The sequence below is a fragment of the Gorilla gorilla genome, chromosome 2 (assembly GCF_029281585.2).
Source record: "Gorilla gorilla gorilla isolate KB3781 chromosome 2, NHGRI_mGorGor1-v2.1_pri, whole genome shotgun sequence".
In the NCBI taxonomy this organism is placed as follows: domain Eukaryota; kingdom Metazoa; phylum Chordata; class Mammalia; order Primates; family Hominidae; genus Gorilla; species Gorilla gorilla.
This window is the reverse complement of record NC_086017.1, coordinates 109,323,134-109,467,312: the sequence shown is the minus strand read 5'-3', so window position 1 is coordinate 109,467,312 and position 144,179 is coordinate 109,323,134. Positions and strand designations below refer to the sequence as shown.

The 144,179-nt window shown below is 38.1% G+C and overlaps 5 protein-coding genes across 12 annotated transcripts; 3 read left to right on the top strand and 2 right to left on the bottom strand.

Moving 5' to 3' along the window:
• The first annotated feature begins 45,420 nt into the window (after positions 1 to 45,420).
• On the top strand, positions 45,421 to 59,843 carry CPOX (coproporphyrinogen oxidase). Its single transcript, XM_004035961.5, has 7 exons — positions 45,421 to 46,300; positions 48,087 to 48,230; positions 48,500 to 48,610; positions 50,431 to 50,572; positions 53,611 to 53,829; positions 57,767 to 57,871; positions 58,510 to 59,843. Exons 1-7 carry the CDS (start codon positions 45,745 to 45,747, stop codon positions 58,595 to 58,597), a joined length of 1,365 nt encoding a protein of 454 aa, XP_004036009.4. The 5' UTR covers positions 45,421 to 45,744; the 3' UTR covers positions 58,598 to 59,843.
• A 23,057-nt stretch (positions 59,844 to 82,900) lies between these two features.
• On the top strand, positions 82,901 to 132,399 carry CLDND1 (claudin domain containing 1). 8 transcript variants are annotated; one of them, XM_063703949.1, is made up of 6 exons: positions 115,995 to 116,149; positions 117,294 to 117,344; positions 117,555 to 117,864; positions 119,999 to 120,109; positions 121,800 to 121,937; positions 122,110 to 123,507. In XM_063703949.1, the coding sequence occupies exons 3-6, from the start codon at positions 117,573 to 117,575 to the stop codon at positions 122,328 to 122,330; spliced, it is 762 nt and encodes a 253-aa protein (XP_063560019.1). In that variant the 5' UTR covers positions 115,995 to 116,149; positions 117,294 to 117,344; positions 117,555 to 117,572; the 3' UTR covers positions 122,331 to 123,507. The 8 variants fall into 8 exon arrangements, with proteins under 8 accessions (XP_063560023.1, XP_055237719.1, XP_063560021.1 ...); XM_019023819.3 differs by having other exon boundaries at positions 115,996 to 116,149; positions 117,301 to 117,344; XM_063703950.1 differs by lacking the exon at positions 122,110 to 123,507 and adding an exon at positions 132,270 to 132,399 and having other exon boundaries at positions 116,019 to 116,149.
• On the bottom strand, positions 103,701 to 106,988 carry GPR15 (G protein-coupled receptor 15). Its single transcript, XM_004035960.5, has one exon. The coding sequence runs from the start codon at positions 106,986 to 106,988 to the stop codon at positions 105,906 to 105,908; it is 1,083 nt and encodes a 360-aa protein (XP_004036008.1). The 3' UTR covers positions 103,701 to 105,905.
• On the top strand, positions 107,024 to 115,906 carry LOC129532405 (large ribosomal subunit protein eL38-like). The gene has a single exon (XM_063703954.1). The coding sequence runs from the start codon at positions 113,723 to 113,725 to the stop codon at positions 113,909 to 113,911; it is 189 nt and encodes a 62-aa protein (XP_063560024.1). The 5' UTR covers positions 107,024 to 113,722; the 3' UTR covers positions 113,912 to 115,906.
• A 7,981-nt stretch (positions 132,400 to 140,380) lies between the features above and the next one.
• OR5K2 (olfactory receptor family 5 subfamily K member 2) lies at positions 140,381 to 141,365 on the bottom strand. The gene is given in 2 exon segments (XM_019023818.3): positions 140,381 to 141,172; positions 141,174 to 141,365. Coding segments are annotated over 2 exon segments (954 nt in total). The 5' UTR covers positions 141,336 to 141,365.
• Between the last annotated feature and the right edge of the window lie 2,814 nt (positions 141,366 to 144,179).

The window sequence follows — 144,179 nt, the reverse complement described above, 5'->3', positions numbered from 1 at the left end:
GAAGATAACATCGAAAAAAACCCTTCTAGACATTAGCTTAGGGAAAGAGTTCATGACCAGGAACCCAAAAGCAAATGTAACAAAAACAAGGATAAATAGATGTGGCCTATTAATAATTAAGCTAAATTACAGAAAAGATAAAGATAAATAGACAGGACCTATTAATAATTAAACTAAAAACTTCTTCACCAAAAAAAGAAATAATCAGTACAGTAAACAGACAACCAACAGAGTTGGAGAAAATACTTGCAAACTATGCATCTGACAAAGGACTAATATCCAGAATCTACAAGGAACTCAAAGAAATTAGCAAGAAAAAAACAATACCATTAAAAAGTGGGCAAAGGACACAAATCGACAGTTCTCAAAAGAAGATATACAAATGGCCAACAAATATATGAAAAAATGCTCAACATCACTAATTATCGGGGAAATGCAAATCAAAACTACAATACAATGTCACCTTACTCCTGCAGAATGACCATAGTTTAAAAATAAAAAAAAAAAAATAGTTGTTATTGTGGATGTGGTAAAAAAAAAAGAACGTTTTTACACTACTGGTTTTAATGTAAACTAGTACAACTACTTTGAAAAACAATATGGAAATGTCTTAAAGAACTGAAAGTAGAACTACCATTTGATCTAGCAATCCCACTACTGAGTATCTACCCGGAGGAAAAGTGTGTGTGTGTGTGTGTGTGTGTGTGTGTGTGTGTGTATGTGTGTGTGTGTTTATGTATGTGTGTGTGTGTATGTATATGTGTGTGTATATACACATATATATATAAAATAAAATACGACTCAGCCATTCTCAGCAACTTGGTTGGAGTTGGAGACCATTAATTTAAGTGAAGTAACTCAGGAATGAAAAATCAAACACTGTATGTTCTCACTTATAAGCAGGAGATAAGCTGTGAAGATGCAAAGGCATAAGAATGACATAATGGACTTTGGGGATTCAGGGGGAAGGGTGGGAGTGGGGTGAGGGATAAAAGACTACACATTGGGTGCAGCGTACACTGCTTGGGTAATGAGTACACCAAAATCTCAGAAATTATCACTAAAGAACTTATTCATGCAACGAACTACCATCTGTTCTTCCCAAACTATTGAAATAATAATAATAATAACCCTATAAATTATGCTAGGTTACCTTTTCTTGAGTCAATTTGACAACTTGTATATTGTTTATTATTATTATGTTATTTTATTCAAGTTTTAATATTTTAATGGCATAATTATTTATAATTTCATCTTAACATTGAAAAACTCTGCTATATTCATAATGTTTCTTTTTTCTTCTGGGATTACAGGCACCCACCACCACACCTGGCTAATTTTTTGTATTTTTAGCAGAGACAGGGTTTCACCATTTTGGCCATGCTGGTCTCGAACCCCTGACCTCGTAATCCACCCGCCTCGGCCTCACAAAGTGGTGGGATTATAGGTGTGAGCCACTGCACCCAGCCCATGTTGTTCAGTTTCTATCCATTTGTACAGTTTCCAAAGTTCCACTTGTTATTGATTTCTAGTTTATCTCCACTGTGGTCTGAGAAGATGCTTATTACGATTTCATTTTATTGATATGATATATAACAAATTTTTAAAAATTTGTTGAGACTTGTTTTTATAGATGTAACTTATGTCCTGTCCTAATGTTGCATGGGCTGATGAGAAGAATGTGTATTCTGCAGCTGTTGGATAAAACGTTGTGTAGATGCTTGTTAGTTCCGTTTGGTCTAAGTGCAGTTTAAAACTAATGTTCCTTTGTTGCTTTTCTGTCTAGACGATCTGTCTAAGGCTGAGAGTAGGGCGTGAAATTTCCCAACTAGTATTGTATTGGAATCTATCTCTCCCTTGCAATCTAACTTTCTATTTATATCTGGGTGCTCCAGTGTTGGGTGCATACATATTTAGAATTGTTATATCCTCTTGCTGAATTGATACCTTTATCATTATATAATGACCTTCTTTGTATCTTTTTGCTGTTTTTGACTTAAAGTGTGCTGTATTTAATATAAGTATGGCTACTCCTGCTTGCTTTTGGTTTCCGCTTGTAGGGAATGTCTTTTTCCATCTCTTTATTTTCTATCTATCTGTGTCTTTACAGGTGAAGTGAATTTCTTGTAGGCAGCGTATAGTTGGGTAGTTGAAAAAAATAATTCACTCAGCCAGTCTATATCTTTTAAGTGGAACATTTAATTTATTTGCATTTAAGATTATTGATATGTGAGGACTTATTCCTGTCACTTTGCTAATTGTTTACTGGTTTTGTATATCAGTTGTTCCTTTCTTTCTCTTATTGACTATCCTTGCAGTTTGATGATTTTCTGAAGTGGTAACATTTGAGTCCTTTCCCTCATTTGTGTGTTTGCTCTATCAGTGAGTTTCTTATAGGGTGGTATAATAGTGATGAATTCTGTTTTTGCCTCCTGAGAAAGATTTCTCCTTCATTTATGAAGAATACCTTTGCTGGATACAGTGTTTTTGGCTATTTCTTTCAATACTTTGAATATATAACCCAACTTTCTCCTGGCCTTTAAGGTTTCTGCTGAGAGAGGAGTCCAGCTGAAATTTGTCTCCTTGTTCTGGCTTTCAGGCAGTAATTTTATTAGAAAAGGCTTAGGAGGTGGATTCTGGGATTAGTAGGTGACTGATGGAAGAAAAGGCAAGGTGTAGAAAGTTCTAAGGCATGCAAAGTTATCTCCTCATGCTACCTCATGGAGTGCATGTGCAAATTCAGGTGTAGTTAGTATGAAACACATAGTGGATTGCTTCTTGGCCTTTTGGCTAAGATCAAGTGAAACACACAGTGGAAATTCAGGAGGTGAGGTCAGCAAGCTCATTCTGTGCAAACTCCAGTTGACCATATTGGTTCCAACCAATTTCAGCAAGTTTTTGAAATCTCACAAGTGGACAGAGTTTCAGTGTTTCAGCAAGTTATTTCTTATCTGCCCTCCTGCAAACTCAAGTATTTGTTAGTTGTTTCTTACTCTTTGAGGTACAGCTTCAGTTTCAACTATTCAGCAAGTTGTTTTATATCTGCTATCCCATAAGCCCAAGAATTTAATCATTAAAAAAAAAAACTGTTGGAACACTTTCAAGTTCTGACCAGTTTATGCAACTTAATCATGTCAAGATATAGAACATTACCATCACCCCAGAGAGGTCACTCATACCCCTTCTTAGCCAATCCTTGCCTCCCCAAGATAGCCATTGTTCTGACATTTTCCTTTACAGAAGTATTTTATATGTTCTAGAATTTCATGTAAATGGAACTCTAAAGTATGTACTTGTTAGTATAAAATTCTTTCTTTCAGCATGTTTTTTATATTCTTCCATGTTGTATCTGTAGTTGACTCCTGTTTATTACTGAGTAGTATCCTATTGATATGGTTTGGCTATGTGCCCACCCAAATCTCAGCTTGAATTGTAGCACCCATGGTCCCTACGTGTCATGGGAGGGACCTGGTGAGAGGTAATTGAATCATGGGGGGGCGGGTTTTTCTTGTACTTTTCTTGTGATAGTCAATCAGTTTCATGAGATTTGATGGTTTTATAACCTAACACATGCTCTCTTGACTACCACCATGTAAGACATGCCTTTGTTCCTCCTTTGCCTTCCACCACGATTGTGAGGCTTCTCTAGCCGTGTGGAAATGTGAGTCCTTTAAACCTCTTTTTCTCTATAAATTACCCACTCTTTATTTTTTACTTTATTTATTTTTTTTTTTTTTTTGAGACAGAGTCTTGCTCTGTCACTCAGGCTGGAATGCAGTGGCATGATCTCGGCTCACTACAACCTCCATCTCCTGGGTTCAAGCGATTCTTGTGCCTTAGCCTCCCAAGTAGTTGGGATTACAAGTGCCCACTACCACACCTGGCTAATTTTTGAATTTTTCGTAGAGATGAGGTTTCACCATGTTGACCAGGCTGGTCTCAAACTCTTGGCCTCAGGTGATCTGGCCACCTCAGCCTCCAAAAATGCTGGGATTACAGGCATGAGCCACTATGCCCATCCCTTTGGGTATTTTTTCATAGCTCTATGAATATGGACTAATACACTTATTATACAAATATACTACAATTTGTTTATCCATTCTCCTATTGATAGGCTATTTCAATTTTTTAGTTATTATAAAGCTACTGAACACTCTATACAAATCATTTTGTGAACACATACTTCCATTTTTCTTGTATGATATATAGGAGAGGGCTCCTGGTTCATGAAGTATTAATAGGTATATGCTTAGTTTTACAAGAAAGTGTCATAACTTTTTCCAAAGTGGTTATATAATTTTACATTCTCACCAACAATGTGTGAAAGCTTCAGGTGCTTTACCAAGTTGCCAACATATGGTGTTGGCAGTCATTTTAAATGTAGTCATTCTGATGAATATGTAGAGGTATCTCATTGTGGTTTGGGTTTGCATTTTCCCATAACTAATGATGTTAAGTTTTCTGTGTGTCTCCACGTTTTTCCCCATGATTGAGGTTTATTAATTCTTTAGCATTAATTTGTCTAGGCCCTCAAAATTCTGTTGGGATTATGACCAAAATTGCTTTAGTTCTATTGATTTTGGACATATCATCTTCATAATACTTAATCTGTCTTTGTTCTATTATATAAAGCTTTCATCTCCTCTAGGAAACGTTTTACTTATATAGGTTCCCAACTGGACTTGTTAGGCTTATTCATATATATTCTTATTTGTGGATATTATATGATTTTTTAAAAACTGTTTTCTCCTTTTATTGTTGTTACATATGGAAGGTTTGTTTGTAGCTGTTTATCCTATATCCAGCAACTTTATTAAACTTTCCTGTAGGTTGTAATAGTTTCTCAGTTCTAGTTATGTTAAATAAATCAGTCTTTTTGCAAACAAATATATCTATAATGCAAATTTTGTATTGCATTATCTAGAATAGTGATTCTCAAGAGTAGTTCCCAAAAGTGGATTTTACCTTTCAAGAGACATTTGGCAACATCTGGAGACTTTTTTTGGTTGTCACACTGGGGGGAGGAACTATCTGGTAGGTAACGGCCAGGGATACTAGTAAACATCTTACAATACACCGGACATCCCCCCATAACAAAGAGTCATCTGGCTCAAATTGTCAGTAGTGTTGAGGTTGAGAAACTCTGCTTGAGAACTTCCAGAAAACATTCAATAGTATTAGAATAAAGCAATGTTGTTTTACTCCTGATTTTAATGTGAATGTCTAATATTCATTAATAAGTATAAAATTAGATATAAATTAGTGTGGTCATAAGTATACAAGTGAGACATTTATTCACGAGTACTTTGTAAACTAGTAATTATTCAATGGTGACAGAAGCTCACCATGGCACTAATTCTCAGGAAAGTTGCAGAAAGGTGTGAAGAGGGAGGTGAAAATGTTAATTACATGGCTGATTTTCACCTGGAGACATGCCTTTGCTACTAGAATTACTCAGGCATAAGAATTATACAAGATTGGTTAATATCAGCCAGGCTACTTTGGGCCTGCAGGTAGAGGAAACCCATGATATTGATAGTGAATGTCTTCTGTAGGTTGCAAGCTTCTATAAGCTTTCTTCATTGTTGTATATCTAAATAGTCCTATTCTTCCCTTACTTGTTATGATTCACCCAACTTACCAGCATGTAAAGATGTTTTCCATTTGCTTTCTGCTGCTAGTATTAAGAAAGCTCCTATTAATTTGTCAGTTTTACATTCTTTGTAAGTAATATCTTTTATGGAGAGCTTTCTCGTTGTTGATGCTCTAAAATTATACTACAGTGAGTTTAATATTTTGTCAGTTTCTCTTTCTTGCTGAAGCTTCAATTAGATGTTTTTGTTAGAACTCCATTTTATAACATTTTAAATACCATTTTTAAATTCTTTTGGCTGACAATTTCTGAGATTACTTCTAGGTCACTTGTTTGTTTAGCTGCGTTTATTTGAATATTCAGTCCATTTGTTAACTTGATTTTTTCCAAGATATCTAATAGGTCCATTCTTAGAACCACTTGTTTCTATTTCAAACAAGATACTCCTTTCTGTCTAAAGATATTCAATCTTTTAAGATTCTGCCTCTGTAATCCCAGCACTTTGGATGGCCAAGAGGGTAGATCACCTGAGGTCAGGATTTCGAGACCAGACTGGCTAACATGGTGAAACCCTGTCTCTATTAAAAATACAAAATTAGCTGGGTGTGGTGGTACACATCTCTAATCCCAGCTACTCGGGAGGCTGAGGCAGGAGAATCACTTGAACCTGGGAGGCAGAGGTTGCAGTGAGCCGGGATCGCGCCATTGTACTCCAGCGTGGGTGACAGAGTGAGACTTTGTCTCCCCCCAAAAAAGATTCTGCCTCAATTCTAGTGATGTGTTTTCTTATTGGAAATGCTTCTGTTATGTATCGGCTTTCCTCAAGTTTAAGTAGAAGCACTATTTATTACTAACGGAATACAAAATTTGAGCATGTGCTGTTCTAGACACTTCATATTCATTAATGTACTTATCCTTTTGTTAACTTTATAAAGTACTATTAACCCCATGTGATGGTTAATACTGAGTGCCAACTTGATTGGACTGAAAGACACAAAGTATTGATCCTGGGTGTGTCTGTGAGGGTGCTGCCAAAGGAAGTTAACATTTGAGTCAGTGGGCTGGGAAAGACAGACCTACCCTTAATCTGGGTGGGCACAATGTAATGAGCTGCCAGCTCAGCTAGAATATAAGCAGGCAGAAAAATGTGAAAAGAGAGACTGGCCTAGCCTCCCAGCCTACATCTTTCTCCCATGCTGGATGTTTCCTGCCCCCAAACATCAGACTCCAAGTTCTTCAGTTTTGGAATTCGTACAAAGAGCAAGAAGAGCTCCTCAGCCTGCAGACGGCCTATCGTGGGACCTTGTGATTATATGGGTTAATACTTAATAAACTCCCCTTTATACACATATCTATTCCATTCGTTCTGTCCCTTTAGAGAACCCTGACTAATACAGATTTCGGTACCGAGACTGGGATAGTTCTAGAGGAACAGAATATTAAGGATGAAGTTCTTTCATTGGCTTTGGGTTTCTAGAGTTGGCTTATTAGACCCCAGAATGCTAAGGACTCTACTTCTAATAGTATGGAGAACACTGATAGTCCTTGGCATGAACTGTTTAGAGAGTTATACAAAATAAATGCATTTAACACTCCTGATTCGTTGCTCATGAGAGGCAAGGAGTTCAGTGACTCTATACATAATACTTTTGACTATATGTGGAGAACCAAGGAACATAATGAAGCTGGTTGGTTCCTCCTAAGTTCAGTGGACAAAGTGATTAAAGACAATGAACTCAGGCATTCTATATCCCGGCTTCAGAAGCAGATACTGAGCCTCAAATCTGCTAAGATTGCCTGAGTGAGAGTCTTATCTCCTGTAGAGAAAGAGTTGAAATTCTGGACAGACAGACACAAGCTCTTATCATGTGAGTGGCTGACCTGCAATGAAAGGTACATGCACAGCCTCACCAGGTGTCTACTCTTAAAGTGAGGGTATTTATTGGAAAAGAATGGGACCCTGCAGTATGGAATGGGGATGTGTGGGAGGACCCTGATGAAGCTGGGGATACTGAACTTGTAAGCTCTAATGAAACTTTTTTGCCAGAAGGAACAGCTTCCCCATTCCCAGTAGTGGCAACATCGCCTCCCCCACCCATGCTGCCATCAGCCTTTCCACTTTTGTCTGAGGAAATAAACCCTGTGCTGCCTGAGGCAACAGTGGCGGCCTCCCCTGAGGCAGTTGCCAGGCAAGACAATGTTGATTCTCCTCAGGAGCCACCCCCAACACCCCTGTTTGCTTCTAGACCTATAACTAAAGTCCTGGCCGCCCCTAGAGGTGAAGTTGAGAGTGTGACCCATGAGGAGGTATGCTACACTCAAAAGAACTGCTTGAATTTTCCAATTTATATAAACAAATCTGGAGAACAGGCATGGGAATGGATATTTAGGGTATAGGATAATGCTGGAAGGAACACAGAGTTGGATCAGGCTAAATTTATTAATTTGGGCCCACTAAGCAGGGACTCTGCACTTAATGTTGCAGCTCAGGGAGTTAAAAGAGGTTCTAAAGGCTTACTTGCTTTGTTAGCTGAAGTATGGATTAAAAGATGGCCCACTGTGAGTAAGCTGGAAGTGCCTGATCCCCCTTGGGTTAATGTAGAGGAAGGGATGGAAAGGCTTAGGGAGATTAGGATGGTGGAGTGGATTAGTCGCTTTAGACCTACTCATCGCTGCTGGGAGGGTCCAGAAGATACACCCTTGACCAATGCCTTGCAAAATAGGCTTGTGAGAGCAGCACCTGCGTCTTTGAAGATCCCTGTAATTGCTCTTTTCTTTATGTCAGATCTAACAGTGGGAACCACAGTCCCTCAACTACAAAATTTAAATACAGTGAGAATAATCGGATCCCAAGGTGGCAGGGGGCAGGTGGCAGCACTAAACTGTCAAAAGCAAGGTAGATGTAGCTACTGTAATGCACAGCAGAGGCAAAGCGGCAATCAGAATAGTCTGATTGTACAGAACTCAGGCATTGGCTAATTAATCACGGTGTTCCTAGAAGTGAAATTGATAGGAAGCTTACTTCATTCCTACTTCATTTATGCAAGCAAAAACCTTCTAGGTTGAATGGACAAAAGACTAATTTGAATTATGGAAACAGAATCACAACCCCTCAATCAATTTCCAGACTTGAGCCAGTTTATGGACCTGGAACCCCTTAAATGAAGGGGAGGCCGGGTGCCCTTGAGGAAGGACCCCACTATATTACCGACAATTTATGGAGTGAATCTTTCTCCCTTCCCTCCCAAGGAGACTTACAGCCTTTTCCCAGAGTAACTGTGCATTGGGAAAAGGGAAACGATCAGACATTTTGGAGACTACTGGACACTGGCTCTGAGCTGACATTGATTCCAGGGTACCCAAAACGTCACTGTGGTCTGCCAGTAAAAGTCAGGTAATTAACGGAGTTTTAGCTCAGGTCCAACTTACAGTGGGTCCACTGGGTCCCCAGACTCATCCTGTGGTCATTTCCCCAGTGCCAGAATGCATAATTGGCATAGACATACTTAGCAGCTGGCAGAACTCCCACATTGGCTCCTTGAATGGTAGGATGAGAGCTATTGTGGTGGGAAAGGCCAAATGGAAGCCATTAGAACTCCTTCTACCTAGAAAAATAGTAAATCAAAAATAATATCGCATCCCTGGAGGGACTGCGGAGATTAGTGCCACCATCAAGGACTTGAAAGACGCAAGGTGGTGATTCCCATCACATCTCCATTCAACTCTCCCATTTGGCCTGTGCAGAAGACAGATGGATCTTGGCAAATGACAGTGGATTCTTGTAAGCTTAACCATATGGTGACTCCAATTGTAGGTGCTATACCAGATGTCAACTCCAATTTCTTCAATTTTGGAACTCAGACTGGCTCTCCTTGCTCCTCAGCCTGCAGACAGCCTATTGTGGGACCTTGTGATTGTGTGGGTTAATACTTGATAAACTCCCCTTTATATATACCTATTCCATTAGTTCTGTCCTCTAGAGAACACTGACTAATACACCCCACTTTACAGATGACCAAACTGAGGCAATGAAGAGGTATAAACTCAAGGCCAAGGAGTTAGTAAGTTTTGGAGCCAGCGCACAATCCTATAGAGCCCCTATTTCTTCATAGAGGGTACTAGTCACATGAGGCCCTGAGAAGCCTGACTCAAGCTTGCATGCTCATTCTTTGCTCCTGAAAGTAATTACCCTAGTAGCTGCTAATTGGCTTACAGTGGAATGGATAGGGGCATCCACACACTTGGCTGCAATGCATTAATTGCCTCTGTGTACCCTCCTGTTGCCTACACCTACCTTGGCTATGAAATGGCACTGCACCATCCTTCACGTGAAAATCACCCTTTCTAGACCAAGAATTGTTTTCAATCTTAGCTCTGCGTTTAATATGAAGGAACCCCTATTATATTGTATACTTAAAGTACATATACAAATAAGAGGAGAACATTGAGACTTAAGGTTTCACCACTTAATTTCTAGTATATCCACTTGTACTGCTTGCATTTACTAAATCCTGACTCTGGGTGCTAAGGTAAGATGGGGGCATGGTAGAGGGAAGATTTTTTTTTTTTAGCCTAACACACCCACTGTCTCAGGAAGCTTTTCATACCAATTCCACATTGCTAATGGAGCACTGGAAGCATTAGTTCTACCAATATTTTTACACGTAGTTATAATGCAAAGCAGATTTATTTGCATGCATAGCAAAGAGGATTAGGAAACTAGATAAAAAGGAAAGCAGTCTTCAGGCAAGTGGAACTGATCAAGACTCTTAAGTAGCTGACTCTGAGATCACTATAATGGCAAGACTTGCTGTGCTGCTGCCTTCAGAAGTTAGGTCTCTTCAACTGATGTCTCAGCAGACTCAGCAGACTTTTCAGACAGGCCTTTCTGCTTGAGGGACTCTTCTAATAGCTTCTGATGGTATTCCAGAAAAGCTATGCTTGCTGTCTGTTTATCTATGAACTCCTTTACGAAGTCTATGAGCTATAGAAATAAAACAGGGAAGCACCCACATTGAGGACCATGTCTGCAACAAGAATCTACCTATATTGTAGCCCAGGGACCAGCAGTCCTGGGAGCACGTCAGAAACTCAAAATCTCAGGCTCCACTCCAGATTTACTAAACCAGCCTCTGAATTTTAAGAAAGACTAGGTGATTCATATGCATATTGAAGATCCAGCAGCACTGATCTAAGATATTCAAGACCTTTAGGTGAATACAAGCACCTACTTTCAATGGGTATGAGTATTAGGTTGTCTTATCAAAAGTACAGGTTACTTTAACAGGCTACTACTGCAATGGTTTTCAATCCTGATTATTTGAATCACATAGAGATTTTGAGTAGCTGCCCAGACCTCATTCCTAAAGATTAAAATTTAAGTGATCTGGCATAAGGTTCGAGCATTTGTACCATTTCAGAGCTCCTCACTGAGTCTAACATGTGTCTAGAGTTGAGAACTATTGTAACTAGGCCCATTTTCTTCACTTTGACTTCCTGAGAAGCTAGGAAGTTAGAAAGAAGTTATCACTTTGAGGTAGAGTACTTACCAATAACCAGGAAGACCTCAGAGAAGTCTGTATTGTAATAGGTCACCATTAACATCTACTTTTGCAGTAACAGTCTAGAACAGTGGTTCTCAAACTGTGGCCATCAGCCAGCAGTATCACCACCTAGATTTGTTAGAAATACATTCTTGAGACCTATACAAAACCAACCCAATAAACAACTTTTGGGAGTGAGCCCTAGAAGTGTGTTTTAGTAAGCACTCCAAGTGATTCTTGTGCTCGGTAAAGCTTAAGCATTTCTGGTTTAGGATATTTACAAGCCAACAGCAACAGAACCATTGTTTTATTTAATTTTACAGAGTGCATTACTCCTAGGAAGATGTTTTCACCATTCACTAAGTTTCACTTTTCTTCACCAGGACAGCTATCTCCCCACTCCCGAACTACTCCTAGAAATAAGTTCCCAGACTTCCTTCCAGGGAAAAAAACACATGTTGGGTGATCTATTGCCTTGGTTCCCTTTCCCAGAAGCAAATCATAATCCAGAAGTGAAAGATGACACTATTTGTCAGAACCAGCTAACTACTTACACCAGTTTCATCATCCTTAGTAGCTGTGATTTTCAGGTCTTGTAGGACATTGGTTAATGTGTTCTCCAACTGCACAGCAAACTTCAGGGCTTGTAAGCCATTTCCCCAGTTATCTATGTTGGGCCTCTGTTGAAGAGGAACAGGAGAGTCGCTTTTTAACTTCAGGCACAGTTTTGTTGCATTCTCCTTCCTGCATAGGACCATGACTAGGTTTGCATAGTGTAATGGTCTCCAAACTTTGAGGTGCAATGGAATCAGATGAGAATCTTAAATGTTAATACTTGGCTCTCAATCGTAGACACTGTGACTTAATTGGTATGGGATGCAACATGGGCATCATGAGTTTTAAAAGATTCCCAGGTGATTTTAATGTGCTACAGAGCAAGGGTACTACTAGCACAGGTACACATACAAGTATTCCATTAGCTTTGGAATTCTATGATGGTGGTCCATCTCTCATTAGCACACATTTACTTCTTTTTATAAAGCAGGAGTTAAAAAACAACCAAAACAACCACCTTAGGAAAATTAGGGATGTTCCTGGATGTAATAGTCCCAACTAAGGCTCAGGTTGTTTCTTTGGAGTGTGTGCCCAAACAAACAAAGTTTGTTTTACTACTTTAAAGAGACAGCCATATTAAATACCTGAACATGTACCTGAATTAGATCAACAATCTGAAATAGGACGCCAACACCTCTGAGAAGAAGGCATTAGAGTAGCGCTTCTCAAACTACACATACCATTAGGATCATCTGGAGAGCTTGTTAAGATGTAGCTCTTTGGGCCTGCGTCTGGGGTGAGAGCCACAAATTTGCATTTCTAGTGAGTCCCCAGGTGATGCTGACAACCCAGCGACCAAACTTTGTGACGCTCATTAAGACAAGCCAAACAGGCATTTAGTGGCTAAAATTTACCCCAAATGATGTTGACATATACTTGCTTTCAGAGTCAGTTAGTTGCTAAGAAGCCCATGTAGGAACATGAGTAACCTAAAATGTTACATAGCAACTAATCAGTTTAATTCTCTAGACCTGGCAAAGGCCCCACAGAAGTCAAAACAAAGTTTGACATTCACCTTAATAACCGGAAGGCAGATAATACCCTCACGTTTTCTTAGATATCTTAGGAACTGCTTTGCATGCTCCCTTTTCAGCTCAGCCTGCTCCGAGAAGAACTTGGCAAAAGGAGGCATTCTCATATCTTCACTGTAATAACAGGCCTGGTCAAATGTAAGAAAAGGGGGAGGCTGAGGATGAGGTAAAATAGTTTTAAGACCTGAATTGCATACAAACTCACTTTGTTGTCTCAGCGGTTATCCAGGAAGAGGCCTTCTTTGGTCAGTCTTGGATCCTGTTTGTTCTTTGTCTTCCAGAAGGCTCTGGCTGTCCCCCAGAACCTAGTCTACCTCAAAGATCAGCCATCCAGATCCTAATATGCTGATGCCTAATGTCTTGCTCTTATGGCTTCTTCAAGGGTCATAGTTTTGAACTTAGATGCTAGCACTTATATCCTTTAATTGTGTAGATATGACACAAATCTAGCATAAATTTACATTTTAAAAATCTATTTCATCAATCCTAACACATCTATGTTAATTTTGAAATAGCATATAGGTATAAAATTGTTTATTCAGTCTGTCACCAGTGTTTGATGCCCATGTAGTTTTGGCAACACACTGGAAAGAACTGTAACTTTCCCTATCAAAGCCCGTAGCTTTTAATATAGGGCCACAGAGCAGCAATATCCCAACCACTGAGTTGCTGTTTCATCTGGTATCCAACTACCAATATGGCCATAAGAACTATTATTAAGAAGATAGAAGATATATTATCACCCAGAGCAGAGCTGAAACCTCCCTCTCAGTTGCTCAAGAACCCATACTAACCATGGATAAGTAAGCATCACTGATATGCAGCTCATAAGATGCTACTCGGTTAATAGCAACTCCACATTCTTCAGAGAAGGGACCGTGGATTTCATATTCCATCTCAGCTTTAGGGAAATCCAGCCATAAAAAGTACCACCCACTAAGGTAAGGGACTTCTTAAATACTAATAGGAATATAGCCGGCCTACTTCTTATAAGCTGAAATTCCATTCAGCTGAGATTAACAGCTACTAATCTACCAACGAGGACATTGTTTCTAGATGAAAGAACCAATCGAACCAGAGAAAACAGTGAAGAAAAAGGGGGTTAGTGCTCTTACTATCCCAGTCAGTGTTCAGTGTTTTCTTTCTTCTTCTCTCTGATTGTGGTTCTCTCTGATATATTTCCTAAGTAGTGAGGCATTAACAGAAAGGATGCATTACCTTTAATTTTTTTTTCTTTCTTCAAAAACTATTATGACACCACATGCTGAATCCCATGGCGAATCTAAGAAGACTGGCTAAAATGCATTTTGTCTATGAGGTACCATTACACCTCCCTCCTTTCTCCATAAGACCTCAATACACATAACTGATCTTAAGGTGGGATATGACGGGAGTTCTGAGATGTCAACACCATTATTAGCTGAGGGGAAGAGGGCAGGTTTTATTAATAAATTGGCATTTTAAATTGGCCCTGGAAAGTAAACAAGAACGTAGAGAAATGGAAATGGAAGATGGGCATTCCACCTGGAAAACAAGCCTACATAGGCTGTAAATATGAGAGGGGTTAGTGGTTTCTCCAAACTACAGAAGACCGTTTCAGCTGGGAACATTTTGGCCCCCTCCTTTTACTATATCCCAAAGGTCCCCACCTGCCCCAACATACACCTTAATTTGCATCCTTTGAGGGCAAAGACTGTTTCACTTGTTTTGGTATATGTACAACCCATAATGGAGTATTTTGTAAATAATACATGCTGAAACAATGTTGATTAAATAAAAATATATTTCATGTGTAAGTAAAGAGCAAGATTTCTCATACATCTGGTGGATTCCTAGTTTGAGCCTAAGCTGAGTCTGCTTGAACCTCATTAGAAGTGACAGGTCACCAAAGTCTATCTCTTGAGGCAGTGAAGAGTGAGGCAGCCTCCTGAGAACTTTGTTTCCTGACTGCTCTTGTCCCCAATTGAATTTAATGCCTTAGTCCCAAGAAGAGAGAGGTGCTTTGAGTCAGTGCTTCTCAAAGAGTAACTTGCATATGAATCACCTGGGGCTGTTGTTAAAATGCAGATTCTGATTGTGGAGGCCTGAGATTCTGCATTTTTAACAATGCTGCCGAATGCTATTGGTCCATGGACTACACGTTGAGTAGTAAGGGTTTAAGTACATTCCTAAAAAGTTGTTTCAGTAAAAATTCCATAAGACAGAAATGGCACTACCAGTGGACCCTGTAATAGGAGAGGAAAAGAAAACAGTCTATGCTTCTTCTCCACAGACCCCTGTACTGCCTTGGCATGTGAGAGCTCACAGGACCTTCATGGCAGCATCTCTGGGGAGGCAGCAGCTCCAGGGCACTCTGCAGTATCCCGCCTATGAGGTTACAGCAGGTGAAGAGGAAATAAAGTGGTAACTCATTAGATAATTAATTGTTTTTTTTTCATAGTATATGTAAAACATTACCTGAACTTCCTCCAAAATTTGGGGAAATTTTAAGGAGATTAGGATCCTATGTGAGCAGATGAACAAGTGTCAATGAAATCTGAATTATTACTGTTACTATTAAATCTACAAGATACTAAATCTGAAAGATACAGATTTTACTTACTGGGAGATGTTATGAGAGTTTGGATATTTCTGGGTGATCTATTGTATTCTTCCATGTAGACATTCCAGGATTCTATCATGCCACCTGGGCCAAACACAGTGCTGGATACATATGAATAAACTATCCCTGTTGGATATGGTTTGGATATTTGTTCCCTCCAAATCTCATATTGAAATGTGATCTCCAGTATTGGAGGTGGGGCCTACTGAGAGCTGTCTGGGTCATGGGGGTGGATCCCTCATGAATGGCTTGGTGCCCTCCCCATGGTAATGACTCCATGGGAGATCTGATTGTTAAAAAGGCTCTGGGACCTCTCTGTCCTCTCAATCTTGCTCCCCCTCTTGCCATGTGACATGCTGGCTCCCCTTGCCTTCCACGATGAGTAAAAGCTTCCTGAGACCCTCATGATGCTTCTTGTACAGCCTGCAGAACTATCAGCCAAATAAACCTCTTTTCTTTATAAATTACACAGCCACAGGTATTCCTATATGGCAGCACGAAGGAACAAACACACTGTTCTTGTGGTTAGACATTATTAAGAAATATTGCTATCTAAACACTTAAAACCAACCTTAGCAATTTGTAGAGGAAAAGAATGGGGCCGGGTGCGGTGGCTCATGCCTGTAATCCCTGCACTTTGGTAGGCCAAGGCGGGTGGATCATCTGAGGTCAGGAGTTTGAGACCAACCTGGCCAACATGATGAAACCCCATCTCTACTAAAAATACAAAAATTAGCCGGGCGTGATGGTGGGCACCTGTAATCCCAGCTACTCAGGAGGCCTGAGGCAGGAAAATCACTTGAACCCGGGCGGTGGAGGTTGCAGTGAGCTGAGATTGAGCTGCTGCACTCCAGCCTGGGCAACAAGAGCAAAACTCTGCTTCAAAAAAAAAAAAGAATGGAAAAAACCACATCATCAACATCAGTAACAGTGTGCTATTATGGTATATTTACAGGTGACTTTTTTCCTTTTCTCTTTTCCATATTTTTCAAACTTTTATAATCATATATATATATTATTCATTTTGAAAAAGGAACCTAACAAATGCCTTTTCTAGAGAATTAGCACCATGCCTTTCCTTAATAGAAGTGCCACATAGGCCAGGTGAGGCAGCTTGCGCCTGTATTCCGAGCAGTTTGGGAAGCCCAAATGGGCAGATCACTTGAGGCCAGGAGTTCCAGACCAGACTGGCCAACATAGTAAAACCCCAACTCTACTAAAAATACAAAAAATTGGCCGGGCCTGGTGGGGTGCACCTGTAGTCCCAGCTACTTGGGAGGCTGAGGCAGGAGAAGTACTTGAGCCTGGGAGGTGGAAGTTGCAGTGAGCCGAGATGGTGCCACTATACTCTGGCCTGGGTGACAACAGCGATACTCCGTCTCAAAAAAAAAAAAAAAAAAAAAAGAATATCAGAAAATATAAACTTTCATGTGTGTTCAGGTAATATATATGTATTTTTAAAGCTAAGGCCAACAAAAAGAGTTTTGAAGAGAGAAGTATATGGTAGGTCTAGAAGAGGGAAAATTTTTGACCAAGAAGAACAAGGTAGGGAGGGAGACAGACACTAATAGGACAAAAAGTGCAACATTTACCAAGAAGGGAGAGATAGCAGAGCAACTAGAGTTGTATAACAGAGAGAATCATATGTAAAAAAAGCTCCCTTAGATATTAACAGAGAAACATAAATACAGTAGAAGAGAAGTCCAGGTAGGGTAGTACCAAAACCAAACCAAAGTGTCTAGATGATTTACATCAGGATACATGTCCAGGTCTAAGTGAGCTTTATTCTTTGGTTGAAATAATGACTTCCAGAAGTGACTTGGGAAGCGCTATTGGTAATGTTTAAAGAATACTGGAGGGAAATGCCAAAATATAACTAAAGACTTTTATGATATCTTCATGGCAAGATGCAGACATTTGCACTGGATGATAACATAGGCCAACTGGCATCTGAAAATCAAAGAAGGCTATTTATTGGATTGGGAATAATTTAGCAAAAGTTTTGGTGATATGATATAAGGCATTGCATCAGTCATGTCCTTTTTTCTAAGCGAAAAATTTAGCTGCATTGAGTTTTAACATCTAATTAGATGTAAAAATTTCACAAATCTGAAAGGACTAATTAGCATGCTGAGTGACAGAAACAAGGTCAACAGAACTTGACAGGTTAAACCAAATAGGCTAAAGTTAATATCATTAAACATAAGTAAAAATAAACATAAAATCCTATATTTCAGCCAGGTGAGGTGGCTCACACCTGTAATCCCAGCACTGTAGGAGGCCAAGGTGGGCAGATCACAAGGTTAGGAGATTGAGACTATCCTGGCTAACGCGGCGAAACCCTGTCTCTACTAAAAATACTATATATATATATATATATTAGCCGGGCGTGGTGGCGGGCGCCTGTAGTCACAGCTACTTGGTAGGCTGAGGCAAGGAGAATGGCGTGAACCCAGGAGGTGGAGCTTGCAGTGAGCCGAGATTGCACCACTGCACTCCAGCCTGAGTGACAGAGCAAGACTCTGTCCCCCCCCCCAAAAAAAAAAACCTATATTTCAGATTGGTAAATCAATATCTTATCAATAGAAAGAGGATATCTTATTAAACAGTAGTTCATGTGAAAAAGACCTAGATTTTTACTTGGTTGACTGGTCAATATGACCAGAGAGTTGACAGGAAAGCAAATGCAATTCATTTTTTTCCTTCTCAGGTAGATAGAATTGTTTTATTGAATGATTGATTTATATAATTGATGAAGCCACTATGTACAGACAAGAGAGGGGATTATTTATTTATTATTTATTTTTTGATTTAGCCTTGATGATCTCCTCCTTCTTGGTCTGAAGATGCTCCTCATGGTACTTACTTGCTCCTTTGAACTTAGACCTGTGAGCCTCAGCCTAGTCAGCCAGAAGCCCTTGTAGGCCTTCAACATGTAGGCATGTTCCATGAGAATCCACTTGTTTTTGAACACATTTCCTTTCGTGTTTAAGTATGAGCTATGAAACACGTGGGGTTAAACTAGATCCACAGCATTTTCTGAGCAGCAGGTGCAGAAATCTCATCCTTCACATTCAAGTTAACTTCTTAGGCAGTCAAGCGTTGACAGTCCCCTTTTGCTTACCTTCACTTATATGGCTGCCCTTTCAGGGGACCAAGGTATTTTTCTGGCTTCAATCCTAGAATGAACAGTCACAGGCTTGCTGGTGTTCAGGCCATCTTTTGTCAGCTTCTGGCATCAATCCTAGAATGAACAGTCACAGGCTTGCTGGTGTTCAGGCCATCTTTTGTCAGCTTCTGGATCTGCTGATGGGCATTGGTTTTGGTGATTACATTGGTCTTGCCCAGGTCTAACCAGTCCTCCTTTTAGCAGCAGAGGACTCTGGAGGTGAGCCTCTTCTGAAGCTTCAGGGCTGTTGTTCATTTTTCAAGAAGCAGTTTAGTGACCAGATTCTAAGAGATGCTCATCCTGTTGTAACCATGCAGTTACTCACATTCTAAGGGTCCAGCCATCTAACACACACTTATACCTAGGGCCTCTCAGAAGTAGGTGACCAGTGCTACATGGTAATAGGAGATAAATAAGGACTTGAGGAGGTTTTGCCTACTATTTTGTCATATTTGTATTTTATTTCAGGTGTCACATTTTTGTTATGTTTATATTTTAATTTTGGCACTATATTTTTGAGACATTGACAACTGTAGGATAACTGGGTGAAGGAGAGGTTTATTTATTTCAATGCTTGTGTTATAGAGTTGTAAGATTTAGAAATGCTTAAGTGTTGAAAAATTGATGCATAAAATCATTTTCAACAACCTTGCTAGGCAGCTGCTATTACTCCTTTTGTGACGGTGAAAAACAAAATCTAAGAGAGGTCAAGTTACTCACCTACAGTTGCACAGCTAGTTAGTGGCAGAGTCAATATTTGAACTCATCCAGCTTTGACTCTAAAAATCCAGGTTCTTTCTAATATATCATTCATCTCATTGTATTCAAATAAATGCTTTCTTTTTCTGATTTGTTAATGTTAAAATATGAAAAGAACTATTAGGATACAAAAATTTAAAATGCATTTAGTGATACTTATGAACTCATCTATATTAAAAAATGAAAATATAGTAAACAAAATATTCAATTTGATAAATAGTAAATACTCCTATGTACAATATTGAAATTTATTTCTTAGTCCTCTAAATATGCCTGTGTTTCTTCTAAATTATTCTCTACAGCCTGGAACTTTATTATATATAGTCCAAATAAAAGCATGTGAAATTAGAGCTTTCAAAATGAATATAGTTTTGTGACTGAATGAAAGATTACTGTATATAAGCTTAACGCATTCTAAGAAAACTATACATAATTCACTTTCAATAGGCTCAGTGAAATAGCAATAAACAAGCATGTTAATTTCATATGATGATGGATATATATACACATAAGTATATTTCATAGAAAATAAAATGAACAGGAAATTGAAAATCGTTAGTATTTTAGACTGTGTGGTTTCTCTGGAGACATAATCACAGATACCAAAAACTTGTATCTAAAGTCACCGTAATAGCCACTTCAATTGACAAATGTTGGTTTGTGATCCATTTAAATGCACATTTTAATGAAAAATTATGAATAATAATTTGAATATTTCCCTCATCCATCAAAATACAACATGGCCATCTCCCTAGAGAAGGGAAATTGTGATATCTCAAAAGAGGCTTGTCTGTATTCTATAAACTTATACTGGTAATCATCTCTTAAAATAGGAGTACACTATTACATGAACTTTTCTACGTCTGTTTCAAACACCTCCCCACTGCCACCACCACCACCGTCAACAAGACACTTCTACAATGATCGATAGTTTGGACACTCATTTCTTGGCCAGCATCCTTGAACTCCTGGAGTTCCTGGACTGCTGAGGAAGAAATGCTCAATATTCAGCGTGAAAACCCTGGCTGTCTGCATCTTAGAGGAATATGTATTTGGTTTAGATTTCAGCTTAATACGACCCAGGGGCTGGAAACAGGACTGCTGAACTAACAGCCAACACCAACATGTCCTTCACCTGGAAAAGGGTCATGAGGGTATTAGGTTAAGGTGCTGGGAGAAGAGTGATGAAGGTGGGTTTCTGTAATCTGCGAAGTTCATTGGCAAGGGCTAAAATGCTGGCTGGAAGCAATAGGAATATGATCTTAAATAAACCTGGTGGGGAAGAGAAGTATTTTAAAACATTCTTCAGGTCTTTGATTTCTCTCACCCTCCTTTCCTCTAAGAAATCTAGATTAATGGATGAAATTTTGTGATTATTTTTTATTTTCCTATACTTGTATTATCTTCATTCTTATAGCTTGGATCTGAATAGGAGATTTTAAATGAATGAGTGATATTGTGAGCTATGTAATGCCATGGTTAAGAATGCAGGCTTTACCAGAGACAGTCTGGGTTTGAATCCTTTCTTTGTATTCTATTCAAGGCAATTTTCTGGGCACTAGGAATGCAGCAGCAAATGAAATAGACAAAAATCCCTGCTTTCATAAACCATGCTTACCAGCTTTAGGACACTAACTAGTCTGTAACTCAGCTTCCTCTGCAGTAGGAATTGTAAGTGTCCCCACTTCTTTGGCCTGATTGAAGTGTTAAGAGAATCAATGCACAAAATAATGCTTAGAACTAAGCTTTGCACATAGAAAGCATTTAGTAAATGTTAACTGTTACATGTAAGACCAGATTTTTCCCCTTTGTTTTCTGTTAATTTGAATTGTGAAGTATAAGCATACCAGAATCTCTGGAAGCTCCTGCACACAGCCCTTTTCTCAGCCCCTGCTTTCAGTGAATCCCAAACTTAGACACAGTCCTTCATTGATGATATTTGCTCCATATGCCTTCTCTCACTCTGTGGCTTTCATTTCACTTTTTAATAGAATCTTTTAATAAAAAGATGTTCTTAATTTTAATCTAGGTCATTTTCTCAATCTTAAGGGGTTTTTTTGTTTTTTTTTTGTTTTTTGTTTTTGTTTTTTGTATTCTGGCTATGAAATTCTTCACTACCCCAATATCATGAAGACATCCTTCTATATCTTCTAAACCTTTATTTTTCACTCTCACATTGAGAGTTACAGTCCATCTGGAACTGATTTTTGTGTGTGGTGAGATAGAGAAATGTTTCCTATTTTTTACATAGGAATGTATAATTGACTGTGCTAGGCAGAATGATGGCCCCACAAAAATGTCCATGTCCTGATCACTGGAGACTGTGAATATGTTACCTTTCATGGCAAAGAAGACTTGGCAGATGTGATCTCGAGATAAGGAGATTATCTTAGATCATGTCAGTGGACCCAATCTAATTAAACGGGTCCTTAAAATGCAAGAACAATTTCACGCTGTAGTAAGAGGGGACTGTGACTAGGGAATGACAGAGAGATATAACATTGCTCACTGTGAAGATGGAGAAAGGGGTCATGATCCGGTGTGGCACATGGTGGGAACGTGAGTGGTCTTTAGAAGTTGGAAATAGCAAGGAAATAATTCACTTCTAAAACCTCCAGAAAACAGCAGAGCTCTACGAACACTTTGATATTAGCCCTGTGAGACCTGTGCTTAAAATAGTAAACTGATACTGTTTTAAACCATTAAGTTCGTGGTTATTTGTTACAACAGCTATAGAAAATTAACACATTGGCCTGGCATTATTTATTAAAGAAACCATCTTTACCCATTGTTCTTGCAGTTACTTTTGTCACAATTGCATAGTCTGTTTCTGCATTTTTTAGTCTGTTTCAACAGTCTGACTGTGTTTTTGTGCCAGTACTACACTCTTAATTTCTGTAGCTTTACAATAGGACTTGGTACTCAGTAGAGCAAATTCTCCTCTGGTGTTCTTCTTAACAGTGACTTGACTATACTTGCCTCGATATAAATGATATCATCAGCTTGTCTATTTCTTAATAACAACAAAAATAACTTATTGGGATTTTGGCTAGGATTATATTGGCTCCATGGGTCAGTTCCAGAAGTTGACATTTTTATAATATTGATTTAAAAATCTATGTCTTATATTCTCTAATTTACTTGATTGTCCTTAATTTTTCATAATAATGCTTATAGTTTTTTATGTAGAGGCCTTGTACATACATTTTGTGTTATATATCTCTAAGTGTTTAACATTATTTGATTATGTTGTAAATGGCATATTTTCTTTTTTTCTTTTTTGGCTAGTGTATAGAATTGATTTTTGTATATTGATTTCACATCTAGTTTCTTTGCTAATACACTTACAAATTCTAAAACTACCCATAATTCTTTTGGAATGTTTACACATACAACCATATGACTTTAAATAATGATTTTTTAAAAAACTAATAAAGATACCTTCTTATTACTGTATTTTTATGTCTCAAGGTATTAGGATTACTGTTGGTAATGTGGGACTAGTCATAGTTTTTTAAAAATATAGAGTCCATCAATAAACAAAAGTTATTGCCATGCTTTAAGTCAATACACATGAAACTTGTGCTATTTCAGTTGTAGCATTGTTTCCATTATAAATATGTCTGAAATTTGTTAATTAGTAGGTTGGCAATTCAAAATTAATTTTCATCAATTCAGAAAAGGATAAGGCTAAATTTATCTTTCTTCTCACAGTTAAAAGGCAGACAGTTAAATAGCATTAGAAAGGTTAAGAGGAGGCTGGGTACAGTGGCTCACATCTGTAATCCCGCACTTTGGGAGGCCAAGGTGGGCGGATCACTTGAGTTCAGGAGTTCAAGACCAGCCTTGCCAACATGGCGAAACCCTGTCTCTAATAAAAATACAAAAGTTAGCCAGGGCTGATGGCACATGCCTGTAATCCCAGCTGCTCAGGAGGCTGAGGCAGAATTACTTGAACCCGAGAGGTGGAGGTTGCTGTGAGCCAAGATTGCACCATTGCACTCCAGCCTGGGCAACAGTGCAAGACTCCATCTCAAAAAAAAAAAAAAAGGTTAGGAGGTATATTCACCAACTTCTTGTAGCGTATCTCAGCTAAAACCCTTATTACTTCATTTAATTAACCTTTTAACCAGCCTCCCTTTTTCTAAGCCTTTAGTGTGTTTCTTCATAATGTTAGAAAAGTATTATTTTCCTTTTTAAAAAGACTTTATTTTTTACAGAAGTGTTTAGGTCCACAGAAATACTGAGCAGAAAGTACAGTTCCCCCATTGTCCCTCTTCTACCTGCTCCACAAACAGCCAGGAAGAGTCCATGTTGCAGTTGAAATGTGAAGACCACCTGCTGACAGAATTCCCTTTTGTTTGGGGGAAGTCAGTTGTTTTTTCTATTAAGGCCTTCCACTAATTGTACGAACCCAACCCACATTATGGAAGACAATCTGCTTTATTCAAAATCCACCAATTTAAATGTTGATCTCATTCACAAACATCCTTTTGGAAATATCCAGAATAACATTTGACCAACTATCCAGACACTGTGGCCTAGAAGGGTTGATACAGAAAATTAACCATCACAAGCTCACTCCTTGTCACCTTGGCACTCATACCCATCTCCTAAACCATATTTAAATCTTCAAATAAGGACAATAACAAGGTTATACCTCTACCTAACATGAGGTATGGAATTATGTGGGTACAATTGAAAATGCACCAATCCTTTCCCCAGAAGAAGATGCAAAGTCTCTGGCTGATATTTACTCTTCTTGATGTCCTGTAACTTAAACACTATGATGCAAAATTAATAATACTTAAATTCTATGATATAAAGTCAATATATCTTATGCTACATGTTAAGATGATAAGAAAGGAAAAATATTTGCTTTGTACACACACATACAAATGTATTTATAACAAAAATGAGCAAATATGACAATTATAGTTCTGATTTTGGTAACTGGTCATGTGGTCATAGCTGGTCTTTGTAACTACCTACCTTCTTCCACTCTACCTCCAATATTCCCTTTGCCTCAGCAAGTCCCTCAGTTGGCTGTGGTTCTTTACCTGGTGAGGTGACATTGAAGGATTTAATGTTATTTGATTAGATTGAAAATGACATATTTAAATTTTTTTCTAGCATATGGAATTTATTTTTATGTATTGACTCTGCATCCAATATCTTAGCAAATGCATCTATTAATTAAAAAATTATCTCTCCTTTTTTTGGAAGTTTTACATGTATAACCATGTTATCTGTGAATACTGACAGTTTTAATTCTTCTTTTCCTGATCTTATAATTTTTATGTCATCTTGCTTTATTGCACTAGCTAGAACTTCTAATAGAGTGCTGGATAAAAGTGGTGAGAACAGGTACTTGTCTTGTTCATGATATTGAAGAAAAACTTTTAATATTTTCACATGAAGTATAATGTTTGTTGTATGTATTTAGAACTATTTTTTAAAATCAAATTTGGAAGTTCTAACCTATCCCTACTTTGCTAGGAGTTTGTTTTTTAAATTGTATTTTATTTTAACATAATTGTGATTAACATGTAGTTGTAAGAAATAATGCAGAGAAATCCTATGTTTTCTTTACCAGTTCCTTTCAATCATAATATATTAAAAAATGATGGTACCAAAAAAATGGCAGATAGGAGGCAGGACTAACTTGCAGTTCCCACTTGGATGGACAGAGCAGCGTGTGGAGACTCACACTGCGAACTTTTGCTCTAAGAACTACCACAGGAATGTATCCGGAGTGCCGAGAGAATCCACAGACTCTGTAAAGGAAGTGGATTGGTGCTGCAGGTTCCGTGAGACAGCTGAAAAACTATGAGTGCCCAAAGTGTGAAAGTGTGAAAGGGGGATCGTCTGCTCTGCCCCCAAACACACATCCTCACTGGGGAACCTGAAGGCCCAAATCATGGGAGAAGTATTTGACCTTACCTGGAGCTGAGACAAATTTAGAGAGCCAGTGAAATACAGGGGTCTCTACTTCTAAGCAGCAGGAAGAGCACTGTGGGCACTCTCGGTCCCCAGGAAAGCCATTTCTGACTTTGCTCACAGGGGTCCTTAGGGAGGGCTGCCTGTGAAATTGGGGAAAGACCACAGGGAGAAGGAAACTTTCAGCTGAGCTTTGTAACAATTTCAATCCAATGTGAAGTTTTTGGGACGGAACCCGGAGAAAGGGAGGAACTGAGAGTGCGGACTCAGCACATAAGCTGTGGCAGGCGGGGAGGCATGAAACCTGAAAGCCCTGCTTTCGTTCTCAGTGGAGGGGCTTGCAGCCTGGGACAAGTTCTCAGCCCTGCTCACTGGCCGCCTGGCTATAAACTTGGTGCTGTTGTGGGGGCAGGGTGGGAGTGAGACTGGCCTTTCTGGCTGTGTGGGAACTGGGTAAGGCCTGTAACCACTAGCTTTCCCCCACTTCCCTGGTGAACTGCATGACACAGCACAGACAGCCATAATTGCCCTGGGAACATAACTCCATTGGACTGAGAACCACACACTCATCCCCTACAGCAGCTGCAGCAAGCCCCGCCCAAGGAGAGTCTGAGCTCAGACACCCCTAACCCTGCCCCAACCTGATGGTCTTTCTCAACCCACCCTGGTAGCCAGAGATAAAGAACATACTCTGTCCGGAGCTCTACGGCTCCACCCACCACCTGAGAAACCCAAATCCTTATTCAGGTGTCACTAGGGAAAGCCTGTATCCTCCTTCCCTCTACTACCTACAGCTGATGCTCTCTTGTAAGCGCCACCTCCTGGCTGGAGGCCAACCAACACAAAACTTATCCAGACAACCCTAGGGCAAACTTGTATCCTCCCTATACTATTGCTGCTGAAAGACCTGAAGACAGATCACATCACAGCACCCTTTGCCAACGCTCCCTAGTACCAGCCCAGAACTCGGAAGCTCCACTAGGTGGCCAGACCCAGAAGAGAAATAACAATCACTGCCGTTAAGCTCTCAGGAAGCCCCATCCCTAGGGGAAGGGGGAACAGCACCACATCAAGGGAACACCCTGTGGGACAAAAGAATCTTAAAGCAGCCCTCGAGCCCCAGATCTACCCTCTGACATAGTCTACCCAAATAAGAAAGAACCAGAAAAACAATTCTGGTAACATGACAAAACAAGGTTTTTTTTTGTTTGTTTTTTTTTTAAATCACCCCCAGAAGATCATACCAGCTCACCAGCAATGGATCCAAACCAAGAAGAAATCTCTGAATTGCCAGGAAAAGAATTCAGAAGGTCGATTTATTTTATTATTTTATTTTATTTTATTGAGACAGTGTCTCACTCTGTCCCCCAGCATGAAGTGCAGTGGTGCAATCTTGGTTCACTTCAACCTTTGCCTCCCGGCTTCAAGTGATTATCCTGCCTCAGCCTCCTGAGTAGCTGGGACTACAGGCACACGCCACAACACCCAGCTAATTATTGTATTTTTAGTAGAGATAGGGTTTTGCCATGTTGGCCAGGCTGGTCTCAAACTCCTGACCTCAGGTGATCTGCCCGCCTTGGCCTCCCAAAGTGCTGGGATTACAGGCATGAGCAACCATGCCTGGCCCAGAAGGTCGATTATTAAGCTACTTAAGGAGGCACCAGAGAAAGGTGAAATCTTAAAGAAATCTTAAAAATGTTACAGGACATGGATGGAAAAATTTCCAGAGAAGTAGATGGCATAAATAAAAAAAATCTCAACTTCTGGAAATGAAGAACACACTTAGAAAAATGCAAAATACACTGGAAATTCTCAGCAATAAAATTGAACAAGTAGAAGAAAACAGTTCAGAGCTGGAAGACAAGGCTCTTGAATCAACCCACTCCAACAAAGACAAAGAAAAAAGAATTTAAAAAATGAACAAAGCCTCCAAGAAGTTTGAGATTGTGTTAAATGACCAAACCTGAGAATAATTGGTGTTCCCAAAAAAGGAGAGATATCTAAAAGTTTGGAAAACTTATTTTAGGGAATATTTGAGGAAAACTTCCCTGGCCTTGCTAGAGATCTAGACATCCAAATACAAGAAGCTCAAAGAACACCTGGGAAATTCATTGCAGAAAGATCATCACCTAGGCACATAGTCATCAGGTTATCTAAAATCAAGACAAAGAAAATAATCTTAAGAGCTGTCAGGCAAAACCAGTAGGTAGCCTATAAAGGAAAACCTGTCAGCTTAATGGCTAATTTCTTTGCAGAAACCCTACAAATTAGAAGGGATTGGGGTCCTATTTTTAGCCTCCTTAAACAATTATCAGCCAAGAATTTTGTATCCAGCAAAACTAATCTTTATAAATGAATAAACAAATGCTGAGAGAATTCATCACTACCAAGCCAGCGCTACAAGAACTGCTAAAAGGAGCTCTAAATCTTGAAACAAATCCTTGAAATACACCAAAATAGAACCTCCTTAAAGCATAAATCTCACAGGACCTATAAAACCAAAACACAATAAAACAACAACAGCAGCAACAAGTTATTCAGGCAACAGATAACACAATGAATAGAGTAGTACCTCACATCTCATTACTAACATTGAACGTATTAATAAATGGCCTAAATGCTCCACTTGAAAGATACAGAATGGCAGAATGGGTAAGAATTCACCAACCAAGTATCTGCCATCTTCAAGAGGCTTACCTAACACATAAGGACTCACATAAACTTAAGGTAAAGGGATGGAAAAAGATATTCCATGCAAATGGACACCAAAAGCAAGCAGGAGTAGCCATTCTTACAACAGACAAAACAAACTTTTAAGCAACAGCAGTCAAAAAAGACAAAGAAGGACATTATGTAATGATAAAAGGACTAGTCCAACAGGAAAATATCACAATCCTAAATATATATGCACCAAACACTGGAGCTCCCAAATTTATAAAACAATTACTACTAGACCTAAGAAATGAGATAGCAACACAATAATAGTGGGGGGCTCCAATACTCCATTGACAGCACCAGACAGGTCGTCAAGACAGAAAGTCAACAAAGAAACGATGGACTTAAACTATACCATAAAACAAATGGACTTAACAGATATTTATATATTTTAAATGGGCGAATTGTATAGTATGTGAATTACATCTTCATAAAATTGTTAATAAATCTGTTATGCGTAAAAATCAAAAGTAACTTATAAACTGCATTAATTGTAAGTACAAAAGGAGTTCAAAGAAAGTAAGACTTGTAGTGTCAAAAAAAAAGCAAACATTCATGCTGTTTTTAGTAATCCCTTTCTTCTTTTGATGAAAATGAGTTGTTTTTCATATTTGCATCTATCCTTTTTGTGTTTTTAGAGAAAAGCATAACATTTAGATTATTTCATATTTTGAACATTGAGTCATATGATTATAAGGTTTTAAAAATCAGACTCTCAAGAGCAAATTAAATTTCAAGGAAAATTATTTGCTTTATTTTTTTAAATGGAATTAGAAAATGACTTCTTGATACTCCTCTGATCAGAAGCCTGATAATGAACATTGATAGAGTTATTGGCTGATTCTGTGGCAGAATTTTTGAAAAATGTAATGGAACTAGACACTGAGTAAAAGGATATTTGTGAGTGAAATGAATACTAATTTTCTGGTTTTAGTTCTGGGTATTCTGATTTTCTCACATTGTATAACATTTGGTTATGACTTTAGAGTTAGTTTTTCATCTTAGTAAGCTTTAAGGAGGATCAATTCATTCTAAAAATTTCTATGTAGTCAATAGCAAATTCATTTCTTTTGATTTTTAAAATACGGCATGAAAATTAAGGGACTAAAAAAGAACTTCTACTGATAAAACATTCAATAGATCTATACCTAGGTTATCGAGGCTACAAATAAAAACATTACTTTTTCCAAAGTGTTTATTTACAAACTACTTCTCTAGGGAGCACTTGCTAGAACAATCAATAGTAATAATAGAGTGAGTTCACTTACTCTTGGACCAAAATTAGCAAGTTTTATCTCATCATTTGAAGAATGATTATGGACACTAAAATACTGATAAACTTTTGAAGAAGACTGTTTCTAGGAACTTCCATGCTAATTCAAGTAAATACTATTATCCTAGGTATAATCATCTGTTTCCTGATTCCCAGATTTGAACACATGTCTGATAACTAAGCACATACTTATAGGATTGTTCTGGAATTTTGGTTACAGTAAACATTAGCATCATCACACCTGAAATTGAGATCATCATATACACCAGTCATGCTGTCACTTCCCACTCCCATACAATACCCATGGCTGACATTAAAGCAACTATGTCTAATTGGAATTGGCCCTCATCAATAAGAAACTTCTTTGCTATCTGATTTAGATGTAGTTTATGGTGACCTCTTGATCAGTTGGGACTATGTGGAAATGATTAGATCAATAGGTCAGGAGGCAAAAAAATTATTTGAAATATGACAAGAAATTGTAAAATTGCTTGAACCTACTCTTGGCTACTTATGGTTTTTTATCCAAATAGGAGCAAACAAGACTTCTAGAAGACCCTTAAATTGAATTGCTAGTGAATTTGAAGGTCTGCATAGTTTTCATCTCTTCTTCTATTTTACCACAGTACTAATCCTCGAGGAACTTTAGTAGAAGGAAAAAAATAGTAAACAAATACTTATCATGCAAGGTATAATGTAAAAAAAATTTGTGAGAATGATAAGGGGTTCAGAAAAGGGAGTGTTCCTTTCTACTATTTGAAATGACTGAGAAGGGTCATCTTGCTATTTGATTTCTGTTTCTTCCATGTCTTTACTCCTCTATTCCTTCTTTTGAATTAATCAAATTGTTTTTAGTATTCTATCTTCATTTATCTACTATGTATTTAGCCATTTTTTTTCTAAAGTGGTTGTTCTAGTGATTACAGTATTAATCCTTAAATTATCATAGTCTACTTAGAATTAGTATTGTGTTACATTATATAGTTATACACTGTATATACAGTTATATACCATATATACTGTATATACAGTTATATACTGTACATACTATATACTTTATATATACTGTATATACTTTATATATACTGTATATACTTTATATGCCATATATACTGTATATATACAGTGTATATCTACTGTAGATATACTGTATATATACAGTGTATATCTACTGTAGATATACTGTATATATACAGTATATCTACAGTAGATATACACTGTATGTCTACAGTATATATACTGTAGATATACTGTAGATATACTGTATGTCTACAGTATATATACAGTATATACTGTAGATATAAAGTATATACACAGTATATACTGTAGATATAAAGTATATACAGTATATATACTGTAGATATAAAGTATATACAGTATATATACTGTAGATATAAAGTATATACAGTATACATTGTATATATAAAGTATATATACAGTATATATAGGATACAGTATATAAATATAGGATAATAGTATTTACTTGAATACAAAGTATATACAACATATACTGTATATATACAGTATGTACAAAGTATATACAGTATATACCTGGTATATATACAAGTATATACTGTATATACCTTGTATATATACCAGGTATATACTGTATATATACCAGGTATATACTTATATACTTTGTATTCAAGTAAATACTATTATCCTAAGTATAATCATCTGTTATATATACAGTATATATACAGTATATACTATATATACAGTTACTTTATATATAGTTAAGAACTTTACAACAGAATAATCCAGTATGCCTCCTCCCTCATCCTTTGTGCTATTGTTGTCATTACATATATGTATATATATATACATACACACATATGTTATGAAATCAGTCACACATTTTTGTTGTTTTAGCTTTAAGCATTTGGTTGTTTTTTCAAAAATATTATGAAAAAAAGTCATTTTTTATAGTCTGAAAGTGACTAATTCCTTCCACTTTTTTAAATCTGAAAAAAGTCTTCATTTTACCCTAATTTTTTTTTTTTTTTTTTTTTTTTTTTTTTTTGAGACGGAGTCTTGCTTTGTCGCCCAGGCTGGAGTGCAGTGGCGCGATCTCGGCTCACTGCAAGCTCCGCCTCCCGGGTTCACGCCATTCTCCTGCCTCAGCCTCCCGAGTAGCTGGGACTACAGGCGCCCACTACCACGCCCGGCTAATTTTTTGTATTTTTAGTAGAGACGGGGTTTCACCGTGTTAGCCAGGATGGTCTCGATCTCCTGACCTCATGATCCGCCCGCCTCGGCCTCCCAAAGTGCTGGGATTACAGGCGTGAGCCACCGCGCCCGGCCATTTTACCCTAATTTTTGAGGAATATTTTCACTGGATATAGAATTCTGGGTTGATTGATTTGTTTTTCTCTTAGGACTCTGGGTGTGTCATTCCATTGTCTTCTGGCCTCCATCAGAAGTCAACCATTGTTCATCTTATTTTTCCTTTTGTATGAATGTGTCCTTCATGTTTGGTTGCTTCCAAGCTTTTCTCTTTATCTTTGGTGGTCATGAGGTTGACTATAATATTCCAAAGTGTGATTTTCTTTGTATTTATACTTCTTGGTGTTTGTTGAGCTTCTTATATTTGTAAACTGATGTTTTCCACCAAATTTGGAGGGATTGGAGCCATCATGTCTTCAAATATTTTCTCTGCCCCATTTCCCCATTTCTCTCTCTCTCTCTGTGACTACAAGGATATATAGATCTCTTGATATTGTCCCACACATCATTGAGGCTCTGTCCATTCTTATCTCAATCTTTTTTTCTTCTCTATTATATTGATTAGATAATTTCTATTGATTTGTCCTCAATCTCAAGATCCTCAATCTCCAGACTTCTTCTGAAATCTTGAATCTGTTGTTAAGTGCATCTTCAAACTTTTCATTTCAGATATTGAATTTTTCAGTTCTAGAATTTCCACTTGAATAACATGGGTAAATTTTCGCTCATCTGAATTGACCATAAGTTTATTTTCAGAGATACTTACCCTTGGTCAAAGCTATAGAATTTGTTAACTAAAGATAAAAGATGTTTTCTAACCACCTAAAGATGAAAGAAGCATTAGAAATGTGAATGTTGGCTGGGCACGATGCTCACACCTGTAATCCCAGCACTTTGGGAGGCCAAGCCTGGCAAACTCCTAAGGTTAGGAGTTCAAGACCACCCTGGTCAACATGGAGAAACACCATCTCTACTAAAAATACAAAATTAGCTGGGCGTGGTGGTGGGCACCTATAATGCCACTTACTCAGGAGGCTGAGGCAGAAGAATCAATTGAACCTGGGAGGCGGAGGTTGCAGTAAGCCAAGATTGCACCACTGCACTGCAGCCTGTGCAACAGAGTAACACCCTGTCTCAAAAAAAAAAAAAGAAAAGAAAAAGAAATGTGAATGTTTTAGGAAAAGAAATTCTAAAAGCTTTGTAACTAAAGGTAAACTACAGTGTTGAATATGGGTATCAACTTTAGTCTCCACTTTCTTTATATCATCAGTTAACATTGTTGTTATTATTCCAGAATAAAAGAAAAAAGGGAGGAATGGATGAAACAAAAAGTAACAGGGCCTAGAAATTAGAGTGGATTCTAAAAGAAAAGATGGGAAGATAAAGAGAAATTTGATCTTTTTCTAATTCTTTGCAGATCCATAGTTTAGACAGACAGCAACATGGCGATTTTCTGATGACTCATGGGAGGAACATTAGCCAGTTCCAGACTTTTTCTGTTTCCCCTCTGTGTTGAAAATTAAACTCAAAACTTAACAGGTCAGGAAATGTCCACCCACCTGATTCCACTTGCTGCTGTAGCAACTTTTATTCTTAATTTACTTTGCTGAACCTCTGTTATGCACCGGTAAGATAGGAATAATAAGAAAATTTCTTATTTTGATAGAATATTTGACTGAGTCAGCCAGGCGTGGTGGCTTACGCCTGTTATCCCAGCACTATGGGAGGCCGAGGCAGGTGGATCACAAGGTCAAGAAATCAAGACCATCCTGGCCAACATGGTGAAACTCCGTATCTACTAAAAATATAAAAATTAGCTGGGTGTGGTGGCACATGCCTGTAGTCCCAGCTACTCGGGAGGCTGAGGCAGGAGAATCTCTTGAACCTGGGAGGCAGAGGTTGCAGTGAGCCAAGATTGCGCCACTGCACTCCAGCCTGGGCGACAGAGCGAGACGCTGTCAAAAAAAAAAAAAAATTGACTGAGTCAAATTAATAAGTCATTAGTGATTCACGTCAGAGGAGAAACTAAAAGTTTTTAGATAATTGCTAAGTGTCAGGCACTGTGCTAAACAGCTAAGATAGGTTGTTTCCTTTTTTTCATACAAAAACAGTGAGAAATTTTCTTATTCCTATCTTATGGGTGAGGAACAGAGGTTCAACAAAGTAAATTAAGAATAAAAGTTGCTACAATGGCAAGTAGAGTCACGTGGGTAGACATTTCCCGAACCAAGTGAGTTTTGAGTTTAATTTTCAACACAGAGGGGAAAGAGAAAAAGTTTGGAACTGGGTAATATTCCTCCCATAAGTCATCAGAAAATCACCATGTTGTTGTCTGTCTAAACTATGGATCTGCAAAAACTGTGTCCAGAAGGAAAAGTGCCTTTGTGTCTAACTTGTAAAGACTTTTAGTGGATGTTTGATAATGCCAAAGATGATGGTGACTAACAGCTGGTTGATAGTCTCCACCTGAATATAAGGCTGTAATTAAAACTAGTTTTTTCATTCTATCTAGACAGATATGCAGCTTTGCTACATTGAACAGATTCCAGGTCAGTGACTTCCAAGTTGCAAAGTTTTGTACCCATTTCTATTGGAAATCCTTCTCTGCATCTAAATTGAACCTTCTTCTTGGCCAGGCATGGTGGCTCATGCCTGTAATCCCAGCACTTTGGGAGGCCGAGGTGGGTGGATCACCTGGGGTCAGGGGTTTGAGACCAGCCTAACCAACATGGAGAAAACCCATCTCTACCAAAAATACAAAATTAGCCGTGCCTGGTGGTGCATGCCTATAATCCCAGCTACTCGGGAGGCTGTGGCAGGAGAATCGCTTGAACCTGGGAGGTGGAGGATATGGTGAGCCTAGATCCTAAATATCTCTAATCTCTATTCTCTACCATTAATTTGAACCAGTGACCTTCAGCTTATTGCTATGCACCCTCCCTAAGGGTCTCTCACTCTACTTCACTCTACTAAATTAATTGTTAACCCTCTGGGACTCATTTTTGTCCTCTGTAAAATGGAGGAATTCATTTAATCATGACTTTCAGACTTAGCTCTTCTTGGTCCTAGGGGTTCAAAGAAGTGATTCAGATAATCCTGTGTTAGAGGCTGACAAACAGGAGAGTCATTGCCCAGCCAGAACACTCCTGCAACAAAAGCAGCTCTGCTTTCTGTTCACATAGGAATTGGACTTCTTCATAAGATTTTATTTAAAGAGATCTCATACTAAATCAAGTCTGAGAACCACTGGAGTAGGTTCCTTTTAGCTCTAAACAGTCTAAGACAATATCCCATGATTCTGCAATCTCAAAAACTCTAACAGAAGGAAGAGCTGTTTCACTGTTTACATTTTGTATGTTTTCAGCTGAAAGATTAGAAATGTGGGTGATACCCATGGAATACTATGCAGCCATAAAAAATGATGAGTTCATGTCCTTTGTAGGGACATGGATGAAATTGGAAATCATCATTCTTAGTAAACTATCGCAAGAACAAAAAACCAAACACCGCATATTCTCACTCATAGGTGAGAATTGAACAATGGGAACACATGGACACAGGAGGGGGAACATCACACTCTGGGGACTGTTGTGGGGTGGGGGGAGGGGGGAGGGGTAGCATTGGGAGATATACCTAATGCTAGATGACGAGTTAGTGGGTGCAGCGCACCAGCATATCACATGTATACATATGTAACTAACCTGCATGTTGTGCACATGTACCCTAAAACTTAAAGTATAAAAAAAAAAAAGAAATGCGGGTGATACATAAAACTTGGCTGAGTACATAAGTAGGAACTGCTCCTGGCAGAGGGACCCCCAGGAATGAATTCCTTTCTTATGAAATCATTCATACTCACTCCTCAGGTACTGGAAAAAATACTCACATTGTTATTTTCCCTGGTGCTGATAATTTAATGGTATCAGAATGGCATCAGAATTCTAGGCAGAGTCAAGGAGAGCAGAACCCTAGATCACCTCTCCTCCTCTGGCCTCTCCCACCCCTGTGGCAGCTCCTCGCATTCTAGCCACTGGCATGATAAGCAGAACTGAAGTTTATTTCAGTATTTCTTAGGTCAAACACTTCAAAGCTGCCACAGTTCCTGAAAATCTACTCCAACATCTACAGGATCACCAGGTGAGATGATGGATGTACCCCTTTTCAGCTTCTGGTGCTACAGAGAACAGTCCAGTTTTTCTTTGGTGACTGCATAGTTCACAGGAGTTCTCCTTGCAGAATCTGCTGCTCAAAACCTAGGGAAGATGCCTGCCAGGTACGCTATCCTATATGTTTGTATAAAACAGCGGGGTGTGGTTGAGGCAGAGTACTTTATTACAAGCTTGAGCTCTGGTTTGAACTCCAAAGAAGGAAGGATTTATAATGTTCAAATTATTGTGAGTCACTGATGTGGATAATCCTAAAGTTTTCTGGAAACCCTTTCTTGGTTGGAAAAAGAGCAGCATTACGTCTACCTGATCTCCCTGATATACTGCCTCCACTCTCTTCCCTTGCCTCCCACGCCCCCATTTCACTTCCAGAATAATCTATCTCAGATATAAACCTCATGAAGCCATCTTCTGCTTTAATGCCTTTTGATGGATTTCTATGGACTTATGAATAATGTACAAGTTCTTTAACAGAGCATAAAAAGACCAGCCTCATTTCGCTCCATTTTCTATTCTGCAATTTTTGTTGCTGCCATTCCATTATCACTGTAGCTAAGAGTCGGAACATGAGGTCTTTGCCTGACTGGGTACGCACTATTAAGAAGATCCTTCTTTATTTATTGATTGATTGATTGAGTCAGAGTCTCTGTCACTCAGGCTGGAGTGCAGTGGAGCAATCATAGCTCAATGCAGCCTTGAACTCCTGGACACGAGCGATCCTCCTGCTTCAGCCTCCTGAAGCTGGGACTACAGGCGTACACCACCACATCTGACTACTTTATTTATTTAATTTTTAGTAGAGTTGAGGTCTTTCTACGTTGCTCACAGGGTTCTCGAACTCTAGGCTTCAAGCAAAACTCCTACCTTGGCCTCCCAAAGTGCTAGGAATACAGGGTGAGCCACTGTGCCTGGCCCCTTTTTAAATTTTTAAAATAGTTCTGTATTTCTCAAGAGTGATTCTAAGGTCCCCTGCTATACAATCAATAAATATGATTATTAAAAATAATACTTATAATAATAGAGCTAATATATATTGCTAGGCACTAGGTTGTGTTCTAAGTTAACTTATCTAATCATCACAACTACCCTAAGAGGGAAATGTTATTTCTAACTTCATCCAGTGGATGAGGAAATCCAGGCACAGGGAGGTTACCTAATTGCCTAAGTTCACAAATGCCAAAGCCAGTTTTCAAACCCTGGCCATCAGACTCCATGAGCCATTCCCTTAACTATGCTCTTAGAGAGTATCCTACTAAAAAGCAGGTTCACGGGCTCCTCTACACCCTCGAAACATACACTTTTAACAAGATCCCAAGCGCTAGATGCTGGTTTGCAAATTAATAGGTGAGTGCCCTCTAGTGTACACACATGAGTGTCACACATTTGTTGTATCATGTTTTCTAATGTGCTCTGTAAAAAAGAGCCCAATTTCATTATGCACATATTTCAGTGGTTGTAGTTGGATAAATTATATTCATGTCGATGACTAAACTGGTTTGTACCACCTTAAATTTATTTTTGACACAAATTCTATAAACACAAATTCTATAAATTGCCATAAACGCTGTCTCTCTCGTTAGACCCCAGCAGCTCCTAAAAATTCAATTTAAATATTGGAGGCCCCCCCTTCCCAATACAGCTGGTTGTTAAGAATGGAGGTTCATAGCCTTAGTGCACAACAAATGCTAAGTGGAAAACATCACATCCACTCTGCAAGAGGCAGGTTTTATCCATCCTCTCTATGTTGGTTGCACTAGACCATTAATTGTCTTCAGTAGGCCCCACTCAGCTTATTCCCTCTTAAGGGGATGCCATTACATTCGAGGCCCTCAGTCTTTCTTCCTGTCATCTTTAAGTGAAAGTTAGAATAGAGATAATCCATCCACTATTTAGTGTGATGTGCATAAACTCCCTATGTTACTACGTTAGGCTACTGGTTATTCTCAGAAAGGATTCCATTCATGTATTTATTAGGTTATAATTTAGTGTTTATAACAAAAGACCCCAAAATTCAGTGGCTAAAACAAAAGTAAAGTTCATTCTGTCTGATTGAACTTTCCAGAGTCATAGTCCAAAATGCATAGTGTTGCTCTGTCATCCTCACTCAACACACAGATTTTATTTCTGGGTTCAAAGTGGCTGTTCCACTTCATGCCTTCACAGCTGTATCCTAGCCAGTAGCGAAAAGGCCAGAGGAAGCACATTTATTCCTTTTAAGAATAAACTCAGAAGTGACACACAATAGTTTTATTCACATCCTACTGGCCAGGATTTGATCATAAGCTTCAAGAGGGGATACGAGTGTAGTGGAAGCATTCTGCTCTACTATAGCTGCTAGCTGAAGCTGCTATATGCTCCACTGAAACCTAGAGAATGATTATTAAAGTAAGAAGAGAAAAATGGATTTTTGTTGGACAACTAGTTGTCTCTGCCACAAACCATTTCTTCTGTTTGTATATTTTTATGTGATTCTACAAGTGTCAATTATTCACTGAAAATAGGCAGAAAAATAAGTCTCCATTATTTTAAGAATTCAAATTAAGAAAATAATAGAATTTTTATGGAGATGCTGCTGATTCTGTTGAGAACCTTGTTTTCTTTGGTTCATGGTCCTTCATGGTAGGTAGAGACTTCTTTATTATGAACCTAGGCAATCAGTTGAAAAGTAAATATAGGCAGTCATGGCATTGCATGGTTCCAAGAGGCACAAATTACATTTCGTTATCATGATTTGGTTAAATATCACCAGCTCCCCAATGGAGTTCAAATTTCAGTTACCACATTAGATAACTGTGGGTAATTGTGTAAAGTTGTGTAAAGTACAAATCTGGTGCTAGCTCTTCAGTCCACAAATCACTACATAAATAACATATATGCATCATGTTCACGACCAATCATGCTACTTTTTTTCAAAGTCTGTTGGTGATTGGTCAGTGCCCATCTGTTATTCAGTTTATGCACAATTTATGCAAAGTGTTTAGCTATGTTGTTTCTTTGTTGCCCCATGATAAACGCATGTGACATTTTACAAAAATGGATCATTGAAAGAGGGAATTGGTCAACAAAGATGAAAGTGCAGCAAAGAAACAGAAAGCAACAAAACTGGAAGTGAAATTCTAGTTGAACCTAAATGGAATTACTGAATAAATAGCTAACCAGGGCAATGTTAACATTGTTGCCTTTTGAGGCACTTAGATATTCACCCAGAAGAAAGGGATCAGTCAAGGTTCTCCAGAGAAACAGAACCAATAGAATTATATGTGTTTACATATATGGAGACAGAGAGGAATTGGTTGATTGATTTTAAGGATTATGGAGGCTGGAAAGTCCAAAATCTGCAGGGTGGGCCAGAAGAAATCCAGGGAATAACTGATGTAGCAGTTCAAGTCCGAAGGCCATCTGGTGGCAGAATTTGCAAAATTCTTTCTTGCTCAGGGGAAGTCAGTCTATTGTTGTATTCAGACCTTCAACTGATTGGATGAGGCCCACTTACATTTTGGAGGACAATCTGCTTCACTTCAAGTCTACTAACTTAACTGTTAATTTCCTCACAAAGACATCTGGAATAATGTTTGACCAAATATCTGGGCACTATAGCCCAGTACATTTGACCCATAAAATTAACCATCACAGGAACATAGTGAAGGCAAACTTACTGACATACATGAAGAAAGTGTTTGTGTTGGATGAAGATATTTCAGAGGAAGTGATGCTGGAAAAAAGAAAACAAAGAAAAAACCCATTTCACATTAAAGAAACTATTAGAATATTTCACAACACTGAAGGCACAAAGGATCAAATGTTAAAAGCTGATCCAGACTTAGAAAGTCTGACAATTCACTGAGGCATAGAAAAGATACTTGTTTCATATCTTTAGTTATACAATAAGAAAAAGAAGGGAAGCACTGTTCAAACTACTCTATAGAAGTGTGAAAAAATAAAACACATTAATTCTCAATGTTTCTAATGTTTTAAAGTACAATGCACCAACAAAAGTAGTTTTACTGTTTTTCATCTACAACCTACAGTAACTGAGTTTTTAATGTTTCTATTAAAAATTAAATTAAAGATCACGGCTAGGTGTGGTGGCTCATGCCTGCAATCCTAGCACTTTGGGAGGCTGAGGCAGGTGGATTGCCTGAACTCAGGAGTTCGAGACCAGCCTGGGCAACACGGTGAAACACCGTCTCTACTAAAATACAAAAATTAGCCAGGCTTGGCAGCGTGTGCCTGTAATCCCAGCTACTTGGGAAGCTGAGACAGGAGAATTGCTTGAACCTGGGAGGCAGAGGTTGCAGTGAGCTGAGATCGTGCCACTGCACTCTATCCTGGGCAACAGAGCGAGACTCCATCTCAAAAAGTATGTATATATAAAAGATCACATAACAGTCCTAATTTCTTCCTATTGATTATTAAGAATGATATGTCTGGCTTCTGCTTGCAAGGTCACTGTCATGGTCCCACAACTATTACAAATGCCTATGTAATAGTTCATTTGAAGAGATTATTTGGTGGCTCAAATGGAATCCTTTTTTCCTAGGAGGATGGGAAAGGCTGGCAGCTCCTCTGTGTGTCCTGAAGTTCCTAGTAAGGTGCGGGTGTTTAGTAAATGTTATTGACATTGTATTAGCATACAATGACTCTGGGTCAGATGAAGAGCAATGTTGCAACATTAATAAAGCCTTAGAGACGAGGTCTAGACTTGGTCTATCACTAAACCCATCTAAGCCTCAGTTTTCTAATCTATCATGTGAGTAGTGACAATAGTGGTCCTGTCTACCTTATGGGGTTGATTGGAAACTAACACATAGAAGGTGCTAAGTAAATGTCTATAAAAAGAATAAACGATTCAGGACTCAGTTTGACCAACAAAGTTGGTCAGTTACCCTACAAAGTTCTCATAACCCTTCAATTATAGTTGAGTTCCTGTTTTACACAGGAAGGCTGCCTGAGTGCTGGTTAGAATGAAGGTGAGGACAAATATTTGGAGAAAGCAAGCCAGATCCATTGAAGGTACATATATTAGAACCCCAAATGGCTATTCCTTTGCTCAATCCTCTTTCTCATTCCCCTTGACCTTTATACTCCTTGAATGCAGCCTGAATGGTGCAATTTGGGAAGAGAAGAAAATAAAACAAACCTTGAGTCTGACCATGAGGTCTCTGAGTGGCACATATTCTTGTGTTTTTAGTTCTCTCTGTTGCCTCACTTCCTTAAGCAAAAAGAAACAGAACCATGCTCTAGTCTTCCACTCCAAATAAAAGATCAATATCACAACTTCCCACCCTGAGCTACTGTTGTTCTATACGTTCTTTCATTTCAGCTGCCACCCCAACAGGTTTTCCGAAACTCTTGTTTCAAAGGCAGCCAGTGACTTCATTATTTCCCGTAGCCTCTACTCGGTACTTCTGTTCTCTGGATGATCAGAGAGTAAAGCTTTCTGCCTGCTGACCCCACTCTCCTCTTTGTCTCCCTCCATGTTTCTGTGACATCACACTCAAGGCCCCAAGACTTCTTGCTTTTTGTCCCTAATGTGACTGTTTTCCCATGTTCTGACATTGAGCCCTTTATCTTTTAGTTGTAAGAGTTCTTCTGAATGAGCTCATCATCCCAGCACTATGGGTATCTCAAAAATCTATCTCTCCAGCCCTCATCCCTTTCTGGCCTCATGTTTCCATTTATATAGCTACTAATGTCTCAAGTTCAACATGTCTGCAGTAAGTCTGCAGTAAGAGAATATTTCAAATGTACTTTTCCCTCCTCCTGCATTCATTCAACCTCATTAATTCTAGAAATAGGTCCTGGCCCAGGCTAAAGAGTTAGACATGGGGGAAGAGATCACTCTAGACAGATGCAGAGAACAAAGGGAATTGATTTTTGACTCCCAAGTTTACATGGATATTGATATGGGTCTAATGTAAAAGGTCTTAAATGTGTATTTTTCAAGAGAGTATTCCAGTCCACCAGAGGAGATGAACTCTCAATGACATGAATGGAAGTAGCTTTATGTTTCTTGAGCAAGTACTACTGGTTGCAAGTGCCCTGAAAGCATCATGGAGGCAGGTACAGGAACAATATTAAATATCTTTCTTATTGCTGCCTGATGAGGACCATTAAACATGTACCCAATACCCATTGTTCTTTGATTGCCTCACAGGAGGAACACCTATATATATCCCAACACTTTGTCATCAGCATCTTCTCAAATGACCCACCTTTTTGGTTGGCCCATAACATTTTGAAGACTCTGAGAATGGATGGTAAGAGCATTTTATACTGAAGGGATGGAGTGGCCAGGAAGCTCCTGTATCTGGGCAAATGGAACAGCCAGAGAGCTTTAGCTAAACTGGTGGGAATACTTCTATTAAGAATTGTCTCTATCAAACTGATTATCTCCTGTCCTCCCTATAAACTCCTGCTCTGTACCTGCTAGTTCTTCTTTCTAAGTTCCCTATTTTTGTTAGTCTTAGATATGTAGGCTCAAAACCCTAGAATCATATTCAAAAATTTCTCCCTCTGGTGGGCATTTATGGTACTTTCTGCTCATCACATTTCCCTTTGTCTAGAAATGATACCCCACATGGTATCTCCAACTTCCCTACCCCAAAACACTAACGGGAGAGTCCATGTTCTCACATGATCCCATTTTTTCACTCATGGCTATTTTTTATTGGTTGGTCCCAGGGTAGGTATTTGAACCAAGGTGGGAAAGAGTCTATATCAGAAAGGCTTAAGCTGCAACAAAACACCTGGCAGACAGTTCTTTAAATTATTTTTTCTCATATAACAAGAAGTTCAAAGGTTAGTGGCCCAGTGCTGGTGCATCTGCTCATGGATGTCATCAGGACCAAGGTTCTTTCTTTCTGACTGCTCTGCAAACTTTTACATGGGACTTTCAGAGTCTTAGTCACAAAATGGTTGCTGCAACTCCAGACATTACATCAATATTACTATAGGGAAGAATTAGGGAGAAGCCACAGGGACTGAAAGGATAGGTACCATGAGTTAGTCCCTTTCATAAAACCTCCCTGAAATGGTATCTATACCTTTGTGAAAAAATAATTTTAAAATTACACCAGTTAAAGAAAAAGCAAGTTGACAACACCAAATTGCATTGGATATTTAGACTATAAATATAAACAGCTTTAAGAACCAATTATTTTAATAATCTAGGTAAGCATTTGCTACTATAGACCTAAAAGTTTAAAATACAAATTCTAGGAGAAAAAAATGAATTAACATTTTAAAAATTCTACCTCCTTGGTAATCCTACCACCCCTCCCATCACCCCACCAAAATTTCTGATGAGTTGGGCAGAAGGATGCCAAGGCAAACACAGATTTTCAGCAATATTTTGTTACTAATTAACCTGAGTTTCTGTGTCTATCTGAAAGCAACAGAACTGAGTGAATTTGGTAATACATTTCTTAACTTTGGCTTTCAGAATTTTATAATTGTTGAAAATAGTATAGTTTAGTAAAAATAGTGAGAATTCTAGGGCATGTGTGTGTGTGTGTGTGTGTGTGTGTGTGTGTTGTTAGAAGGCAGTAAAGCTACCAGAGGGATAAACATTAGAACTCTCTCTAACATGCACCAGCAGGCCTAAAATAAGTTATGTTCAACAGGGCTTTAGGAAAAAGTTCGTAAGGATTCTGAGAAGCATGTGGAGTTTGAAAAATGATGTTTATGTACTAATACCTATAAGGCTAGGTAGAATCATCTTTGCAATAGGGTCACATAAAAAATAGTTGGAAAGCAATGCAAGAAACTAAGCTAAAAAACAGACAAGAACTTCTACTTTACACTTTACTTTCTACAACTTATTAGAAACTTTTTATTTGTCCCAACTAGTTTTCTGATGTAAGAAATTACTTAGATAGGTGATGTCTTTTTTTTTTCCCCCATACCGACAAATACAACTTAAATGTAAGTATCCCACTTGGGAACAATTTGAACCTCCAGAAAGGTGATTTAAACTCACACTAACAAAGTTATTGAAGCCTTTCTTAAGCATTGAATAACAGTTTGCCAGTAGGCAGGGTGCTAGGAACCAGAGGAAGAAAGGAGTGAGGCCCTTCGTATAGAGAGGCTAAGGATGAGAGGGATGGAAACCTGGAATCTAGTATGCAATTTGCTCAGGATCAGCCTTTGTGACCGGGCAAATGTTCAAAACAGTCTGTTCTTACTTAGCTTTAACCAACTTTATGGGCTTTACTAACTTTATGGGTATTTTTGGCAGAATTAGAGCAATAATGAGGGGGTTTCTTACAAATAAACGTACCAGGGAGGTTCCTTTTCATTTGATGAGGTTCATTTATCATCACCAGGCCCAGCCCAACCCCATCACAGGCATCCAGTAGAGGCCATCAACCCTTCCTACAATGACAATTCTTATTTCCTTTCCTCCACTTCTAACTTGGCCTCCTGGCAGGTTGCACCATGACCAAAACTAATTGTTTTTCTTCCCTAAAAGTCGCTTAGTCACTTCTCAATCCAAGCCTTTACTTTCACAGACTCTCAGTGGTGAGGCTTGGGCAAGCACACCCACTTTGCTAACATCATGTCCCAGTGAGAGCTGCCAGGTACAGTTGTGTGTGGATAAGATGCCAATTGATCTGACTCAAAAGCCATTGAAGTTCCATCAGTGCATCCTGCCACAAAGAAAACACTTGTGGGAAAAGCTACCAGTGGCTTAAATTATTATCTACTACTAGAAATTAAAATCATCCCGGAGACTTATGGGACAAATTAGCCCATGACAATAGTTCTCACACTTTTACGTCCAGGAACCATGGAGCTGTGGTATGGTTACAGGGGAGACAAAGACCTGCCTGTCAAATCTATTAGCTTCTTTCCTCATTTCTTTAAAGGGTGGGGAAGGGAGACAGAGTGGGAGGAAGTGTGGATATTTGCCCTGCCTAGTTTATAGCAGTTGTTGTAAGTATTAAACGTGAGCAATATTTGGGAGCACCCTACAGTAGTAGAATAACTATTTTTTAAATTCTTATTTGTTAATCACCAAAACACACCAAGTCAGGAATTTTCTACTGGTTAACCAAAACAGTCACGTTGCTTTTCCTTTTTCTAAAATAATCAAGTAGGCACTATAGAAGCAAGGCCTGGGGAAACCTTTTTTTTTTTTTTCTGAGACAGAGTCTCACTCTGTCACCCAGGCTGGAGTGCAGTGGTGCGATCTCGGCTCACTACAACCTCTGCCTCCCGGGTTCAAGCGATTCTCCTGCCTCAGCCTCCCGAGTAGCTGAGCCTACAGGCGCACGCCGCCACGCCCGGCTATTTTTTTGTATTTTTAGTAGAGACAGGGTTTCACCATGTTGGCTGGTCTCGAACTCCTGACCTCATGAGATCCAACCGCCTCGGCCTTCCAAAATGCTAGCATTACAGGCTTGAGCCACCGCGCCCGGTCCCAGCCTGGGGAAATCTTAAGGACAGAACTGTGATGTGTACTCGATCACAGAAAGTCTTCTCCTCGACTCTCTTCCGAGTCCATTACTAGCTTCTCCCACTCTCTTTAGAAAACCATCCTTAAGCAAAGAGTTTCCCAGCCTGCCCATCCCCTCTAAAAACTCTAGAGGTTCAGGACCCAGGGCGAAGGGCGGGTCTATACAGATCCTGAGCCAGGCTCTGTATTCTGCAAATCCTGTTTGAAAATGTAAGCGGGACTGGGATCTCTGCCACATTTCCGCCCCAGTCCGCCCTCAGCCTCCCAGCCCTACTCTATCTTCTCTCCTTGGCTGAGTAAACAGCCGACCCGAGGTTGTACGTGACAAGAAAGCCTCTTTTATCTCTCCTGTCCCTTCCACAGCACCGTCCCCGCCCCACTCTCTTCCCTTCGGACCAGCCCTTCTGGGCGCGTCGGATTCTTATCTCCCGCCCCACGCAGGGCGCCGCAGGCGGCGATAGGATCCGGACTACAGCTCCCAGCGCGCCCCACTTCCCGCCCCCGCCTCCGGAGCCCGCCGCTGCAGCGGCTCTTCCCGAAAGGTTCTTTCCGCCTGTGCGGCTCGCCGGCTCGATATTCCGGGGGTCTGGGTGGGCGGCTCAAACGCAGGGCTCTGGGACGCAGGCACTGCTCCAGGTGATAGTGCGGGAACATGGCCTTGCAGCTGGGCAGGCTGAGCACCGGCCCCTGCTGGCGCGTGGCGCGGGGCGGCTGCGGAGGGCTCCGCGCCTGGTCCCAGTGCGGCGGCGGAGGGCTCCGAGCCTGGTCCCAGCGCAGCGCAGCCGGACGCGTCTGCCGGTCCCCTGGCCCGGCTGGCGCGGAGCAGAGCCGCGGGCTGGGGCACGGCTCGACGTCGAGAGGCGGCCCCTGGGTAGGGACAGGGCTGGCCGCGGCGCTGGCGGGGTTGGTGGGGCTGGCCACCGCCGCCTTCGGGCATGTGCAGCGGGCGGAGATGTTGCCTAAGACCTCGGGGACGCGGGCCACTTCGCTGGGGAGGCCGGAGGAGGAGGAGGATGAGCTGGCCCACCGCTGCAGCAGCTTCATGGCCCCGCCTGTGACCGACCTGGGCGAGCTGCGGAGGAGGCCGGGCGACATGAAGACCAAGATGGAGCTGCTGATTCTGGAGACCCAGGCCCAGGTGTGCCAGGCTCTGGCACAGGTAGACGGGGGCGCCAACTTTTCTGTGGACCGGTGGGAGAGGAAGGAAGGTAAGGAGGCCGGCCCCTGGCGGGAGTTGGAGACAGGGAAATAGGGTCAGGTTCCAGGCTGCAGGCAGAAAATATAATAGTTCACAATATGGGATGGGGTAGGTAGGGGGTACCCACAGAGAGGCCGCTTGGTTAGAGGCCGCTGATAAAAAGATGGACACGAAAGGGTCACTAGCCCTCTGTTTGCAGGTATGGACCCGGATCAGCTGTCACTGTAGTACTGCATTTCAAAATCTTTGCAATTCCGTAGCAGCATTTTTTTGTAGAACTCTTAAGGGGTATTTGCAGCTAACAAGCTTAGATGTCCAAAGTTCGTTACTGAAGATAAATTTCAATAGATTATGGAACACATTTTCTCTCCTTCTCTGGGTGAATTTGCCCTTTTTCCTCTTTAGGAGATGGAAAGAACTCATCTCCTGTGCGCTAAGTGTCGGCTAAACTCCTCCAGCCAGGATGTCATTGTGTCAGAATCTTCCTACTTCTTTTTACTGTTACACAAGATATATTTGATTGGTTTCTCAGTAGCACTACCAAATGCACGCATCAGATTTCCTGCTAGGAAAATCTCTTCCAATATCAAAATACTTGAGCATCAAAACCCAGTTCTCATAGAGGCATACATTCATGACCATGTTGTTGCCCATACAGTGAAACCCCACATCTTGAGTGGAAACTTGAAAGATTCCTGACTTTTCCTAGCTGGAAATACAACAGCAGCTTCTCACCGGCAGATTTTGAGCTGTGATACTGACACATCTATATTAAATGAAGTTCAGTCTAGTTTTCCATCTTATGTTTTCAAGCAAAGACCACTGAACCAGGACACAACCTCAAGTACTAGACCAGCTGTGTGATCCTCAGAAGTTACTTTTTTATGGCTGTTTTCCCATCTATGAAATATATATGTATTTCATCTCATTTAATCCTCATACTACATATATATATATATATCCATATACATATATATATATATATGGATGGAATATATGTGAAGTGCTTAGAATATTGTCTGAAGCATAGACAGCATTTAGACAAATTGTTGCAGCCACTTGTCAGCAGTTTGATCTTGGATAAGATGTTTTGCCCCTCTGGTCCTCAGTTTTCTCATTTGGAATATATGAGGGTTGTACTGGATCATCTTATGTCCCATCCAGCTCTAAATGTTCTTAGAAATAAAACAAGCCAAACATGAACTTTCATGAAACATTGCCCTTGCAGTGACCCTAATACCTTAAGAAAAAAAATTAGTAAGGCTGATACACGTGAATACTAATGTGCATCTCACTCACTCTAAGGTTCTGAATCCCTTCAGAGTTTGATTACCTACTGTTTCTTAATTGCTTGTAAATTAAAAGGCAAGCAGCCCACTGAGAAAGAAATTTTTGAAACAATATTGATCTCTTAAATTCAGTAATAATAGAACACCCTTCAAGTCTACCCATTCCTATTTTTAACCTTAGCTTTCTCTCATATATCATAACTGATAGATGCCATTCTGAACAGTAGAATCTGCAGGGAGAATATTCCAGTGATTTATTTTAGATGATGGCAGGAGAATGTTGAAGAAATATTCAGTTTAGTGATATGAGAAGGTCCAGTATTTGCCCAATATTAATAGCATATGTCATAAAGCTAAGCTAGTTATCTAATTGTATTGTACATAAAATGATAAATACACTGATATAAAAGATTTGGGAAACGGGAAAATAACCATCTTCATGCAAGTGTTGCTTTCAGTTTTGCACATACTCTTACGTTCTCTCCTTTTTTACATTTCTATACATAGGAGGTGGCGGCATCAGCTGTGTACTTCAAGATGGGAGTGTTTTCGAAAAGGCTGGGGTGAGCATTTCTGTTGTTCATGGAAATCTTTCAGAGGAAGCTGCAAAACAAATGAGAAGCAGAGGAAAAGTTCTGAAGACTAAAGATGGTAAATCAGACAGTCTTGATAGTCTCTAATAGTCCCTGCAAACCTTATTTTGCCCACAAGTTTTATTTATAAAATAAATATTGCTTCTGAAAAAAGCCATTTGGGTTCATATGCCGCACGTTGACAAATACTTTTTTAAAATTCTGTTTTTAAGTGACAAATTAAAAAGCAGCTTTTGAAAATTGACTTGGAAATCATATTAGAGTGAAATTGTATCAAGGCGTTCAAGGTAACTGAATATAGCTCACGACTCATATTTTACTTTCCAGGTAAATTGCCATTTTGTGCTATGGGCGTGAGCTCTGTTATCCACCCCAAGAATCCTCATGCTCCTACTATCCATTTCAACTACAGATACTTTGAAGTAGAAGAAGCTGATGGTAAGGGTCTCAGGAGCTATGGAAAGTACTATCATGCAAAATGTGCATTTTAAAACAGATAAGAGGGCATAACATCTAAAAGTGAGAAAGAATAGTCTTAATTAGGTCTTTCAGGAGGCAATGTAAAGGCAATTTCTTGGCAAGTGCAATGGATTATGCCTGAGACATGACAAGTAAGAATGGGGCCAGGCATGGTGGCTCATACCTGTAATCCCAGCACTTTGGGAGGCTGAGGTGGGCAGATCACCTGAGGTCAGGAGTTTGAGACCAGCCTGGCCAACATGGTGAAACCCCCTTTCTACTAAAAATACAAAAACTTAGCTGGGCGTGCTGGCGCACACCTGTAGTCCCAGCTATTTGGGCGGCTGAGGTGGAAGAATCACTTGAACCTGGGAGACGGAGGTTGCAGTGAGCGGAGATTGTGCCACTGCACTCCAGCCTGGGTGACAGAGCGAGACTCCGTCTCAAAAAAACAAAACAAAACAAAAAGAATGGTATTGACTGACTCTAACCTTCCCATATTTCCTCCAACATAGAAGGAATGAACCTGAACTTCACTGTGCACCCAGAGTTCTTTGCAAACATAAATTCATTACATCTGAAGGAATACCTTATGTACGAGGTTAAATTGAAATTGAGAACTTGCTTTTGGGAAATATTTTACATATGCATAGCTTTGCTAGTCACCAGGGCATTGGCAGTGGGTTTAAAATGGGATGCAGTTGATCATGCCTCCTGTGCACATAGTTCCAGCCTGTCTTTTATCTGATACCAGATATCAGAGTACATGTGTAGTGCCACACCTATTCTTATTGGTGTCTCTGTAGGTGATGGCATTTAAAGTCACTGCTTTAACTTTTCATTTTGAAGCCATTCAGCTTGGTTCAACCTTTTATGTTTAAAGTTGGTAACTGGTATTGACAACTCATGGACCTGTGAGCACATGAAACAGTTATTCTCAAGTGGTAAGTTACCTCAGCAAGTGTTTTTACTCTTTCTAGGAAAGGGGAGGGGTTGGCAATGGTTCTTAATACAAGGAGTGTCAGAATCTCCTGGGGAGTTTTATAAACTACAGATTCCTGGGCCAGAGATGTGTGTGTGTATGTGTTTATTGTGATCTAGAAGAGCTATTTTAAGCTCGTCATGTGATTCTTATATACAGCCAGAGTTGCAATCCACTTCCTGATCCACCAGTGTACTGTTTTATCATTCACTGCCCTGCATATCATTCCTTGCAAGTTCCACTCTTTCTTTCTTTCTTTCTTTCTTTCTTTCTTTCTTTCTTTCTTTCTTTCTTTCTTTCTTTCTTTCTTTCTTCTTTTTTGTTGTTGTTTTGTTTTGTTTTATTTTGTTTTTTGAGATGGAGTCTCACTCTTGTTGCCCAGGCTGGAGTGCAGTGGCGCAATCTCAGCTCACTGCAACCTCCACCTCCTGGGTTCAAGCGATTCTCCTGCCTCAGCCTCCCGAGTAGCTGGGATTATAGGTGGCCACCATGCCCGGCTACGTTTTGTATTTTTAGTAGCAACGAGGTTTCACCATATTGGCCAGGCTGGTCTCGAACTCCTGACCTCAGGCGATCTGCCTGCCTGGGCCTCCCAAAGTGCTGGGATTACAGGCATGAGCCACCTCGCCTGGCCGCTTTTACCTCTTTTTTTCTGCCTAGGCCTTACTGGTCTTCAGAGCTAAAATCAGTTAAAATTTTTTTTATTGTCATCCATTTTATGCTGAATAAATTAAGCTGCTAAATTAAGTATCCTAATATAGCCAGTAATGCTGAATCTCAAAAGTCCACATTAGAATCCCATGTCTTGATTTGGTAGGCAACAAGCAGTGGTGGTTTGGTGGTGGATGTGACCTCACTCCAACATACTTGAATCAAGAAGATGCTGTCCATTTTCACAGAACTCTGAAGGAGGCTTGTGACCAGCATGGTCCAGATCTCTACCCCAAATTTAAAAAATGGTAGGTAAAGTTACTGAACTTTCATGACCCCAAAATTACACTGTGTTCCTTCTGAAGGCAACTATTATGTCACTAAATACCCTCTTCTGCTTATGAAAATGGAACTAGTTTTCTTACTTTGCTCATCAGAAGAATTAGAATACTAGTTTTAAGTGGTTGTATTAAATTATTTACTTAGAAATATTTAATATAAATTGAGTAGTAATATCTTTTTATTCCAAATGATTTAGAATGGTAGACTATAAACTATAAGGTGATCTATGCTTGAGAATGAGAGGCTTTTTAATCTGGAGTGGGTTGTTAAATTCTTATTCCAGATGAGAATTATTATTCCTGATGTTGACTTGGGAATGTCTAAGGGCATTGGAAGGGTTGGAGAACCACTAGAGGCAGATGCCAACATATCAGAGATTTTGGCCAAGGGGAAAGAAGAATTGGAGAATTTGTTAAAGAAATTCTAATGATAAAATAAGAAAACAAACAAACAAAAGTTGGGAGAAGACCCAGAATATTTGTTATCATCAAATGGAATCTTGGCACAAATTGTTTGGAATATGAGTAAAGTACTCAATTCTGCTTAGAGCTAATTGGCATTCTTGAAAAAGGAAGGACAAAGAATTTTTGTCTTTTTGCTTTGTTTTTAGAGCTAATAGTTGTGGAATGTTAATATTTATGCAAGAGTATGGAGTTCAGCTTTAAAATCGTCAGGAAAGATGAAACATTTGAATATTCTCTTGATTTAATATTACTACTGAAAACTACACAGCCATGGATGCATGCAGATACTGGTTTTTTGTTTGTTTTTTCCTCTCAGAACTTAGCATCCTTCCAGGAGGACTAATAGAGTAGACAGTCCTCTTTTTTGGTTCCTTTTTCTAGCTATTACTGAGATGACTTTAAGCAGTGTTAGGTAATAAAATATCTAGGATGGTAGCTAGTTAAAAAGAAGTTTTTAGTATAAATGCTTTGGTTTGAATATTTGTTCCCTCCAAAACTCATGTCAAAATTTAACCCCCAATCTGGCAGTATTAAGAGCTGGGGCCTTTAAGAGGTGATTGGGCAGAGCCCTGATGGATGGATTAATCCATTCATGCATTAATGGGTTAAATTCATGGGAGTGGGACTGGTGGCTTTATAAGAAGAGACCTAAGCTAGCATGTTCAGCCCCCCCACCATGTGATGTTGTGCACTGCCTCAGGACGCTGCAGAGACCCCGCCGGCAAGAACATTCATACTAGATGAAGCCCCTCAACCTTGGACTTCTCAGCTTCCATAACTTAAGAAATAAGTTCCTTTTATTTATAAATTATGCAGTTTCAGCTATTCTGTTGTAAGCAACAGAACACTGACTAGGAAATAAGTAGATCACTTAATTTTGTAATGTTTTAAAGAGAGATTTTGAAATAGTATGATTTGGGTTAAAAACTGACTTTACAACTTTACTCAGGATATACTTTTTTAGACTATGTTAATAAAATGTGCATATAAAGAAGGCCAACAAGTCACGATTAAGGTGAATTCTACCGATGCGTCAGTTCTAGGGATTTGCATCTGTTGTTTTTTGTTGTTGTTGTTTAAGCAATTGAAGCTGTATTTAAGGTAACCTTTTAAATAGCTTTTAGTTTTTGTTTGAATATGTTTTTCTATTTAAGGACCCTTATGCAGAGATTATCAAAAGAACTACTTTTAGGATATAAACTATTTTACAAGTTTAACAGTTAGGAAATGGCTTCTTTTTTGTTTGTTTGTTTTTTGAGATGGAGTCTCACTCTGTCGCCCAGGCTGGAGTGCAGTGGTGCGATCTCGGCTCACTGCAAGCTCTGCCTTCCGGGTTCACGCCATTCTCCTGCCTCAGCCTCCCGAGTAGCTGGGACTACAGGTGCCCACCACCACGCCTGGCTAATTTTTTGTATTTTTAGTGGAGACGGGGTTTCACCGTGTTAGCCAGGATGGTCTCGATCTCCTGACCTCGTGATCCGCCTGCCTCGGCCTCCCAAAGTGCTGGGATTACAGGCGTCAGCCACCGCGTCCGGCCCAGGAAATGGCTTCTTAGGAAACCTGTTCTAGTAGTCATAGAGGGGAAAAGACTCAAGAACAGATTAATAGTTTTATGTGCTGCCTCACAGGGTAAACTTTCATATGTCTGATATGACATATGAAATAATAAAAGATATTATCTGAACCTTTTTTTCCACCAACTTTTCCCTGTCTTTCATGCTATAGAACCATCAGATTTTATTTCTGAAAGAGACCTGAGAGATTGTTTATAGTACCTTCCTTTGGTGAATAAAGAACTCACGCAAGAGAGCTTGGATTTGCACCATGGTTGGTGTCATTGTTAGTGGAAGATTCCTGTCCTCCTGCCTCCTACAAAAGCAGCAGTGCTTCCGAAGGCAGCAGCTTATTCCAAGAAATACACTATCGATATTGGACTGTTTCTCTTTTCACTAAAGTTCTTAGAGTTTCACATCCTTTACAGAGACTTGTGTGAAATTGCCTGGTTGCTTTGAAAATAAGAGGATAAGCAGCCAGGCGTGGTGGCTCACGCCTGTAATCCCAGCACTTTGGGAGGCCGAGGCAGGCAGATCACGAGGTCAGGAGATCGAGACCACCCTGGTTAACACAGTGAAACCCCGTCTCTACTAAAAATACAAAAAATTAGCCAGGTATGGTGGTGGGCACCTGTAGTCCCAGCTACTTGGGACGCTGAGACAGGAGAATGGCGTGAACCCGGGAGGCGGAGCTTGCAGTGAGCCGAGATCGCACCACTGCACTCCAGCGTGGGGGACAGAGCAAGAGTCCGTCTCAAAAAAAAAAAAAAAAGAAAAGAAAAAGAGGATAAGCATTTTCTACCTTGGTGATATCTGCAAAAAATCTATCTGTCTAAAGTCCTCATTTCATTTTCATAGTTGGACAGCAAGTAAGGACACCATCCTGACATTAGTTGAGGATAGTGCTGTAACCTGAAAGGCTCACATTGATTTTCATGTCTGTTTTTTTCCATTTGATCCCTGGTTTGGCGCTGCTGTGTTTTCCAGGTGTGATGATTACTTCTTTATAGCCCATCGTGGAGAGCGGCGGGGCATTGGTGGTATCTTTTTTGATGATCTTGACTCTCCGTCCAAGGAGGAGGTGTTTCGCTTTGTACAGAGCTGTGCCAGGGCTGTAGTTCCTTCTTACATTCCCCTTGTGAAAAAGCACTGTGATGACTCATTCACCCCCCAGGAGAAGCTGTGGCAGCAGCTCAGAAGAGGACGGTAAGTGACTGGAAAACGAATTCTTTCATGGCTAAGTGGGGGAGGTGGAGCAGCTCTTAATAATAGCGGGTGTTGTGTTGTCAGATACTTTGTAATAGTTGTGTTAATTTTTTTTCATAGCTAGATGAATATTCAGTAAATTAAAAGACATTGTGTAAAGTAATATTATAATTATAGCAAAGTTCATTTAATTCATCTATACATTAGAGACTCATAGTAGGCATGTAGTAAGTACTTGATGAATTTAATTCTGCTGATTTCTCTTAGTCTTCTTGTAATACCCTCCAGCCTTATGTCAAGATGTAGACTTCATTTAATGTCTTTGCTGCTTTGTAAATTTGGAATCACACCTTTTTTCATTCATCTTAAAGATTTCACGGAAGTTATTTTAATGGAAATAATTTCAGAAATTTTGCTGGCCTCTACATTAGGCATTTTGTATCTGATGTTTTTCAACAAACCTGTCAGATAGGTGTAATCATCTTTTTTCAGAAAGTTAAGTCTGTTGCCCAAGAGACACAGCTGGTAAATTTAAGATCTCAGATGTGGAACTGGGTCAAAATGACCTCAAAACTTATAGTCTGTGTGTAGTGCCTAAAGTTAAGCAGCTGAAGCAGGTTTGTGCTTCTTACCATGATACTCACTTTAACCACCCTGTTCTGTGCAGTGAGCCTGGTGAGCTCAGTGGGGTGTCCAGTCTGAGGCTGTCTCCAGCCACGGTGTACTTGTAAATCCACTCCAAGTTATACAGCCTGCTGGCCCCAATCAGTTTCTCATTGCCACCTTAAATGCCTGTATACTACTGAAACATGGCTATAAAATGGATTTTCTCATTGACGTTAATTCTGTGTTAGGCAAAAGAAGCTTTGGGTACTAAAGAGGTAAAGCTTTTGCCTTAAAGAGGTCAACTTAAATAATGTTTCCAGTCTAAAGATAAACATTTGTGTATATCCTTTATTATGACTGCCTGTGCTATCTGGTTCCCATTTATTAACTTGAAAAACATGAGAGTAAATTTTTAGAAATTTCTTAAAGAATGCATCTATTTTGGAACATGTTTTTTGTTCGCTTCCATAATTTCTTAAATATACCTTTACCACTCTTTCCTTCTTTCACTTGATACTTATTTTGGGGCCCCTGTGATGAGGCACTATCTTGGCTACCTGGTGGCTGTAACATGGACCTGCCAAAAAGAACCTCATAGTTCAGTGGGGAAGACATACCCAAGAGGACAATTTAGAACTGTGTGCAAAGTAAAGTATTCTAGTTTTGCACAAGATTTCGTAGGCAAAACTTGGCAGATTTTGTCATTACTAATTAGGTGAATCCTTTAAAACTTCATAGACAAGAGTAATGGTTTGTTTTGCGGTTTTGTTTTGTTTTTTATACATCGTTTGATGGCAGATCATTCTGAAAGTCGTTGTTGTGTATCATTGCATGTCTGGTGTCATGAGATAGGCAGAACTGTGGGGTATTAGATTAATTTTCTATGGTATGGTGTGTGACTGTTCTTCAAAGACGGCTTCTTTCTGCCTCCCTTATCTCTGGTCCTTAAGATGGCAATAAACTCTGGGGCCTAAGATAACTCCAGCTCTTCTCTGGGGCTATCAACACTGTCTTTGGTTTCTAATACTGCAGTCATGACCAGTTTTCTGTATCCTTTTCACTTACTGTTACCCACTTTGCCTTGTCTTCACCCTGTCCAAACACCGGTCTCCCTTTCAGCAGTCAGTCTCATTCCCTTTTGACTTTACAGTCTCTTATTTGGCAATCTCATCCAGTTTCTTGCCCACAGTTACTGCTATCCTCCCCCAGACCTTGAACGTCAGTCTTACAGTTAGCCTTTTCATAGGAAAACAGAAATTAAAGACTTAACTTACTTGTTCGTTGTATTCTGGGAAAGGGAAACAGGATAAAATTTAGGCATTAGTTAAATTGAAGGGATTGGTTAAAGTCCCTAACTTATAGGCACCCCAGAGAGGACAGATGTATGGAAAGGATCAGAAAAGATTAAATAATATTATTTAAAAGCAAATATGAAAATGCTGCAACTCAACACTACTTTTATTATGATTGCTGTTAATCTGCAGAGAGACTGAATTATATGACTGCTTATTAATGTAATTAACTACTTTAAGAAAGAAGAATATATAGAATATCAGATCTATACCAGGAATAGGAGATGGAAATTTTTTATTAAAAAAGAAAAATCAGATCTAAGTGCAACTTGGTGGGAGGTAGAGAGGCCAATGTAGAGAAAGGGGCATCGTTCACTCAATAAAGGAAAGGATCCAACAGAAAATTCATTAAGGAATCTTTACAAGGGTCTCTGCGATAGGTCTTCAAATACATCAATATAAACTAGAGAACCATACCCATCCCTTAGAGAGATGTTTCATAAAGATAATATCAGGTGAAAAAGGTAGCCAAAAGATGAAATTATTTTCCATGGTCTTAGAAAAGGATTCAGAAGATTCACTTAAATTATTTTTTGAAACAGACATAAGAAGGTATTAAATAGTTTTTTATACATAAAAGTCAATGATAAATGGTGAGAGAAAGGGAGCATAGATAAAATTCTTTACACTTTTGCAGGGCTTTTGACAAGTTCCACATGCAAAAGGTGCTTTTAAAAAATTAAAGTATTGTGGGCCGGGCGTGGTGGCTCACACCTGTAATCCTAGCACTTTGGGAGGCTGAGGCGGGCGGATCACGAGGTCAGGAGATCAAGACCATCCTGGCTAACATGGTGAGACCTCGTCTCTACTAAAAATACAAAAAATTAGCCAGTCATGGTGGCGGGTGCCTATAGTCCCAGCTACTTGGGAGACTGAGGCAGGAGAATGGGTGAACCCGGGAGGCGGAGCTTGCAGTGAGCCGAGATCGCGCCACTGCACTCCAGCCTGGGCAACAGAGTAAGACTCCATCTCAAAAAAAAAAAAAAGAAAAGAAAAGAAAAAAAAATTATTGTGGGAATCTAGAGGATATTTTGCTATAGACGGGCATCAAGATAGTAACCAATAGGTAAATAAGAATATGTGAGTGAAGTTTAGACCAAGGGAGTAATTTCTGAATAAGATAAGAAATGATCTGAAAGGGGCACTGTTTATTGAACTTTTCAGATTATGAATCAGTCTAAATTCTTTTGAGTAGTAGAAATTATCCTTTTGAAATCGGAGAGGTAGACCCTTTTACATCCTATGTTAAAGGCAGATGCAGGGTTTTAAACTGGATGGAGTCCAGATCTGACTAGGGCAGTTAACATATTGAACCAAGTTTTAGTTGATGCTAAGGGTATTTAAAAAAAAAAATGAAAACACTGCAACTCAACACTACCTTTTATTATGATTGTTATTAATCTGCAGAGAGACTGAATTATATGACTGCTTATTAATGCAATTAACTACTTTAGGAAAGAGGAATATATAGAATATCATAGTCCATTATTAATAGATTATTGTTAGCTGTAGTTGGCCTTTCAGGTCAGAAGTTTTACACCATCTTAGTAGTAGTAGTTGTGGGTTACAGGCAGTGAAATGAAATCTTTGAGTCCAAAACATTCCAGATGATGAGGAAGGCCAGAAAGAGCTGGGTTATCCTGAGAAGGGATGCATTTCTTTTTCTTAATTGTTGTTCTGCTTTAAACTTCTCAGCTTTGTGTCAATTCTGTTTACTTATGGGAAAACATAACCTTGTATTGTGACTGCTCTATGTTGGGGCAGAATCTATATTCTATTGTTTGGTGGGTAGAATACCCTTTTATTTCTGCCTGTCCAGATGGAGAGCTCTCAATGGACTGTAGGCTGGTGTCCTCTGTGCCAGTTCCAGCTGATGGGAACTGGGGGGAAGAACCCACCCCTTTTTAAGTATTTGTTATGGATTAGTCTTAAGATTTTATTGAGCTGGCCCTTAATGTTATTTGATGTATTTATGGCAGGTATGTAGAATTTAATCTGCTGTATGATCGGGGCACAAAGTTTGGCCTCTTCACTCCAGGATCCAGAATTGAAAGTATCTTGATGTCTTTACCTCTAACTGCCCGGTAAGGAGATAACTCATTTTAGTAGTTATCCCTACACTCCCAATTCCCAAACACCCACAAAATATGAAAGTTAACACTGCAGATGTTGTGCCTAGGTCTTTGTTAGTTTTGACTTTGCTGATTTTATAAGAAAATCACAGTCAAATAAGGCAAATCAAATTGGGTATTTTAAGCGGTGACATGGTGAATCCCACAGCTCTATGAGGGCAAGGAGAGACTAGAGGGAGAGAGAACACAGGCTGAGTCATGGTGGCTAGGAGGTGAGATGGACCTTCTCTGCCTATTTGTTTTTCTGAGAAGCGGTATGCATAAGTATTAAGCTAAAGAAGGTTTGCCCGTGGATCACCGGAGGTTCTACACTTTATGAAACCCTGGTTTATGTTAAAGGTGTATTTTGGCTCTGGGATATTAATACTAGCCAAAGCATACCCAAGAGTTGTTAAGAAACTATTTGTTTGGCAAATAGTTTTTTTAAAGGTCAAATTGGTACAAGGCACATCAGGCACAGTAGGGACAAAGAAGTATAAGGCTTTTTTTTTTTTTATTCTTAGGATTTTATTTTTCATTTATTTTAAGTAAAGAGGTATGTGTGTCATTATTTTTTATGATTTTTTTGCTTTTGTTTTGGACATGCATAGATGGGAGTACATGCATTCACCCTCAGAGAATTCCAAAGAAGCTGAAATTCTGGAAGTTCTACGCCATCCAAGGGACTGGGTGCGTTGATGCAGGCAGAGTGGCTGTGCAGGGGTTTGGAGGGCACAGGATGTGTGCTCCCCATGCCACTGGTCGGCACTTTGCCACTGTGTGGCAGTTACCTGTGCCTTAATCTTCTCCACTCTGCACCCTACCTCGTGGGCAGATGATAACGTGTTTTGGATGCTGTCAGTGATGAATGGTGAGATGGCAGATTGTCAGAGTCAACTGATTAAACCTCATTTATACTTTTAGTGTCATTTTATATGACTAGTTTACAAAATAGGACATTGAGTTTCCAAGTATTGAGATAAGGGAATATAAATAGTATTATATGTATCAGGAAATCTCTCATCTTGTTTTTGTTTCATGTATTTTTTAAAGTTTTCATTTCTGCCACAAAAATCTGTCGTGGAATATATTTTATTTTCATTAATTCAGTGAAGTTGAGACTTCATAGTAATTTTAGAATGCAACTTGAAGGTAAAAATTTTACTTTGTCAATACTGAAGTCTCTGCTGTAATCTTTATATATCTTTCTCCAGAGAACGTAATATTGTCAAGTAGATACACATTTTTCTAATAGGTATTTAGAAGCACTTGAAATATTCTTAATCTCTGCATGTGTTACAATTCAGTTATTTCTGTAGTTTGTAAACTCTAAAGTGACATTACTATTATTTTAGAGATGTCTAAGTTGTAATTTTGATTTTTGTGGAACCATTGTTTGTTAATGTTGGGATTCTCTGCACTTTTGAATGTGAAAGCTTATATCCCTGAATTCTGATACTTAGAGTTTTCTATTTCAGACATCTCTGTGTGGAAGTTAAGACTAAGAATAATCCTAGGGATGTCATGAATTTAGGCAATGTTTCTCATTTGGAAAATGAAATGAGAAATAATTTCCTTCTTTAAAGCAAGTATATATAGTATGAGAAACTTGGAGGCATTTCATACACACGTTTCTTAGGAAAATGGACACATTGAAAATGTCCTCTTTTTTATATTAGAGATTCTGCAGCTCTTTGCTCTTAAGAGAAAATCACAACAGGATTCTTAATGTATGATTTCTTTGTTCATATATTATGAATGTATTATTTTATTTGCTTCGTAATAAAGTTTATAAGGAAGAGGATCTCATACATATCATTATCGTGGAACACGTTGAATGTTTGTGATTCTGTGTGGCCTTTTTGGGGCTGGAAAATGTATGAATTCTTCAACTGTCTTACAAGAGATCTGCTAATAAATTTTATTATGAAATAAGACTAAGAAATATTTATATTTTTTGTTGCCAGGATAATATAGGAAAACGCAAATATTTCTAGTACAGTTGATCCTTGAACAACATTAGGGCTAGGGGCCCCAACTCCTCCTTACCGCATGCAGTTTCAAATCCTTGTATAACTTTTGACTCTCCCAAAACTTAATTGCTGATAGCCTACTGTTGAATGGTAGCCTGACCAATAACATAGTCAATTCACACATGTTTTATGTTATATGTATTATATACTCTTCTTACAAGCTAAAGAAATGAAAATGTTATTAAGGAAATCATAAGAAAGAGATATATTTGCTATTCATTAGGTGGAAGTGAATCATCGTAAAGGTCTTCATCCTCATTGTTTTCATGTTGGGTAGGCTTAGTGGGAGTAGTAAGAGGAAGAGTAGGTCTTGCTCTCTCAAGGGTGGCAGAGGTGGAAGAAAATCTGTGAAGAAGCAAAACTCTTCAAACCTGTGTTGTTCAAGGCTCAACTATGCTAATGCCATAGTTCCTCATTCCTAGGTATTTTACTCAAGAAAAATAAAAGTTTTGTACTCAATTTTCATAGCAGCTTTATTCAATAGTTGAAAATTAGAAACAACCCAAATGGCTAACAGCAGGTGAGCAGATAAACAACTTGTGATATATGCATATATTAAAATACTAAGCAATGAAAAGGAATAACTATTGCTAATGACAGTAACATGGGTGAACATCAGAAACATTATGCCAAGTGAAAGCCACACATAAAAGTACTTACTATATGACTACATTATAGGAAAACCTAGAAAAAGCAAAGCTTTAATGACAGAAAGCAGATCAATGGATGGCAGGGGTTAGGGGATGCAGATTTGTGAAAGGGAACAAAAGAGTATTTTGAGGTGATTTAAATGTTTTACATCTTGATTGTAATGGTTACTAGACTGTATATACATTTATCAAAATTCACTGAACTTAAAATGGAATTTTATTGTATATGTGAATAATACTTCAATAAATCTAATACTAGGAAAAAACAATATAGGCATATAGGAACAAATGTTCAGATCAACCTCAGTTTAGCTTTTAAAAAATAGAAAATCACTACATAGTGATGATATAATGCTAAAATGCTAGCCTATTTAGTTGTGTTTAAAGCTGTGGCGGGTAAATGAAGATAAAATTTTTCTGTGCATTTGTTTTCAGTTCTTCAATAACCACGTATTTCTACTATGGATTAGGCTATGTCTGAAAAGAATTGCATAACTACTGGAAAACAGATTATCCTACTGTTATTCAAAGTGAATTTCTCTTTCAATTTCTTACTGGTGTTAATTCAGTCTACCTGAAGACCACAGTGCACCTCCAGATGGCCTGAACACCTAACTGTCTTATGCATGCAGGTTCATGGTAATAAAGGGTGTCTGGAGGGGAGAAATGTAAATTCTCTGGAGCAAATTTTTAACCACTATTTTCTGTTCATCACTGTACTCTGCTGACCCTCCTAGTCAGCAGAGTATTTGAGATAAGTGCTTCTGCACGCTAAGGAGTACAAGATTTGAAAAGCCAAATGTTTCTTTATGACTTATCCTTCCATGTGTCTTTTGCTGTTACAATATTTAGAGACAGGAATCTTCTGCAGGTTTTTGACTTGCATGTCTGTACATAGGTGAGGATGACTCAAAGGCTCAGCTCATCTTGGACTGCAGGCTGCATTGCCTATGGGTGGCTCAGAACACGAATTCCATGGAACAAGGCAAAGGCAGTATGGTGGTTTTCTGTTCTAACCACTGAGGTTATGTAGTGTCACTTTCTTCACATTCCACTGGACTCCTGACAAGTCTGTCATTAAGGACAGTTCCAGATTCGAGTGGAAGGGAATTGGATCCCAGTCATCTTCAAAACCTCCACACAGCCTTCCACACTCAAAACCACAAAATAGATTGGACTCAACCCTCCACATTGCCCTAATTAGTTCCTGTTGAGTCCCCCTTTCAAATGGCTCCTGGTTTCCTTCCTCTGCCCTTTGCCACCACCCTACTTTAGTCTCACATACTTTCTCATCTGAACTTTTGCAATGCTCTCCCTGCCTCTGGGCACTCTGACCTTTCCCTCTCTTCAGAATTATTTTCCTAGGTCCCATTATCACCACCCTGCTGAAATAGTCAAAGAATCTCCTCTCCGGACAGAATTCTAAAGTCAGTCTGACATTCAAGCAATCCACCATTTAACTCCTATCTCGTGTTTCAGACTTATCTTCTACATTTCTCTGTGCACTTCAGTCTCAGACCATATACTCACCACTCACCACTTTTCCTGAACTTCCCCCAAATTATACCCCCTCTGGCCTTTTCTCAGGCTGCTGCTATCTCTGCTTGGAATGTCTTATGTGCCTGCTCATCCTTCCATGCCCATTTTAAATCTTCTTCAAGAAACCTTCCTTGGAGTCAATCTCTTCTACCCTTTCAGCACATTTTACTTTTAGTATTGCTCTCAACATATTCTATTTACAGTCATTCAATCCACATCCCACTTATTACAAAATATTGAAGGTGGATCTTTCCTTATTTATAGTACCTGCTACCTAATGAATGATGTGTTAACCTTTGTTTTCCAACACTGTTTTGCAATATATTGTAGTATCAAGCTTAGTGTTGTTTAGTTGTCTGTATAACTGTCTTATTCCTAGTCTGTGAAAACAGAAGTTCCCAGTATCTCTAAAAGCCCATTTAGAAATTGTTTTCAAGGATGTATTATATTATCCCTGCCACAAGTATGAATTATGTATTTGAAATCTCACATTTTAAAATTTCATCTTTCTTCCCAAAGAAACACATAACAATCCAATTTCATAATAAACCTAAATTAGCACATTTAAGTTAGTGACGCTTAGACATTTGTAAATGGCTTGACTAAATTCCCTTGTATTGTTACCTGAAATCAAGTCATAAGTTGTACAACATAAAACCTCACTGATATGGTTAGGGTTTGTGTCCCCACCCAAATCTTACCTGGAATTGTAATCCCCCAAGTCCCCAGGTGTTAAGGGAGAGACCAGGTGGAGGTAATTGAATCATGGGGGTAAACCACCCCTGTGCTGTTCTCGTGGTAGTGAGTGAGTTCTCACAGGATCTGATAGTTTTATAAGGTGCTCTTCCCTTCTTTGCCCAGCACTTCTCCTTCCTGCCACCTTGTGAAGAAGGCGCCTTGCTTCCCTTTTGCCTTCTGCCATGATTATAAGTTTCCTGAGGCCTCCCAGCCATGCTGAACTATGAGTCAATTAAACCTCTTTCCTTTATAAATTATTCAGTCTCGGGCAGTTCTTTATAGCAGTATGAAAACAGAATAATACACTCACAGACCTGTTTCTACAAGTGTTTTTTTTTTTTTTTTTTTGAGGCAGAGTTTCACTCTTGTTGCCCAGGCTGGAGTGCAATGGTGTGATCCTGGCTCACCACAACCTCTGCCTCCTGGGTTCAAGCGATTCTCTTGCCTCAGCCTCCCGACTAGCTGGGATTACAGGCATGTGCCAGCACGCCCGGCTAATTTTTTGTATTTATTTAGTAGAGACAAGGTTTCACCATGTTGGCCAGGCTGGTCTTGAAATCCTGACCTCAGGTGGTCCACCCGCCTTGGCCTCCCAAAGTGCTGGGATTACAGGCATGAGCCAGCACACCCGGCTAAATTTTTGTATTTTTTTAGTAGAGACAAGGTTTCACCATGTTGGCCAGGCTGGTCTTGAAATCCTGACCTCAGGTGATCCACCCACCTCAGCCTCCCAAAGTGCTGGGATTACAGGTATGAGCCAGCACACCCGGCTAATTTTTTGTATTTTTTTAGTAGAGACAAGGTTTCACTATGTTGGCCAGGCTGGTCTTGAAATCCTGCCTCAGGGAATCCACCTGCCTCGGCCTCCCAAAGTGCTGGGATTACAGGCATGAGCCACGGTGCCTGGCCTACAAGTGGTTTTATACTGGATATTCACTAACATATACCAGCAGAGCAAGGTAGTTGAACTGCATTTCCTCTTCCGATCAGTGTAGCCAGCTCTATTCTAGATCTTAAGCTCATTCAAACAGTATTTTCAATAATTCTTTTACTGTTAATCCCTTCATATTTCAAAATGCGTTTGAACATAAAACTTGTCATAATCTAACCCATCATGGTTTCAATAGGTTGATGCAAATACAGCCACTTAGGAAAGTAAATTGACTTTTCAGTCATTTAGAGTTGCAACATTGACTCTGTCGTGGATGTGTTTTCTTATGAGATGGTTGAGAGGTATCAAAGTTCACAAAGCTGTACTGGCTGAATGCCTCTTATGTAATATCAAGTGAATAATGCTTTCATAAATAAAAGTCTTTATAGCAATTTATCTATGCTCAGATCTGGTCAAGATTGCTTCCATTTTCTGACTTGATGAGGGAGACAGGCTTTTAGAATCTGTTCCACACCTGCTGCTTGACATTCTTCTAACCATTAGTATAATATGCAAATTCAGCAATTTCTTGTGGTTCAAACTGTAGTTTATTAAAAATAACTAGTTCAGCTGTCCTCAAAGACCATTTAAATTAATACTACCTGAATACAGGCTGGGCACGGTGGTTCATGCCTGTAATCCCAGCACTTTGGGAGGCCGAGGTGGGTGGATCACCTGAGGTCAGGAGTTCAAGACCAGCCTGGCCAACATGGTGAAACCCCATCTCTACTAAAAATACAAAAATTAGCCAGGCGTGGTGATGAGCGCCTGTAATCCCAGCTCAGGAGGCTGAGGCAGGAGAATCTCTTGAACCTGGGAGGCAGGGGGTGCAGTGAGCCAAGATCGTGCCACTGCACTCCAGCCTGCGCGACGGCGCGAAACTCTGTCTCAAAAAAAACCAAAAAACAAAAAACTACCTTAATACAAATTCTGCTGAAAGTACTCTTTGTTTTTTAATGTGTACTTGATCTTATATGCTATTCAACGTGAGTGTGGTGCTTAAAAATAATGTATTCCTAAGAAGCAAAAATAAGGACCTACTTTCATCTTTACCTCTCTGCCGCCCACCCCGACTCTTCATCTTAGTAATGTGTGGGAGATATGGTATCTCCCCAAACAGCAAGAGGCAGTCTTCAGCTGACGTGCCCTCGTGTGTGGAGCAAAGACAAGCCATCGCTGCTGTGCCCTATCAGAATTCCTGACTCATAGAATCTGTGAGCGTGATAAAATGGTTGCTGTTATATGTCATTAAGCTTGGAGTGGTTTGCTAAACAGTAATAGATAATTGAAGCAGATTAAATGTCATTAACAAAAACGAGAAGAGCAGTTTTGAGGTGCTTGAAATGCTTGCAAGCTACCTGTACCAGTATTTAGAGATGTGAACTCAGGAGAGCTCAGTCTAGAAACACAAGTCTGCCAATTTCGTAAAAGTGATAATCGAAGAAGTGGAAGAAGGTAAGCCACCCAAGGAAGTGCATGCAGTGTAATAAAAGAGCATCACAGACCAAACTGGGGGCAGAGAAATGAACACGGGATGAGGTATCAGGAAAGACAGCTGAGAAGCAGCTATCTGAACAAATAGAATAGGAGGAAGGAAATTTAAAGAGACAAGTGGGATGTGATTGTAATAAAGGCTCAAATATTACAATGGTTGTTTCCAAATAGAAGATGTTAACATGATCTATACTCTATGTTAATATGTTTGATAAATTGGGATTTAAGTTAACACTTAAAAATGATCCTAGTCTATACATTATCAAGGTCTTCTCAGATACTAAAATTTAGATGATAAAATTATCTCCATTAACATACCAGGTAGTGTCTTCAGTTTCTCAAGAATATGAGATTCTTGAAAGAACCAGTAGGTGGAGCAGAAAATCTAATCTGCAGGGGGTTTTTTGTTTGTTTTTTTTGGCAGGGAGTGGAGGAGGAGAAAGTAAAGAAAAGCAAGGAAGGAGGGAGAATGAAAAAGTGCTGGGAGGAAGAAGGAGAAACGAGAGAGAAGAGGTGGAGAACAGGACAGAAAAAGAGGAGAGGCAAAGACGGAGGGAAATGAGAAAATTATTTGAAATCTGACTCTTGTTGAACTATGCTGTTGGACAGATTATCTAAAGGAGTTATTACATATTTAATCAAGCATGGCTAATTTGACTATGCTGTTTATGTCTTGTCAAATGTCTCCACTGTGTTTCATGTCTCACTTTATGATTGGGAGATTCTGAAGTTGGCAATGTCTACAATTCCAGTAATGCTGAATGTCTAAATGCTTAGCATCTGAGTTCCTTGGCCATCTCTGAACTGCGAGTTGCCTGAGAAAATGTGAACATTTTTGTCTGAGAATGAATAATGTTAATTTGACTCTCAGAGGAAACATAATTCTAAAAAGATTGAGGACTATTCATCTGAATGTGTGTATTCAATTTAGAGTTTATACCCCAGGGGGTGTGTGTGATTCAGTGAAGAAAGGTAGGAAAACATTTTTATCATTTCAAAAGCTCTGTTTGTGTGTAATTTTATTATGTCTACAATACATTAATTTAATTATGTGGGTATATCACAAATAAGCACATTTTGGGTGTAAAAATATCAGCAGCTTGTAATTGAAAAATTGCTTATTCAAATAGTGTATACGTTTTTACAATTTGATGGACTAAAAATGAAAGTGGAGAAGAAAGCAGAATGTCTTGATAAACCAAAGAAAGAATATAATGACCATAAAGCTTGGCTTCTTACCTCTGGCTGGAGTTACAGGGCAGGAAGTGAAAGGATGCTAATTTCCCATTGGTTTTAGAGAAAACTAATGGACACTGTCTAAAGAAATGGAGAATGAAGATGTTAAATACAGTATAGTAAAGGTAATCAGTAGACTAGAAATATAAACCAAACTTAAGTGAGAGACTTTAAACTACAAATTTAGAAAATAACAAGAACCATATGATAAAGCTATAGCAAACATACCCATCCTATCAATCAATAAAAAATGACATACATATCAATAAATAAAAGTTTCATAACATACTGTTAAAATATTTCAAGTGGGACCATAAAGAAATAGATGCTATAAAAAACAGATACCTTTAAGACAAAATACTTCAGAAAGTAAAAAACGATAGCTATACCAGGCAAGTACAAACTTAAAAAAATGAAGGAGTTATGATACTCATATCAGCCATCATGGAATTCACATCTAAAAGCATAACATAAGAAAAAGAAGGGTACTTAAAATGTGAATGTAAAACACTATAAATATCAATGGACCAAAGTACATAACTATATTCACAAGGAGAAAAAAATCTAGGAGCTAGACTGATGCACACTTGTAGTTGTTGAATTATTTCACTTAGTCCCTGACAGAGCAAGTCAGGGGAAGCACATTAAAGATGTAGAAGATGTAAATTACATGAGTAACAAAGTATCTCTAAGTTATATATATTTTGAACTCTGAACCCTGAAAATAGAGACAACCCTTCCAAGTACCTAGGGACATTCATAAAAATTGACAAAATTCTTTACAAACTCCATAATAAATTTTAAAAAACAAATTATACTGACAATATTCTCTATAATACAACAAGACAAAAATGAAAAAGCAAATAAAAAACTAAAAACTCCAACATCTTGTAAATTACAACAGCTTTTTTTCTTAGCCCAGTCTTGGATCAAAGGGGAAATATAAACCAAAATTACTCATATCTAGGAAATACTGATGATATAAACAATACCTACTACACCCTATGAGACATAACTAATACAGTGTTTTCTTAAAGGCTTAAATATTTATATTGATAAAGAAGGAAAAATGAAAATAAACTATTTCTCAATCAAGAAATTTTACAAGACAACCAAGCAAACTGAAGAAAAAGAAAAAGAGAAATTAGCAGGCAGAAACAAGATAAGGATCTTCAGTATCACTATATTCAATATTGTATTAGAGATGCTAAGCTAATAAGTTTAGACAAGAGAAAGAATTAGAAATACAAAGATTAGAAAAGAAGAGGTAAAATTGTTTGTAATGACAAAATCTAGAAGCAACCCAAGTTTAATAAATGGAAGAATAGATAAATAAATTCTGGTATATTAATAAAATGAAATGCCCTAGACTCATGTTATGTGTATATAAATTACAGAACTGGGAAAATTAATATGGATGAATATCACAGACATTGAGTGAAGATAAAATAACCTGCAGAACAATACATGCAATGTGGTTCCATTTGTACAAAATTCAAAAGATGCAAAGCTAGGCCATAGGCTATTTAAAGATACACATAAGTGATAAAACTAATGAAAAGCTAATGACAAATACCAAATTCAGTGAATGGAGAATGGAACTGAGGCAGGATTCACAGATGGCTTCAAAGTTCTTAGTAGTGTTCTACAGCTGGATTCTGATATACAAGTGGCCATTTCAACATTTCAATATATTAATAGGATATTTCTTAGTATCCTACTCATTTTATAAATATTAATGTGTATATCAAGTATTTAATTAAAATCTTTTAAGCTATGATCAGAAAAACTCTTACTCTGATACTAACATTCACTTCTGTGGGTTTTCTTGTTGGCATCCTGATACATGTTTCTTTAAAAATCAAGTATTTTTCCCACGTATTTAAATTAGTGTGTATGCTTTGTGGAAATCTTGGAAAATAAACAATGGTATTAAGGGTATAATTACATTTGATTCCACCACTCAGAAGTAACCATAAATACCCAAAATTTTGGTATATTTCTTTCTAGGTATTTTATGCATATTTTAATGTAGTTAAATCATATTGCATATATAATTTTGAATACTCATTGTTTTCTTTTTTATGCCTTAAGCATCTCCCCCTGTTATTTAAACCTTTCAAAGGCAGATAATCGACTGGGGCTGAAAATAAGGGGTTTCTTGAAAGTGAGCAAGTGAGCTACTGACTGAGGGCTCTAGCCCATCGGCTGCCCCGTTTCTTTATGGGAACTTGGTCTCCAGCTGGGCAGGAGATTCAAGGGCTTTTTTTTTTTTTTCCAAATAAATAATGAATAGTTCTGGAGAAAAAAAAAAATACTGCTGTAGGCTTTGACATTTTCACTACAAACTGATTAACTCTTTTCTTTGCCCCTACTTTACAAAGTAGAATTTACAAAGAACTTAAAAAAATTTACAAGAAGAAAACAACCCCATCAAAAAGTGGGCAAAGGATATGAACAGACACTTCTCAAAAGAAGACATTTATGCAGCCAACAGACATATGAAAAAATGCTCATCATCACTGGTCATCAGAAAATTGCAAATCAAAACCATAATGAGATACCATCTCACGCCAGTTAGAATGGCAATCATTAAAAAGTCAGGAAACAATAGATGCTGGAGAGGATGTGGAGAAATAGGAATGCTTTTACACTGTTGGTGGGAGTGTAAATTAGTTCAACCATTGTGGAAGACAGTGTGGCGGTTCCTCAAGGATCTAGAACTAGAAATACCATTTGACCCAGCAATCTCATTACTGGGTATATACCCAAAGGATTATAAATCATGCTACTATAAAGACACATGCACATGTATGTTTAATGTGGCACTATTCACAATAGCAAAGACTTGGAACCAACCCAAATGTCCCTCAATGATAGAATGGATAAAGAAAATGTGGCACATACACACCATGGAATACTATGCAGCCATAAAAAAGAATGAGTTCATGTCCTTTACGGGGACATGGATGAAGCTGGAAACCATCATTCTCAGCAAAATATCACAAGGACAGAAAACCAAACACTGCATGTTCTCACTCATAGGTGGGAGTTGAACAATGAGAACACCTGGACACAGGGAGGGGAACGTCACACACCGGGGCCTGTTGGGAGGTGGTGGGCTGGGGGAGGGATAGTGTTAGGAGAAATACCTAATGTAAATTATAAGTTGATGGGTGCAGCAAAACCAGCATGGCGCATGTATACCTATGTAATAAACCTGCACGTTGTGCACATGTACCCTAGAACTTATAATAAAAATAAGAGCAAACAAAATTACTTGAATCAATGAGAAAACATTAGAAAGAATAATAGATAGCCAGGGTCATCAGATATTTGAGGAAAAATCTCCAAATATAAGAGAAAGAGAAAAAATAAGTAAAGAGACCACAGACAGGCAGGCTTCTAATGAATACATAATAGAACAGATAAGAGATTAAACTTAGAAATACAGAGGTAAATAGAAAGATCAAAAAGATTTAAAAGTTGCTGCTTTGGGGCAGCAGGGCTGAGGTGAATAGAAATGGAAAGGGAATTGCTGGGTTTTGTCATAACCTTTTACTACTATTTGATTGTTTAACTGATTTTATTTATTAGATTAATAAAAATATTAAAGAGTAAAGGCCATGGATTTTTAAGCCCTCAAAACATTTTAATTGTGCATATTTTTATCATATAGATGCTTCTTATTAGAAAAAACTTTCCATTCTGTTACATTAATTTTTATCATGTGTTGCCATTACATTACCACTGTTCTTAAAGACCTCTTCCTGTTTTTGACCTCACTGTTGAGCTCAATTAAATACACGTTATCGTCTAACTAGTTTTAACTTTAAGAAGTAAGATATGTTCTGAGAAAAGTATTCTTTAACAGGTTCCAATCGTTCTTAAAGATTCATAGAACTTTATACATGGTGCCCAAATGTCTTTTCTGTCTATGTTAATAATAAGTAAAACTATTGTTTATAAAATGCAAACTAAGTCACAGATTTTGTACACCTCAAGGTATAGGGGAAGGTATTTTATAAAGTGGGTGCTGGACAATGGTCCAGATGTGTGACCTTTTTCAAGTTTTTGCTTGAGAGTTTAGAAGTTACATTTAAATAAATGATCACTGTGTCTAGGGTTATGTTTTCTAAACACAGCAGCCCTCTGGCTCTATCATGAAGATATCTCATGAGTTCCAGAGGAACTTGGGTATATTTCTGTTTGTATAGAAAGACACTAAAAGAAAAGCATATTCTGGTTTTTACAGCTCTACCTTATTTTCTTCAAATTGTATTTTAGTGACAACTTGAAGGAAATGCTATCAATGCTTCAAAACTCCAACACAGTTTTTTTGTGCTGCCACCACAGCATCATCACTTCATGGTCTGATTGGTGTAAATACCACAGGGATAAGCAAAAGCATGAGACTGAAGACACTTTCTGTTTAGGAAAAATGGGTAACAAGTTGAATAATGCTTCTCCCTGAAAAATCTTTGGGCTTCCTCTCAATGTTGTTCCTGTTGTGTGGGTAGCTCCACCCCAGCTACCCACACAAGGACTTGGCCAGGGTAAAAATCAAACCCTGTGTCTCAGGCCACAACAGAGTTTGATTTTACCCTGGCCCGGTTCCTGTGTGGGTAGCTGGGGTGGAGTCCTCTCATTCTTACTCTGCTTTTGTGGTGTGAAAGTCTAAGTTAACTGCTGATTGTTCTTCAATTTATTAGTGCTTTGCTATAATCTTAGGTAAAGTCAGAAATCCCATCGACTCATCTTATTGACATAGGGCAAAAGTACACCTGAATTTTTATTAGTTCAGAATTTTTTTACAGTAAGAAGTCTTACTCTATAGTCTTTGTACATATGTACAAAGAGAACACAGCATTATGTTTTCATGACCTCGTACATCTTCATTCTCGAACCTTTTAATTTTCTCCCATCAGAAAATATTTTAATTATATAATGTTCAAAAAATTTAGGTGGGCATACTAACACAAAATGCATTTTCACTGATTTGTAAACCTTTTTTTTTAAATGAAGTTTTTGCTGCTTGCTTATATCTCTGTGGTTTGATGTTTTAGCCTCTTGATTAATCTCAATACTTTCTATCCTATGACTAAACTACTTTCCCTTGCATACACACTTGGATTGCTACTGCACATCTTTTAAATTTTATGTCATTTATCATCTATATCTCTTCATCATTGTTTCTTAGATTTGTGTAATTCATGTCCCTTCTTTATTTGTAGAGAATCTAAATCTAGTCTTAATGTAATTGCTCCAGATGATAATAATCTATTTATTTATACTTCTAATTTGTCCCAGAAAGGACTTAAGGTGACATATATAATAATGCATAAAATATAGTGAGATGAATTCAATTAAAAATAAGAAAAGTTGACAAAGGGAAACTAATGGTGGGAAATTAAGATGAGGCCAAGAGCAAGGTCAGTGTTCAAATGCCTGCCTAATAGAGCCGCAGTTTGGCTTCCTGCTATACCCTGTTTTTTGTTCACCAGCTTCATATCCCTCCCTATGTAGCTTGATGACCACAGCCTGCTTGTGATAGTTAGGGTTTTCCAGAGAAACAGAACCAATAGGATGCATGTGTGTATGTCTGTATATAGCTTTATTTAAGGAATTGGTGAATATAGAGACTGGCAAGTCCCAAATCTGCAGTTCATGCCTGCTGCCAGAATTCTCTCTTGCTCAGGAAGGTCAGTCTTTTGTTCTACTTAGAACATCCACTGACTGGATGAGGCCCACCCACTTTATAAAGGGCAAACTGCTTTCCTCAAAATCCACTTATTTAAATGTTAGTCTCACCCAAAACACTCTTACAGAAACATCCAGAATAACGTTTGACCACATATCTGGGCACTATGGCCCCACCATGTTGACATAAAATTAATCACCATGCCACTAAAACCTGCGACTTGCCTTTAACCTCCACCTTGTCTTTCTTTTCCTTCCTACATGCACCCTTTCCATTTTCTCTAATTCCTGAAGCTTCAGTTATACTTCACTTTACTCCTTTTTTCTCATGCCTTCCGCTAAAGACACAGGATTCCCAAGGGGTCGTTAGGCCACGGGTTCCTATTTCCTGGGTTGGGTGAAATTCTTCTCCCTTCTGGTTGTTAACTACCGCTTTCAAATAAGTTCCTGGTCCATCTTGAGTGTCCCGCTTACATCTCCCCTAATGGCCCTTCCCCACCCTTTCCCTGTGCCCTACCCCTGGCTCTTTGTAAAAATTCCTTACATTATTACAGGCCCATCGTGAACCATTTCTGCTAAAGGACTTTATGGTAGGAATTACCTTTGCCACATTAGGCCACGTTTTCTGGGTGCTGATGCAGCTGTATACAGGGTTACGTGAGTGCTTGTTTGAGTGTGTGTTATTGTCGTGAGAGTGGAGCAATAAAGACAGTCCCTGGGAAAAGTTTCCCAGGACCCAGTGGTCCAGTGTGTCTCTGCTACTAGAGGAAGAATGTGGTCCGCCACTCTACTTCTTGTTCCCTGAAGCCCAGACCACAGAGAGGGGTTGTGGGAATCAGTCTCTGCCTGGCAGGTTTTTGAAACTTGTGAGGGGAAATAACTGTCTAGCTTTCTTTCAGATAGAAGAAAAAAAAATGAAATAAAAGTAAGACAAGTGGCTGTAACACAAAAAAACTTTATAGACAGAGATTCAAATATAAATCTGAATTGTTCACCCTTTTACTTTATAACCAGGCACCAGAGGACCCGTGAATGCATAATGATCATTTCTGAAATCTTTGGTAGTATTCCCATACAACCTGAGCCCGTATTTCAGACCAGTCATAGCTGTGTGATTTAGGGGACATCACACAGACTCTACTCTTAACTCCTCTGTAAAAGAGAATGAGTAATGTGTACTTCCAAAAATTACTGTGGGAAGTCAATAAAATAACATATGGGAAAGAGTTTTACAAGCTGTTAAGTGTTATGTGGACATTAGGTATTCAGGAAATCAGTTAAAGCCACACTGAAGACATTAAAACAATCAGATATTTGATACATAGAAAGCTGGGCAAATGACTGTTCAGCACTTTAAAGGTAGGAAGAAGAGGAGACTAGATCAGTCAGAGAGAAAGAGTTTAGTCATTTTCATATCATGATTCTTCCCTTCCCAGTGGAAAGTATATATGAGCATGTATGTTTATGTAATATAGATAGATGTGGCAGTAAATTGCCTTTCACTTTCTCTAGTCAAAATCAAAAATAATAATTTTTAAGCTAGGAAAATTCAGTAATTTGATGAGGGAATTTGGCTGGAAAAGTGAAAAACAATTCAAGGATAGGTATTTATAAATATATCAGAATATTATATATGTATTTTTGTATGCACATGTGTTTTATTTAGGAAGGAAATAACATGTTAACTTTTGCGTATTTTAATTTTTTATTCAGCATTGACTTCCCACCTGTTGTTTAACTTTTTCGTTCTTTTTTTTTTTTTTTTTTTTCCGTTGTGGTCAAGCGCATATTGAAGACCACCTTAGCTTAGCTGAGAACGTTGTACTTGTGAAGCATTTGAATGTGGGCCACATCAAAGGTGAACAAAATAATTCATTTCCTGGCCCTGCTCAAGTATCCTCACCCTGAGAGTCTGCCCCTGTGGGCCACAACACTGCCACCCATAACAGTCACACCTCTCTTTAAACCCAGGTATATTTGGTATCTGTAACTCTCACCTGACTCTCACATAAAATTATTTATCTCTTTGTAAACTTAAATTTACATTTATATGCTCTATCTCTCTTCACACCAGGTAGTGCTAATACCCAACACTGACGGTGCCAGACAGTGTTCTAACATTACTTAAGTTAACTTAGTCAATATCTGAAATAACCCCGAGGAAGTTATTCTCATTGCATGCATGAGAAAATTGAGGTGTGGAGGGTTGAAGTTTTTGCTCACCCCCACAGAGCCAAGTGCTGAGCAAAAGGTAGTCTGGGCTGGGTGTCGTGGCTCACACCTGCAATCCCAACACTTTGGGAGGCCAAGGCAGGCAGATCACTTGCGACCAGGAGTTTGAGACCAGCCTGGCCAACATGGTGAAACCCTGTTTAGTCTCTGCTAAAAATACAAAAGTTAGCCAGGTGTGGTGGCATGTGCCTGTAATCCCAGCTACTTGGGAGGCTGAGGCACGAGAATCACTTGAGCCTGGGAGGTGGAGGTTGCAGTGAGCTGAGATCACACAACTGCACTGCAGCCCGGGCGACAGAGAGGGACCCTGCCACAAAAAAAAAAAAAAAAAAAAAAAATAGTCTGGCCTCTGACATCACTCTGAACCAGAATTATGAAAGCTCAATAGGAATCAATACCTTGTCTCACAGTTTAGGTGCCTCCAGCCCCTAACCATTATTTGCATTCAAGAAAGGAACTGTAAATGTCTTATGGTTGTTACTCTTTGAAAACAAATCCTATAGTTATGGAAACAAACAAATAAAAAATGCTAGAGAACTCGTATTCTCCTAATACCATCTTTGATTAAGCTTTTACTGAGTTCAGAATTAAGGAATGTTAATGATATGAAAGCTTTTACAGCACTGATTTTTTTCAAAGTACCAACCTGTGGTTTGGTGACACAACTATAGAAACATGGATAGAAACTCCCTATTATGCAACAAACCACTTCCTGCATCTGTTTATTCATTTATTTACAGTGTTTTAGCTAAACTCTTATCCACTTGTAGGGTCATATACTTGCAACTGTATCACTATATGTAGCATAAATATCACAAACTGCTGAAGAACATGGACTTGGTAGCTAGATTTTGAGGTTAGAATTCAATGTAATTCTGTATAAATAATACATACCTCAATAGGATAGTAGAAAAGATGACCTATGTTAACAAATGTAAAGCAATTAAAACAGTGCCAATCACATATTAAGTGCTTTATACATGTTTACTATTACTATTAAAACTCCAAAATTTCAGGAAATATACTTAGTTCAGCCTTCTGTAATCAGAAGTTTTGACTCAATTTAAACTGAGAGATAACAAAGTGAATGCCAGGCACGGTGGCTCACACCTGTAATCCCAGCACCTTGGGAGGCCGAGGCAGATGGATCATCTGAGGTCAGGAGTTTGAGACCAGCCTGGCCAACATGGTGAAACCCCATCTCTGCTAAAAATACAAAAATTAGCTGCGCTTGGTGGCACATGCCTGTCCCAGCTACTCAGGAGGCTGAGGCAAGAGAATCACTTGAACCTGGGAGGCGGAAGTTGCAGTGAGCAAAGATCGTGCCACTGCACTCCAGACTGGGCAACAGAGCAAGACTCCATCTCAAGAAAAAAAAAAGAAAGAAAGAAAAGAAGGAGAGAAAGAAAGAAAAGAAGGAAAGAAAGAAAAGAAAGAAGAAAGAAAATAAAGGAAAGAAAGAAAGAAAGAAAAAGAAAGAAAGAAAGAAAGAAAGAGAGAAGGAAAGAAAGAAGGGAAAAGAAAAGAAAGAAAGAAAAGTGAAGCCTCTTCTCAGAGAACATCAGATCTTAGTTTTGGAAGGAAATCCAGTTGTATGCTGCTCACACTTCTAATATACCTAACAGGTAATAATAGTGATTCTGCTTGAACATTTCCAGTGATGGAGAACTTAACTACCCCTCAGAAAATTTCATTTTATAATTGGATAATTTAGTTATGAATAAACTTATATTTTATATTGAACAGAAATCAACTTTTCTGTAAATTCCACCTACTGGTTCCAGTGGTTAAATAGCAAAGCAGTGGTTTTTAAACTGTCTTGTGCAGAAATGTTTCAGAAGTTCTTAAAATGTTTGATCAAAATTTCATTTTTTTAAAGACATTTTTGAATCATTTGTTAAAACTGAAAAATTTAAAGGATGTGTAATATCCTTGGGAAGATTGCCTAACTTCTCCAATTCTCATCTTTTTCATCTACAAAATGAGTATAATTAGTAGATGAAAAATAAGTCTTCAATAAATGTTAACTGCATCTGTATAATTCTTATATTATTTGCATTTTGATACAAGCTATTAGAAGGCTTCCTTTAAAGCTCTATGACTCAGAGGTTTTGTGGTTTCTCGCTGCAGACAATTCTCAGCTATCCTTTTCCTGAACTCCGTGGAGGATTTCTTTTGAGGGTTCAAACCCCCAACTTGGCCTTTTAATCAACTGAGCACGGGCTGACCTGGGTCTCCATCACTTCAAGGTAATCCATCAAGAGTGCTCACTCAACTCCCAGCCGCTACTGTTCCTGAAAATCTTCTAAGACAGGTGTTCAGATGCCCTGGCCTTGCTATAATAGTAGTGGATGCTTTGGAAATCCACTGGAGCTGAGTTTTGCTAACACCAAGGTGCTGAGAAGTTTTCCACTGTGGTGTGATCCTGTGTAACTGCTGCCGACTGCATACCCTGCCATCCCTGCAGATTCTCAGCTTCCTGATTCTCTGATGGACCCTATGGCTTCAGAATAGGGAGAAATATGCCACAATAGAATTCTACTTTTGAGATAATTACCATCTTGTTAATCCAGCTTTGCAAAGGCTGAAGACTAGAGATTGGGTAGCTCTCAGTTCTCTATTCAGAAAACCAACGTATGTTTCTCCTGCCTACATACTCAGCTCCTCTGAGCAGGAGATAGTCAGGGAGAAGTCTGTCTGAGCTTGGCTCAAATGATATTCCCCTTTGGCTATGTGTCCTGTAGAGCTCTGTGGAGCATAATTTTGCTAGTTTTAAATATTATAAATGTAATATACTTTCATTGTAACTTTTTTTTCAAACATTACTAGTGTAAGTATACGGCATAAAATAAAAAGTTACATATCCCTACCACTATCTCACCCCCAGGTTTCACCACCCACTGATAGATCTCCTTATAAATCTTTGAGGAAATTTCTCACTCTTATGCATATAACTATGCATAAATGTCTATTTTTATAAAAATATTGAGGGAGTCTTATAATAAATATATAAATATGTGCTTTATATACTTTAGTGTATTTTGGGCATTTTTTCATAGCAACACATTTAGGCTGCTTCCTTCTTTTTAATAAACACCTTATAATTTTATATTACATATTAAATATATCTTAAAAGCTCTATAACATTTAATTAATATATTAAATGCTCTATAACATTTAATTAAGTTTAAAAATACATTTACCCAGTACTTTATCAATGGATATTAAGATACTTTTCCTTTCTTTGCTTTTTTTCGTCCTTCCAAACTGTGGCAGCCAGTCTCAAAAGATGGCCCCCAATGAGCATTATCTCCTTGTGTATTCCCTTCCCTCATTGAATTAGTCTGTCCTGTGTAACAAGAAGACGTTGTGCAAATGGCAACATATGACTTCCACGACTAGGTTATAAAAAGCATAGTGGCTTCTGCCTTGTACTTTCTTGAATTACTCATTCTGGGAGATGCCAGTTAACTTATCATGAAGATCCTCCAACAGTTATATTGGGAGGCAAGGGGTGAGGAGCTTGGCCCTCTTGCAACTTGTCAGCCCACAAGTCAAACTGGAATTGGATCTTCCAGCCCCAGTCAGACTTCGAGATGACTGCAGTCTCTGTCAACACATTGACTACAACCCCATGAAACAGCCACTCAACTAAATTGCTCTCCAATAACTGAGACACAGAAACTCTATGAGATAATGATGTCTATTATGACTTTAAACTTTTAAGTTTTGGGGTAATTTTTAAGCACAGGAGTAGATAACTAATAGACAAACAATGTCACAATGATCATCCACGTCTACTTATTTTTGTGAGAATACAAAAAGTCTGTAAAACAAATTCTTAGGAATAGAATTGAAAATAGTTGAAAAGAGTGTGAATTTTAAATTTCACTTAATAATATGCAATTTAATTTAACAGTGTCCCACAGTGAATGAGTGGGCTTCCCCATACCTACCCTCAACATTGAAGCTCACACTATAATTTTGCCATTTTATAACTTTTAAAAAAGTTTTTTTTTTTCCAACTTGGACTTAGTTATGCAGGAGGTTGAGCATTTATAAAATATTCATTGACAATTTATATTTATATTTCTGTTAACTGCCAATTTATATCTTTACTTGCTTGATATTGAATTGATCTTTTTGCTATTAGATCTTTTTGTATAATAAGAAAATTAGCCCTTTTTTATAAGTATGCATGTTTTTCCCCATTTTGAAATTTTTATTGTAACATAGTTTATACATGTTTTTAGGGCAGAAAATGTTTACTTTTTGTAGTAAAATGTATCTTTTATTTTTTCATCAATTTTTATTTTAAGTTCTGGGGCACATGTGCAGGATATACAGGTTTGTTACATAGGTAAATGCGTGCCATGGTGGTTTGCTGCACAGATCAACCTATCACCTAAGTGTTAAGCCCAACATCTATTAGTTATTATTCCTGATGCTCTCCCTCCCCCTGCCCCCACGACACACCCCAACATGTGTTGTTCCCCACCGTGTGTCCATGTGTCCTCATCATTTGGCTCCCACTTATAAGTAACAACATGCAGTGCCTGGTTTTCTGTTCCTGCATTAGTTTGCTGAGGATAACAGCTTCCAGCTCCATCCATGGCCCTGCAAATGATATGATCTAGTTCCTTTTTATGGCTGCATAGCATTCTATGGTGTATATGTATCACATTTTCTTTATCCAGTCTATCATTGATGGGCATTTGGGTTAATTCCATGTCTTTGCTATTGGGAATACTGCTGCAATAAACACATGCATGCATGTATCTTTAAAATAGAATGATTTATTTTCCTTGGGTATATACCCAGTAGTGGGATTCCTGGGTCAAATGGTATTTCTGCTTCTAGATGTTTGAGGAATTGCCACACTGTCTTCCACATGGTTGAAATAATTTACATTCCCACTGACAGTGTAAAAGTGTTCCTTTTTCTCAGCAACCTCACCAGCATCAGTTGTTTCTTGACTTTTTAGTAATCACTATTCTGACTTGCATGAAATTGTGTCTTATTATGGTTTTGATTTGCATTTCTCTAATGATAGGTGATATTGAGCTTTTATTCATATGTTTGTTGGCTGCATGAATGTCTTCTTTTGAGAAGTGTCTATTCGTGTCCTTTGCCCACCTTTAAAAGGAGTTGTTTGTTTTTTTCTTATAAATTTGTTTAAGTTCCTTGTTGACTCTGGATATTAGACCTTTGCCCATCAGATAGATTGCAAAAATTTTCTCCCATTCTGTAGGTTGTCTGTTCACTCTAATGATAATTTCTTTTGCTGTGCAGAAGCTCTTTAGTTCAATTAGATCCCATTTGTCAATTTTTGCTTTTGTTGCAATTGCTTTTGGTGTTTTCATCATGAAATCTTTGCCTGTGCTTATGTCCTGAATGGTATTGCCTAGATTTTCTTCTAAGGTTTTTATCGTTTTGGGTTTTACATTTGAGTCTTTAATCCGTCTTGAGTTTTAGTTTTGTAGAAGGTACAAGGAAGGGATCCAGTTTCAATTTTCTGCATATGGCTAGCCAGTTCTCCCAGCACCATTTATTAAATAGAGACCCTTTTCCCATTGCTTGTTTTTGTCAGGTTTGTCGACGATCAGATGGTTGTAGGTGTGCAGTCTTATTTCTGAGTTCTCTATTCTGTTCCATTGGTCTATGTGTTTGTATAAAATGTATCTTTTAGAAAAAGATTTTAGATTTTATAAAGCTTTCCCTACCACACTGGGAATTGTTCAAAGGAAAACTCCCATATTATCTTCTGAGTTAATAAGATACGAGTTTTTTCCTACCAGTAGCAATGACTACAAAATTGGCTCTCAAAACAACAACAAAAAGCTCTGAATTGTAGTATTTGCCAATTTCCAAAGTGTAAATACTCCCATCATGTCCAATTTCAAGCTGCCCATGTGACTTCGCTGAACACAGAGTTAGGAAAAGATGTGCACAGTTGGCTCTTGCCAGCTGATATATGCCAACTCTAGCACATCACTGCACCAGAAATGTATTTTGACATAAGGGTTGAGAGAGATCCAGCTTCTTATTTTGTTCTTTTTTTCTTTTTTTCCAAACAGCTGAAGTGAATGCTGAAGTACATATAGGACTATAAATCTGATTAAAATAGCTATGCTTTTATTCTAACACAAATTTATGTCAATTATGTTCTTACTAATATGTGATGTATATATATGTAAGCTTTGACTTCAAGGTAGGGTTTTTGAACACATGTACACAAGGAGGGGAACAACACACACTGGGGCCTGTCAGAGCCGGGGGAGGGAGAGCATCAGGATAAATAACTAACGCAGGCTGGGCTTAATACCTAGGTGATGGGTTGATAGATGCAGCAAACCACTGTGGCACACGTTTACCTGTGTAACAAACCTGCACATCCTGCACGTGTATCCCAGAACTTAAAATAAAATTAAATTAAATTTAAAAAAATGTTTGCAAACCACTGAGCTGAGTCTTTATCAAGACGTGAGGATGGGTGGGGAAGAGAAAGATGTGTCTCTAATTCACTTACAAAGTTGCAGTTTCTCCTCAGATCTTCAATTCTCCCACCCACATAACCCCACATATTTTAAGTACTAAATGCCCTCATCTTCTGTATTTCTGTTTGTTCAAATTTTCATTTTTTTCCTACCGTTAAAAACTCATCTCAGAGTAAAAAAATGAGTGGTTGTGGGGAGTAGGGGGGATTAATAGGTGGCACACAAAGGATTTTTAGGGCAGTGAAACTACTCTATACGATACTGTAATGGTGGATATATGTCATTACGCATTTGTCCCAACCCATAGAATATACAACACCAGGGGTGAGCCCTAATGTAAACTAACAACTTTGGGTTATTGCAATGTGTCACAAAAAAACCTCATCTCATATCCTTTGTCATATTAAGGTGCAAATAATTGATGAAAAATTCAAGTGCTACAAGGAAGCTGTGTAGCTGACAGGCTAAAGCTCCAGTTCAGCTTGCAAGTGGGTGTGAGAGTCTACGGCAGCTCACAACCTTCCCATGAATCATAAGAGGATGGGAGTGGAGATGAGAGGTGAGAGGCAAAACTGAAAGAGGAGAGGATTTGATTTGAAGGCACAAGATTTGGGTTCTGGTGGTGGCTCTATCACTTCCTGGATGAGTGATCTTGAGAATTCCCTGAAACTCATTTTTCTCACCTGAGTAACAAGCTTAAGAATAGCACATTCTATCTGTGCTTTAATGAGGATAAATTGAGATAATATATGAGGACATGCTTCACTAATTGTAGTTATACAAAAATGCTGGTTATTGGTCACAAAAAAGGCAGATGTGCTTTTGAAACATTCAGACTACAGATTGACAATGGGGCCAGTCTGCCTGGATTCCATCATTTTTACTCTCCTTTTCTATTAACTCCATGTGTCCACTTTCTCATCCTAAAATTGGAATAAAAATATTTACTTTCCTGGTTGTTTAAAGGATTGAAATAGAAATGCATGTAAAGTAGAAAAGTATCTGTCTCTCCCCGTCTCTACTCCAGTAAGTGATCAAGCAAAGTTGTTGCAATTTCCTTCCAAAATCCACAGGCAATGACATTAATCTGTGTTATGCTCAATCAAAAGGCATGCCCCAGTGACCCAGAAAAGAAGAAACCTGTGACATTCCCATTATTTCCCACAGGGCACTGATCACTTTCTACTTCTCCTAGCTCACCGTGTCCATCACTCATTCCTCAACCCTTTGGGTGGGCATGAGGCATTTGCCCCTACCAGTCTATTAAAATTGCAACTAAATTTACCTTAGAGGAAGTAAATTATAAAGAGCTCTTTGGACTGTTAAAAGTGAAGTGATGTATTTAGAAAGCGAGAGAATTTAAAAATACAGAACCATGATCAATTCTGTTTTAACTTGCAGTATATAGTTGAGAGCATGGTGTACAGGTGGGAACTGGAAAACCTGATTATTTGTTACAGTTGTTATATTTCTGAAAAAGGTGTTTATTCTTGTTTTCTTCACATCTGTTTCCAGTTGCCACTTGTCTTCTTGGGTGGAAATAACTTCTTTTCTATGAACTGGCAGAGTTTCTCTGGGTGTGGGGAGGTTCTGAACCTTGCGTGTGAGTGCTCTCCTTAGTTCAGTAATGAGATCAGTCACCAAGTCACCCCTTTGCTCTCTGGTGATGGCTGCCACCTCTTGTTTTCATGAGAAATGATAAAGCAAATGAGTCAGTGCCTAGGACCCTTCAAGAATGGCACGCGATGCTCAGCTAACCTCAAACCTTAGCTCTAGCTAAGGAGGTTTCAAAAAAAAGCCTTTGAGAAACTCTCCTTCCAGAAATACAGGCATGCATCTGGCTTCCTTCTCTTTTTCTCTATTGGCTTTTTATTTGACTTTCTGGATTTCATTTAACTTTTTAAAAACACTGAAGTATGATTTTTAATTTGAATAAAAAAGCAGTGATGTAGTAACCTGTGATCTTCCCCTTTAAGGTAAGATTCTGCAAAATTTTATGAAAAGACAATGTAGTTTTGCATAGTAGATGAGGGCGGAAATGTTTACTCTCCTAATTACCAGTTACCTCCTGGTCAACAAGTACAATCTGAGATCTTTTTGCTTACGTAGCACTGTCAATTTCTTTTTTTTACCTGAGATAATCTTTTGTTTCGATAACTGTTTTCATAACCCATGCCGTGTTTTTTCCTCTGTTGTTTTTCTTTTTCTTTTTCTTTTTTTTTTTTTTTTTTTTTTTTCGGACGGAGTTTCTCTTTTGTTGCCCGGGCTGGAGTGCAATGGCGCCATCTCGGCTCACCGCAACCTCCGCCTCCTGGGTTCAAGCGATTCCCCTGCCTCAGCCTCCTGAGTATCTGGGGTTACAGGCATGTGCCGCCATGCCCTGCTAATTTTGTATTTTTAGTAGAGACGGGGTTTCTCCATGTTTGTCAGGCTGATCTCAAACTCTCGACCTTAGGTGATCCGCCCGCTTCAGCCTCCCAAAGTGCTGGGATTACAGGCGTGAGTCACCACGCCTGGCCCCGTTTTTCTATTTTTTAAACTACAATAATTCTCTTTGTTTTAAATATTTGTAAAGATATGTACAATAAAACTATTCTTAAATCATAGGAGAAAACAAAATATGGAGCAATAGAGCAATTCTAAATGAAATGCAAGCCTAAACTACTTTTTTAACAAGCTTTGTAAATAATCACTTGTTTACAAAGGAGGTGGTGATTCATGTGAGAGGAGTAGAAAGAAAGATTTTGGTCCCTTTGAAATTTTATTATTGTTCTTCTAAGTACATCGTCTAGAAAGAAAGCAAACCAATAGCATTTTGGAATTGTTTAGTCACTAATTGTATTCCATGAGCATTCTTTCTGGTTCACTGGAATTCAGTGTATAAGTCTGGGGACAAAGTGAAGCTCTGAAGTTATGAGCTTTGGACAGCAGGATGGTGAATTAAGGTGGTGGAAAAGGAAACTTTGATATTGGAGAAACTGGTGTAGCTCAGAACACAGAACAGAAAAAGCCAACTATTTGGCCAAAGTATCCATCTTTTAAAGAGATACAGTTTTAATCAAGTGAACAGGTAGGACTTCAGTCTGGGTGTTTATTTTTGTCTATTTATACAAATTCTTTGTCACTCAGATCAAAGAGTTTACATTAGGTGGTATTATGTTTCTATATTTTCTTAAATCAATATACACAATGAATTGTTATTAGATTATAAGACATGCCAAACTGGATCAGATTTACAATTCATCCACCCAAATCCTACCTGTTTTAGACCAATCCAGGGATATTATGTATGGCGACCTGGTAGTTACTCTCCAGGCAATTTTTAAAGTCTAGGATGAGCCTATATACAATGCCTAAAACAGTATCTGGCAAGTGTTTGGCTTGGTAATGGTTAATGTTTGTTGAACAAATGAGTGAAAGATAAAAATCTACCATCATGCAATTATCTATATTCTCTTGAAGCTAATCTTTTGTGTTATGTATCGTGTATGACAAGTCTTTTGTTCTAAGTGTATTACGTTGTCTTTTTTCCCTTTTTTCTTTCCTTTCGTTAAAGTGTATTTACATTGTCTTATAAATTACTTATCTCAAGCATCAAGAGAGTTCTTTTCCAACTTTAGTGTTACAGAATTTGATTTGATTAGTCTTAAAGCATTAGACAAGGAGGGAATGGCGTACCCCCTCATTTGATGTGCTCCCCACCCCAGTTGAACCCCAGTCTTACTTGGAAGTGGAAGGATTCTGGCTCAGGTTGTAAACAGTAAACCATAAGAAGACAAACTGTTTTGCGGAGTATTTTTAGTAAGTAGCCTGGCCTACCTAAAGGATAAATGTTAATTAGTTATGATTTCTTCTTAACATATGGAATGTTACAAGATTAACAGGAGCAGATAAGAAAGAGAAGCATAATTGATTAGTAATGCTGGTAAAAGGTTAATTACAGGGAATGATCTATTTCTATGAGGTAATGATTTATTACATAGATCCTAACAAAGCTTTTATAGTATATATTAATAGCACTTTGAAAGGCCTGAAGGGACTAAAAGAGGAAGGACACAGAAGCTACTTCCTTTGGCCAACAGAGAATTTGTTGACAGAGAAACTCACTACCATATTTTACAATTTCCAGGAACTGGAAACAGTTGATTAGCCACATCTGTTGTGAGTATGGGTGTGAAGTGAGGAAGTACTTTGCCGTATATTCGCTAGTCCAGTACTTTGCCATATATTTCCTAAACCTTGCAGGAATTTGGCTTATTCTTTTGGGTAAAAATGCAATTAAGAGAAAAGATCTAACTGAAGTTTTTAAATGAAGAAATATACTGGGTAGAGCAGGACACACGAGAAGGTCCTCAGATGAAACAACTCTATGCTAAGGCTATGAAAGTTTGACTCCAGTGGCCTTCTGAAACAATGCTGGGAATTTAAGATAGGGCTCTAGAGCTTACTTCCTTCCAGTTTAAATCTAGGAATTTGGTCCATGAGTTAATTTTATTCACACTGAACGTATCCAAAGAAAAATAAGTTTTTCCTATATTTCATTAGAAAGAATAACAAGTAGCAAACTTTCAGAACGTTTTTTCCCCCAGTACCTTAATCTCAGGTAGAGGAGCATATTTAAGGAGTCATTTTAGATTAAGATTGTACTCACACCTAACCCACATCAGAAAGTCAGTGTTGTTTTGCATGTGCATTGCCGGAAGAATTTTCTGCCTCTGGCTTCTCCTCAGTGAGGATACACTTTCAACGAACTGTAAGCATTAAGAGAATTGCTTTGGAAAGTACTTCAACTAGCAAGAACTGGGATGACTTCAAAATGTCTTTTACTGGCTTCACGGGTACTTATTTTGGCACTTTCCCTTTGGGGCTGCTTCAAGTTGGAAGCCTTCTCTAGAGAAATGTGGAGAGGGCAGCACACTGTCTTCTTTCAAGGGCTTAGAACAGCTCTTTCTTCTTCTTTTTGGACATAGATAAAAGTTTTGTTGTTACAAACCCCAAGCTACCGCACTATCCCTTGTGATCCCCTTTGGAAAGCACCCTTTGATTAATTTTGGCAAGCTGTCTGTTTCCTCCTGGGATCCTGATACATCACCTAATACCACAAAAGAATATGAGGCACTTTTAGTGTAATCTAAGAGTTTTGTACAATTAGAGAGAGAGAGCGAGAGAGAGAGAGAGATTCCATTTCCATTAATGGATTACCTGACGAGATAGGCTTTGGACTCAAACTTGGTGAAACTCACCCAATAGTTTCATAGACAGTTATTTGGATAAACATAGAAATTGTCCCTTCTCTTCTTAAAGCTTGAAACTTACATTTGTTTTATCTGTGTTTCTTTCTGAGGATAGGACCCCTAGCCCTCTCAAAAAGTAGAAAGAACTGAAACTCACCAGATCGTAGCATCCAGACACTGAGACTCAGGGCCCCTCATTCATCATGATTGCACCCTTATCCCTCCCAGGTTCCTGTTTTTCCATACATAGTTACACTTCTTTCCTGCTATATAAAGTCCTAATTTTAGTCAGTCAGGGAGATGAATATGAGACTGACCTCCCATCTCCTAGGCTATAGCACTTGATTAAAGTCTTCTTCCTTGGCAATAACCATTATCTCAGTGATTGACTTTCTGTGCTGTGAGCAGCAGGACCTAGACCAAACCCCTGGTGTTTCAGTAACACTGGCAGAGCATGGACTATGGAAAGTGGCCCAGGTACAGTGAGAGACGCCAAGGTCTCTGCTTGCCCAGTGAGATCCACTGCCTGGGAATGGCTTGGTCTGCTGTAGTTACATATCTTACTTCTCTATTTCCAAGTAGGATCATTTAATTCTGCCACATTTTCCTTAGGAAGCTACCACGAAAACTTTCTACCTTCGTCAGTGTCACTCTCCTTTCAGTGAAGGTTCTTTTAATTCTTAGAATTAACCTAAGGTATAAGACTATTGCAGCATCCATGTCCTACTCCCTGATGAATTTAGAATCAAAGTCATCTGTTTTTCAGGTTGGAGGGGTCATTTGAAACTATGTAGTTCAACTTCCTCCTTTCACACCTAAGAAACTGAGGTCTTTGTAGCCGGATGAGGAAGCCTCTCACCTAAACTTCATAGTTAGAGGTTATTATAGGTCCCAGATCCCATGAAAGCCATACTCCTGTTTTACCCAGTCTAATCTTTCTATTCAGGGACCTTGGACTTGACACGTGGCACTACTTAGATAAGAAGCCTGAGGAGCAAAGGCCTCTGTGGAGGAGTTTTGTAGAATGAGATGGGAGATTAGAAGAATACAATAAAGGGAAATGTTTTTAACTCCTGCAGGAATTTTTTCTGCAGGTTTGGTTTGAGGACTGTGGTTTCACCAGGAATCTTACAATAATCCAGTCCCCTAAAAATCCTGCCATTATTTTGTTATAGGGAGGATATTTTCGGCAAATAGGAGTAGAGGTCATGCATGAGACAGCCAGTCTAGGAAGGCAGTTCAGCTCTCCTTCAGGTTTGCTTTAGTCATGCTATATTAAAAGTTGTGAGAATTTTCCCAGAAAAGAAAGCTATATAACAGAATGTTAAAATTGAAATTTCAACAAGGCATAAAGATAAAATAAATGCAAAAATCTCAAGTAAGTTGTTGCTAAGTCACTATATGCAGATGGTACAAGCATAATATCTGGGAATGGATTCCAAACTCTTGGATCCCGTCAGAGAATAAAGAGAGGGTTTTTGTGAGCTTTCCTTAAAAGTGACTAGTAGCTGTGCTATGGGGCCTCAGCTTTTTCCACTTGGGAAAGTTACTGTCTCCTACGCCAAGCCCAGCAAGCTGGGAGGGGCTTCCGTGGGACTACTCTTCAAGAGCTTAAGTGTGTTTGCAGTATGCCAGAGCACTCTAGACAAGTTGATTCTCTCCTGAAAAGTCTAAATGCAAAAGTTGGTTCATTAGGACTTCGATGGTCAGGCCAGGAATTCGCTGTTGCGTGGGGACAAAGATGCTTTGGCAATGTTGCATGGGGGCAAAGATGATCAGGCCAGGAATCCACTTTGCATGGGGGCAAAGATGCTTCATTGTTGCCTGTGAACCAAGGGTTGGTGATGGGGGGTAGTAACTGGTGTATAGTCCCTCTGCTGGTGGACCAGAGGCTAAAGGGGGGTGGGAATCCTGGGGAATGAGGAGTATCACTTAAGTATTGAGAGTTGATGTTGGAGATGTCTCCTATGATGGGATGTTCAAAGAACCCTTAAAATTGGCTCAACTGCATAACCTTCGCTATCTGCCATGCCCAAAGAACAGGAAGTTGCTCAACAAACCAAATCCCCCTACCTTTCCTCTCTGCCTCACCTAAGGTTATCAGAAAAAATATAAGGCTCTCAGTTAGATTTGAATTTCAGATGGACAAATAATCTTTGGGACATACTTATACTAAAAAATCATTTAATATTCATTTAAATTCAAATTTAACTAGGCATCTTGTATTTCTATTGACTAAATCTGGTAACCTTACCCCCACTCCACCTTTCTTTGAGCAGCTGGTGAGTAGGTGAATAGTGAGAGGAAGGAAAGAACGAAATTGACACTGTGTTTTATGCTTCAAAGCTCTTCCCAAAGAGTAAGAAGAAAAGTCAATGGACCTGCCACATTCTTCAGGCAAGGGCAGAAGAAGAGTGCCATAATGAATAAATTTTAAAAGGTTAGAATGGGAATAATAAATAAAAATTATGTTTTGCGTATACCACAAATCTTTGTTAAATAATACAGGTCTGTCTGTCTAACTCTGTTTATTGAGCTGTTCCTCTCCAGGACCATAATTATTAATTTCTCTTGGAATTAGTACTTTTCAGAACATATTTAGGGAAATTTTACCTTATCATATAACTAAAGGATTGTATTAGAGAATCTTGGCAAAGTTTTGGTGGGGAACTAGTTTATAAGGTAAGTCCTTTAGGATTTCAAGTAAAAGAAAATTCAACTCAAACAGGCTTAAATAACAAAAGAAGTGTATAGGTTCAGTTATTTGGAAGGCTCAGGTGTAGGCTGGTTAATCTAGAAGCTCAGTCATACCAACAAGGACTCCAATTTTATGTTTTGTTTTGTTTCATTTTGCTTAGTTTTGACTTTGTCTTTTCTTTTTACAGTCAACCATGTAAACTTTATTCTAAGTCTGGCTCTCTTGTTTAATAGGGTGGCTTCAATAGGGCACAGAGAAAGAGAGAGCAATGCTGTCTTGGCATTCCAAACAGCCTGGTTGGTTGGTCACATGCCCACCTTATAGTGAAGTCTATCAAGGCTTTGCCAGGAGGCTAAGAGTGGGTTCAACTTTTACAAAAACACATGAGCTGCATGGGAAAGACCAGATAGATGACTGCCTAGGCATAAGAGTAGGGAGGCCTGAATTATTTTGAGAAAAATGAAAGCATGAGAATGGATGCTGGGTCAACTGGCAAGTTTCCACCACTGTTGATTATTTAAATTTCTGCCATTGACTGCATGCAGGGGAGATACCAAAAACTATTTATCTGTCTGCATGTTTATGCAATCAACCAATCTGAAAGGACCTGGCTGTCAGTGGAGAAGCCTGGCTCCCAAGGGTCTGTTGTTTGCAAGGTGTTAACTCCTTAGTTGCTATATTGAAGTGTCCGAAAGCTACTAGGGAAGGTGACAGAAGACCATGATAGAGTGGGGCACTCAGAGGACACAGGGCAGTGGCAATTTACCAACTGAAGCAGAAATATATCAATATATTTTAACAACCTTTATACTTGTACCCATGTGTGCCAGCTGAATTTTTTTTAAAAACCACAATGTGATTTTGCTTCTGAATAGACTCTCCATTTCTCTTAGTTTTCTCATTTTGAAAATGAGTGGATTGGATTAGATGATTTTAAGAATTCCTCTGAAAACAATGTTTGTGTTGTAGTCTATAACAATTTATATAAATGACCCTTTAATTCTATCATGTACATTGTGATATGTTTCAAATAGAATATCGTAAGCAGTTGTTACAAATTTTAAAATGCAGAGAACCAAATTTCCATTTGAAATTTGGCACGTTAAATTTAACTGAATTTAAATTTAACTGGATCTGCACGCTGAAATTTTCAAATAGATTGTTTTTAAGACCATGAGGGATTTCTTGTTGTTTCTTATTTTCTGTGTTTTGCACGTAAAATGTGAGAAAAAGACAACCAACTTAACACCTTAAAAACCACTAATGTTGTTTTGACCTTAACGAGAACTCAGGAGGCACAAAAACAGAATTGGCTAAAGGAAAATTAGAGTTAAGATGGAAGCCATTCATTCGCCTAAGGATGGTTCAGTGGCTGAAGTCATTCATTTCTGGCAGCTGCCGTTGGCCAGGTTACCCAAGGATGGAGAGAGAGGAAGGGAGTAGTAGACACAGGTCGTTCCCACTTCCCCACCCCCACAGGTTCAAATGCCCTCACAGATATGGGTTTTTCTCCAGGGTTTCACCTGCTACTATAACACTTCCTGAGAAGTCTACCCAATCTCTTAGGTTTTTACCTGGCTTGTTATCTTAGATACAAAAACCTCAGAGGACAAATTTTTTTACTAAAATAAATGGGAAATCAGCAACAATGATGATGCTGTTTCCTACCTCCCACCCCTTTCTTTGTCCTCCTTTACCCATCTCGCCCAAATCAGTTGATCATCCCAGAGGACAGGGTTGCAGGCACTAAAATTATAGGCAAGAGGAAAGAGTAATATAGATTATCTTTTTCTGCAGAGACGTGAGTGTTTGTAGTATTTTGAATTTTTGGTCTGTCCGATGGAGCATTTCAAACATTTGCAGATCTAGATTTGTAGATTTTTCTGAACAAGTTGCCAGAGCTATCAAAATTAAGAAAAGCTCTTGACCTTTGAAGAGAGAACTTCTTGTCTAAAGCTAGCATTTTCTTCTATCTTCAGAGCAAAACTAGTGGCTAAGTAGATCCGTAAGTCCCCCTCCTTCTCTTTATATATAATTTCTGATATAGTTGTATGTATATACACATCTACATTAATCAACTCAGATGAAAAACTTTACTAAGAGAAACTTCTAAGGGAAAAGAGCCACAGGTATAGGGATGAATGATCTTATCTTTCTAAATGTGTTTTCTGTTATAGCACTGGATATAGATAAAAATGCATTCATAATGCTCTTTACAAAAATAGTTCTGAAATATAATTTATAAAATCTGTTGCCCAGAGGCTAAAATAAATTTATTAGTCACAGATGAGTACTGTGGTTCTAATAGGTCTGCACATGTGGGTAAGTATATATCATGCCTAATGTATGTTATATATAGTTTATATATATTCCTCCAACAACAGCTTGATAAACATTGTCTCCACAATTAAATTATCTTTAAATCAAAATTCATTTTTGAATATTTATAGATCTGTCTCAGTGCATACAGGGCCAAAAAAGAATATAAAATAAAAACAAACATTACTTGTAAGACCGACATAAGTCGCCTCACTTACTGAGTTTTCAATAATCCCAAGTTAAATAATGTTATTTTCATTTTACAGATAAGAAAACTGAAGGAGAAAAATGTTAATAACTTGTCGAAGGTCTCACAGACTTTGCTAGTGGTAGGCTGTTATGGTTTCAAACTCAGTTTTTCTAATTTTAAAGCCTTTATGTTTTCCACTCTATCACACTATCATATTATATATTTTTTTACTTTACCCTCCTTTTTTTTTCTTAGTAAGGGGAACTAGCTATGTTGCCCAGGCTGATCTTGAACTCCTAGCTCATGCAATCCTCCTGCTTTCAGCCTCCCTAGTAACTGGGACTACAGACACGCCACTGTACCCAGCTCATTATTATTATTGTTATCATTATCATTATTATTATTGAGATGGAGTTTCGCTCTTGTCGCCCAGGCTGGAATGCAATGGTGTGATCTTGGCTCACTGCAACCTCTGCCTCCCGGTTTCAAGCGATTCTCCTGCCTCAGCCTCCCTAGTAGCTGCGATTACAGGTGCCAGCCACCACACCTGGCTCATTTTTGTATTTTTTTTTTTTTTTAGTAGAGATGGGGTTTTGCCATGTTGGCCAGGCTGGTCTCGAACTCCTGACCTCAGGTGATCCGCCTGCCTCAGCCTCCCAAAGTGCTGGGATTACAGGTGTGAGCCACCGTGGCCGGCCCCAGCTCATTATTTTTAAGGCATTCCTCATTGTAATTTTCCAGGGAAATAGGAAAAAAAGTTTGGAAATAGTGGAAAAGTCAATAACTTTAAACTAGTGTTTATTTAAAAAATAAACACTAGTAATAGTAATGACATTAGTCGTATTTATAGTATTAAAAATTACTACCTATACAGCCTAAGAAGTCATTGAGGACTATTTTATAAAGCCAGTTAACCAAGAGACACATTAGGGGCACATTTTTACAATTCTCTACTTTGCTTAATATATGACTTTAGTAGCATGAAAATGTACAAAACACTTATCATTCCGTTGTATAGTATGCTATGCCTTTGTCATACTTGAAAGCATTTCTCAAAAAGATGTTTGAACCTTCAGAAAATTTATATTCTCTCAGAAAAAAAAATTGTTCTATATATGTTAGCTCAGGTTTGCACAGAAGACCCCAAAATGGGATTAGGCAAGAATTGGGGAAGGGAGCTAGAAGAGATGGGAGAACCCTCAGACTGAGGTCTGATTTGCATGGGGAGAAAAAAGGAAAGGGAGGAGAACTGGGTACCCAGATTGTTTTTCATGGGTTGTTTTGTGAATTCAATTGAGATAATACATGTGAATGATTTAACAGTTCCCGGGTGCTAAATAAATACTCCACAAACATAGGTTTTGTTTTTAATTTCAATTTTTAGAAATCATTGCAATGAGAATTATAGATACTTGGTGCAAGTCATCTGCCCTGTGCATTTTTCTTGTAACAAAGCTGTACCGTTATAATGGAAAATTGGTGTCAGACTAGTGGTTCTCCTTCCTTGACTGCTTAGTGAGCAATCTTCAGACATCCTTGAAGCTAGAAAACTTTCTAGGTAAACCCGAGGTTTACCTGCGAAAGCACTCAGAGTCAACATTTTCCTCTTATGTCTGCTTAAATAAAAATTTTATTCTAGAAATATTTTACTTTAAAAATCTTTGTAGTTTTATAAAATATCATGCTCTTTGCAAATATTTTAGAATAGAACATTTGGAAAAAACAGTAAAACTGAAAGTATTATTCTGTCCAACCAATTCTAATTTACACTTAATTTAAAAGTTGAAATATTTTAAAATAAAATAGAAGTTGTGTCTACATAAACAAATTAAATTGACCTTTGATTTAACAGACAAGTCAATTTAGTAAAAGTAAAATTGAAGCTTTGAATCAAAACAATGATTTGCTGTGTTTGATATGAGAACAAATATTATTTGATTGAGCTTTAATTTACATCATTTTTTCAGAACTTAAATTATATCAAAGTCATGGATGTTAAACTTAAAATTGGACATGACATTTAAAAAATTCTTATTTTGACTTTGAAGGAAAAGGCAAAACTTGTACCTATTATTGTAATATAATAAATATACAAAATAAATATTATATTTATATTTTATATAATAGATAAATATATAATAAAATAATATTTGTTTTATGTGATGCATGACATTTATTTCAGCATCCTTTATTTTAACATTTTAAAAAAGTACATACTCATTATAGAACATGTAAAATATTCAGAAAAATAAGAAGAAAAACAAATTAAGGATAAAAATAAATTTGCCCTTGGTTCTACTACCTAGAACAGCCATTGTTAGCATTTTAATATATTTCCTAAATAAAGTAAGCTGGGATAATTACTCCTTAATGTTAAAAATAAGTGTTAGGATTAATACTCTGGTATCATGTTCTTTTATTCAAAATTATGTTTAATTTTTCTCTTTGGTTGTGGGTCAATGATTATTAACTCATTATTTTACCTCATAACATCCTTAACTTCTCTTAAAAGTGATACACAGAAAATGTTGTTTCTTACTTAAAGAAACTTTAAATCAAGTTTCTGTGTTTGGGGCAGTTTATAATATACTACATAGAGAAACCCTTGTCTCTTAAAACTACAATTGGGAGTTGCTATTAAAACGAGGAAATTATTAACACAAATGTGCCTTCCAAAAGTGTAATTGAAGTTCCAGAAAGACAAGGGCATTGTCTACCAAATTTCTTCTGCACGTGGCCCAAGGCAACTCATTGTCTTAACAAGTAACATTTAATAAAGAAGATGGTAAAAGTTTAAATTCCTAATGTCAGTTTAGGTTCCATATGTCACAGGCACAAAATCTAGAGCGTGAGATTTGGGATTACATTTACTTTTCTTTCTTTGTCGCCATAGATATATAAGAAATCTGTGACCAGAAAAATTTTAAGGGATAGAGAAAATGAGATAATAGAATTTAGTACATATCTACCATTTTTTTGGTTTTAATTTTTTTGAGATGGGCTGTTGCTCTGCTGCCGAGGCTGGAGTGCAGTGACACAATCTTGGCTAATGGCAGCCTTCGCCTCCCAGGTTCAAGCCATATCTACTCTTTCTAAAAAACGTTTTCTGGTGAAGGACACTGTCGTAGGTGTCATAGCATTTGTGCTTTAGTGTGGACTTGGGTGTTACATTGAGCAAAATAGATAACTGTCCATTTCCTATGTGCAACATACTTTTGAATCAATTACAGGCTTCAAGTGGCCATCAGTAGGATAGAAAATGGCATTTGTGATAGATCACAATTAAGAGATTATATAACAGAAAAGAAAACATGTTACAGTTTTTAGAAAAAGTTATATTTTTAATAAAATGGACTTCCTCTTCCCTCAAGAAGCATCTTTTTTTAGTATTAATTGTGAATAGGCAAAGGATTTGTTTATTTGAGATATTTGCTTTGGAAAAAATAAGAAAAATAATTTGAGTGAAAATTATTGCAATTAGGCAAAGGTAGTGGGGAGAGAGAGAAAGAGAAAATCTGGGAATCAGGAAAGAATACAGTGAAGTGGAAAGGCCATGAGCTTTGCGATTATGTAGGTCTGAGCTTAACTGAAATTGGGGTTTCATTTCTGGTTCATTACATTAATAATTATGTGAAATGATTCCTCTGAGGGCTATTTTCTTCATCTATAAAATGGGAATGTTTCCTCGACTATCATTTATTAAACTCTTAGTATGTACCAGGTAATTTGCTGAATTCCTTACATTTTCATCTTAATTAATTAGAGGTACTACTGTTTTCTAAAGCAAGTATAATTGTTCCTATTTTATAGAGATAAATCAGGCTCAGGAAAGTTATGAAACTTGCTCATCTTCCATAGCTAATAAATGGCAAATTCAGTTCTGTCAGTGTTCTTTAACCACAATGCTATCTTACCCTCCCAATGGTAACAGTTAAGTCATAACAAAAATTATGAATCGATGATTTAAACATTTTATATCATGATAGTTGAGATAACTCTGTTCTTTTTAGGAAGTGCCAGCAAGGGAAAATTAGTCAGAATAGCATTTTGACATCTGTCTTATTTCATTTTCTGCTGCTGTAACAGAATATCACAGATTAGGTAATTTATAAACCAAAGAAGTTTGTTTGGCTCATGGTTCTGGAAGCTGGGAAATCCAAGAGCATGGTGCTGGTATCTGCTGAGGGTCATCCCATGATGGAAGAGCAGGAGGTGGAAGGGCAAAAGAAAGGGAAACAGACAGCCAAAGTCCCATGATAACTAACCTATTCCCATAATAATGGCATTAATTCATTCATAGGGTGGAGCCCCCACCCAATCACCTCCTAAAGGTCCCACCTCTCAACACTGTCACAGTGGCAATTAAATTTCAACATGAGTTTTGGCAGGGACACTTAAACCACAGCACTTCATCCCTGTTGCCCCAAAATTCATCTTATTCTTATGTGCAAAATACATTCATTCCATCTTGATAGCCCTCAAAGTCTTAACTCATTCTGGCATCAACTCAAAAGTCTCATCTAAATCAGACACTCAACCTACAATTTATCTTGAGGCTAATACTCTCCAGCTGTGAGCCTGTGAAATCAAAACAAGTAATCTACTTCCACAATACAATGGTGAGATAGGCATAGAATAGACATTTCCATTCCAAAAGAGAGAAGCAGGAAAGAAGGGGTAACTGGTCCCAGGCAAGTCCAAAACCCTGCAGGGAAAGCAACATTAAGTCTCAAATTTAGAGAATAGTCTCCTTTGGCTCCATGTCCTGCATCCGGGGTACACTGAGGTGGGAGTTGGGCTCCCAAGGCCTCTGACAGCCCTGTCCCTATGACTTTGCTGGGCTCAGTCCATGCTTTAGCTGTCCCAGGCTGGAGTTTCACACTGGTATCCTATAGTTCTGTAATCTTGGGGGTCACTCCACTTCCACAGCTCCACCAGGCATTACACTTTGAAACCTAAATGGAGGCAGTCATGCCTCACAGCTCTTGCATTCTTCATGCTTACAGACTAAATACCACACGGGCATTGCCAAAGCTTATGGCTTGTACCTTCTGGAGCAGTGGGGCTGAGCCAAAACACAGCAACAGCCTTTATAGAAGTTATCTTCTGATCAATTGTTTGACTTCATAATCCCACTCTCAGTCTCTCTCAAAAGTGCATAGTCATATAAGTTACTTATTATCTAACGCGGAATATAGGTTTGGAGTTTGTGGAAAGATTTATAATACCCTGGCAATAGCCGGTGGAACTCCCGACTATCACACAGTGACTAGAAATCACTATTTTTGGTCCAGTACTAGGCATATTGGACCTGAATTCAGAAAAGTTTTCCATTTAAATAGAAAATCAATGTTACACCAAGAAAGGGCTGAAGTAAAGGATATTGCGTCAGTTATTTCTCTACTCAAGTACAGGTGGAATGATCAAAAAAGTTAAAGGACAGTGGCAAGATTGTTCCTGATGACCTGTGACTGTAATAGACTCCCTGTGTCCCTCATAGTTACAGCATATCATAAACAAAAGACATTCAAGCAAAAATATGAATATAAAAATTTAATATTTAACATTTTAAATGTTTTTCATTTTTATTTTAATCAATGGTGAGATTTTTCTAGCATGTTCAGTTTAGTTCAACAATGACAAGCGCTTGATATGGAAGAAGCCAAGCATATGGCTACACAAAAATGAAGATGTGGCTTCTTCTCTTCCCCCACCCCCAGGGTGGAGGGAGCTCTCTTCCTACCTGGTGGACAGACATGGCACCAGATGAGTCACTATGCAGGATGCAATAGTTGCTGTGCTAAGAGACATTATGGGAAAATAAAGGTCCTGCCTGCATGCTGAAATGTTCATCACCATTTTCAAATTTTAAATGCATAGCAGTTCTAAAACTGTTGCTTTTAAGGAATTGGGTACTTGTAAAGGAAACAGAGGGTCATCCTAGAAAGAAACAGATGATTACTAGGGGAGGTCTCAAGGCCAATGTAGGGATTATACTCACAGATCAGAAACACAGTAATTGAAAAACTAGAGGACCTACAACTCAGAAATGATGTTTTATAATAAATTTAGCTACTATTTTTATCTTGTGTACTTCATTGAAAGCCTAAACTAAATTTTAGCTTTTTTTATTACTGCAAAATTAATGCATTTTTTTTGGAAAATACAAGTAATAATAAATATAAAAATCACTTGTAACTTCACAAAGTTAACATTTTGCTGTATAGGGTTCCAGTATTTTTGCATTCATATATGAATAAAATAGTCACAAATAATGTGGTCATCCTATAGATATAGTTTTGTAGTCTGCTTTTTTCACTTAATTTCATTGGATTTATTATTAAGGTCTTTCCACTTCAGTATATGGTACAGTATTTTTAAAGGCTGCATAGTATTCTGTTGTAAGAAAGTGCATGAATTTTAATTTACTCAGTCAATTTGGACATTTGGATTATTTTCACTTTCCTGCTTTTATGAGCAATGCTGCAATAAAAATACATGTGCATATGTCTTTTCACCTGGCCGTAATGATTTTTTAGGGCAAAATCTTAGAAGTGGAATTGCTTTTGATATAGGTTTCTAAATTTTTTCTACAAAGCTTAATCAATTTACACTCAATAAGCTTCCCTCACACCCGCAGACCCAATCCTGGTCAACCTTAGTATTTAATATTTCACTCTTTGTCAGTTTAATAGGTAAAACCATATTTTGTTTTTTTAATATTATGTATCATGCTAAATATAAATTTACAAACTTTTTGGCAGTATTCTTTTCTATGTTTGAATTATTATAGGAAAGACACATTGATTTGAAATCCTGAGGACTAAGTTATACAGTTCTGAATTGACTTTTACTCAATTCTTTACTGATTTTCCGATTTTTAAGCTATTTCTATTAACATACACAAGTCAGGTCTGAATTGCATAAACATCTTTTTTATTAGAAATAAGGTAGCCATTCTCATCTATCTTCAAGTGCTCTGAATCTGTATTTTTGCTTTAAACATGAAACCACAGGCCAAGTTTCGTTTCTCATTTACCACTTCTCCACCTGAGTTGTCAGTTTTGCTTTTGCTCTAACTCAAGGGCAAATGAAAGGGCATCTCATTAAATCACTGTGCTGGGCAAGGTTCATGTAAAGTTATCTACTTTGCTTTGCATACTTTTTTTAGTTTGTCATTTGGAAATAAATTTAAACCTAATACTGTTCAAGATGTGTTCTTGTGTTTAAAATAATGAGTCTATACGTTTAAAGTCTTAAAGATTTTTAAGACTCGAGAGTCTTAACATCTATAAAGACAATGATAGCATTTTCATTTGAGGATGCTAATGTGAACACTTTAAGGAAATGTAATAATGTTTAGGAAATAACCATATCAAAATGACAATTACATAAGTGACTTGTATATGGACTAAGTATGGGCTTCTCCTAAACATTGGAAAAGACCAAGGAAAGTTATTCGACTTGTAATTTTCATTGCATATACCAAGCTCTTCTTGGGTGTCACTATTTCATTCTTTGATTAAAAAAAATAAGCAACTATGTGGATTCTAAACTCCATGAAAAACAAGTTCTGCTTCTACCTTTTTAACTCCTATACAGTCGAATAAAGTGATATACATATATCACTATATATATTTATTGTGAACAAATACAAATATATATACATATTTGTTCAACCTTTTTTTTTTTTTTTTTTGAGATGGAATTTCGCTCTTGTTGCCCAGGCTGGAGTGCAATGGTGTGATCTCAGCTCACTGCAACCTCCACCTCCTGGCTTCAAGCAATTCTCCTTCCTCAGCCTCCCGAGTAGCTGGGATTACAGGCATTTGGCACCATGCCCAGCTAATTTTGTATTTTTAGTAGAGACAGGGGGTTTCTCCTTGTTGGTCAGGCTGGTCTGGAACTCGCGGCCTCAGGTGATCCACCTGCCTTGGCCTCCCAAAATGCTGGGATTATAGGCGTGAGCCATCACTCCCCGCCTCAACTTTTTTTTTTTTTTTTTTTACATAGAGATGGGGTCTCACTATGTTGACCAGGCTGGTCTCAAACTCTTAGCCTCAAGTGATCCTCCCATCTCAGCCTCCCAAAGTACTGGGATTACAGGCCTGAGCCACTATGTCCAGCCATGTTCAACTCTTTAGTAGAAATTTCAATCCATTTATATGCTTTTTGTAATTGCTGATATATTTATGCATACGTATGCCATTTTATTTTGTGTTCTTTATTTACTATGCTTTTTCTTTGCTTTATTTTCTCCTTTCTTGTATTCTGTATTTTGTCAGTGGATAAAATAGTTATATTCATCTCAAGTACTTCAGTCTGAATATTAACAGCAACATTCAACAGATGCTTTTCAGCTGCAACGGTATACGGTATGTTTGTGTGTTTGTGTATGTGTATAAGAGAAAGAAAGAGGCTGGTGCAGTGGCTCATGCCTGTAATCCCAGAACTTTGGGAGGCCAAGGTGGGCGGATCACTTGAGGTCAGGAGTTTGAGACCAGCCTGGCCAAAATGGTGAAACTCCATATCTGCTAAAAATACCAAAAAAAAAAAAAAAAAAGGAGCCTAGCATAGTGGCGCATGCCTGTAATCCAGCTACTCGGGAGGCTGAGGCAGGAGAATCACTTGAACCCTGGAGGCGGAAGTTGCAGTGAGTCAAGATGGCACCTCTGCACTCCAACCTGGATGACAGAATGAGTGAGACTCCATCTCAAAAAAAAAAAAAAAGAGAAAAAAAGATATTTTGTGAATGTGTAACTGCAATATGCCTGTTTTAGAATCCACCAGTTACAATAAAAAGATTTAACAATTTTTATGGTTGTCATAGTGTATTGTGTACGATAGACATTTTGCATTTACAGTTTGATGTTTGAGATTTTGACTGAAACTCCACAGTTGTATGACATAAAAAGCAGACATTTAAACCACTGACCTATGAGGTTATGCGGAATGAGTCACTTAACTAGTGAGTCAGGCCAAACACTTAGGATAGATATCTCCTTTCAACTTTTCTTTTTATACATTTTGCAATAGCTCTGAAAATATTACAGTTTATTCAATTTGTATGAAGTAGATTATATGCTATATTGGAGTTGGCAAATTTAGGGATTTGTGAAGGTTTTACAATGGATGGTTATGAAATACAAAGGGTCTATATATACTCTGTAAGGAAAAGAGCAGTATTGCTTGCTGAAGACTTTGCCACAGATTTTTTTAAATTGAAAATAAAGTCTCCAGTCATATGTAATTTTTGATGCATAAAATTTTAATTTCTGAATAAACATCACAATAGTAGTTTATATCTCCTGTTTTGTATATAATTAAGAGCAAACGAAAGAGTGCATTTATAGTATACAGATCACAAATATGCTAGGCAGGAGCACTTTCTTGTTTTATTTTGAACTAATAGAAACACAGAAATAAAATATTTTAAATCAGAATTGATAGGGCCGGGCGCGGTGGCTCAAGCCTGTAATCCCAGCACTTTGGGAGGCCGAGGCGGGCGGATCACAAGGTCAGGAGACTGAGATCATCCTGGCTAACACGGTGAAACCCCGTCTCTACTAAAAATACAAAAAAAAATTAGCCGGGCGTGGTGGCGGGCTCCTGTAGTCCCAGCTGCTCGGGAGGCTGAGGCAGGAGAATGGCGTGAACCTGGGAGGCGGAGCTTGCAGGGAGCCGAGATCGCGCCACTGCACTCCAGCCTGGGCGACAGAGCAAGACTCCGTCTCAAAAAAAAAAAAAAAAAAAAAAAAAAAAAAAAAGAATTGATAGGACCTAGCAAGTAAAAATGTTAAATTTCCTATCAATGTTGACAAACATGAGATGCTCATAGATGATGTTTAACTCTAACATGGAAGTGTTAGAAAACTAGTTAATTATTACATATATTTAATTAGCAAATAAGAAAAATCACCGAATAATATCAAATTGATGAACATCCTTTACTAGGTTGGCAGATAATTTTAATAATAATGTGAATATTTTATCGTAGATCCTTAAGCATATGCAGCTAACTCAGAAAGTTTCATTGTAATTTGAAAGTACCTTTGGATCTTAGAAACTTGGTGCTTATGTATATAAACCAGAAATTTTTTAGTTTAATAATGTCTGCCCAACTAGCAGAATACTTTCCCCCTACTTTTAGATGAACAATGAACATTTTATGTAAATTTACATTTCACTACCATTTACCTTGTCATAAGAACCTTTATGAATAGTTTGATACTTTGGATATTTAAAGTAGGGTTTTTTTTTGTTTTGCATTTTGTTTTTAATGCTGTAGGTTTATCTTAGGATGCAATTTGCACTTGTCATATACGTTTAGGAAATATAGCTCTATTAAGGAAATGACAAAGATAGCAAGAACTAATGAGTGTAACTCACCCTAGGGTGGATTTTTACATTTGCAATATAAAATCAAGTCAGTGGCACAGTTGTTTTTCCCTGTACACTTATACGTAAAGTCTAGTCATAATCGTTTACTTCTAAAATTGATAAAAACAAAGAATATTGGCTCAAAAAAAAAAAGCTTTAATAACCGGCATTTGCAGGGGAAAATCCAATCAACATCAAACTCCGTGAAAGACAAAAGGAACTCGCAGTAGTCAGTAACTGTTCGCAAATATTTTGGTAGTTAAAATTACTCTCTTGCTTTTTCTCCTATGGCACCTCTTTCTCTAATGGGGCTGGAGCCATTATCTTGCTGGCAGGTTACACCAATGGTCTGGTTTTAGAAGCAAATTTGTGATTCTTTTAGTTTTGCTTTTATGAATGAGCTCTGTAGGAAAACAGGTTCTTTGTGGCATGCACATTTGACAAGTCATTTCTCTCTTCTGAGATCGCTAGGTAGAATAGAGAGTGATTTGAGGAGTCAAGATGAATCACAGAGGAAGATTTTTTTCCACTCACCTTACCACCATACTGTGCATTTATGCATCTATTTAAAAATTAACTTGTGACCCCTAGTAATGGTCGGTTCTCAGTCACGCACATAGCTTCCCTTTAAGACTGCTGTTAAAACTTTTCACTACAGAAGTGATTTTGACTTGTTAAGAGTGGACAGGTTAAGGGACTCCCAGGAATATCAGGTTAGTTTCAACCTTTCAATACAACCCAAATGGAGTAAATGTGTTTGGGACTATGTTTGCGACTATGCGTGTCTTGATTACATTTCTTTTAAAATTAATTATAAAGTATCAGACAACACATTACCTAGGATTTAATGGAGAGCTTTTCTGGGGTAAGTTTCAAAAAGTCATTTGAGAAATGCTTGAGAGATCACTATCCTTTTATATTTGTCATTTACATCCTCGCAGTAACTTTGGACTACTTATGCAAATGACAACAAATAATGTTAATCTGTAGTGATTTCCTTGTGTATTACTCTGAATTGTAAAAATTTTATTTTGTTTTCCTAACTGGATATAACTGGCAAGGCATGATTGTGTTAGGATGAAAGAGTAATTTTCTGGAAATTCTTGGCAATGTATTGATTCGTTCTTTAACGACATTAAATTATCACAAACTAGCCTTTAGGCTAGTTTAATTCAGGTAATAAAAATAATGAAAAGGTATAAATATGAGTGTGTGATTCTATGTATATCTGAATGTATATGTATATGTAGAATATCTACGTAAGTATAGAAATAGAAATTGTTCAAATTAAAAATGAAGAAATATTATTATTATTATTATTATTATTATTATTTTTGAGACAGAGTCTAGCACTGTCACCTGGGCTGGAGTGCAATGGTACAATCTTGGCTCACTGCAACCTCCATCTCCTGGGTTCAAGCGATTCTCTTGCCTCAGCCTCCTGAGTAGCTGGGATTATAGGTGCCTGCCACTATGCCCGACTAATTTTTTGTATTTTTAGTAGAGACGGGGTTTCACTGTGTTGGTCAGGCTGGTCTTGAACTCCTGACCTTGTGATCCACCTGCCTCGGCCTCCCAAAGTGCTAGGATTACAGGCGTGAGCCACTGCACCCAGCCTATGGTTTTAAAAATATGCAAAATGTCAGACAACTAATTTGTAATAAACTTTTTAATGCTATTATAATGTAAATTACATTTCATACCAGCAGAATTCATATATGACAAAATAACATGTGAACTTAATCAAGCTTTGAACTTTTTTCTATTAGAGTTATACTACCTATAAAATTATATCTATTTTTTCTTTCACAACTGGTACATTATGAATGTAAAATAAACTAAGATTTTATTAAAGCCTACAATTATTATATCTATTTAAAGTACTAAAAAACCAATAATACATATTTTTATTTGGTGTTATTTTAAATATTCTCAGCAAAATTAAAGTGAAGAAGTAGAAATAAAATCTCAATATTTTAAAAATGAGAATGATTAAGTATTATTTGATGTTAGTTTGAAAATTTGTAAGGAGTAGCCAATAATTAATAATAGAAATCAAATCACTTTATAAAGTAACTTTTTACTCCACATTTAAAACTTTATATTTATTATTTTTACAGTATCCTTGATAATTCTATAGACATAGATATTACCAACTACATTTAAGTATAAAAGATTAAAATGACCTTATTAGTGTCACAACATTAAGGGTGAAGCTAAAATTAATAGCACAGGTTTTCTGCTTTCCCAACCAATAACTTAGCCGATTGATTCAGCTATTTTTTAAAGGCAGTATTTTTCAAAGGCAGTAAGTTTCATGATTAGTAACAGTGCTTTTGCCGATTTGTTTTAAAGAAATGTGTGTCTTCTACCTTCTGTATTTTGTTTTTGTTTAACTTTTGGAGATCTATTCAATTGCATTGAATTTAGTTTTGAAGTTTTCCAAGAATATTTATTTGTTATTATTTACATGGTCTTTTTTTCTATAACCATAATAATTTACTAAAAGGTTATTAGAATTAGTATTAACATTAATATGTTGTTAGAAATTAATACAGTCCAGAAGAATACTTATGTAAGAAAATTATATTTTTATTTAATAACAGTTTAAGAAAAATTAACAAGTTAGCCAATTTATAAAACCAAAAACTGTATTTTCAGCTTCTAATTAGGCTACAAGGAGATGTCCGATATTTGAGGTTTCTCTTAATGTGAAAGATACATGAGATGAAATTAAATTGGCTAGTCTTTGAAAGGATTCTAAGTTTTTTCTGATTTTCAAATCTAATATTTAGAAGTAAAATGGTAATTCATTCAAGTCAACAGTGGAGGTAAAAACATAACCTGCTTTCCCTTGAATCAAAAGATGTTTACAATAGCATGCTTGCTGCTGCAGAGTCTTTTGTGGTTGCCACTAATTACATGTTTTTCACATCAAAGTCTTCAAAAGGAATATAGGTACAAATTGACTCAATAAATATTTATTGGGTAAAGGAATTCAAGAAGGTTTCTGGGTATGGAAAAAATATATATAAAATACTAGTGAGATCTTTGTTAGAGATTTTCTACTTCGGCTAAATACAGAGCAGCCTGTCTCCCTATATTACTGGATCTTATCTTGAAATTATAGGCACCAAGCAAATGATACTATAGGGAATGTGTAGCACTAACATTTTAATTAAAATACAAAATAATAATCTGCATCGGGGTACAGCTAAGCATTTTATGAGTTCCAATTATATTAGTAATAACATTTTCATTTGATAACTAGATAACTGGGTAATTAAAAACATGTAATTAAAGCAAAGTCAAATGCTAATTTATAAAGCCAATGAAAACAAAAGAGCATAGTAAAACCCCATTAAAAAGTAGTTGCTACACCATTATGAATGAGATATATTTTTATCAATATCTTATAAAGCAAATAGAGGTTGAATCCTGCTATATGCTTATGTGTTAAAATACTAGAAGACCATATGATAAAGTAAGTCCCAAATCATAAACACAATACGAAATCCCCATAAGTTTTTTTTTGCCAGTCCAAAGCCATTGTGAATAGGCATAGGATGAAGCACAATGTTGGAAGATGATGAAGAATCACGATACAAAGCTTTAAAGATTGAGGTCAGAATCTAGCTTAGTAACTCAGAAACAATTAATTGCACAGTGCAGGTATATTATATTTTTGTTACCTGCATTGTTACTGCATTTCTCATCAGATGAAAGTAGGCAGAATCATTTAAATGTAGTCCAATTGAGAGCCCAGTATGAAGGGTGGTGGGGATGAAGGTACCATGGTTTTTGAGAGAGGAAAGGCCCAAATGTGCATTAACAATCACGAAGAAAGGGACTGGTTCAAGCAGGAGTCTTTATCCAAGAGTTCAAGGACAGATGGGAATTGGATTTTGTCTGGTGGACTTGATTGGCAAGGGTCGAAGAAGGCTGCTCAGCTGAGAAAACAGCACATGGCCAAATTATATCCACAACACAGGGATTTTTCAGTCCTCTCTTTAAAAATGAACTCTTCCTTGCATCTATGAAGCAATGTGAATCCTATCATTAACACTTCTTTCTTTGTTGCTGACAAAAATTAACTCCTAAACCCACCAACAGAGCTTGAAATGTCACAGTTCCCTTTAGAGTGACACAGACCTCTTCCTCCTCCTGGCAAAATCTTCTGCATGAATGAAGGTGGAGAGAGCCTTAGTGAGGTGACTATCTGATGTCTCAGTGCTACTCCCAAAGTCATAGTTTTTCAGGCAAGGGCACAAGCAGTGGACAATGGCCCGGCGGATGTAGCTGTCGAAGATATAGTAAATGAAAGGGTTGACACAGCTGTTGGCAAATGCCAAGGGTCCACTCACCTCCATACCAAGCTGAAGAATGGCTGAGGGAAAATAGTGTTCTTGCCGCAACCCAGAGACAATGGCCAGGAACTTGAAAGTATTGAAGGGCAGCCAGGAGACAAGAAAGGCTGCCACGACAATAAAGATGATCTTTATAGATTTCTTCAGCTTTTTGTTGTGCTTTCCTGATTGCTGGTAATGGGCACACAGCTTCCTTGCAATGCAACAGTAGCAGGTCACAATGCTCAACAAAGGGACAAAAAAGGTGAAAATTAAGGCCACCAGGGACCATATGAGTTTAACTGGAGTTGCCTTTTTCTCTGCACAGTACGGCTTATCATCAATCAGCGTGAGCTCCCTGGACAGAAGAGTAGGCAACCCCAGCAGGCAGGAGATAAACCAGATGCTGGCACAGACTACATATGCACAGTCTGTCCTTCTGAATTTCCTGGATACGACTGGCCACACAATGGCCAGGTAGCGGTCAACACTCATGCAAGTGAGCAGGAGGACACTGCAGTGCATATTGACGGAGATCATGTAGGAGCTCCCTTTGCACAGGAAGGAGCCCGTCCTCCACAGTCCTAGAGATGCTTCTTTATCCACCCAGAGAGGCAATGTGACAAGAAAAATGAAGTCAGAGGCAGCCAGATTGATGATAAAGATGTCGATCAGTCTTCGGCTGCCGGGTTTGAAATGCAACGCTCCCATGAGAACAAGGTTCCCCAGCACTCCAGTCAGGAACACAGCTGTGTAAAAGACTGGAAGGAAGACAGAGGTGTAAGGAACATGGGAGTGGGTCTCCCTGATGTCAGAGTTTGGGCTCGTAGCATAGTAATAATCCAAATAAACTGAAGTTTCTTCTGGGTCCATCACCAAAGAGCAGATGCCAAATCTGGTGAGTTTACTTACATATGATGTTTTTGTATGAATTTTAGAAACCTCAAGGAAGCTTCTTTTATACAGTGCCTGCCTCTCTCTCTCTTTTTTCCCCTCCCTTTAAAGATCTTGGACAAACATGAAAGCCGAGATTAAAAAATGCAGTTTCTACCAATCCTCAGAAAGGGCACACAAGGAGCACCACTCTGATTGGTGTTGGTTGGTTGTGGTTGTGGTTTTTTTTATTTGCATTTGCTCGTGAAACTGAGGTGCTTTTTGAGTTCTTTTTTCAAGATATTCAATTTATTTCTTTAAGGCCAGTAATTAAGAAGTGAATTAACTTGATTTTTTCACTTCCTTTAAAGACCTCCTTTGCTTTTGACACTGAAATTTATTTTGATCTAGCCTTCTGTTTCACATAGAAGATATTGTTCTGCTTTTAGAATTGTAAGGCAATGATAATGTATTCTTTTTATTTACTTTGTTGGCGAACTAGGAAGAAAACTAGTCTTTCATTGTGTAAAGAGTGAATGAAAAGTTTCCCAAATCACACCAGTCTACAACTAGGTCAAACAACATGATTCCATTTAGGGCATGAGAGTCTCCCCATCTATGTGGCTCTTTAATTTGACATGTAATCAATCCTGTTTCATAAGTTTTTAAAAATCCCCCAAAGACTGGGGCCACGTTTTGTGCTCTTATTATTTTAAGTTTTCCACTACAACTTGCATAGCATCTTGCATATAGTTGGTGCTTTGGAAATAGTAGTTTATTAGGTTTGATTCAGAAAATTCTTTTTGTTATCCAGCATAACTAGTAGAAATGAATTCATTGGGGTCTAACTTCAGGTATTGTTGTTATTTATGTAACTTACAAACACAGGTTTAACAATCTCAAGTTGCTATTTTTACCCTCCTATCTGCTATTGTATTTTTTCTGTTAAGAGTTAACATCATTGATTAGGAGATTTTCTCCCTATTAACCCTCAAATACGCTTCATCAGACTCTGGATCCCCTCTGATCTTCTCTTCATTATACCACACCTGTGTAGCACTGATTTTTTTAGCTTTTGAGCCATGGCCTTCTGGTACCTCCACACATGAGTGAACATCACTTTTGGAATTGCTGATTGCCGATCTGGCAACAGATATACCTATAAGTGACATCGTAATGGAGGTGCCAGCATGGACACTATAAAAGGGAAGATTTTTTAGTACATTTAAAACACTTGGGGAACAGGCTAAAACAGAAAGAATTCTATCACATTTTTCTCTCCTATGTTTCCTTTTATATTATGATGACCATAGTAAAATATAACACATTTTGAAACGGACTCCATTTATTTCAGCTCTTTACTGGTCAAAGTGACTCAAGGCTCTCTTGCACTCTTCTTCTCTCCTATCTGATTTAATCTTCAGAATTCTAGTTTCAGGTTGATACTGCTATTCATAGAAAAATGTATGTTTGTAGATGAAAATATAGTCATTAAACATTTGAAGTCCTTTCTTAAGTTGTTTTTTCGTTTGTTTGTTTAATTTTTGAGACAGGGTCTCACTAGGGTCTCACTTTGTCACCCAGGCTGGAGTGCAGTGTCTTGGACACAGCTCACTGCGAGGCCCATGCAATCCTCCCACCCCAGCCTCCTGACTAGCTAAGACTACAGGCATGCACCACCATGCCCGACTAATTTTTGTATTCTTTGTAGAGACGGGTTTTCGCCATGTTGCCCAGGCTGGTCAGGAACTCCTGAGCTCGAGCAATCTACCCGCCTTGGCTTCCCAAAATGCTGGGATTACAGGCATGGGCCACCAAGCCTGGCCCTGCTGAATTGTTATTTCTTCAGTAATTAGTATATTAAAAAGAATCATCCTGCCGGTTGTACTTCCTCCTTCCCTCTTCCTCCTGATATGGTCTAGTGTCACCTGAGTCTTAGGCAAGTAAGCTGAGGTCAGGGAAGGATAAAGGCTCCTCTGACCTGGGACAGTCCCAGAAGTCACTCTGGAGTTGATTTGTGGGCCTGAGCCTGCCTTCTCCTGTGTCCCTGGCTGCTGTGCGCAATTCATTTAATTTCATGGAGGGCATATTCTTTACTAAATATAGACTACAGATCAGAGAAACTAATTAACCGCTTTGACATTTCTGGGACAGAAATCTTTCCCACTGGGTAAGCTTTAATTATTTAATAGAATAATTCATTCTGTCAAAAATTGAAGTAGGACAATATTTACTCAAAAAAGATTAATAGGGTAATATAGAATATTTAAACACATCATCTATATCTGTGTGCCTGTGTGTTAAAGTACTAATCATATATATTCTTTCAGTGTACTGAAATTTTAATATTAGAATTTTGTACCCTACAATCATGAGTTCTTTTGGCATTTGAGAAAATAAGGTTGATTCTGGGTCTACGGTTTTTCTTCTTTTTTTTAATCCTTTGATATGTCTCAAGAATTCAACATAAAGGTATTATAAAATGGAAAAAGAGTTCATGCTCATACTGTAGAGGAAAATATTTGGCTGCACATTCATTCTGTATCTCTTAAATTTTTTTTTTCAAATTTCAAAAGTTGCTGGACCGCTGATGTAAACTATCTCAAATCCAATTTCCTCAGCAAACTATTGAAGCAGTTGTAGATAAAATAGTTTGCTTTATCATATATGGCCACCTTGAAGTATGATATTTAATGGTAGAATGTTACAATGTGAGAATACCCACCGTGGATCAACAGCATCTTTGTACCCAAATCAGAAAACAAATTAAATGTTTTAAGCCAAAAACGGTCACATAGCATAGTGCCGGTCTTTTAGTACCTCAGAGTACAATGCTAGTACAAGACAGAATCCACAATAAAGCTGGCTAAAGCGGGGTTGTAAATAAGCTGGTGCAACGGTCAATTTTAGGACTTTGAGTTTTCTTTAAAATAAACATGAAGATACTAACAATAAAACAGAAACCTACACATAGATCAAAACTCAAAAGCAACACTGGGTTCCATAAACATATGAAAAGTCAATGTAAACAGAATGATGGCAAAAAAAAAAAAAAGAATAAGATGTAAGTATTAGTAACTGAATTAGAGCATATATGCCACCTCTTTGGAATTTTTTTTCTCAGAAAATAACACTCAACTTTCCTCCCTGACTCCTGGCAGAAATAACTGCTTCTTCCTTTGTATTTCCTAAGAACTTTACTGGTTACAAAGTACTTGTCTCTTTTCACACTGTTAGTTGTCTTTGTATCTGACCCCTGGAGCTGATAATGAGCAACCTGAAGACAGAGTCCATTCATTATCTCTGGACTGGCCTCTAGCATACAGAAGTTACCCAACTAAAGTTCTTTTAGGACTCTTAAAGCCGTTGTTTTGAACCTGTGGATACCAGATCGTATTACCCAGATTAGAGTCATCAGGGACACCTGCTGAGCTGTAGATTGCCAGACCCTATTCTAGATGTCTTCAGTCAGAATCACTGGAGAAGAAGTCTAGGACTTTATATTTAACAAGCATTTGAGGTGATTCTTATACACACTAAAGTTTAGAATCACTGTTCTAATTTATATAAGTTAACCAACATTATATATTATGCTTTGTTATTATTTTGACTAATTTTTAAAAAAGACTTAAAAGTTACCTCAGAATTTGAAATTTGTGGAAGTCTTTTAGTCTGAATATCACAAAATTTGAGGAATTAATTTAGATTTCTAGGCCCTGCTTATTCTATGTTCCAATTCCTCAGTTATGCTCAGAACTGGTTCAGGTGTTGAAGATGAAGACAGAGAAAGGTTTTCTCTACTGAAACGTCTGCTCGTGTGAATCCATTATTATTTGCTGTGGCTTGCAGCCTCTGCTTCACAAGCAGGCTGAAGATTTAATAATAGAGCCACCCCAATTAGGCTTATTGAACTTATGATTATATTACTTCGGCCTCTTCCCTGTCAACCACCGTATCAGGTGGAGACTCATCAGATTACATGCATATAGCACAGAAGAAAGAAATCCCTGGATACGAAGCCTTTGATTCACACATGCTCTGCTGATATGTCCCAGAATAAATGGCAAAGAGCATGAAGCAACTAATTATTTCTCATTAATCTCATCAGTCAAACGGTGTCATTATATATTCACTTGTTAGATACATTATCTTGTCCATTTCTTAAAGTGCAAAGTCAAATAGTTAAGTTTAAGAAAAACGATTATACTGTTTATACTCTAGGAGTTTATTTTTATTTTTAAATTCTCAGTTACTTGGAGAATTTAGTACTATATAATGTAATATCACATCATGCCAAATTAAGTGGCATGTATTCACTATTATGAGGGCCCCCCACTTAATTTACTGGGTTATTTCCATTGGTAGCTAATATATAGATAGAAATGATGTTACTATTCTAGGAATATATACTTTAGATTTCTTTGAAATAGTAGATTTAATCTGAATTTAGGTTGTGCATAACAAAAATTATGTTTATTTATGTTGGTGTCCTTGGCATCCAGCAGAGTGTCTGGCAAGCAATAGATGGTCAATAAATGATTATAGATCTGGGATGAATCATGCTTGAATTTTGAGTTATTTCCGCAGAGTAGGGACTTTTCACAAACTTCTTAGACAGCTTCCATTTTCTATTCAATCCTGGGATCTTTGTCACATCATAAACTAATATGAAGAGATGTTTCTAAGTTAATGCAGCATATTTTTTGTCAACTTATGCTAATGTTTTCATTTGGTACATCTTGTTGAATCAGAAGCAACTTGCAAACCAATAAATGTAAAAAATATCATTATCATGGCCTCATAATAAGTATGACGGATAGTGATGAGAAGAGGACTCTCTCAATGAAGACTCTTAAGTTTTTTAATAATTAAATTAATTGATTATATTAGTTTCTTATCTGCAATAAGATTTTTTTTGAAAAGTTATTTTTGGGAGGCCCACAATTCATACTCATAACTCTATACTAATAAGTATCAATTAGAAGAAATCAGAAAAGTTTCGTTCTGTAATTTTACCTTCATAATTACTGTTAATCTTTGAAATAGCAAGGGCTGTTTTTCGGTATCTTTTCTAATCAGAATGCACATAGTCTTCCTCCTTTTCCTTTGCAATCTACATTTGCCACTATCTCTGCTTCTAGTACATTGCCTAGGCTTGAGGTATAGGGTATATAAATTCTGCAATGAAACTCTAATGCTGTGGATCTATGAAAAACCGTATTTTGTAGTTGCATTATTCTTCTTCCAGTAGAATTATAAACTGTAAAATTTTAGAGCTTCAAGCGGTGTTAATGATCATTAGTACAACTGTTTTACTAATGAGGACCCTAGGGTCCAGAAAGGGGGGTCATTAACCAAAGATCCATTGATAATTTTTAAATAAAGGATAATTTAAACTTAAACTTCTCATTTACATATGGCTCATTCACTGTCTTTCACAAGCATGGGCATCTAAAAATTATAGTTTTTTACTATATGTGGCACTTTACAGGAATTACTAAAAAAAAAAAAGGAGACATTTTAGATGCACTTTTCTATTTGCCTTGATCTTGATTCTGTTATTGTTCTACAGTGAATGGGTGCAAGGAAATTCAAAGACAGGTACATTTTTAAAAATGGTTTTTGGTTGGAACCCAGAATTGTACATATTCCCATTTTTTTTCCTTTCTGAACTCCAAAGTTCACAAGGAAAACAACCAGGAAAAAAAATTACATGAAAAAACATAATGTAAATATATCTTATAATGTAGATATAACTTTTAATTCCTAAAAATGTGCAATTAAAAATAAAATATTAAATGTATTGGGGAATTTAGTATTGATGGAAATTCTAGTGTGAAGGGTTGTTTCATAAGTACATAATAAAAACAAGTTACAACATCTGAGTATCTAGATTTTCAGTTATCAGTTTTATTTTAAATGTGCTATAACTATAATACTTTCCGGTTGAAACTAGAACCATCTTTAACAAGTTAAGCTAGATGTCTCATTTAACTTCGCTTTTAAACCTAAATTCCATAATCTCTACATGGTTGCACAAAATTATCTTTCATATTTGTGAAAATATGAGGCTAGCTACCGTTTCTCAAACAGCAGAGTAAGAAGCAGAAGTAGAAATTTAGCTCCATTAATTAATTAAGGATTTATTTTACCTACTCATACAACAAGCAAGCATAAATAGAAATTAGGAAACACCAAAGATGCAGAGATAAACCAGAAATACGGTTGTGTTGTTGGTGAAACTGGGTGTGAAGAGGCCGTTCAGGTCCTCTCTCAGGATGATCAAAACCACAAACACGTAGACACCTCCAGGTTCACACTAGGTTGGTCAGTGAAATGCGTCCTGAGTGTTTTCTAGGCATTCTCAAAACTTGAAGGGTGCAAGTGTCATCCTCCTTTGCAGGTCTTCCCAGAAACATCCACCTCCTGAGTCATGGCGACTTGTGTATGATACGATCCCAGGCCTGGGAATCTCCTGAGAAGGGTTAAACAGGGATGCCCAAAATACTAGCCCTGGCAAATCTTTCCTAGTCATTTGGTGGTTAGTCCAGAGCTTCTCAAACCTGCTGAAGCGAGCAGGAACACCTCTCTCTATAAATGGCTTATCTCCATTTAGGGGTAGCCTCTAGGGTTAATCCAGGAGCTTTAAAAGCTGTCTGTCTTTTTCCGTCCTGTTTTTCCCGGTCGCCGCTCGCTGTCCCGGTCCGCGCCTGCTCCCTGTGTGCCTTGTCGCCATGCCTCCGAAAATTGAGGAAATCAAGGACTTTCTGTTCACAGCCCGACGAAAGGATGCTATATCTGTCAAGATCAAGAAAAATAAGGACAATGTGAAGTTTAAAGTTCGATGCAGCAGATATCTTTATACCCTGGTCATCAGTGACAAAGAGAAGGCAGAGAAACTGAAGCCAGTCCCTGCCTCCTAGTTTGGTAGTGAAGGAGTTGAAATGAACCAGCCACACTGATTTGAACTGTATTAGAATACAAAAAAAAAAAAAAAAAAAAAAAGACTGTTCTCACTAAGCTTAGTCAAATATTATATTCAACAAATATTTGCAAATACTAATAACTTAATGATTCTTTCCTAAACCTCAGGTCCTGTGCTGGGCGTTTTATATGTTTTTCTCAATCTTCACAATGATCATGTGGGATAGATGCTACTGTCAACATCCATATTTTGGAGAAAAGACAACCCAGACTTAAAGAAGGTTAATTCTCCAAAGTCACAAAACGAGTATATTCAAGTGTGTTACCATGGTAGTCAGTTACTCTAATATCCAAGTTTGCTACCAAGTCAGTTACTCTCTCTAGTTCCTTTATCTGTAGACTGAAGTTGTTTCTTCTCTCTCCTTTAAACTTCTCTTTTGCCTGGTTTACTGACCACATGATCTCAGTGGAGAGGTAAATCTGAAAGTGGGGAATTTCTTTTTGAGGCAGAGTCTTGTTCTGTCGCCCAGGCTGGAGTGCAGTGGCGTGATCTTGGCTCACTGCAAGCTCCGCCTCCCGGGTTCATGCCATTCTCCTGCCTCAGCCTCCCAAGTAGCTGGGACCACAAGCGCCCACCAACACGCCTGGCTAATTTTTTTGTATTTTTAGTAGAGACGGGGTTTCACCGTGTTAGCCAGGGTGGTCTCGATCTCCCGACCTCGTGATCTGCCGCCTCGGCCTCCCAAAGTGCTGGGATTACAGGCGTGAGCCACCACGCCCGGCGGAAAATAGGGGATTTCTAATGAAGGCCAATGGATGAAGACATTTCCTGGAGTATAAGGGCATTTATGTGTCTTACTACACATTGACAATTTGCCTGTGCCTCTCCGCCACTTTCTCTAGTTGGTGCCTCTGACAAATTTTTTTTGATTATATGCTGTATATGAAAATCCAGAGTCATGTTTGAATATATTTGGCTACTACCTTACTATGTGCTGCATATGAACATCAGTTTCACCCACTCAGGTCAAAGAAATGTAACTACAGATAGAGAAACATATCATGCCTTTAATCTGTCAAAGTGGTAGAAATTTAATATCAACCTGAAGCTCCCATCTTTCTCCTGTGCTAAATTACAAGGCATTAGGGGACAGAGTGGGGGTTTGAGAGCCCCTCTGGTCCTTGAGTCAGCTTTCTCTGTCGGTTACTGTTGAGAAATCCACCATTTGCTGGTCCCAGGCCACGTTAATAGTTCCACTCATGTTATTGTTAAGATGTCCCTGCTTCCTGTCCATGAATTGCTGTGTTAAACCTGAGGGTTCAGAATCATTGTTGCCCCTGTGCCACACATCATCTGCAATCTCCAATGCTGTCCATGACCTTATCTGCTTGAGTGATGTTCCCCAAATTTCAGTCTTTTTCCTACTATACCCACAATTTTTTATTCATTTTTTGACATATCCGGTATCCTCAGTATTATTAACTTAATAGTTTTTAAATTAAATGAAAAGAATTTAAAAGGAACAACATTGCTGCAATAGAAAACTAGTATCACTTGTCATAAAAAGAAGGCAGTTACAAACACATTTTATGAAACCCAAATAATGTCGTTACATTCTTGATGGATACTGTCTGCCAGGTCACATACTTCTTAGCCTAAACTTATGCAATAAAACCAGAGGGATGCTCTGCTCCAATGGGAGGGATTCTGGGAGAGGGAAATAAAATGGGTCAACGTTTCACAAGTAGAATCCCATTTTTGTTCATTTATACTTAGATCTAGAGGCAGGGTGGTGTGATAGGGAAAGCACAGGCCTAAAAGTCAGACCTAAGTTATACAAGTCACGGTCATTGACTCGAGATGACCGGAAACAGGCCCTCTTTACTTTCTGGACCATTCTCCCTTCCTCCCTAAAATGCAAGAATCCAACAGCCTAGACTTCCCTTCTGCGTACCGGCTTGCCTTGAGGAGCTGAACTACATCTCCCACAATGCGCCGCGCGCGGCGCCAGGAATGCCTATCGCCGCCTCAGACAGCTTTCAGTCTATCCCTCCTACAACTCCCACAAGGCCCCTCGGCCCCGGGCCGCGGCCCGGCCCGGAGTGGGGGCGGGCGGAGGCGCGGGAGTTATGGAGGGGGCGGGCTCTGCAGGGAAGTGCGTCAGAGGAGGCGCGGGGAGAGTAGGGTGCTGTGGTCTGAGCTAGAGGGTGAAGCTGGCGGAGCAGGAGGATGGGCGGTGAGTGAGCTGACCTGCGTCGCCGGGCAGGGGTCGCGTCGCGGTTCCATGTTCCCGGCGGTTTGAAGAGGGGCCCCCTTCCCGGGCGTGGTCGGGCTGGGCGGGTTCCGAGCGGCGGATTTGTCCCAGGGCCGAGCCCTCTAGGGCGGGGCCTGGTCGGGTACCGGGGGACCCTGGCCCGGGGCCGAGCACGGCTGCCCCGCCTCAGCCCTGGCCTTCTCCGGCCCCGCCGTGAGGCCCGGGAGGTGACTGCTGCAGGCGTCCGGCTTGGACGAACCGCCGTTCCCAGTGCTGGGACCCTTTAAGGTCATTTGAGAGCACCAGGATGAAGGGGGGATTTTTAAAAAATCAAAATACAAATCCAACTTTTTGAGTTATCGTTGTCATTGCCCTTATCTTTCCTGAGTCACTTCCCATTTTCCAAACTCAGCAACCCCAGTTTGCGAGTCTGTTTTCATGCACCTTTGTAAGGTGTTTGGTGCGGTCACGGTGTATACTTGCCGTGTAGTATTTGACTCAGCGCGATCCGCCTTGAGTCATTTTACCGCGGCCATTTACTACTGCCGTTGAGCCCTGTCCACGCCTTGGGAGTGTTGATATGTTGAGAGTTTTCTGTCTGGCTGAGGAGGGATCATTTAGTTTTTGCGGACGTATGTTGCACTTAGGATTTAGGGAGAGAGCAAGATTTCTGTTGAGGAGGTTCAGAAGTATAAGGAATCGGGAGAGTAGATAGGAGTGAAGCATTTGGCAGCGTAAAGAAGCTTGGCTTAGCTTTAATGGATTAGGGAGAGATTGCTATCTAGCATTATTACATGTTATTGTTCTCTTTGCTATTTTATACACCTAGAACAACCTTTCCCTCGGGGTTAACAAACATCTTCAACTCTGTTTTCCGTATCGCTCCTGACTCTTACCTTTGTTTTAGGAGGCTTCCCTCTTCAGAGGAAACTGGGAGAAGCCAATTTCCACTGCTTCTTTTTCCTGTGCCTTTTTAACACTCAAACCCAGAACACTTAATCCTCTGCAGCTCGTGCAAAAATTCAGTCTGTAATTTAAAATGTGTGCACGGTACACTGCTGACCATGGGCATGTTTATTGTTTGTATCTGTAATGTGTATGTCCATTTCAGTGTTGTCTGTTTTAGTATGCAGGTGATAGACTAGAGAACAAGACCTCTGTCTCCGTAGCATCCTGGGTATGTGAGCATTCAATAAGTACTTTTATGAGAATGAGTTTTTTTTTAAGCTTAATTAAAAACATGCTTGCTTTCTAAAAAAAATTCTTAATGGTTATATGTACGAAGGGATGGGGAATTGGGTAAAGGGTGCTTTTGGAATAATTCAAAATAATCTTTCTTATTTGTCCGTAAAGTCTAACTTATCTTCTTTCTTCAACTTTTAAACAGAGCAGTCTGAATGCCAGAATGGATAACCGTTTTGCTACAGCATTTGTAATTGCTTGTGTGCTTAGCCTCATTTCCACCATCTACATGGCAGCCTCCATTGGCACAGACTTCTGGTATGAATATCGAAGTCCAGTTCAAGAAAATTCCAGTGATTTGAATAAAAGCATCTGGGATGAATTCATTAGTGATGAGGCAGATGAAAAGACTTATAATGATGCACTTTTTCGATACAATGGCACAGTGGGATTGTGGAGACGGTGTATCACCATACCCAAAAACATGCATTGGTATAGCCCACCAGAAAGGACAGGTATTTCTCTTATTTTAACTTCTGTCTTCTTCACCTGGTTAATAATTGACAAAACGACGTAATGATTGCCCAATTACATGTAAGCAGGTTTGTTGGTTCTCTCTCTCCTTAAAGAAGTAAATCGTGTATCTTCTCTTTCTACCGCCTTCTCTCCCCAACTTCTTTGCATTACCATGGTACTCATCAATATTGGTTGGATGAGGAACTTTTCTTATCTTGGGAAAGCCTTAATGGCTTTTTTTTTCTTATTTACTCACTCATTAAAATACTTTTCATTACTCTAACACATGTTATAAAGAAATAGTTGGAAAAGTACATCGAAAGACTTTTAAAAATATTTGGTAACTACTAAAAGGACTACCATCGAAAATCAACTCAACAAATTGTCCTTTTATGGGTTAGCTGTATTATAATACATACCTATCATTTGCCCCTGTGTCTTAGAGGATATAATTTGACCAGCTCTGCATTTAATCTGTGTAATTATGAGACTGTTTTACAACAGTCTTGATGCAGAGTTGGTAGGTTAAGAAATTTGTATTACAGAAGTTAAAAAAAAAAAACAAAAACTAGATTTTTAGGTTTATTTTGCAGGCATTCTTATTTAACACTTAAAGATTTTAATTTCCAGTTATTAAAATGGTAGCTTTAGAACTCTTTGTAAGGAACAACTTTACAGTTTATTTATGACTACTTCTGTTGGCCCCTTAGTGGGGAAGCATTGTATTCAAATCATAGCAGGACAGGCTTGAGTTATGATATATCAAAAGGATGATAATATGTCACTGTGTCTGGAAAAAAAGATAATTTGGAAGGAAAGGAGAGAAAGTTGGTTAAAATTCATTGTAAAATGTTCAGTTTGACTCATGAGGTTACAGGAGCACTTGATATTGAAATTGGAGTTGGAATTGGAGTGTTACCATTTAGTCATTCATTAAACAAATAATTTATTGCATGTCTCCATGTTCCAGGGCCTCTTAGCTGGGAGAACATCAGGAAAGAACAAAATCCTTACTCCTGGGGAGCTAGCATTCTAATAAAGGATGACAGGCAGTGAACAGAATATAACAGTATAAACAGAATAAATGATTATTTAGTATGTTAAAAGATGACATGTGCTATGGCAAAATAGAACACAAAAGGGATTTGGAAATATGTGGGAAAAGGAATATTGGTGGCCATAGGTTATGATTTTCAATAGGAAACTTAAAGTAGGTCTCATTGAGAAGACACCACTTGAGTAAAGAATGTAGTTAAAGACTAGACAAAAGAGTTGGCCATATGGGTAAATGGGGAGGAAGTCATTTAGGTTGGAAAGGACATCTACTGCAAAGGCTCTATGGCAGGAGCATGCCTGAAATATTCAAGGACCAGTAAGGAAGCCACTGGGCTGGAATGGAGGGAGAGATGGGAAGTTGGGTATGCTGTTAAAGACCTATTTTGGGAGTGGGACTGGGGCAAATCCTGGAGGACTCTAGGCAGAATGAGAACTTTGGTGTTGACTCCAAATACAGTGCTGAGCCATGATCTGGTCACCCTGGCTGTTGTGAGAACAGAGGCAGCAGACAAAGGTGGAAACTAGAAGACTATGGTTAGGAGGCTATAGAAGTAATTCAGGTTAAGTGATGATTATGACTCACACCAGAATGGTAGCACTGAGCAGCAGCTGGATTCTGGACATAGTTTGAAGGAAGAATTCCTGGGATTTCCTGATGGAGTGTAAATGTACAAGAATTACTCTAAAGTTTCTGGTCTGAGGAACTGGAAGTATGGATTTGGCATTCCCTGAGATGGGGATATGGTTGGTAAAGCACGGTTGCATGAGAAGATCAACATTCCTATTTATTTCGGTCTTTGTTCCCTCCCCTTCTTTCTAGGCTTTCTACATAGCTATTCTGCCATTCATTTTACTGCTTCCACTTTATTTTTCTTCCTTGTGCCTATGTCTTCAGCCTGCCACTGAGAACCAGTGGCATCCATTGGACATCTATGAAACCTGTGTGTCAGTCAGGGCCAGAGAAGTTGCTGACCCCTCTGGAAACATCCTTTACTTTTTACTTCAGAGAATAATTACTGAAAGAGATTTTTGTTAAATGTTTATAATTAAAACAACAGGCAATTGTTCTTGTTCCAGAGTCATTTGATGTGGTCACAAAATGTGTGAGTTTCACACTAACTGAGCAGTTCATGGAGAAATTTGTTGATCCCGGAAACCACAATAGCGGGATTGATCTCCTTAGGACCTGTGAGTACTTTGATTTCACCAGGACAGTTGGGGGAACAAAGATAATTTTATTTGTCTCTTTTTGGACTATGTTTTTGGAATAAGATGAGTTAGTAGATTGTGCCAACGTGAGATAAAATCTCTAACAGTATCCAGTGAACTCTATTCTGTTGATATTTTAGCAGGTAGATACATGCTTACCAAATTTCAAATGATTTGAAGTTGACAGGGCCAACTACTTCATTGGATGATGGGATCTAGACCTTCAAAAGATGTTATTAATGGGCCCATTTAATAAAAGGAAATTTAGTTGGGATAACTTATACATTTCTATATTTGAATTAAACACTTTTCCACTGCTTGAGTTCAGATAAGTATATGTGAAAAAAGTTTACTGCAAGCTCTAAATGAGTCAGTGAGTTGTCAGGCATGTCAAAAGTGTTTATCCAGTCTTAGGTGATAGTAACAAAAGGGTAGATGTCAAAAAAGATGAAAGTATTTATTAGGAACAGCCTATTCCTTGATGGTCAGGCAGCCCATGAAATACTGTCTTCAGATTTGAGCCTCAGTTTTCAGGGCTATAGGGACTTGCCCAGAAGAATGACCATGTTGTAAGAGAAAAGGTTGAGTAAGAGGTAGGTATTCAGTTTTATAAAGAGAATGTGTAGCAAGCAGTTTATTACTAGGAGAGTTTGAAAGAAAGTAAGTTAGAAAAACACTTACGAAGTTCCAGAAAGCAAAACCAGCACCAAAAGGTGTAAAGTTTGGTCAAGATTGATAAGAATGCATTTCTAATAATGAATATTATTGGAAAATGGAATGGCATGTTTTGTGAGGTCATCAGGTTTCCTTCCCATGTTGATGAGAGATTTATGATAATTAAAACTACCTTTAGATTCTCTGCTTTGTGCTTTATGTATATTCTTCAACAGTCCTATAAGACAGGTAATTTATAATTACTATTAATTTACTTGTTGTTACTGCCTTTAGATCCTATAAAGACCTAGATATTGTTGGTAGGTAGAGTCAGACTGATTTTTATATCAAATCCTGGCTCTACCACTTACTGTGTTATTTTTACAAGTTATTTATGACTCTTGCCTCAGTTTCGTTAATTACAAAATGGAATTAATAATAATACAGCTGTAGCTATGGGGGATTGGATTCAGGACCTCCTGCTAATTCCAAGGTTGCTAAAGTACCTTATATAAAATGGCATAATATTAGCATATAACCTACACAATCCTTCTGTATACTTTAAATCATCTTTAGATTGCTTATAATACCCAACACAATATAAATGCTATGTAAATAGTTGTTATATTGTATATTTGTAAATTTGTATCATTTTTTTTTCTGAATATTTTTAACTCTTGGTTAGTTGAATCTGCGGATGTGAAACCTGCAGATATGGAGGGCTGACTGTACCTACTTTCTAGGGTTTTTGGGAGGATTAATACAGAAAATGTGTAGACAAACATAGCATGGAACATAGTGAACCCTCAGTAATTGCTACTACCTGTTAGTGTCCTTTTATCAGGACAAGAGTAGCATCCTTTTGAATAATGTGCTTTAGAAAAGAGGCCTCAATGTTAAAATACTTTCACACTTTTTGAGAAAAGATCTAATTAGAATATGAAAGAAATTGCCATTGCGGGGAAAATGGTCTGAAATCACGGTAACATTTCTTTTCTCTCTTTTTAAAAATCAGATCTTTGGCGTTGCCAGTTCCTTTTACCTTTTGTGAGTTTAGGTTTGATGTGCTTTGGGGCTTTGATCGGACTTTGTGCTTGCATTTGCCGAAGCTTATATCCCACCATTGCCACGGGCATTCTCCATCTCCTTGCAGGTAGGTTTTGTCATCATACTTACCTTTTAGCTTCTTCCTGTCTCTTTAGGGACCAAAGAGTTATAAATCTGAAATGTTCACGTATTAACTGCCCTGTCACGTTGCCTGAAAAGCTCTTCACTGTGCTTTTACCCAGCCATGTTTTGTTTTGTTTTCTAAATTTTCCCCCAAGGTCTGTGTACACTGGGCTCAGTAAGTTGTTATGTTGCTGGAATTGAACTACTCCACCAGAAACTAGAGCTCCCTGACAATGTATCCGGTGAATTTGGATGGTCCTTCTGCCTGGCTTGTGTCTCAGCTCCCTTACAGTTCATGGCTTCTGCTCTCTTCATCTGGGCTGCTCACACCAACCGGAAAGAGTACACCTTAATGAAGGCATATCGTGTGGCATGAGCAAGAAACTGCCTGCTTTACAATTGCCATTTTTATTTTTTTAAAATAATACTGATATTTTCCCCACCTCTCAATTGTTTTTAATTTTTATTTTATTTGTGGATATACCATTTTATTATGAAAATCTATTTTATTTATACACATTCACCACTAAATACACACTTAATACCACTAAAATTTATGTGGTTTACTTTAAGCGATGCCATCTTTCAAATAAACTAATCTAGGTCTAGACAGTAAGAAATGGATAGAGACTTGACACAAATTTATGAAAGAAAATTGGGAGTAGGAATGTGACCCAAAACAAGTTGTGCTAATGTCTGTTAGACTTTTCAGTAAAACTAAAGTAACTGTATCTGTTCAACTAAAAACTCTATATTAGTTTCTTTGGGAAACCTCTCATTGTCAAAACTTTATGTTCACTTTGCTGTTGTAGATAGCCAGTCAGCCAGCATTGTTAGTGCTGTTTTCAAAGATTTAAGCTCTATAAAATTGGGAAATTATCTAAGATCATTTTCCCTAAGCATTGACACATAGCTTCATCTGAGGTGAGATATGGCAGCTGTTTGTATCTGCACTGTGTCTGTCTACAAAAAGTGAAAAATACAGTGTTTACTTGAAATTTTAACTTTGTAACTGCAAGAATTCCAGTTCAGCCGGGCGAGGATTAATATTATTTTTAACTCTACATAAGATTTTCAGTACCACCAAATTGTTCTGGATTTTTTTTCTTTCCTCTTCACATACCAGGGTTATTAAAAGTGTGCTTTCTTTTTACATTATATTACAGTTACAAAGTAAAATTCCCCAACTGCTATTTATTCCAGCCCAGTACCATAAAGAACGTTTCACCATAATGACCCTCCAGAGCTGGGAAACCTACCACAAGATCTAAAGTTCTGGCTGTCCATTAACCTCCAACTATGGTCTTTATTTCTTGTGGTAATATGATGTGCCTTTCCTTGCCTAAATCCCTTCCTGGTGTGTATCAACATTATTTAATGTCTTCTAATTCAGTCATTTTTTTATAAGTATGTCTATAAACATTGAACTTTTAAAAACTTATTTATTTATTCCACTACTGTAGCAATTGACAGATTAAAAAAATGTAACTTCATAATTTCTTACCATAACCTCAATGTCTTTTTTAAAAAATAAAATTAAAAATGAAAAGAGACTCAATTGTATATAGAGTGTCTGAATTGATTTAAATCTCAACGCTTTAGGATAAAGAAGTGGAGGCAATCTCTGTGGTTGTCTGTGGAAAGTGCATCTTGCTGTACAGGGCTGTCGATACATCCTGTGTTTGGGTCTCTTGTTTGATCTTCCGGAAAACGTAGGAATCCCTTCCCCCTATTAGAAATAAGAAAATCTTTATCTTTTATTTTTCAGAATTTTAAACCATGTTCTCAAAAGTAGTTTTGTTATCTCTACATGTCATACTTAATGTGGCTAGTTTTCAGTAAAGTCATTTAGTGGCTGTGGATGTTTGTGTTCTATAGTAAATAACCAAGTCAGCTTCTGACTTAGAACAAAGTCAGCATTACTCTGTAGCCAATTATTGCCTGTGAAATGGCTGGTTACTCAGGTTTCTATCTAATCTTAATTCTTGAAGATTCATTACCCTTCAGCGCCTTCTGTGGAAGGTGGAAAAGAGAAAAGCTAAATGAACAAACAAAACACCTCTGGGAATGGGATAAGAAAATTTTTGGCAGCATGACATTTTTGTATTGGTCAGTTATTTTAAACAATGTCCCTGCCTCTTGATACCCCAGAGTTACATGGGAAGCTACTAGCTCCATAACCCCTGGTGCTGCATTGTAGTTGGTATTTTTAGCATGTTGCAGGGTAGCTGAGGTTATCTTTCCTGCAAAGACTTTTTTTCTTTGGAATATATAGGGCTGTATTGTTTCATTTAATGTGAAACTGATTCTAATCAGGTTGAACCATTTGAAACTGCTGATATTCAACCATTTTTGATCAACCTAATAGATAAAATCAGTGGCAAGGTGAACCCTATTAAATTTAATCTTTGAAAGCAACCCCCAAAGTAAAAAATTAATTTTCAGATTTTTCAGAATGAATTTTTTTTTTTTCTTTTGAGATGGAGTTTCACTCTTGTTGCCCAGGCAGAGTGCAATGGTGTGATCTTGGCTCATCACAACCTTTGCCTCCCGGGTTCAAGCGATTCTCCTACCTCAGCCTCCCAAGTAGCTGGGATTACAGGCATGTGCCACCATACCCAGCTAATTTTGTATTTTTAGTAGAGATGGGGTTTCCCCATGTCAGCCAGGCTGGCCTTGAACTCTCGACCTCAGGCGATCCGCCCGCCTCGGCCTCTCAAAGTGCTGGGATTACAGGCATGGGCCACCATACCCGGCCTCAGAATGAATTTTGTGGCAATTTAACACATGTGTTTTAAGACTTTAATTTTATAGCTCCTAACTAAATGATGTGGGTAAATATCCTCTATGATTTTTAGCAAAAGACTCATTTCAAAATTTATTAAGTATAGCCATAAAACACAATTTGGCACAACAACAACAAAAAAGGAATTCTAGAAGAATTTATTCAGATAACACTTAGTGTGCCTTCTGTCTGCATCATATTACACTAGGATTTTAAATTTATAATGTAATGGGAATGTGTTAAAATTTTACCTGCTGTAGTTGTGTGTGTGCACATGCACACGTGCATTAAGGGAGAGGATAGGGTTGACAATCACTCCTAGGTGAACTCATTTAGTCATATGATTTGAGAAGAATGAGATGACCACAAACCATGTCAATTTAGTTTGTTTTTCCATTCCAGAAACATCACCAAATTGCAGACTAGCACAGTTAAAACCTATAGACCCTGTCATGTTCAATTGACTATAACATATATAGATCAGGTCATTTTAATACTTAGCCTTCATATAAACTTTCACCAAAAATGAAAACCTGTTAACCTAATTTTGCTGATTGAAAAACTTTCTTTTGTGTGAAATGGAGTCTCACTCCGTCACCCAGGTTGGAGTGCAGTGGCCCAATCTTGGCTCACTGCAACCTCCGCCTCCTGGGTTCAAGGGATTCTCCTGCCTCAGCCTACGGAGTAGCTGGGATTACAGGTGTGTGCCACCATGCCCAGCAACTTTTGTATTTTTAGTAGAGACGGGGTTTCACCATGTTGGCTAGGCTGGTCTCAAACTCCTGACCTCAAGTGACTCACCCACCTTGGCCTCCCAAAGTGCTGGGATGACAGGCGTGAGCCACTGCACGCGGCCTGATTGCAAAACTTTCTGAAATTCTCTAGCAGCTAAAAGAGCAGTTAATGGGTGCAGCTCTGAAGATGCAAATTGTTATTTCACAAGCTTGATGCAGCTGTGTCCTGGCACAGATGGGTGGAGGCTTTTGTCCTCCTTTCAGCACTCTTCTCAGAGGGAACAGTGATTCATACCTTGAAAAGTGAGGAATAAACAAGGAAACGGATCTAAATTATTTTTCTATTGCTCATCAGGTGTTCTTATACTCCATCATAATAAGATACATTTTTCCCTGGGGCCAAATTACATGCCATCATCCTGCAAATTCATGATGTGAAAATGCTCAATTGTAAAAAGAGTAACAGAATTATTTGCCCTATAGAAGAAGTTACCATAGAGTGATTACATTCTCTTCAGTGCCAGAATTTCTATTACTAGCATCACGTGTATACAAATATACATTATTTGACATATAAACATTTACATACTTTCAGCAAACTTCTATAAAAGCAAGATCCAATTTATATTACTTTGTATATTTGCAAAGGTTTAGAAATGTGAAATGATAATTTTCTTTCTGCCGTACACCTTTTAAAATATCTGAGTTACTAAGTAATGTGTCATCTTTACTAGTCCAGTGTTAGTGTCTCAGTATGTGAGCTTTACCTCACCTGCCTTGCAGCCTTTCAGCCCCTCCCAGTCTTCCGCATTTTGTTCGTTTCTTTCCCCCCTTAGCTTGTATTGTCATTGTATGTTCACAAACATCTTGGTTCTCTTGCTCCCATAATTTCCTATGACACCTTCCTTCACAATCCTTAGCCCTATCTTCATAGACTGTGCTGTCCAGTTTTCTTAATCTTAAGATATCAAGGATGGCTGTTCAGAACTACTAAGTTGATTCTATAAAAAAGTATGCTGTTTGACTTCAACTGCTTTATAATTCTAAGCATCTCTAATTATTGATCTTTTAACACCCTGCAACACATTTTCCAAGTCTTTACAAATGTTAGTTGTTGGAAACCTTTATTCTTCCTGCTTAACTTCCATGGAAGGAGTTTATGCTCTCTTTTAGAAGGGAATACTGGAGTCAACTCTTGTAGTATCTCCCAGCCTTATTTGCTTCTCTATATAAAAGAAGAATGTATTATCTGGTTGGAGAGATTGCTGGAATCAGGGCATCCACAAGGAGCAGCATGGTATATGGTGGTTAAGTATTTAGCTTGGGAGACAGAATGCGAGCTTTGTAATCCCAGGTCTATCTTTTGTCTCTTAGCCTTTTTCCAAACACCCCTTTTCCCATCTGTGAAATGCTTTGATTATCATGTGTCTCTTAGAGTTGTGATGAGGATTATGTAAATTGCTTAGCATAAAGTAGTCCCTCAAAAACTGCTAGTTATGACTGGCTGCATTATGAGGGGTTGGGGTTGCCAAGCCTATAAAGTGGTGGCTCTTAGCCTAGGCTGCACATTGGAATTTCCTGGAGAACTTAAATGTTTTCGTTCCAGAGAATCTGATTTAGTTGGCCTGGGCTATGGTCGGGTCATTGAAATTTTTAAAACCTTTCCAAGTGATTCCAATGGGCAGTTATATTTGAAAGCTATGTTTAAAAACAAGAAATAGGATTCTCTCTCTCCTAGGCAGATTATGAAAGAGTGGGCTGTGGAGTAAACCGACCTGGCTCGGTGTCTGCCTTCTAAAAGCCATTTCTCTACTGTGCTTTCCACACTCTTCTGTTGACTGGCTCTTTGTGACAGGTCCCAATCCATCCCACCTCTGATAGTTGGCGATGCGTATGAAGAGTCTGCCCTGCAGATCCAGTGCACCCCTGGTTCTCAGGTTCAGATTTGGCAGGATGTAATAGGAAGCCTTGTTTGTTTTGGCTTCAATTCCAAATTATTTTCTCTAATCCGGTACTTTCAGGGACCCTGTAATTTGAGGTCATTAGGCCTCTATAAAGAAAGTGAATATTCTGATCCCTGTCTGCTTATCAGTTCATTGTGTTCATACTCTTGGTTAGAAAGAGGCATGCATGAGTGATTGATGTTAACTTCTACCCAAGCTAGAAATTCTGAGGATGAACATATAATAGCATTATCTATAAAATGGGATATTATCTGCCTCAATAGGTTTTTGTGATGGTTAAATAAGAAGGTATATGTGCAAGTGGTTAGAACACCTTTGAAAACATAAGAGCTCAAAAAGTGTTTGGTACTATTATTTGGACATTAATGCAGTGCACGGGAAGGAGGCAGCCTTTGCTTGCCCTGTGTGGTCCAGCTCTAGGGCATGCGGGACTCTGAGCTGTTGGGGTTTACCACAAGGCTACACTCCAATGGGGATTAGAACTGGGGCTGGTGTTACATTATTGGGGAAGTCTTCTGTTTCCAGTAAAGGTTTGTTTCAAAACAGAAAGAGCTTCATTACATGGGCTTTTTAGCCATACAAGCCTCTCAAGGTGGAAGAATTTTTGCTTTTAAAACTCACATTTTAATCCTTTTTTTTCAAGTAGGACAGCAGTGGGGTGGAACTTTTGGCCTTTCAATGATTGTGCTATTGGTAAATCGAGATAAATGCATCAAAAACCTTTCTATTAGTCCATTTGTGATTCTATAACAGAATACCTGAGACTGAGTAATTTATAAATAATAGAAATCTATTTTTAATGGTTCTGGAGGCTGAAAAGTCCAAGATGCCAGCAGATGTGGCAATTCTGATTCCAAGACAACACTTTGCATGCTTCTTGCTTCAGAGGAGAGGAAAACTGTTCCTCACATGGGAGAAGAGTAGAAGGGCAAAGAGGGTGAGAGTGGGCCAAACTGTACCAATTCCATCCATGAGGGTGGAGCCCTCATGGCCTAATCACCTCTCAAAGGTCCCACTTCCTAATAGTGTTATAATGGCAATTGAATTTTGACATATGTTTTGGAAGGGGCAAACTTTCAAACCATAGCACTGTCTTTATGTTGTTTAAAATTGGACTCAGGTCCATTGAGGGAAGTGGAAGAACTTGGATTCCTGCAGCTTGTTTGCAGGCTCCTGAAATCAGCCTCTACAACATGCAATCCAATTAGATTTGGATGGTTCATTTTAAGTTCTGAGGGTGGAAGTAGATTTCAGGGATCCACACCATGGTTCCACTGCTGAGTAATGGTGGGTATTATTCATGAGCACTTAACAAGATGCCAAGTGGCACTTGTTACCGTGGACTCAAAGGAGGATTCAAAGATATGAAAGATAAGACATTATCTAAAAAATTCTAGACAGAGTTCCAACACTTGATGCTAAAACACCCTTGTAATGGTTAATATTAAGTGTCAACTTGATTGAATTGAAGGATGCAAAGTATTGTTCCTGGTGTGTCTTTGAGGGTATTGCCAAAGGATATTAACACTGGAGCCAGTGGACTGGGAGAGGCACATCCACCCTCAGTCTGGGTGGGCACAATTGAATCAACTACCAAGACAGCCAGAATAAAAAGCAAGCAGAAGAATGTGGAAAGACTAGACTGACTGAGTATTCTGGCTTCCCTCTTTCTCCTGTGTTGGGTGCTTCCTGCCCTTGAACATTGGACTCCAAGTTCTCCAGCTATGGGACTCTTGGACCTTTGACCACCGACTGAAATCTGCACTGTTGGCTTCCCTACTTTTAAGGTTTTGGGACTTGGACTGCCTTCCTTGCTCCTCAGCTTGCAGACGGCGTATTGTGGGACCTCACCCTGTGATCATGTGGGTCAATACTTAATAAACTCCCCTTTATATAAACATCTATCCTATTAGTTCTGTCCCTCTAGAAAACCCTAATGCAGCCCTCAAGGACTAATTTAGAGCAGCAGTACCCAATTTGTCATCTTAACCATTCACCCCAGGCCTTGTACCCTCCACCTAAAACTCTCAACCCCCAAGCATTTGAAATAAGATACCTGGGGGAAGGAAAGGGAGGGAAAGGCCTTGAGCCTTTGAGTGGAGAGTGCTGTGGCCTCTCCCTCTTACTCCCTCCTATGCATTAGGCATTATTCTAGGTGAACAAGTAGAGCTACTCTGTAATTAATTCCTGACTTTAACATCCACAGAACTACTCTGGATTTAAACAGATCCGTTTGCAATCCCAATTCTTTTTACTAGTTGAGAAACTTTGGGCAAGTTCTGTCATTCTTTAGGTCTCAGTAGGATAATAATGCCTATTTTTCACGTTCACTGTGAGGCTTATAAGGTAATATATGTAAAGTGCTTAGCATGGAGTCTGGTACAATTTAAGCTTTCAATCAATGGTAACTGTTATTAATCTTCAGATGATTTCAAATCCCCAGCCCTGCCTTCTCCCTAAACTCCAAGTCCAAATTCCTAGGTGCCTTCAAGGCAGCTTCATTTGAATATTTTCATGATACCTAAAATGTAATATGTTTAAATTTATACTCATTTGTCTTCTCATAACTGCACCAATTCTCATTTGTTTTACATGTTTTCCCATCAACTAGACTTTTAATGTTGATATCATCTTTGACTCCTTCTTTTCCCTGGCCTTCTATATCCAATTAGTTATCAAGATTTTTTGATTCTATTTCAGTAATGCCTATGTCACTGAAACTCTCCTGTCTAGTCACCTTAGTTCAGGTTCCTTCCTGGATGATGACAGTAGACTCTCTGCTGGTCTCTTTGCCACTAACTAGCTTACCTGAAACCCATTTTACACATCCTACCAGCCTAATTTGCTAAAGCATAGATAGTATCGCATCAACCTTTTACCCCAAAACCATCAACAACTCTCTACTGCTTACAAAAGCAATCTAGAATAAAGTCTAGATTTTGTCTAACATCAAAGCTGTAACATTGTCTAGCTCTATCTTTGGATCATTTTCTCCTATTCCTCTCCTTTAGTCACAGTCATTGTTACGTTTGGACTTTCTTATATCTGTGATTCATCTTATATTGTCTTTATTTATGGAATGCTATTCTCCACATACTCAAATCTTGATCTATACCACTTCACTGCAATTCCAGTTTCAAAAATCATGACCACTTCTTTACCAATTGAAATAACTGAAGACTCATCTCGAATGTCTTGCTCTTCTGAATCCCTGTGGCATTCGGAGTAACCCCCTTCTTGCTGCTTTTGCCACTTTCTACTTTTTGTGTAACAGTGATTGGTGTGCATATCAACCTTCCTACTAGAACTTATTGCCTATTTAATCTTTGTATCCCTCCAACATCTTCCACATTGCCTTGCAAAGAATAGTCCCTCAATAAATGAGAGAGTTGCTTCTGAGTTATAATCCTTGAAATTGTTAGAAAGCTGCATTGTAAAATATATACATGAAAGTAGATTAACTAGGGAAAAATTAGAATTGATAGACTAGAGCTCAAATTGAACACCTTGGAGAGACTAGGCTATGTAATGGGTCCTTCAAGGTGATTTTGAGATTTACACCTCCCCCACTTCTTGCCCTGGAGCTGGAAGAAGATGAGAGTTTGGTTGTTTGTCTATTGTGATATCAAATCCACAATTTTACCCAATCACATAGGCTTTTGTGATTTTTGTTCACTTCATATAAAGTGCTTATACTAGAAAATGTTTAAAGAGTTTTGTTGACATAGTTAGAAGATAAAAATTCAAAGCTGACCACTGTTGGCAAAGTTTGATGAAATAAATGTATCCTAATCTGTATTTAAACTATGAAATAAAATTCTACAATGAAATCAGAGTATTGCTAGTTGTAAGTTTAAGAGATGAGCCCAGGCGTGGTGGCTCACACCTGTAATCCCAGCACTTTGGGAGGTCGAGGTGGGCAGATCACGAGATCAGGAGACAGAGACCATCCTGGCTAACACAGTGAAACCCCGTCTATACTAAAAATACAAAAAATTAGCTGGGGGCGGTGGCAGGCGCCTGTAGTCCCAGCTACTTGGGAGGCTGAGGCAGGAGAACAGCGTGAACCCGGGAGGCGGAGCTTGCAGTGAGCCGAGATAGCGCCATGGCAGTCCGGCCTGGGAGAAAGAGCAAGACTCCATCTCAAAAAAAAAAAAAAAAAAAAAAAAAAAAAAGAGATGAATGGAGGGGAACATAAATACTTTAACAAACCTCAAAATGGAGATGGCTCTTATTTCAAATGCACATTCATCAAAAGGTAAATTTTCATGAAGAGGAAACTTTACCTTACATTTCCAATCTGGCCTGGCTACCCCCAAATCTGCCCAATACTATGCAATGTGTCTTGACTACTATAGTGGTGCTTGTCTTGATTAAAAGTAGATTCTTAACAAGCAATAATTTATTTCTTTCCATAGGAAATTACTCAGATTCTTGGCTCCATGAATAATTTTAATGATCTTCTACATTATCCTTTATAATTACTCATTTCTCAATAATCTTTTAATTTCATCCCATGACTCTGAGGATAGCTTCCAAGCTCTTTAAATGGCCTTACAAACTCATTGGCAAGTTCTATACTTCAGGCACACTGACCTTTTAGTTTTTCCAGTGGGCCATGCCTATGGTAGTTTAAAAACATGGCCTTAAAATCCTTTGATCAATCTTGCATTGAGATTCCCATCCCCTTGAATCTAGGCTGGCTTGTGATGGTTTTGACCAATAGAGTGTGCCTGAAATGACACTCTTCTCATGAGGTCCTAAAGATCATGTGTCCTTAAACCAGTTCTCTTGGAACACTCAGTCTTAGAACATTCCCTCTCCAAACCCAGATATCATGCTGTGAAGTCCAGGCCACATGGAGGTGTCGTGTGTAGATGCTCCAGCTGAAATCCCAAGCTAAGCTCCCAACTGACAGCCAACATCATTTCCAGCCATGTGTAGGAGCCATCCTGGATGTCCAGCCTTAACAAGCCTTCAGAGGACCACAGCCACAGCTGTTATCTTACTACATCCTTGTGAGACTCTAATAAAGAACCAACTAGCTGAGCCCAATCAACCTATAGAACTGATAGAAATAAAATGAATTGTTGTTTTGTGCTGCTATGTTTTGGGGTCATTTGTTATGCAGCCACAGTATCTGCAACAATGCTGTTTCCTACCACAGGCTTTCTCATGGTTTTTTCCCCCCTTTTTCCAAATAGCTTTTTCTGACCTTTACGCTCCCGCATCCCACTCCTTTTACCCAGGTAACACTTATTTTTCAGATGAAAACTTAATATTTGCTTCTTCAGTCAAGTTTCCCTAATTATCTGTTTTAGGTTAGTTCTCTTACATTTCATCGCGTTGTGAAGTTCTTGAATGTGGTAGTTATTGACTGCAGTAGACCATTAGGTCCAAATGTAAGAGTGATTCCACTTGCTACTACTCCTTTGAGACTCTGTAGATCCATTTTTTCTATACCTCCATAAGATCTAAGGTAGGTTTTTTAGTCATTTCATAGTTAATTAGCCAGGCACAGTGGTTCATGCCTATAATTCCAGTTCTTTGGGAAGCTGAGGTGAGAGGATGGCGTGAGGCCAGGAGTTTCAGACCAGCCTGGCCTTTGCCTCTACAAAAAATTACCAAAAAAAAAAAAAAAAAAAAAATTAATGAAGTAATCCCTTTTGAAGTAGAGGAGCACTAAAAAGTCAGTCTAATAATCACACTCCAGTTCAATTAGGGAGGTATAAAAACTCACTATTCAGTGTTAAAACTCTTCTCTCTCTTAGCTTTGGTTTGCCTGTCGTTGGGAGGCCCACAGTGGGGGAGGAGGCTTTCTCAGCCTCTTCTCTGTGTCCTCAGTCACTGACTGTTTCCGACCTCTCTATGGTCAAACCAGTGGGAGAGTAGATTAGGGCAAAGTATATTTCGACTGTGGTTGGTACTGTTGTCATCTGAACCTGGAGCCATGGAGGGCCCATGCATAATGCAGGCTCTTTCTCTTTTTAGAGCCATTCTGTGAGTTTCTCAGAGACTTTCCCTCTGCAGATCTTCAGACTGCAGCTTTGCTAACATGTAAAATCAATATCTGTCCTTCATCGGGCTGCCCCTCAATCCCATTCCTGGCAGGCTGGTTCCCCTCTGTTGGAACCACATTGAAGAATTCTCTTTGGGTCTGGGCACAGTGGCTCATGTCTGTAATCCCAGCACTTTGGGAGGCTGAGGCAGGAGGATCACTTGAGGCCAGAAGTTTAAGACCAGCCTGAGCAACATGGCAAGACTTCGTCTCTATAAAAAATTTAAAAAATAGGCATGGTGGCACATGCCTGTTGTCCCTGCTACTGGGGAGGCTAAGGCAGGAGGATCGCTTGAGCCCGAAATTTAAGGTTGCAGTGAGCTATGATCTTAGCCTGGGTGACAGAGTGAGATTTTGTCTCTAAAAACTTTTTTAAAAAGAAAGAGTTCTCTTTTATTAGGGCCCCAGGCCAGCTCCTTCTCTTAGGAAGGCTTTTAACCCACAAGAATCATGAAGGATTAATGGATAGCTGGACAGAGGGAATGCAGGTCTCTCTCAACTCACCTTGGGGTCTCAGTATTTCAGGGCTGTCTAATTAAGCCCTTTCACCTTTTGGACCCCTCAATGGGGAGTCATATATTCTTCTATAGGTTTCCCAAACTCCAGGGGACATGTATCAAACTCTCTGAGTAAAGACCGTCTCAACTGGGTAAGTAGAGTGAGCGGGGCCAAGCCTCCTCATTGCAACGGGTGGGACTAGAGGAAAACCCGTTAAGTCTTTCTAGAGAATGTCTGTGTCTGAATTCTCCAAATTCTGATTAATTCCCAAGACTCATAAATAGTTGTGGGGGATAATGAGTCAAAGGTCACAAGATAAGTTTTTAAACCACTCTCTGAAAATCCTGCACAGGAGTCTGGTGTCTTAATTTGGAATGTGGAGCTTCTGATAAAACTAAATTGAGATGTCAGGAGAAATTGCACATAAATCTTAAACATTTATTAAATTGTAATGATTTTAGTTTAACATCTTCCTCCCAGGACTTCTGTAAGACCCATGAGAGAAGAAATCTTGGCTGGCTTTACTCATAGTGTGTGGTGTATTTTAAAAATGCTCAGTAAGTATTTATCGAATGATGGATGAATAAATAAATATATTTAGATTATGCCACTGGCATTTCATTGTCTATGAACTAATTATTAGTTGGTTATCCATAATACACATTTTTCAAATGTAAAAGTACATAGTCATAATTATTACATTTTGAGCTTCATTGTTTTCTATCAGTCCTTAAACAAATAAGTTACTTTCTTGGTGTATATTTTCTGAGGGAGAGTAATAAATCTTTCTATCTCAAAAACAGTAATTTCCCTTTAAATAAAGGTTATGTATTTAAATATGAAGTTAAATAGAAGAAAAAATTGAGAAGGGAAGTATTGTGAAGGATAAAGTTCTATTAGGTTTACTATAAGTCAATTATATTAATGTGCTATAAATATCCTATACCATTTTACTTTCTTTTTTAATAGCCTGATTAGATACATTTCTAAGAAGCAGGGATTGTGCCTATGTAATTATTTTTACTGTGTGTGTAGCCCTTCATCATTACTCATGTGATATGGTTTGGCTGTTTCCCCACTCAAATCTCATCTTGAATTGTAACTCCCACAATTCCCACGTGTTGTGGGAACCCGGTGGCAGGTGATTGAATTATGGGGGCAGGTCTTTCCTGCACTGCTCTCGTGATAGTGAGTGAGTCTCACGAGATCTGATGGTTTTAAAAATGGGAGCTTCCCTGCACAGACTCTGTCTCTCGTGCCGCTGCCATGGCCATGTAAGAAGTGCCTTTCACCTTCCCCCGTGATTGTGAGGCCTCCCCAGCCATGTGGTACTGTAAGTCCATTAAACCTCTTTCTTTTGTGAATTTCCCAGTCTCGAGTATGTCTTTATCAGCAGTGTGAAAACGGACTAACACACCATGTTAAGAGGAACTAACTCAATACATACTTTGCTGGGATGAAAGAAGACATGCTCTACAGGAGGGCATGAAGAGGCAAGGAAGAGCAGCAGCAAAGGAGAACAGCCGTCAGATTGCTGAGGAAATTATACCAGATTTCATCTCTTTGGTGCTCATTGCCTGACTCTCTGCAAGAATTCTCATCATGATACATTTCAGTCTTACTTTTTGTGTGTGTGTGTGTGACAGTGTGAGACTGAGAGTGCTCAGGTAATGGGGTTTTTGGAGAGTCACACGCCTAGTTCACCCAACATAAAACTAAGAATAGAGCTTGTATGAGGGTCCTCCTCCCACCCACTTTTAGAACTACGTCTTCCTGTGAACACAGCTGCCCCTGGTCTTCCAGGAACCTCAGTTTGGGACATTATCTGGTCTTGATCTCTGAGAATTAATGGCTTCCTTGATATGTGCCTCATTCATCAGGGGTGTGTCTTGTTGAAGAGCAAGCAATATAGATTAATTGATTTGTGCTACTGAGACAATGAGTTTCACCTCCCAAAGTTTTTGCCATTTTGACACTTGGACTTTCAAGACCTTAATCTTAATTTTTTGCTTCTTGTCTTTCATGCTTCTTACCTGCTTGCCTTTCTTTCTTAATACAGTTTTTGAGCACTTCAGCTGGTGCCATGCATTTAATAGACCCTGAGACACAGACTGCATCCCTCCCCTCACAAATAACATGGAATATGTGCTACCATGTTTGTTTTAAAAATAAATAATTTTTAAAAAATATGGAAGCATAACACATTTCATTTCTGAGTCCAATCAATCATCCTCTTACTCATTTGGCAGGAAAGATAAAATCTATTCATCATGTTTCCCTCAATTTAGTATTCTAATAGTGGAATATGTACTTGCTATAGAGTTGGAGAAATATTTTGAATAGAATAGTTCAGGTGCCCCTCATATTACATTACTTGACCTACACATTGAGTTAGTCTATACATATTTGCCTTCCAGGCATGAGTAAATCAATTTTCCCTGCCCTGTTATCCCTACTTGTGGTAACCTAGAGTAACTCATTTAGTCTATATTCAGATTGATTGCAAACATTCAAAACATGTCTCCTCTCCACCCCAGACCGCCCATCTTAAATGGTATACCAGTAAGCTCCGACGCCTGCATTCAGGTTAGAATGTCCTAGCATGCCCATCAGGGCATCATAGCCAGAAGACTGTTGTTTACTTCTCATGTTAATTCTCTGATTTTATGAAGAACTAGTTCCCCATAGATGCATATCTCTGTATAAAGTCATGTTTAAAAAAATCCCCAGTAAGTTATTCTCCCAGTAGAAATTTTGTGGTTTTTATCTCAGTCAGTTTTCCTTTATTTCGTATGTATTATTTTATCCTTATCTTCTAAAGGGAGCATCAAACAAAATAGACCTGTAAGTCATATCGGCATATGACTCATTTCTCCAAAGTTATCATACTAATTTGATAATAAATACTTTCCTACATTAGTATTTGGCTTTCTTTCCTTTATGAAAAGGGAGCTACCTTTATTGTTAACACCTTAAACAGGACTAACTGGTATCTGTTCTCTCTGTTCCCTGGGATTGATGTTGATTCATCACTATAAGCAAAACATAAAATTATAATGCAGCGATGAAGCTAATTCAAACCAAATAAAATAGCAAGTTTATAGTTAACAAAAAGGGTTGGTCAATAAGCATATTTAGTAAAATATATTTGCTTAAAATGAATTATACTGATTATTGTTCTACCATATTTCTATCAAGTTCATACCTATATCTCCTGCCCAGTAAAACTGAATAATTTTTTTATAAAGAATGTACAGCTCAACAGTTAACTGTTTACTGTATAAGATTTTCTTTTTTAAAATAATGTATTTGGCTTATTTTTTTCTTTTAAGGTTTTCTTAAGGTTTAAAGGAACAATTAATATTTTATCTCTTTTTTTGTTAACTTCGGTACAAAAATGCAGTTGATGACTTGACAAAAGGGCTGCATCTATGGCTTGAAGGTGCAGCCCTTTCATCAAGTCATCAACTGTATTTTTGTACTGTTGAATTTCTCCAACAGTGACAAAGGAGAGCATGCTTCCAGCTGGAGCTGAGTCCAAGCACACAGCCACTCCTGCACACGCATGCGTGCAAACAGGGAAGCCCAAGTAGGAGAAGAGGAAAGAGGTTGTAGGGATTTGGGAAGAACCTTGATTATTCCCTGGAGGAAAAGACAAATCTACTTCCCTGAAATCACCCTCAAATCTACTTCCACCCTGAGAACTTAAAATGAACTGCATCCTTTTTTTCATCTTCTTTTCTTCTCCAGTGAATATGATCTCCAAACCCTTATGTTTTCTTTGAACTGTAAATTTTCCACTCATGGACGATGCAACCAACAGATGCAATCTCTGAGAAGATGAAAATTGGGACCTCTTATTATAAAATTGACCTAGCTGGACTCAGGAAACCAGGGAAGAAGTCAATGCAGGCATTTAAAATGTAAAGCTTCTTCTGGTTAAATCTATTTATTTTTCTTGTAGGTTGAGTATTTCTTCCCAGTTTTTCCACTCTGGTGTATAACAAACAGGTCAAAATTTCCCATCTTTCCTCCTGATACTAGTTGAATCCTACCTTGCATACTTAATGCGTAGTGAAATGGCATCTAGCAGAAATACACACCCCCAAAACACACCACCATTTCATTAGGTGCCCCAAAAATTCTGTATTTAGCTTATTTATTTATTGTTATTTTTGCTTTTTCTTAACCCACTATATATTGACTGCAAACGAATTAATAAATTATCCCTTCTGGAACTTTTTGGTCGTTTCTTTTTTTTAATGTTTTCACTATAAAAGGTAAGCTGAAACATTGAGAAATTGTTTAAATCAGCATATTTTATAATTCACAACTACAACTTGGTAAATATTTTTACTGTAAGCACTGAAATAATGAAGTATGATGAGAGGCAGTAGTTTTTAATGCAAAGATGCAAAGTTATAAATTTAAATGTTCAGAGGGGCCAGGGAGGTGACATAAAAATTGTTGCCACTTTTTCAAGAAAAGTCAATTTTTGCTTTTATAAAAATTTTTAATAAAAATTTTAAATAAAAATTCTCCTGATATTTAAATCTCTTAAAATTAATTTTCCAAAGAACACTATGCTGTTCTGCATTGCGTGGGATAAACAATTCTGTGCAATCTCTGGGTGACCTTTTGTGATTTCTTATGTAATAATTGAGAATGTAGTTTTTGTAGTCAGGCAGCCTGGGGTTCAGGTCATGCAGACTCCTGTGGGTCACTGAACAAGTGACTCAACCATACTGTGCTTCATATTCTCACCTGTCACATGGGATAATAATTGCAATTCTCTCACAGGATTTATGAGGGTTAGGTGAGGTAATGTGTATATACAGCTTAGCACATGGACGCATAGTAAGTATCCAAGTACATTTGGTGATGCTGATGGAAGTGCATTAGGCAAAAACTCAACTGATGAGGTTTAAATTTGAAACAGGCAAGGAAATACTGAAATGTCTGAGTATAATTGGAATGAACTAGGTTAGGTTTTCTTGGAGGTTACAAATATACACTATATTTTTATAGTTTTGCATTCATGATTTAGGGAATTATATCTAGAAATATATCTGTTTTCTACTCCTTTTTCTATATAGACTCAGCATGCTGATTTTCCATGTGATGCCAGCCTCTGGTGGCTGGCTAGCTTGAGGCCCACTGCAATCTGACAACTGCCTTCTGGAAATTTAGATGTGACCACAGAGCATCAAGAGAGGAGGTGGAAGGGAGAATTTTTCTGTTACTTGTTATGGGTCCTCCTTGTTCCAGAAGTTAGTAATTAAAATAATGGCAATGTTCTATTATTTAAGAAGATGAAAAGAGTGGTGTCTTGGTCATTAATATGTCTCAGCATCTAGAACAGTGCTTGCACATAGCAGAATCTCAATAAATATATGTAGAGCGAATAATTGGAAAGTATCTCTTTAATGATGTCACATAAGATTATTAGGTTCTATCCATATTAAACAACTTTAAGTTTTGCAATGGTGAAGGAATAAAAGAAAATATTTGAGATAAGCCCTGTCCACAGTCCAACAATCACACTTTTTTACATGTCTATATATAATATACCCAAAGGTTGTGTCTCCATTGTTTAACCCCTTCCTCACCTCTCAGGAATGGGCACAAAGAAGTTTAGCCTAACTCACTGACAATGAAGGCTCTTAAGATCTCCATGAAGTTTGAAATGTTTGTCTAGAACTTTATGATATGGTATCTTTATGCATGTAGGTTTTGGAGTAAATAAAACTTAATGTAACCTATCTTGAAATTTGACATTCTGATTTTAATTATTTAAATGTTTAAATCATTTAACAACAACTTCAATTTGGAAATATAATATTCACTTTTATTGGCACAATCACTTCCTGACTACCTCATTCTAACTACAATAATGTCCCCCACACGCTATTACATTTTGTTCCTCAAAATTCACTTGCCATTTTTGTTGCTCATGGATATAAGTGATTTCGTTGGTTGACTGTTCACATGATCTTAAACACTTAACTGTAATGCACATGTTGTAAGCTATAGAGTGGGCTGGTTATCAAAGCCCACTTTGTAAATGGAATGGCTTTTTATATTTGTAACTGGTAGTTTTTCTGTTGTTTTGGGTGTTGATCATCATTGATACTAACACAGTCTATAGGCATGGTGGCTTTCTACAATTGCTGCTTGAGTGAATTCAATGTCTGCATGTGCTTTTAAATTCTGAGTAAATATTTAGCACAGTTCACTCCTTTCTGTGAATTTTCCCTGTCACATATTTCTGCTTCATTTGATTGTATTTTGATATGTTTTAATATTTTGTATACAATTAGTACACTTCCTCTGTGTAATTTTATTTAGAAGTTTTTTGAGCATTAAACCATTAAGCTAGGATAGATGTCATTTGTTCACACTTTCCTGAGATTTTATTTTCAGCAGAATTTTTCTTAAGACACTTATTACTTCCTTGTTTCTCAGACTATAAATGAAAGGATTTAGTAAGGGAACTACTATTGTAAATAAAATAGCAGCTGGTATATCTTTATCCCCTTCTTCATGCAAATTTGGTCTAATGTATAGGAAAAAAATAGATCCATAGAATAATGAAACTGATGAAAAGTGGGATGCACAAGTAGAAAAGGCTTTGGCCCTTCCCTCCTTGGATTTCATTCTGAAAATAGTAAGAATATAGAGATAAGATATTAAGACACTACCTATGGTAAAGACTTGAACTGAACCTGAGAAGATGAATAGAACCAGTTCATTGATGAAAGGGTCAACACAGGAGAGTCTATACAAGGGAAGAATATCACAGTAAAAGTGGTTGATGTGATTCGATCCACAGAAAACTAACCTAAATACAAGCCCTGCATGAATCATGGAATGCAGATTTCCAGCTATGAAGGCGCCTGTGGTCATCTGAATGCAGAGTTTCTTGGACATCATGATGTGGTACTGCAGTGGGTTGCAGATGGCCACATAGCGGTCATAGGCCATTGCTGCCAGAAGAAAGCAGTCTGCAGTTTCCACAGTGCAAAGAAAATAAAACTGTACTGCACATTCATAGAGGGAAATCCTTTTGCCCTCAGAAAAGAAGTTCTCTAACATTTTGGGGGTAATAGCACAGGCACAGCAAGAATCCACAAGAGCCAGATTTCCCAGAAAGATGTACATTGGTGTGTGAAGCCGATGTACATTGGTGTGTAAATATCAGTGCCACCAAACTAATATTCCCCACCACGGTGATCAGATAGATGGCAAAGAACACCACAAACAGCAGAGTCTTCAGCTCAGGGTGATCTGTAAATCCTGTGAGGATAAACTCATTTTTCATGGTATGATTTTCTTCAGCCATTCCTGACCTCTCTGAAAAAAATTGTAGAGGAATAAGGCACTAATTTATAATATGCCACAATTATTGAGGTCTCTTTGGCTTAAAAGAAGGAGAGCATCTTCCACAATGTCTCCTCATGTTGCCTGGAATTTGGTGCATGCCCAATTCACTGCGAGAATGAGTCTCCTGAGGCTACTACTTTTGTGGCTATTGGTCGAACATGTTTCTATCATATTTTGAAAAAATATCTGATTGGGTGCGCAAGGATGACTTTTGAGGTCTTGAGAGAAATATTCAGAGCACAGAACTTCTCTATATAATATAGGTAAAGCTGATTCGTAATTTAAGTGTCAGTAATTGGTACCAGTGTTCCCGATTTCAATGTTTGTATATGTAGTGGTTAACAATGTGTTTAAAAGACTATTTTTGTATGCTAATGTTAACAGCAGCATTACCTTCAATAACCAAAAGGTAAAAACAACCCAAATGTTCATGGACAGGTGAATGGATAAATAAATTGTGGTGGAATATTACTCAGTCTTAAAAAGGATTGAAATTCTCATACATGTTACAACATGGATTAACCTTGAGGACATAATGCTGATTGAAATAAGCCAGACACAAAAGGACAAATATTGTATGATTCCAATTACATGAGAAAGCTAGAGTAGTCGAACTTACAGAGACAAAAAGTTGAATGGTAGTTGCCAGGGGAAGGGGTCTACTGGGAGCTATTGTTTAATGGGTACAGTGTTTCTGTTTGGGAGGATGAAAAAGTTCTAGAGATAAATGATGGTGATCATTGCACAACAATATTAATGCACTTAATGCCACTGAACTGTACACTTAAATATGACTAAAATGATAAATGTTATGTTGTGTATAATTTACCCCAATAAAAATATCTTTAAAATACTGTTTTCATCTGCTTATTTCAGCAAATTATTATCTCCAATACTAGTGGAATATACACTTAAAAATAAGATGCTCTGGGGGAAAAGCGAATATTTACAAGATATTTATATTCCTGGGAGTTGGGGAGTAAAAGTGTTATGGATGGAAGCTGGGAGAAAAAACAAAACGCTGTATTTAAAAAGTCTGGCTAGCACAGTAGCTTATGCCTGTAATCCCAGCACTTCAGGAGGCTGAGGAGGGAGGATCACTTGAATCCAGGAGTTCCAGACCAGCCTGGGCAACATAATGAGGCCCTGTCTCTTAAAAAAAAAAATAAAGTATATAAAATTACCAGGGCATTGCGACATGCTCCTGTAGTGCCAGCTACTGGGGAGGCTGAGGTGAGAGGATTCATTGAGCCTGAGAGATGGGGGCTGCAGTGAGCCATAATAGCATTACTGCACTCCAGCCTGGGTGACACAGTGAGACCCTGTCTCAAAAAAACCAAACCAAAACAAAAAAGCCTCCTATGTTACTAATGATACTATGGGTAAAACTACTTATGTGCATAAAGAAATTAATGTTATTAAAAGCAATTGGAGAAATCCTGAGTTAAAAATATATTCAGTTGTCTAACTACATATCAAAAAATTATGAATAGAATGTCAAACTGGGAGATTATCTGCAGTAAATTTGATAAAGTTTCTGTACCTTTGTTCTAAAAGATCTCATACAAATGAGTAGGAATAATTACTAGAAAATAGGTAAAGCCCAGGAATAGAAAAATCTCAAAGAAAAAAACCTTTTTAAGTAAATTAAAAATGTTTGATTTTATTACTAATCAGAGAAACACCATTCAGAAACACCTATGAAGCTATATTTATTTTGCCTATGAAAATAAGATTAAAAAAACTGATAATATTGAGCGTTATCTAGAATATAGTAAAATGGCAACCTAATTGCATTCCTGGTAAATGTATAAATTGGTGTAATCATTAGAAAATAATTTGGCGATAGATTAAAGAAACAAGGTTCATACCTTTTGATCAGTAAAAATAAATGCGTCAAAAAGAAATAACTAAAACTTCAGAAAATATGTACATATAATGATGTTCATTATAATCTCACTCATAATAGTGAAAAATTTAAACACCTAAATGGTAACCAGTTAGTTAACCAGTATGATTAAATAAATGTGAACCATCCATATGAATGTATACTGACAAATATTTTAAATGGTGTTTAGCTCTAATATCTATTATAATAAAACAGACACAAAAATATTGCATAAAAACAAAATAAAAAGTTTTACGTGCAGTATAACCGGAATTACCGAATAAATATTTACATGTAAATGTAATAGAAGGTAGTACAGAAGCACATCAAAATGTTTTTACTAGTTTTTGCTATGTAATAAAAATTATTGGTCATTTTTTCCTCTTTATATTTTTCTCTATTTTAAATTTTCTATAATAACTGTTCCTCATATTCGGAAAAAATCTTAATTTTAAGTACATAAAGTGATGTACTCTTACATCTGCTATGTTTTATACTTTGATAAGTCCATAGAAATCATTGGGGATTCAATTAACGTTTTCTGCACTTTACAAATCTACAGTGGAGAACATCACAATGCACTTACTGAACAAGTGCCTGCTTCATTCTCATGATGATGACATTGGTAGTTACAATAATTATTTGCTGACAGTCTTGCACGTATCTCAAAACATTAAGGGATATGTTTGCATCTTGTGGTAATGCATTCTTACAGTACTTTACGTATGAAAGCAGTATCACCTTAGTGCCAACTTTTACTCTTTTGAACATCATGATTCTATGGTATTCCTAGATTCTATGATGATCACATTTGTTAAAATTTGAGAATATTTTTAAAACTTCTGTTACCAACCCCTTAGGTATGTCCTTAAACATGGAGTTCTAACCTGCTGGAGCATGTTTTATTTCGATCTA

Excerpts from the sequence above, each read along its gene's own strand:
- CPOX (XM_004035961.5), top strand. The coding sequence starts at position 45,745 with ATGGCCTTGCAGCTGGGCAGGCTGAGCACCGGCCCCTGCTGGCGCGTG. Across the intron at positions 46,301-48,086 it reads CCGGTGGGAGAGGAAGGAAG|GAGGTGGCGGCATCAGCTGT; the intron begins GTAAGGAGGCCG and ends TTCTATACATAG. Across the intron at positions 57,872-58,509 it reads TCTTTACCTCTAACTGCCCG|ATGGGAGTACATGCATTCAC; the intron begins GTAAGGAGATAA and ends GGACATGCATAG.
- GPR15 (XM_004035960.5), bottom strand. The coding sequence starts at position 106,988 with ATGGACCCAGAAGAAACTTCAGTTTATTTGGATTATTACTATGCTACG.
- LOC129532405 (XM_063703954.1), top strand. The coding sequence starts at position 113,723 with ATGCCTCCGAAAATTGAGGAAATCAAGGACTTTCTGTTCACAGCCCGA.
- CLDND1 (XM_019023819.3), top strand. Across the intron at positions 117,865-119,998 it reads TAGCCCACCAGAAAGGACAG|AGTCATTTGATGTGGTCACA; the intron begins GTATTTCTCTTA and ends TTCTTGTTCCAG. Across the intron at positions 120,110-121,799 it reads GATTGATCTCCTTAGGACCT|ATCTTTGGCGTTGCCAGTTC; the intron begins GTGAGTACTTTG and ends TTTAAAAATCAG.